Consider the following 144179-nt stretch of genomic DNA (forward strand, 5'->3'; position numbering starts at 1 on the left):
AAGATGTGTCGGTGTGGGCACTCTCTCTCTCTCCAAGGGGGAAAATGCCAGAAGTGCTGCATCCTCCTTCCATCTCCCAGGGAAGTCATACAGTGTGTTAAACCATTTTTTTGGACTTTTTGAACAAAATACACTATTTGTATAAATTGCATTCAGTTTATTTCTGTATATTTACAGTATCATGTATTAATGTATCTAATTTGTTATCATTTTCAACAATAAAAACACTTACGTGTAACGATCCTGTATTCAGTTTGTGAGTTTATCTTGTGTTTTTGTTTTATTTTTCATATTCATGCCTGGTTTTCCGTATACATTCATTGTTCATTGTACTCGTCTTCCCCTATGATGTCTGTGTTTTACGTAGTTCTGAGCCCGAGTCACTACCCTGTCTGCATGATTCACTATTTGCGTGTTTCCGAAATTTTCAAGTTTCCCACAATTCCTTCTCTGTCTCGCTTTACTTGCTTCCCGCTTTCTCTCCATTCTTGTTTGTAGATAGCACTAATCTACTAATCCTGACAAACATAGAGTTTGTACAGTAATAATTATATTAACACAATAATATGCTCGTCTAACTAACAAATTAGCATTCACTAGTTTTGGGTATTTATAGTTTAATCAAGTAACTAACATATTAACATTCTCCCTATTTCTGCACTGCTCTGTAGCTCCACCTCCCTGTTCTATCTCTGATTGCCTGCCTTAACCCTCCTGTTGTGTTCCGGTCGAATTTGACCGGTTTAAAAAGTTTCTTCTCTTAAAAATGTACTTAATTTAATCTGATTGTTATCAGGTTCCATGACTTTGTCCACACAGGGCATCTGAAAATAGAATTTACATAAGATTTTGGGCATTTTATTTAACTTTTGTACACCTGTGGTGTTCTCGGTCAAAAATGACTGGAATGAATGGGTAAGACTATATTTAGTGTATAAAATTGAGTTCAGGCCCATTCATCAGATCTCCCAGACGCTCTCATGTATGTGTGTTTGAGCACACACACACACACACACACACACACACACATGCCTCACTCCCCTTCTTGGCTTCCATGGACACCCCCATAGGATCCTTTCCCCAATAGAATCTTTTCCCCATGTGAACCACACCTGTTGGCATTCTCACAAACAATCGTAACATTGTTTCAATAATATATAGAACTTTTCTTGCAGCTCTGGTAAATAAAGCTTTTTTGAGGCCTTGCTCACAAGTCATTCTGTGGCAGCACAATGACCAAACAATATACTGTATTTGAAGATCTCGATCATATCTTGGAGGAGGAGAGAGGCCAGGAAACTGACAATGAAGATGCATTAGAAGAGGAAATGTCAGAGGTTGAAGAAAACACAGAATATGATCTAGACCAAGAGACAACCGATGTGGAACAATCCAGTGACGAGGAAGAGGGCCCTGCTGAAGTTGTTGTTGTTACATTCAGGTCAAAGAATGGGGATTTGTCCTGGTCTTCATCCCCACCTGAGAGGAGAGGTTGGCTGTCGGCTGAAAATGTTACTTGGATGACCCCAGGGCCAACAAGATGCACCATATCCCAGGTTGGTGACATAAAATCCTGTTACAAACTGTTCCTGATGGTCAATTGAAATTATTGTGTCAGGATAAACATTGTGATAAACATGACCAACTTGGAACAAAAGGAAGTGCACCAAGAGATGTCAAAATGGGCATTATGTGCCATAAATGCAGTGCATATATTTGTAAGGAACATGCAACTAACATGTGCATGAGAACACACAAAATGTAAGCACCATTGATTGACAGATAGTGAACATTTTAATGTTTTTGTTAGTAATACTATTATTGTTACTGTTGTTCTTTAATGTGTTCATTAATTAATGACATTAATTTTGTAATATAGTAAAGTTTTCATGTGTAGTTTTGCGCCTGTCCTTTCTTTACGACTGAAATCATACAGTTTTGACGGGGAACACAGCTGATTTTATTTTGTGCCACTATTTAAATTGTTAAATGGTAAAAAAAAAAAATGTGTTAAACTTTGACACAGAGTAGTCTTTTATAAGTAGCACAATATATTTAATCTGAGTATTTGTTTTTGTCAAAATAATCATATTATGTATTTTTTTTTTACTCAAAAACAAGTTGTATGAGGTCGGGTCTGTCAGATCTCGCAGACAAGGACCCAGATGCAGACCGGATGTAGCAGGCAAAAAGATAATTATTTATTTCCAACAGGATCAGACAAGGCAGTCACTCAGAATCCAAAAACGAAGATCAAAAATCCAAACTCAAAGTCATTCCAGAATTCAAAAATGAAAATCAAAAATCCAAACTCAGAAAAGTCACAGAACAAAAATTCTCAAAAACCCAAAACTCAGAAAAATGCCAAAAGAGCAGATACAAAAATATTGTCAAAAAACTCATTCAGAAACCATAAACAGAAAATCAAATATTTATTAAGTTACAAAAAATAAAGATAATAAACAATGATACATGAGTTCAGACCCAGATCATGACAGGGTCAAAGAGGCCTACAGACCATATATAGCAAAAGTTCAAAACTTGTAATGTTCACAAGAAGAAAAGTTGATCAAAAGATCTAACACAACATTAGGTGATAATATATGTACAATTATGGATTTATAATCAGCTATAATGGGGCAGTCATTTTTGACCGGAAACACCAAATTAATGAACATGAGTTGAACACAACAGGAGGGTTAATTCTGCGCAGTGTTCGCGCCTGTTCTCTCACTATCACTGCATTCCTTAAGTCTGTGCAATTGTCTACTCCCTAATCCCAAGCCGTTTGTATTACATGTGTGCAGATGTGAATCCAGTCCCGCGCCCTTTCACATGCCTCATGCCCTTTCATATGTCTCACCTCATGTCTATTTGTCTTCACCTTTGTCAGAACATTGATCAGTATTTCAGTGCTGATTATTTGTAAGCCCCTTATTTTTGAGATCCCTGAGACACCCTTTCCCTGACTTCCATTTTGCCTATTCCCTTCTGCTTTGGTTGCCTGTGCTTTTTTATTTTTATTTATCCTTGCTTCATTTACGACTCTCCCTGTGCCTACTCTACCTTTCTGATCTCCTTGGCCCTGTGTCTTTTGGCTTACCTGGCTTTGACCCTCGGATTGAAGTTTTTGGAATACTGTGATCTGCGTTTGAGTTTCTGGCTGCGAGCAGGTGTAAGCCAAGGCGCAAGACAGAGACACAGGCTATCTAGGCTTTCAAGATGCACTGAAATAATCTTTTCAAGAATCACACTATTTCAACTGCCAGAGCAAGAAATCATCAAACAGATTATTAATAGTAAATATGCATTGCCATGCAATAATCTAGGCTGTTTGTCACAGAAAATATTTACAAAATAATGTATTACGTTAACCAATGTCTCATGTGAAGCTGTGGGAAGTGACGTAAATAAAATGCTCAGCTGTAAGCACAGAGCAAGTGTCTGAAGTTTAAAAAACAGTGTTGCTGCTACTAACAAATATAAGTAGGCTAAATGCATTGATATGCTGCTTTAATCGCTTTTGTCCATCATGGAAAGAGCATTTTTTATCAGTTATCCTCCAAAACAATCGCAGAAAAGAAATGTGGAATTCAAGGGACTTGAGACGGGTGCGTGGGGGTTGGACCCAAAATGCACGACTCAGAAACAATAGTAATATAAAGACCCCTCAGGGCTTTATTCGGGACGAATCCCAGGAGAGTAGTCAACACAAGCAAAGTCCATACACGTAGATCCAGCCAAACAAAAAGTAAACAAACAAAAAGCACGGTGCCGAGGGAAGAGGCAAACTCGTAGTCGGTAGACGTGCAGGGAGGTCCGGTAGCAGGAGAGCTGTCAGCGGGGCAGATGAACAGACGGACGGCAGGCAGAGGCGTAGTCGTGGACGAAGCGGGAGTCGAAACCATGAAACAATCAGCGAAGCAAAAGTACAAAAACGGTAGGCAAGGACGAAGTCAAAAAACAAACGATGGTCACAAAACAGAAATCAATAAACAATGGTCGGTAAACAGGCTTGGATCGTAACGTGTAATCAAACAGTAAATAATGCTCAAGAGTTGCGTGGTAAACAGAGGCAGACAATTTCGCAGTGAACAGTTGCGCGACTGGGCTATAAATGCAGGTGTAGACAGGTGTAGACAATTAGTTAGAGCGTAGCAAGGAAATGGAAAACAGGTGCGATGGATGACAAGTTTAACAAGGAGATTAGTAATCGTTAGTAATAAACCTATCCTGCCCTAGCATTAGTAAATTAGTAAATGACATGCACGAGAAACGTAAGGTAACATGAACACATGATTAGTCTTGTTAGTTTCTACCCAATCCTGATCTAGCGTTAGTAGTTTTAGTAAATAGACAAATAGAAACACTAGGGGAGTGAAGGACAGAACGAGAGAGAGAGAGAGAAAAGGCGGAACGCAAGGTTTGCGGAAAAACATGTAAAAGTGTATGCATAACAACGACCAGTTAACGTAACAATAAACATGCATCGAAACATAACACAAAGCGAAACTAAGACGATAATCACTCAACATAACCAGGTAATATAATCGTAATGAAACATAACTAGACATGACGAGAAAATAAATCGTAACAAGAAATAAACTAAACAACATGACGAACCTAGACTAACATAATACATGATAAGACACTACGTGACTAAGACAACATGAATAAACATAAATCAACATAAAACATGGTGAGACAGACCTGAAACGTGACAGGACTACCAAAAAAGAGAAAATCACCTGCAACCTCTGTGACAAACATCCAACCATACAAATAAGTACATCTTTTATTTATTCTGGGAGAAATTAAAGATGTACTGGAATCTCCCACAAAACGTTCCAATTCAATCCCAGCAATAGTCAAACTCATTGCAATGTTACATCTCATTACATTACATTATATTAATGGCATTTGGCAGACGCCCTTATCCAGAGTGACGTACAACAAAGTGCATACCCATAACCAGGGATAAGTGCGCTGAAAGAACCTAGAGGGAAGTACAATTTCATCTGCATCTCGTATTTGGATTAATTCAACTGCCACAACAGCTGGACTATGTACACATTTTGTCCTGCACTGGATACAGTTTTCATGGCACAAGATGCATGCATATCGCCACATTCAGGGAAGATATTCAATGCGCTTAAGAGGGGGCGGCCTGTAGCGTAGTGGTTAAGGTGAATGACTGGGACACCCAAGGTCGGTGGTTCTAATCCCGGTGTAGCCACAATAAGATCTGCACAGCTGCTGGGCCCTTGAGCAAGACCCTTAACCCTGCATTGCTCCAGGGGATTGTCTCCTGCTTAGTCTAATCAACTGTATGTCGCTCTGGATAAGAGCGTCTGCCAAATGCCAATAATAATAATAAGTGTTTTAACTGCACCGTTTAAGATCTGCCTCAATCACAAAATGTGATTAGTAGGCAGTCCCATTTGTTTATTGCTCAATGAGCTGTAGTTAAATAAGGCATTATTGCGACCGCACCAATATACCCTCGCCAGGCCACCTTTTGTATTGCAAATTTCATGTATGTAAATCTGGCCCTTGGTTAATTTCTTGACCATTCAATCACTTTTTGGACAAAAATCCTATCGTCTTGTATTTTGCAGATTTTCTGCAAATTAGTATTTTTTCTCCCATAGATGTCTTGTATATTTACATGTTGTATATTTATTCATATTGATCATATGTATATCATATGTATATGTATTTTTAATCATCACTTGAAACACATACATTTTTTCCTCATACATTTCTTATATTCCTTCAATTTGTCATCTAGCAGGAAATCATGTATATTCAACAACCACACCGAAATAAGTGACAGAAAATGAGTTTGAACAAATTCATTATGAAAAATGCAGAAAGTGGAAAATCAGCAAAATACATTAGACTATAATCTTCTATCCAAAAAGTGATGATTATTCCAAATAAACCATTTTTCACACATTTGGATGGGAGATCATGTTTATGCAACAACCACACTGAAATAAGTGATGGAAAATTAGATTTAAGACATTCTCCCACAGTCCAAATGCAGGGTAAGTTAATCGGGTAGTCTAAGGCTCCTTGGTGTGTCCATACCTTTTGACCTTTGACCTTTGACCAGTCTCTGGTCTCAAAAATAACTTGTTTTCACACTTTTTTCCCCATTTGTAGTGTTTTGCCGTATTTTTCTTTTTCTTTTTCTTGGTTTGTCATATCTTTATTAGTCGTGTTTTATTCATTATTGATGAGGATGAGCTGCCTTATAAGCTCTTCTTTGTTTCTATCCTCATCCTGCAATTTCCTGTTCATATGTACTTATTTATTTAGACAATCTGCAATCAAACAAACAGACCAACTGAAACAAATTATTAGACACTGTAGAAGTATAGGTCTGTGGCTGTACCTGGATCTGATTACTGGGGCTTTTGCGTGTTCTGTTAAGTGCTACTTTGTACCACTCCAAACCATTACTGTGAATGTGTATTCATGAAACCAGTAGCAAAGAGTGCTCTAGTTCTGTACATGCATCAACTGACCTGTGATGCGATTTCCATTCAGGTTCATGTTTCTCTCAGTAGAGTGAGCTATTAGAATCGACTGGTGTCTTATTGAGATGAGACAGAGACAGACACTGCTAAATTACTTGTTTCCTCTGACCTCAAGAAAAGAACCTTGGTGGAACAGCATTAAAACACTGTTCAAAAACATATTGAGAAAATGTATTATTCTTGTATTTATTTCCTACGAAAAATAAACCTTGAACTCCACTCAGCTACCTGTGTACTGTGTATGGACAAAGGTCAAAGAATGCACATTAGTTTTACTGTGTGTGTCTGTCAATCAACATTTGTCCTTCACTTTGTCTTATATAACTCACAAAGCTGTGTTTGAGTTTCACGCAATTACGAGCTAAAGTTATGGACCACAAGATACAATCAAGACTTGCGTTGCTTTTTTCAGCACAAGATTGATTGACAGGTCAACGGTATAGTGTTTTTAGTTGTACAGCCAATCCTGGTCATGTATCATTTCTGAGGGGGAAGTGCTTATGTGCTGCAGTGACTGTCTTTACTCGTGGGTTCATCCGGCAGCATTTGCAGGCATTCCACATACACAAGGTGCCCTTCCTCACAACGTTTCTGTCAGGGGCCCATCACCTTGGCTGGCAAACTGGGGGTACAAAGAACCAGGGGACAATAATTCTGTCTAATGAAGTCTGAGTCCATCAGCTCATCAATTCTCCTGACTTCCCACCCTGAAAATGCCCTAAAATACCAAGCAGGTATCAGACAAACTCGTGCTCATTGATATACAATCGTTATAATTGCATGCAATTGTTGCAAAGACATGGTTAACCCTTTATGGTACGCATGATGGTCTAACCATAGAATATGTTTCTCATTAGTCATCACATAAAATAACTCCAATCATACAAATTCTAAGAGATTTAAAAAAATAATAATTTGGGGAAACGTTGCCATATGGCAACTCTGTACCACAATATAAATTGGTGGAAGAAGTGGAAAGAAGATAGAAATAATCAATTTATCTTCTAATTGGATGTGTGTCTCTGTATATGTATACACTTAGAACTCCTACAAACCCAAAATAAGCTAATCATTGTAACATATCACTCAATATTGTCCTTAAAAGCATTAACATACAGGACTGCTGTCCCATGGAAGATCTAATTCTGCACTCTTATTCTTACCCTTTCCATAGAACATGGATGTGTGCATTTTTCTGAGCAGAATAAATATAAATCGTAATTCTGCTATTTACACTTGAACATAGGTATATTACAGTTCTAAAAACGCTTCTAAATTAATAGATAACTGCAATCATATAAATGATGGCAATTCCATAGTGGTACAGAGTTGCCATATGTCAACATACCTATTTTTCAATTGTGGGAGAGAGTTGCCAAATGCCAACATTCATATTGTCTCAATTTACTGTAAAACTATGTTAGACAAAGTTAGAAAAAATAAATACACCAAAATCTTTTTATTTATTTTTTTCATTTGTGGACCTTGTGGCATGTGTCTTCCTTGTGATGGTGCTCATGGGAACAGAGAGGCCGGGGTGGAAAGTGAGGAGTCATGCAGCATAAAAACAGCACACTATTGGCAGCCTAAAGGCATGCCCTTTTAAATCTGTTTACAGTAAGTTGTCGTATGGTAACACCATACCATAGAGGGTTAATAACAATGTTTTCACCGCTGAAATACACAGAGCCAGATGTTTGGCTTGGATAAATGCAATGAGGTATTTCAGAAGCAATAAATAAATGAAACATATAATAATAAAATACAACGAATACAAAATAAACAATGGCAAAAAGTACACAGGCACATAATTAAATCAATAAGTCAGGTTTAATTAGTTTTTCTTTTTTCATAATTTAGATATAAATGAAGCCACCAATACCAAAAAAAAAAAAAAAAAACATCTAGGCAAAAATGTTGGAATATATTAAGGTGGGTGAACTTTACCCTGCGTTGCTATTCTGGGACCATTACGTCTTTGTATATTTGCTTGTGATTTACCCACAGCATGAAAGCAGAGCAGATACTCAGTAATTAGTCAGATCTGCAGGGGGTCATGATCGAGGAAGTTAAGTACATACACATCAGCATTCAGAGACAACAGTGATCATTTTTCTCTTGTAAAACATACCCCTCTGGAGCAATCATGTGCACGTCAGATGCTAAAAGCAACAGCATTTGTTTCTCTCCTTATCTGCAGAGAGCTATTTCTGTCTACCTGTACATATTACATTGCACAGAAATGTTAATATTTCACACAGATACATACTTGCTTCAGAAGTGTTCCTGTCCAGCGCACGGTGTACAACAGCCTTATTAATGTTTGTTGTTCGCCTCTTGTGGCATTCTGGCAGCTAAATCAGTTCGCTGCGAGCTTCCTTGCATGAATAATAATGGCACAACAATGAACATTGTCTGAATAACAAATGTGTCGTTCTCAAGCAACAGTAAACACTGTGTGATTAACACTAACTGCTCCTCAGGGTACAGGCATTTTCGTATTTAGGTCAAAAATATGATTAAAAATGAAAAAAAAAAAAAAAACCTCCACATTTTCTCAATAGCTTTAATATCCCCAGTGTTTATTATTATGACAGAAGCAAACACCATGACGACAAAATTATCTACAAGAAAGAGCAGTTTATCAAATAACAAACAATTTAACAAAATTAACAAATAATATTGTTTATCCGGCAACCTTAACCAGGATTACATTTTTTTAAATTACAATTTTTTAATCGTTTTTTTGCACATAATTCCTGAAGTACTGTATCAGGTGAAAAACCTGCTCGATAGAGAAAAATATTAGTTTCACAAACTTCTTGCTTGCCACCGGCAGCCAAGAAGAAGACACATTTCACATGACTTCAGATTGTCAAATCAATATGATTGATCATCAGTCAGTTCAGCGCGTGATGTGACAGAGTGACAGATTCATCCATTGTTCCACTGATTTGATGATATTGATATTGACCCATATGCATTGTAGTGTCTTTACAGGTTTAAAGCCAGTCTGTATCAAAGGGGCACCATTGCCCGTACTGCTAGCCTCTGCTTCTGCTATGAGGAGGACAGAGTCTGTCATTTGTATTATAGCTCCTTGTTCACCTTCTGTTGTAATGATGATGTTATGTCCTGGTGACATGCACCGCGTATCATATAGAGCCAGGAGGGCCCTACCAGAATTCACAGGTAAATACATAAAGAAAGAAATGTATTCATATAAAGCAATATTTTCTTAGTTTCCATACAATGCACAGGGTGCACAATGTACCACTCATGAACCCATGTTACCCTGCTTGCAAGGGATGCTGGGTCATTTGTTTATTCTCTGAGTCAGGAACACATCACATGGTGGGTGCGGGGGTGGTTTGATGACCCAAATTATTGGTCCTATGACTGGTCTGCGGTGCCTGCCTGGATATTAATAAAGTATTCACATGTTCTCTACCTAATCTTTCTTTGCGTTTGGTGGAGGCACTCCAGAGGGAACGCCATTGTTAAAGGCCCTTGGCCTGTTACAGTATGTCCATGACATATGAGCATTTGCACCGTATGAGAAGATGCATATCTGTACCTTGGTGAAGCCTGCACACCTCTACCCTAATGTGGCATGCACTCACCGTATGTATGCTGTTACAGCATGCAAATACCATACTGTGCATACTCAGCACAGACTTGGGAAATTCACAAAGCTTCCGGTCTTTTCCGTTGCCTTTCCTGCCACTATGACATCACATTAAAAGCCCCTTTCTAGATTTTCGGGTTCTTTTCTAGACTTTTTCTCAGGGTCTCAAGGCCACCTGTCTGGCTTGACAGCGCAACCTTGATGGTAACCGTCAAAAGGAGACAAGTTGCTGTCATCAGCTGTGTTCTGACCAGTCACATAGTCTCAGCACATATGGCATCGGCTGCAAGTAGTCCACACTGCACTTGATGTGACTTGAGTCATACCTGGTCAGACTTCCTATAACCTTTCCTATAACCTATAAAAGCCCGGCCGTTGGCCACCTGCCTAAGCCCTGCACACACATCATCCAATTCTGCACAGTGGGGAGAAAACATTATTTCTTTCAAGTGCAGAAGGCAGGAACCTGTACCCTGTGATATGAAGGGCAAAGGGTATTCCAGTCCCATTTATCAAGCAGACCACGAGCGTGCAGGTCTTCAGCGCATGTCATGTTTGTTCATATGTCGACACCAAGGCAATGTGCATCTTCTTCTGGGGACATCCTTCGACAGTGAAAGTACCGTTAAATTGTACCGTGTGTTGATGTATTTGTATCGGTGACATCCTTAAACTGGCAAATTCCTCTCTGCTGATAGTCACTTACTGATACCCACTGAACAAGCTTGTAGTATAACTGAAGGTGAGATACAAAATACCATACCTTTTGACCTTTTCAGATTGACGCATTTCATGCAAAGAAAATTGTTTCTGAGAGTTTGTATTTTCCACGGTGGGGGGAAGAATCCTAGATTCCAAAAATAAGTCTAGTAGACTTGGCTAGCTACAACAAATTCTGAACTAATATGCAACTCGTACACAGATTTATTTATGGACACAATGAGTTTATCGGTAGGTTTGTGTGTACCTCTTTAAGGCTCTTTCTCATCATGTGAATGCGGTTTCTCTGCCCCGCTGTCTTCCCCCACAGGGGAAACAGAAACAGGCCGTGCAGTGTGTCCAGGTTGACGTCGTCCCTCCCTCTTCTGTTCTTCAATTGCCCAAACCTGCTCCCAGAGCAGAATTATTTATGTGTCTCATTCTTGTGAAGCACTTTTCTTCCTTTTACTCTTGTAAAGGATTTTATTGTGACGGGGGGAAATAACCGGTCAGGCTTTTCTTTGGAGACACTCCTCGGGGGGAAGCGGGGAGTAAATGAATGGAGTGAATTCTAAGAAAATCACATGCAAGAAAATGTGCCAAAGGGAAAGCACCGCTGGGTTCAGGCAAGAGGGCGGAGTTGTCTTTTTTCTGCACAAAACAATCCATTGTGGAGATGAGACGCGTCCACGGGAGGATTAAGTTATATCAACACAAATTCAGTAAGTAGCAATCAAAGAAGGAAGGGATACATTAAAGAGCAACAGAACGGCCCAGCTGTGGCTGTATTTAAGTGGCTCGGATGAACAGTTCCGGGAAGAAATCTAAATAGAAAGAGAGTGTGAAAATGACAGGGCCAGGATAGATTTGCCAATATATTTACTCTGAATAATTAACACAAGGCATCATTCTTATCAAAAATGTATTTGTGCACCATCCAGATATTATTACAAGCCATAACACAAGTCACGAAGCATAAATGCATGCTTCATGTCTCGGTTTGGAGAGACCTTTGGTCACCACTGAACGCATCATTTTAAAAAAATTGCAAATGCACTTAATTTAGAGTCAACATTAAGGAAAATGAATTGAATCTCTAGAAGACTGGATCTAGTACCAGTTTTGTTTTTAATCTCATAATAGATAAGATCAGGATATGGATGGGGACGATTTGTTCCTAGATTCAGTGCTCATACTGTACTTCTAAGGTCAGGCTCTCTATATCCAAATAGATATACATTGGCATGGTTTGAAAATCTTGTTCATCTCTGACATTATATTTTGTGGATTGGACATAATTTGTAGCGTTATGGACTCAAAATACAAACTATGCCACAAGATCAACGATTAGTTAATGCAAGGCAATTTTTCATGTTTAAAAAAATCCACTCTCAGCTGTTGGATTGAATGCAGATGATAGTATTTAATTAGTGACTGATTCATATCTACCTCTTTCTCACATTTACAGTAGTGGGTTGCTTGGCTCCTACCACCGTAAATTAATTAATGTGCGAGAGCTTTATCAAGAGAAATGGCCGGACTCTGTCCAGAGGGGTTTTTATATAACTTTTTATATAACTGCCTAAAACGGCACTACTGTGAGTGATGCATGCCTGCAGTTTTTTTCACTGAATTTCTATCAGTGACCTGCAGGTGAACCAGCCACTTATACAAATGGACAAGAACGGCTTGTTTTGCTGAGCAAGAAGGCAAAATATAACAGAGAGTTTGAGAGTTGATCTTAAATTACAATACTCTATACAAATACAAATACAATACACATTCTTAACTTTGATTTTGGAAATAGTCTTTCTCAAAGAGATTGTCTTTGTGTGGTGATAATGTCAGACACTTTCTACATTCAGAGTTTAATTATTCAGGTTTTGCTATTCTTTTATTTTTTTTATACAGTATATAAGGGCTGTATTTGCTTTGTCATCTAGCCATGAAGTGTAAATACCAAAACAATATATCTGATGCCCTTCCTGAGCACCAAGTGAAATATTTTAAAGTTTTGTATTTTGAAATGTGTGAGATGTGTCATAATAAGAACAATGTTTAAAATGTGATTAAATGTATTACACAACATTAATGACAAATGTGAGTTATTTGAGTGAAATATCTTCTCTTTCTCTAATGTTGAATGTTCATACTATTAATATTGGGAGTTAAATAATATGTGATTGTTTACATGTAAAAGTTAACAAGTGGCAAGTAAACAAAAGCATATTACACAATATGAGAAAAAAAGAACAAAGAACATTAATTGCATGCCTGAAAGCTAATGTGGGTTTGCATTAATTGCAACCTTTACTTAGGTTTACATAGGTCACTTTCAGAAAGGAAGCAAAACAATAAATGCAGTCAACATGCTGCTCTTCCACCATGACGTTACTGTTGATTTAGCTCTTACAGTGATAATTAGTGTGTGTACTTTGTGTGATCCATTTATTTTAAACATGTCTGCAGGCTGTTTTTATTTATTTTTAACTCCTTTTATGACTCTCTAGATGATGAGCTTTTTGATACAGGACCATGCTAAAGTGTTGCTAATGCGTCCCTGCTCTGAAACAATGTCTTAGCAGGATGGATCATTTTGCTTCATTGTGGGCCTGATTACATTCACTAGTGAAGGAAAACTACAGTGTTACTGAAAGCAACCAAGCCAAAATAACAAAACCTGATGACAAAATTACTCCTGTGCTTCCCATCTTCAATATGTCGATATGGACATTCTGTTTGTACCATTCTCCCTCATGTTTTTTGCTGTTTTTTTGTACTTTCAAATTTATTTTATATGATTTTCCACAATATTTTTTTGTTGTTGCACTCTACACTGTGAGAGGAGCTATACTGTACTGGAGATGATTTGCAATCATGCACCTGTAATTATGTAGCAAATTTGCTCTCAAACAACCCTCAATAGACCATAATTGTCAGTACTTGTAGCTTGTAATCTGCATGCGGACCAATATAGACTTGACTGGAACATACACTCTCACTCACAGAAATCTAATTGTCATTCTGTGAAATAATTCAGTATGGCTGCTTTGGTCCTATAATTTACTGATTAAAACAGTAATCAGTGCAAGGGGGTGGGGAGATCTGTTGTTCAGAGTATAGAACAGCATTAAATTTACTTAAAGGTACAATAGACTTTTAATGGTCACGAGAAGAATTACAGCAACAAACATCCTCAAACCGCAACACTGTTTATCCCTCCCCCTTCTCTGTGAATGCACTGACGTTGAAACGCCATTGGTTGTGGCAATTGGAACCAATTTTCAACCGATGAGCTTGAATTATTGTACAGTTGTACAATGTTGTTGTACACAGTGTCAGTCCATCACCTGCATATTTTGAAACCTGAATTTAAAGACAATAAACCCAGCAGAGAGTGAGTCAACATGTCAGTGAGGCTTTTTCAGTGCTAGGAAGGGATTTATAATGGTCTTGTTTTAACACAAAAATCTTACATATTGTACCTTTAACACTATTGTTAATTAACACTGTTGGGTTCTGAGTAAGTAATAAATGCAGTAATCACAGCACAAAAGAGGTGAAAATATTTTTTACCACATCGGTCGACTCAGAACCGAATTTTATTTTGCTGTGATATGCTGAGGAATTAAAAACTAGGGTATGTGAGAGATTGTGCAGCCATTCTGAAATAGAGGAATGACCAGGCGCCCAGATGTACAGAAACTTTTTCTTAGCTTTGACCTGAACACTAAGGCTAACAAGCCTACCCTTTTGAAATGTGGCATGGGACCTTTGGCCCCAGAGAATCATTATCTTACTTTAGCATCACAAACAAAAAAGTCTCCTTCTCCTGGACTGTGCCCATGTCACTACAGCACTGAATTAATTTGCTTCAGAGGGAAGAGTGCCCCTTACTGGCTCTACCAGTAGCATTCCCAGGAGGCTTCCCATCCAAATGCTAAACAAGCTCATCTAAACATCAGCAGACAGTCAAGATAAGGCTACATGACGTGGCTGATAGCTATCAATAGGCACATAACTCATTATGTACACCAAGCATGAAAGACCCATTGTTTAATGACTGACAATGTACTCCATGATGAAAACATAATTACTGTACAATCCATTAACAGAGGTTTTTTTATTCATTTTGTACATAGCAAACACCACCGGGTCCCTCACACATTTTAGTCATATTTAACTTTTCTAATTTGACCTACTGTGATTAGTGCCTATATTTTCATCCTTTGATATCTGGCAATTATTTTAATGTTTTAAAATATATGCACAATGCTTCTTTCTTGCCCCTTCAAAAACATAGTCATGGCTAGTATTTGGATACATATATTTGAAGCAGAGACCCCGCAGTACCATGGCCCAAATATGGAAGATTATTGACCATTAAAATACAGATACATCAGGTGTATCTAAACCATAAAACCCTTGAGGTTCCTGCCATAGACAGGACTGGGTATGGCTGGCTATTTCCCCTCTGCAGTCAACCTGATGGGAAATGAAATCACAGTTTTGGGTTGAGAACCCCTCACTATTTGTCACTCCGTCCCTCTCTTATTCAAATGTGCGGCGCTCCCTGACAGCAAGGACGAGGCGAGATGGAAACGTACAGCACCTGAATAATTCACAGCCTAAAATGTCACTCAGTCAAGGTGAGCGCACGCCATTCTGGCTCTGGAGCGGCGCGGCCTGTTTACCCGCCGCGCGCCTTCCGGTGAAGCCGCGTCTACGGCTTTGATGACATGGTAATTGCGAGGGCCTCTTTGCGGCATCGTTCTCCAGTTCGGCGTCCTCCTGCGCTGGGTTTTGGGGGCTTTGATAGAGAGGCAGCAGCAGCGGAAGCGGTAACAGCAGCACCAGGCAGAACAGATTTATCACCCGACAAGTGGAAAGAACGCTGCAATAAAGGCTGCTTCCTTCCAAAAATAGGCCGAATAATACGCGAACCCCCAAGCGAGATCCTGATTGATCCTCCACTTATTAGGTTTGTATTCCGGGTGCTAATTTATTCATCCTGTTACTATCGAGAATGTCTTACATGGCTAAGCATGATATATAACAAACTAAACTAATTGAAATTGTATTTATTTGAAAATCTAAAATAAGAACAAAGTTTGATCTAGGCCAAAGCCAGTAGTGTAGCAGTATTTGTTGTCTCTTTCCTAGGAGTCTGGGATTTTCCCCTCACAGGTGACAAACACAGTAGTTCCATCTTGCAAAATAAAAAGCCAAGTGCATTTCATAAATCCCCACTTGCACTTCCTGTTTTCTACAAACATGTCATCAGACCGCTCACATTTCCTGTTTCTCTCTTCACTGTTCCTTAGTGGTGGTGTGGTGTGAATGGAGGCAGTCCACAGCCGAGGGTAACATTGCCTCAGGCAGTAAGAGCTGCTGTCTGGCAGTTGGAGGGTTGCCGGTTCGATCCCACCCTGGGTGTGTCAGTGTCCCTAAGCATGATACGTAACCCCCAACTGCTCATCATGAGCAGGTTGGTGCCTTTGGGTGCATGGTGTGTGTGTGTGTGAGTGTGAGTGTGTGTGTGTGTTTGTGTGTGTGTTTGTGTGTGTGTGTGTGTGAAGAATAAATTGTCCAGTGCTTTGTACTGCATTTATAAAGGAGTTATATAAATGCAGACCATTTACATGCAAGAGGAACCACTTTTCCCATCAATGACCTTGGACTGTTGTGTATTGAACACAACAAGGTGACACTGCATCAATGATGCCTTTTCTACTACAGCATTTGTTGCAAATAGGTATTTTCTTGTTGGTGTATTGTAAGATTGTATTCATGTATTCATTCAATGTGCTTTGAAAGGAGGATTGAACAACATAATTTCCTAGTAATATAAAATAAAAATAAATGTGCTCAGGGGGGAGGAAAACATTGTTAAGTTGCATTTAAACATAAGAGGCACATGCAGATGGCAGTGGCGTAAGCACATCGCGCAGGTCACCGAAGACCATGCACAGCGAACGAAACTAGCCTAATAACTCACATTAATGTTCTATGACCACGTATGAAACGCAAAGTTATGTAAGATGTCCGATGATGCTAATGTATGACCCACCAACAGGAAATGTAAAAATACTTTCCGATATAGTACACAAATCAGTAGTGCATGAAGACACCACATAAAAGAACTCTACAATAGAACATAAAAAGACCAATCATCCGCATACAAGCCTCCTGGTATGGGATGGACTTTCGACCTCCTGCTTTCAACCAGTAATGCTGATATACCATTAAAACATCTGGGAATTTCATTGCAGTACCTAGGCTGCAAATAGCTATAGCCATCCTTATTTGTTCAGCGTCTGTCTTTATAGAGCAGGGTTTTTTTTTGCCATGCTGAGTGCTGCCTTTCAATAAACAGACAGCATACATGTTTGACTTAACATGGGCTGCCTTCCTTTTTTGTACAGTGCAATATCTTCACTGTGCAAGCAGCCACATCTATTCACTGCATGAGCAGCAAACATTGATGCTGGTGCAGCCCACTGTGGAAGGTCTATTCTTAGGTACAGGAAGGCTGCATTTGGCCAGGAACAAATTACATGAAAATCAAAAACAAACAGGATTGAGGAATAGTACGGACTACCATTTAACATTACATTACATTAATGGCATTTGGCTTATCCAGAGTGACGTACAGTTGATTAGACTAAGCAGGAGACAAGCCTCCCCTGGAGCAATGCAGGGTTAAGGGCCTGTGGCTGTGCAGATCTTATTGTGGCTACACCACCGACCTTGCGGGTCCCAGTCACGTACCTTAACCACTACGTTACAGTGGTAACAGTGGTAACAGGCAGCCGGTTTAACACATGCCAGCCAGGCTGTTGGCTTCATGACTTCTACCAGTGGTGCCTTTGCTCTGGTTGTCATAAAAATCCAATATTTCTGGGTGGCTCATCCTGTTAAGGCACTGTTATAGTACAATTCTGGTCACTGTAGCTGTCATCTGTGCATCACATTTTTTCCTTGAAAACTTTGGATCCTCTGGTTTGACCGACTGTATTGTTGCCTGCTTGCCTTGGAATCAAACTTATTTTAGCCTGTGTCTTGACATCTCTCTAGAGTAACAGGAAGCCAAAGTGTCTGACGTATTGGACTTAAAGAAGCATGATATTGTGATCTATATGATTGTTGGGGTGGCTGTCCAGCTCTCGTTGAACAGATGAGATCAGCCAGAAGGTGGTTCAATAACTAATTTAACCTCCAACCCCATCGTCTGAGATGATGTATCAATCAATGCCCTTTAACCCTTACCTCTCTGGGTGTTAACTTGAACTGGGAGATGCTTGATGTATCTGTAGGGTTTTGATTCTTGTTTAATACAGTCAGTCTCGATGGCTGATGGCTGTGGTGTATTACTGTACTTTTTTAAATCTGACTGTTTTTTGAGAGGGAAAGGGAACGGAGAGAGAAAAATCACAGAGACCCAGGTTTTTCGGAAACAATACTTTTCATCCTCTCCAAATGATGGATTGAGTTTGAAATGATCCATCATCACTGCACTGCCTATACCACGGTTTCTGCAAGATGGCAGATTAGGATTTCCAAACAACCTACACGATTAGCAAGATGGTGATATTCATATATGTACTTTTTGAACAGTGTCTGCATGTAAGTAAATATAAATCTATTTTGTTGCTTAAGTAGGTTTGTAGGAATCCATAAACAATTCACAGTGGCAGCTCTACAGCACTTACTGTATACTGGAGTTCAGAATGGTGGTTAAAGATCATTAAAAAAGCCTTCTTGAAGCGCATTGCCATGGCTTTTTTATCATTGTTTCCTGAGACAAATAATATATCATTTAATAATCGGCAACTATTTACACACCCCAGTCTCATGTACCTTACACAGTATCTGGTGACTGTGAGCAGATTTCCTTACTTTCATCACTGCCTCCTTAAGTTCCCAAAGCAGCTCACCTCAGAGACAGCCAAGGACGGTTTGGGGTTTGAGCCCACCCCTAAATCTGTGAGCTTGTGCCTGTCCGTGTTTGTTTGTGAGACTTATCTGGTGTTTGGGAGAGAGAGGCAGCCGTGGACCTGGGTATATACAAACATTTGTATCAGACCCGTCATGAAGAGGGTGTGGTTTCCATTTGAGAAGCAGGTGAGCCTAGAAGGGCAGATGCAAAGATATGCAAAGAAGATATGATTGCTTTGTATGATTTATACCATTGTAGTTTATTATATGATTGATACCATTACATTTTAGGAACTTTGTAATCACACGACTGTATCTTACCTACGTGTACTGTTTGGGAGTCTGGTGGAGGGAAAAAAGAAAGGTTAGTGTAAGGAAGCTTGCAGTGCCTGAAATCTACTGTATACACTGTGCAGTGCAAGTCTGTATATCTAAACCATTACATTACATGTCGTTTGGCTGATGCTTTTATCCAAAGTGACTTACAGTTGATTAGACTAAGCAGGAGACAATCCTCCTCTGGAGCAATGCAGGGTTAAGAGCCTTTCTCAAGGGCCCAACGACTATGCAGATCTTATTGTGGCTACACCGGGGATCAAAACCACTCACCTTGCGGGTCCCAGTCATGTCCCAGTGGAAGTATGCATATCTATAGCAGACATAGCAGATGTAGGCTGTATATGTATACCAGAGGCCTGTGAATGTGTGGGACGGAGGATATCATAGACCGTGTGATGCTAGTATTACTAATGGGAAGCTGGCTACTTATTGATCTGAAAAACTCATCAAGCCATTCCTGGAAATATCCTATGAATTGAACGGACATCCTGAACTTTGTGCCTGTGATCTCTCCCTCCACCAATTTGTACTCAGCATTACATCATAAGGACACGGCACTCCCTTAATGCTGTTTTTATGGCTGTTGAGATTTGTCTCCTTTGATTACAAGCTTCTGAGTGTTATTACAATCACTGTTTACTGCCTGTGTTTTGGCAAGGCGATGTTGAAGGTGACTTGTCTTCCTTGTTCAAGTAATGAAATGGGACTCTTTTGCAGTAAAAGAGTCCATAAAGGAATATCCTTCATTTGTTGTATATTTGGCTGGAAGACTTAAGGTTAGCCCAACCCACAGCGCTGGACACCGGACGGGTTCCAAACATCCAGAGGCTGCATCAAGTTAATGAGCTCCCGCTAAAGTACTGCACATGGGAATGAGATTTGAAAGAGGCACAAAATCGACACAAATAGCACAATCAAAGCCATAATTCCACATTCCAGTATATTATCAGGGTTCCCTGAGATGTAGCCATCGATTCCCCAGCCAGTTTGTGACAAAATAAGCAAAGAGATGATGATGAAACAAATATTAAAAGAGTGTAACACTTATAATATGAATGTTGTTATAAATCCTTAATAAAGCATTACTAACCACATTATATGGAATTTAAGAGGCATCATTGATTCAATGTTAACACAAAGTAACATTGCACTGGAAGACAATATGCCATGAGTTAAATTAACAAAAGAAATTCACTTTGATTGCTTAGGAACTTGACAAAGTTCCCAGAACACAGGAACAGGATTGCTGAAAAAAGGTCATGGTTAATAAGGAAGAACATTGAAAATTGATTCCCTTACTGGACTGTAATCTATAAAAAAAAAAAAGGACAAAAATTCCATTCACCCCATTAATGAGTCAGAGATTGAGTGTTTTCAAGTAATATAGGCAGTTGAAAGGCTGCAGTTTAGATGTGGAATAAAGCATTAGCTTTGTCACATGAAAAATCAATTGTTCTTAAGGAATGAGGCCAATTTCATTGTGTGGTGGAATTTCTCTTTCAAGCCACAGGGAATTTGGAGAGTTTATTTTGAAATGTTTTTTATTATAATATCATAATACTGCTGAAATGCATCAGATACTGGCCCATGTGATGTCAGTAATCAATGGAGCTTTCACACTTGAGCAATGCGCACTGTTTTATTTTCAAAAAGTGTCCTGGGCAACACAGTCCATTACTCAAAAATAGTGCACAGTGTCATAGTATTGCAGACACTGACTTTCTTAGATGAGCTGGCAAACTGGTAGAAAAAAAATTGTATATTAATTTTGGAAAAAAAAATTTTCCTCTGTGTGAATTCAGCACCCTCCTCCTGCAAGAGCTTTTTAGTGATGCAAAACAAGTGTGGAGTGGAGCCTGTGAAATAACGCTGACGCCACAGAATATATGGATCCACACAGCGGCGTCCCTGTGTCTCAGGTCCCCTGATGAATCACTCCGAGGAGCTCTTCTCCTTCCTCCTTTATTACTCACCCAAAGTCTTCCTGGCACCTCCGCGCCTCGCCCTCCGCACAAATTAAGACTGCTATACATCTCTCAGACCCGGTGTTAATTCACAAGCCCGGCCTAATTCAGACTTATCAATATAAAGACGTAACACTGAAAGCCGGCGTTGTGAGTAACCTACAGGAGGTAAATTGGGCTGTTCAGCGCAATTAAAACGGAGATTGTTTCTCCGAGCCCCGATGGATTCAAATCTGTTTGAGGATGACTGTGGGGGAGAAAAAGAGAGAAAGAAAAAGCAAGGGAGCGACATGGAGCGACATGGAGCGACAGAGAGAGGGAGGCAGCAGATAAGAAATTAGATTTTTTACCATTTGAAAAAAATGTCAATATGCAACCTCTTGAAAGGCCAAAAATTACACAATAGAAGACAAATTCAGAAATTACACTTCTATGACTTATTAATACCAGAATATTTTAATATAAATGGCACATAGAGCAGATATGTTTGGCATGAGTGGCACCTGCATAAATATCTTCAGAATAACCAATGCTATCAATGCAATGAGTTTTATCATATTCTACTCCTGTCGACTAAGAACAGAAAAATGAGGCTACAGTGGGCATGTGGATCACCAACACTGGACAACTGAAGACCAGACAACCAACCACTGCCTGGTCTGAAAAAATCTCAATTTCCGCTGCAACATGCAGATGTTAGGATCAGAGTTTGGTGTAAGCAGCGTGAATCCATCCTGCCTCGTGTCAGTGGTGCAGGAGGGAGGTGGGGAAGGAATGGTGTAGGAAGATGCCGGAAGGTATGGTGATGTGGATTGACATCCGCTCCTCTTGGTGCTCTCCGGATATTTACTTTTGTGAATATACACTGCGGTCACAGTTATCTACTTGTTCCTGTTTTCCGAGGGTGTGCGATAGACTTTGATCGTCTTCTCGATATTAACATAGAGGTCTTCAGTCTGAACTAATGCTGACCGTCTCTTTGACCACTGATTCTGTTATCGGCATTCGTCAGCATGAGGACCAGCTGTGCGAATGAAAGTTAAGGAAGCCATTATGAGGCTGGGAAATAAGAGCAGCATACTCTTTCTTTGTATTTATTGAGAAAAGCATTTATAAATAAGCATTGTAGTCCATATGAATGAGTAGAATCGTTTTTATGAAGAACCATGCATAGTTACCAATAAAGGTCACAGCTTTTGTAAGATCACAGCCTGTGGTCATAACCATGCATAATTGTACTGTACATATTCATGTTGCTATATGTCCTCGCTGTGGCTATATGTCCTCGCTGTATGTGGCTATATGTCCTCGCTGTATGTCGCTATATGTCCTCGCTGTATGTGGCTATATGTCCTCGCTGTCGCTATATGTCCTCGCTGTATGTGGCTATATGTCCTCGCTGTATGTTGCTATATGTCCTCGCTGTATGTGGCTATATGTCCTCGCTGTATGTCGCTATATGTCCTCGCTGTATGTGGCTATATGTCCTCGCTGTATGTCGCTATATGTCCTCGCTGTATGTCGCTATATGTCCTCGCTGTATGTGGCTATATGTCCTCGCTGTCGCTATATGTCCTCGCTGTATGTCGCTATATGTCCTCGCTGTATGTCGCTATATGTCCTCGCTGTATGTGGCTATATGTCCTCGCTGTCGCTATATGTCCTCGCTGTATGTGGCTATATGTCCTCGCTGTATGTGGCTATATGTCCTCGCTGTATGTGGCTATATGTCCTCGCTGTATGTGGCTATATGTCCTCGCTGTATGTGGCTATATGTCCTCGCTGTATGTGGCTATATGTCCTCGCTATGGCTATATGTCCTCACTGTATGTGGCTATATGTCCTCGCTGTATGTCGCTATATGTCCTCGCTGTATGTGGCTATATGTCCTCGCTGTCGCTATATGTCCTCGCTGTATGTGGCTATATGTCCTCGCTGTATGTGGCTATATGTCCTCGCTGTATGTCGCTATATGTCCTCGCTGTATGTGGCTATATGTCCTCGCTGTATGTCGCTATATGTCCTCGCTGTATGTCGCTATATGTCCTCGCTGTATGTGGCTATATGTCCTCGCTGTATGTGGCTATATGTCCTCACTGTATGTGGCTATATGTCCTCGCTGTATGTGGCTATATGTCCTCACTGTATGTGGCTATATGTCCTCGCTGTATGTGGCTATATGTCCTCGCTATGGCTATATGTCCTCACTGTATGTGGCTATATGTCCTCGCTGTATGTCGCTATATGTCCTCGCTGTGGCTATATGTCCTCGCTGTATGTCGCTATATGTCCTCGCTGTATGTGGCTATATGTCCTCGCTGTATGTGGCTATATGTCCTCGCTGTATGTGGCTATATGTCCTCGCTGTATGTGGCTATATGTCCTCGCTATGGCTATATGTCCTCACTGTATGTGGCTATATGTCCTCGCTGTATGTGGCTATATGTCCTCGCTGTATGTGGCTATATGTCCTCGCTGTATGTCGCTATATGTCCTCGCTGTGGCTATATGTCCTCGCTGTATGTGGCTATATGTCCTCGCTGTATGTGGCTATATGTCCTCGCTGTATGTGGCTATATGTCCTCGCTGTATGTGGCTATATGTCCTCACTGTATGTGGCTATATGTCCTCGCTGTATGTGGCTATATGTCCTCGTTGTATGTGGCTATATGTCCTCGCTGTATGTCGCTATATGTCCTCGCTGTATGTGGCTATATGTCCTCGCTGTATGTGGCTATATGTCCTCGCTGTATGTGGCTATATGTCCTCGCTGTATGTGGCTATATGTCCTCGCTATGGCTATATGTCCTCACTGTATGTGGCTATATGTCCTCGCTGTATGTGGCTATATGTCCTCGCTGTATGTGGCTATATGTCCTCGCTGTATGTCGCTATATGTCCTCGCTGTGGCTATATGTCCTCGCTGTATGTCGCTATATGTCCTCGCTGTATGTGGCTATATGTCCTCGCTGTATGTGGCTATATGTCCTCGCTGTATGTGGCTATATGTCCTCACTGTATGTGGCTATATGTCCTCGCTGTATGTGGCTATATGTCCTCGTTGTATGTGGCTATATGTCCTCGCTGTATGTGGCTATATGTCCTCGCTATGGCTATATGTCCTCACTGTATGTGGCTATATGTCCTCGCTGTATGTTGCTATATGTCCTCGCTGTGGCTATATGTCCTCGCTGTATGTCGCTATATGTCCTCGCTGTATGTGGCTATATGTCCTCGCTGTATGTGGCTATATGTCCTCACTGTATGTGGCTATATGTCCTCGCTGTATGTGGCTATATGTCCTCGCTGTATGTGGCTATATGTCCTCGCTGTATGTGGCTATATGTCCTCGCTGTATGTTGCTATATGTCCTCGCTGTATGTGGCTATATGTCCTCGCTGTATGTGGCTATATGTCCTCGCTGTATGTGGCTATATGTCCTCGCTGTATGTCGCTATATGTCCTCGCTGTATGTCGCTATATGTCCTCGCTGTATGTCGCTATATGTCCTCGCTGTATGTTGCTATATGTCCTCGCTGTATGTGGCTATATGTCCTCGCTGTGGCTATATGTCCTCGCTGTATGTCGCTATATGTCCTCGCTGTATGTCGCTATATGTCCTCGCTGTATGTGGCTATATGTCCTCGCTGTATGTCGCTATATGTCCTCACTGTATGTGGCTATATGTCCTCGCTCTATGTGGCTATATGTCCTCGCTGTATGTGGCTATATGTCCTCACTGTATGTCGCTATATGTCCTCGCTGACGCTGCATGTTAACATAAATATTAAATATTATTGATTTAATAGAGCAGTGGGCTGACGGTGCTGTGATGGGCCTGTTGTGAAGTCAGCTGGCCGGCTGGTGGCTCTCACTGGCACCGATAAGGAGGCTAATGTCTGAAGAAGTGTCAGGCCAGGTTAGCTCTTTCATTTGTTCTATTTATGGACGGAGCCGAACAGCTGTGGCTTTGTGACACCAGCAAACAGGGCAGACTTCTCTCCCCGACGCTTCAGCACTGTACACGGTCCGACACGGGTGACCTGGCAGCGACCAGGTAAGATTGGGACTTTTTCATCCTGACCTAGGAAAGCCACAAAAGCAGAAAAGGGATTTTTGTTTAGCAAATGTCTTTTAGTCTCCAATTTATAAGGAAACTCCTACTCTCCACCTCCCACATTCTGTCTGCTGGCCTTCTGCCATCCTTCGGCTGTCAGATCGCATGGTTTCCAAAGCAAGGAGGCACTGCATAGTCGATCTGCGAGGACAACAGAGAAACTTCCATTATTGAGACAAATGGCACTCTGACACAGTGTGTGAATGATTATTGATACCACTTACAGTATGGCTCTATTTCCATTGATTCCTGCATGTAGATTACACATGGTTTTGGCATTGTCTCCAGCTCTGATTTTGGTTTTGGTTTTGGTTTAAAGAGATTGCAGTCTGGGCTCAGAAAAGCATGTTTTTTTTTCATTAATAGGCTGTAAAATCTCAACATCTTAGAGTGGGGAAAAGAGTGAATGGAATGAGTCAGGCTACAAAATGGTTCTGCTTCATAAGCACATTTGGAGGGATTAAATTTTTATAGGAACACATCAATAAATGGTGTTTTCAACAATATTGAAAAATCATAATAAATCAGATATCAACAGAAATAAAGTTTAAACATTTTTATTTCCTGCACCAAACAAGTCGGCATGCATTTTGGAACATGGCCTAAAAGTGAGAAGGGAGTTGTGCTTCAGTGTGAATGAAAACTCTGCTCCTACATTCTTTATGGCCGTTATTACACCATTTCCATCCAAGAGGACCAGTCAGACTATTTTTTATTCCCACCCCCACTACCCCACACCAGCCATATTCTCCGGGCAATCATGTTTAGAGCTTTTTCTGCTCCTTTTTTTATTTTTTTTGCCTCTTTTATTTTTTTAAACTGAGCCAGGACACAAATCTATTTATTTCTGTAGCATAAATTTTAATCTGAATGAAATTGAATAGGGAATAACATTCATTTAAAAGAAAAAAACGAATAAAACGTCTATGACCTTTAAATTTTACCGCAGAATATCCTGTGGCCCTATCATCTGGAATAAGAACTGAGGCACCGATATGAATATGTCTTGAATGTGTCCAATAGAGCATCAACATCTCTTTTGTCTCATGGCAGAGGCATTATTAATTCCCTATAATGCTGGTATTTTCCTATAATCAATGTTTCTTGATAAACCTCTGCACACTGGTAACAGAAAAGCTATTATGCAATCAATCAAAGGGAACTCAAAAAAGTGTGGTCTCTCAGACAAGATTGCACAAGTATTGTTGCACATTACCTCACCAATAAATACATAAACATCGGCGTCTCAAAGGTGAGAGCTATGAACATTTGTGAGAGTTTGAGTTCACTGTACATCTCATGATTAACAATTTGTGTATATCATAAGTGATAATTGAGGAATTGCAGCAACAAACACGTTCAAACCATTGTTTAACCCACCCCTTCTCTGTGAACGTGCTGACATTGAAACGCCATTGGCTGTGGCAATTATAACCAATTTTCAACAAATGAGCTTGAATTATTGCACAGTTATAAACACAGGCAGAGGGTGAGTCAATATGTCAGTGAGCCTTTTTAAATGATAGGAAGGGATTTACAATGGCCTTGTAACAATGTTTTAACACAAAAATCTTACCTATTCTACCTTTAATTTTACAGTAATGGAGTTTATATCCGTCCAGTAGGGACCGCATGTGCACTGTAAAATGGTTATACAGCCATATTATTTTCTTTATCTCACCAGACCTTGTCATTTTGTTGAGGCTGATGAGTCACACCTGAAGAAACTCAGCACATTCCCATCGGTCCAAACGTTTTTATAATGAACAAAACTTTTATTGCCCTTAAGCACAAGAACCTGGGCATAAAAAATAAAACAGAAATAAGGCTTAACGATTCAATATAAAAAAATAAAAAAAAGCATTAAGGTATAAGGTATTAGGGGGCGCCTTTTTTTAGAATTATTTCCATGGGTTTGACGTTTCAAGCCGATAAACCATTTGGTGTAATTGACCCCTTAGGAAGGATATACTGTATGTACAAACATAACTGCGTCATTCAAGGTAATTCAAACAGATTTAAATAAAAAGTAGGTTTTAGCTGCAGATTGTGTCACAACACCGTGTCATTTACGAATTGACATGACACTTCATACCAGGTGTTATGTTATTATGTGTCGTATATATAATTTCAACCACTGTCAAAAGAATCTGCTTCTCTTTATAGAGGGACTCATTTTAACTATGGTAGTATTACCATTGAACAGCCCAGTGTTATATATGCAATGCAGTGCTGTGTGCACCTATCGCACATTACATGCAGCAGTAGAGAGGCTGGATCCTGTGACCTCAGAGTGGCCAAAGGAGCTTCACGCAGACCTGGATGTTCCTCGTTCACCGTGGCCTGGGCGGATTCTGGAAACAATGTTAACAGCAGGACGGGGGAGGAAGGCCAGAGCTTTGAAATATTGTACATCTGGGACTGCCTCCACCACCTGTCCTGTCTACTGTGTTTCTGCAGAGTCCCATCCCTGCCACCTATTTATTTTGTCTTTCATATCACGTCCATGTTGCCAAACAGAACTTAAAGTGCCTTTGCTGTGCAAGCAGGTGGTGTACATTTCTTACAAAACTACCGGCTACAGAGGAGATTAAACCCCCACCTAATAGTGACCATCTACCTCAACATGGCTGGCAGAAATCGCAGCAACTGACTGTTAGGCTTCTGCATGTGGCTTTCTCGGTTAGAGATGAGAGGACTTTGAACACCACTCCATATTCAGTGTGGCAGGGTCAGGGTGCGCAGCACATGCTGTCTGAGACAGGAGGAGTTTGAACACCACTCCGTGTTCGCTGTGGCAGGATCAGGTTGTGTAGCACATGCTATCTGAGACAGGAGGAGTTTGAACAGCACTCCATGTTTGCTGTGGCAGGATCAGGGTGTGTATCACATGCTGTCTGAGACAGGAGGAGTTTGAACACCACGCCGTGTCTGGTGTGGCAGGAACAGGGTGCATAGCACATGCTATCTGAGACTGGAGGAGTTTGAACACCACTCCGTGTTCGCTGTGGCAGGATTGGGGGGCGTAGCACATGCTATCTGAGCTTCCATAAAGACACACCGGAGTGGCACTGCCCGTGCGCGGCCTGGCTGTGACCGCTGGCCCGAGGCCGAAGCAGAACCATCTGCGCCGATCCGCATGCCAGGGCCGCTGCTTCAGAAGGCCAGGCTTCCTGCACCATGAAGCGGCTGAGGAGAGGGTCCTGGACAGGACAGGTGCTTTCCCATGGCTGAGCCAATGACAGGAAGCAGCCATGAGACCACCGGATTCCTCCTAATGCAGGGGTGTCGAACTCCAGTCCTGGAGGGCCGCAGTGTCTGCTGGTATTTTTGGTTAACTTTCAATCAGCAGCCAATTAAGGCTGGAGAACAAGGTGTGTGGAGTCTTCAGCCACTTTGAAATGTATCTCTCCAGTGTCTGTAAAACCAGCAGACACTGCGGCCCTCCAGGACTGGAGTTTGACACCCCTGTCCTAATGGAAACAACTTAGGCAATTATCTTGAAAAATAAATTCCAGTCCAATACGGCAGAAATGTCTTATTTTAAAAAATATAAAGGCTCATTGAAAAAAGAAGGGCAACTTAGAGTTTTTTTGTAATCTCCCTTGAAAATGGTTGTATTTATTTTTACAGCTGGCCCAGTGAAAATGTCAGCTACTTGGACCAAGTAGAAGACAGTCTGGTCCTTCTCTCTTCCAATAGCCTACTAAGGCTTTAGAGCAGTACACCAAATGTATTGTTTCCGTTTAAGCACTCACATAGCAGCCTAGACTTGTAGCTGGCTATATAGTCTAATTTTGGAGCCTTAAAGGTACAATAGGTAATTTCGGACTTCTAATGGTCAAGAGAGGAATTGCAGCAACAAACGCACTAAAACCACGACACTGCTTATCCCACCTCTTCTCTGTGAACATGCTGACATTGAAACACCATTGGCTGTGGCATTTAGAACCTTTCAACCAATGAGCTTGAATTATTGTACAGCTGTACAATGTTTTGTAGGAAGGGATTTACAAAAATTGTACCTTTAAGTTAACAAAACAACACACAGCATTCTAAAGTGTATTTATTTAGTAATATACCTCTAGCTGGTCAGGCAATTTTTCAGCTACTTCAACTACAAGTAAATGTTCACTGAAAGAGTGAGTCTGTCATTGTGATTGTTGGCAAATTGAAAGGCTTTAAAGGGCGATCCACTGAATCCTATAAGTTAGCAAGCCCAATATGTAGGCTACCTTGCCAGGTGTGTTCAGTCTGAAGAACTGTGGCCTTTTTTTCCTGAGCCTTTTTCTGATTACTCAGGTTTTGGAGAGTAGCAGAATGATTTCATTGACAAGATCTTAACCGTTTACGATGCAGATACACATACAATTTTCAGAATCGGAATGGACAGAATTTTGAAAGGGACAGTTTAAAGGCACTTGGATGATTGTCCTGGACGTTGAAATACCAGACGCAAGCCTTCTACTCTGGCGGTTAGTGTTAACTGGTGTGTGGGTTGATTGTGTGAACTACTGTAAAAGCCCACACACAACAGAAGATAAACACCTCCCAAATCAAAGCGGTTGAGGCCAGACTGGGTTTATTACAATCGCATCCTGATGTGCAAAGGAAGATAGAGCGGAGAGCATGAATCATTATTCAACTGCCTGCACCTACAGATTAAATAAAACTGCAATCTATGTAGCAAAAACAACCAGCAATATACTGATACTGTGCATAAGGGTAAGAAGTGAACAGTCCCCAGGGACTGTTGAGTTGTTTAGGAGTGGGATGTTCCTCTGTGCAAAGACAGAAGAAAGCACTACCTTCAGATGGGTTTTTTATTAAACTGTCACAGCCAGCACCATGCACACGAGCTCAGCATGCTTGTCCCACTCTGATGTTGACTATTAAATAATGCCACTGTCCTCCATATTTTCTCCTGACTTGGCAGTTGCCCACTGTAGCCCAGACAGCATTGATGTTTCCACAACCCTGACACAATGTTACCTGTCTGCAGAGCACAGAAAATTGGGCTTTGGGGGTTTGGGTGGGCGTGTGTGAGGGGTCGGGAGCGGGTGGTGGTGCTTGCAAAGCGGTCTTAAGACACACGAAGGCCCCTCCAAGGCTCTCTCATTGTGACACGGACGCTCCAAACAATCAACATCTACCATGTCCCCCCTGTCAGAGCAGGTTCGGTCAAGTTTCATCTACCTCTTTAATTTTTTTTAAGGTGATTTCAAGGAACATAAAAACTTAATCTCCAAAGCCTTGGAAAGGTTGCTGGGTATTTGCAGTGACAGAGTCTCAGAAATAACCCTTATACCTGAGGGGCATTTATAGTGATTTATTTCACAGTGGTCAGCCGCCAGAAATGACAGCAGCTAAATTACACATTGATTGGCCTTGAATCCTCTGGAATATTGTTTATTGTTATTTTAACAAGAAGCACTGGCATTGATGTGCATTCACTACAAGCCTGTGACTATTTTACACCCAGGCCTGCAGTACTACAGGGAAAAACCACGTGCCAGATGTGTCTTGTCCCCTGTATGTGTCTGGTGTGGAGTTGGTTATTGTCCAGTAAAAACATTGAATAGACTGCTTGAGAATGGAGTAGGAATCAAGCAGTGTCAAGTAGAGACTCAAATTCTCCACTTCACTGTCACTGTGTGACTGTTCATACACTGCATTTCCCAGACCACATTCTGCTATGATTGCAATTAACACAATGTTTCTATGGCAGACTCCCAGAGTGTTTTTGGAAGTAAATGTGAGTGTTTTGTCCTGTAATTTGTGTGGACGCAATAGCGTGTCAGTTACAAGAAATCTAGCAGCACCTGCCTTGATGGCAAGCCATCTTTCATACAACTCATATAATGAGAGCATAACTGAGATAACTGAGAGCATAACTTGAAGCTAATTCTCTCTCTCTCTCTCTCTCTCTCTCTCTCTCTCTCTCTCTCTTTCCCCCATCACATACACTCTCTCTCTCATATATTTTAAATAATGCCCTCACATTTACTGTGTACAATATGTGACAACAAAAGGCCACATTTCACATGCAAATGTGAATGTTCCAGCAAATGACAGTGGCCAGGATTCAATTAGCATTTGGCCTTCAATGACTAAAATATATGCATTGTTTTCTTTTCTTCATAAACATAGTTTAGTAAAATGAACAAACTTGCTCAACTACGTCTGTGAAGAAGAGACCTAACAGTACTTACAGTAACAGTAACACTTACAGTAGTCAACATACAGTAACCGGCAAATGCGAGGTGAATCCAGGGAAAGGTGAAGATAAATTATGTTTGAACACAGGCCATTATCGGTTGACTAAATCAAGGCCAACATGTGTGTGCAATTGCTGGTCTTCCTGTCCATCTAATATGGACTGGACAGGGTCTCAGCCACATGTACCCCCATGTACAGTGCATTCACTGCGCTGTCTCTATGGTCGATCACTGAGTGGAATATGATTTCCCTCACCATAAGTATGAATATGTTAATCTTCAGTTAAATTCAGTGAGGTAACACACAGGTACTGTGACTGGCTGATACTTTGGCTCAGTGATTATTTGATTGGCTTACATATTGGCTCCTTAAACAGGATGAGCCATCCAGATTATGTACATAATCATGTGATTTGTGCAGTTGGGACCAAAATAGAACATGTTACAAGCAACTCCACTATTAAAAATTTCTTTGAAAATGTAAGCCCAAATGTTTTTGTTTTTTTAAGCCACAAATTTAATTAATTTTGAAATTGTCTCATTAATAGTGCATAATTGTCTTAGTGGGAGATTTATTTTTATGAGCTGATGGGAGTGAGGAATTCCCCATGGTTTCCTCTTATATAACCATCCAAATGTTTTCCCTGCTTATTAATGTGTTACACAGACACACACATACCATATGAAACGCAGTAATTATTCCACGTGTTACAGTCTGTGTTTTATAATCCATTCACTAGTCAGTAATGGGCTGGAATCCAGATATTAAACATGTCCACTAAATCAGCTTTTTAAACAATGTACTGTACAGGCAGCAGGAAGTCAGCTCATAAAAGTTGTGTGATAAAATGTATACTGTTCACTGTCATTCAAGCTTGTAATGTATCTTCCATTTTCTTACAAATAAAAAAACAGCTTCCCTTCCCAGTCTTTTTATGCAATTCATTTAAATCTCTTCTGCCGTTGGCACGCATATTAATTATACCTTTCTGCAAGATTTTCCCCTTTGATATAAATGTAAGCATGTACTATAACCAGGCCCACATGTAAAACATGTACGTTACTATTTTTGTCTTTGATCTATGTTAGCCTCATGGGAGACATGAATGTTGGTATGGCGTTTGCCTTAATTTTGTCTATGCTAAACTGTTCCAAGTCTGTTAATAGACTTACATAAAAAAAAAAAAAAGATAATAAAAAAACCTGCTTAATCCAGTAACCTTCCATCAGAGGGACGGAGAAAACTGAGGCATACTTTATTGACATATGAAAAATCGAACATTCTGTATAATTATCTGTCTAGTCACCACAACCAATGGCTTTATGTAACATAAACATTTGGGTTTATCGTACTGCTAAGATTATCGCACTGACTGGGTGTTTGATATGATCAGCTGCTAGATGTGCGGTTGCCGTTCATACACACACCATCATACTCATTTGCATATTAACTGGACCAAGCAAGTGGTTTCACAACATGATTCTAAACTAGACTAATTACTGTAGTTACACTCCCTTGCACAATGATACTGAATGTGAACTGGGCTAAGCACTGAAAAGTGATCTCACACTCATATTTAGCATTAGTGTGAACAGGGAATAAATCGCTAATCAGCACTTCAGGTCACGTCCATTGAATTACCCATTGCAGTTTCAGATAGACCCCAGTGCAGAGCAAGGAATCTCCCCAAATTTCACATTCTAGGTATGCAGGCTCGCTAGAATCCTACCCAGGCAGTGACTGTGATATAGGTGTATAATTGGTTGAATTAATTGTATAACAGTTTCCATTAGGCAATTAGCAGCTGAGGTGGAACAGCAGGAGGGATCTCCTCAGGGAAAGATAGTCTAGGGTAGAGACAGGCACGGTAACTTAAATCCGTAAAGATGCATTTCCCCTCCGGCATAGATTGAACGAACACATGTCCTTTCACATCAATGCGAGTGCTAGTTTTTTTTTTTCTCTTCACAAAGTTTTTGTGAGCAATTATGTGTCAACTCACTATCAAATTATCCAGCATTATCCAATTATTAAGCACTACAGAGTTCGGTCAAGCACAGTCAAATTCCTTTCGGTTGTACGAGGGTAAAAAAGCTCTTCTGTTTGCTTATCTCAGCCCCAGAGGCCCCCGGTTGTCCTCGGACTTGCCCTCATCGACAAACATTTATTCATTTGCAAACAGGCATCTATTGAAATGCCACCATTCATTCATAAACAGCCGGCCTTTTATGTGATGTCAAGCACATTGTTATGAATGCTAACCCAAAGAATTTTACACTTTTTAGTATATTAACCTCTGTGTTAAATTTCAGAGTGTGTGCGTCCATAAGCCCATTATATACTATTGCAGATGGAGCAGTTGATCTGTTTACTGAATGGTGTACAGTGCAGCCTGCAGTCACTGTCTACAGGACACTGCAGAATATCTTAAATCCACGTTTCGTTTCAGCTGGTACTCAAACATGACAAAAAATAAGTAATTAAATCAGACAAGGGCTGAGAATGAATGTGTGTGCATTCCATATGGGTCTTTCTAATTAGCCTGTGACAAATGCGATAAAGTATAATTACCCTCTCAGCCCTGGGGTCATGTTTTCGATGAGTCATTTTTTTAGTGTGTTTATACTTTGACTGAATTCTGATATTAGCGTGCCGATATAATGATTATCTATCTAAATATTATTATTATTTTTAAATTACTGCTTAATCGTTTAAACACCATGCTTCTGGGAAAATAACGTACCCTCTCAGACCATATTTTCCGATTGTCTGTAGTAATAATACAACCGAAATCATTGCCACCGGATTAATCTCAGTTGCACACAGCACCTCTTCAGTCACGTCGCATGTTGCCTGCAAGCGGTAATGTGACAACAGCAGTTTTTCAGAAGTGCAATATTTTTGAAATAGGAACGGGGTATACATGTAGATATACAGTACGGGTGACATTAATTTGATCCACAGTCTATAACCTACTGACTAATAGAGGGTTAGAACTTGTTTAAAGTTTTACTGTAAGATGGCAGGAACTCTTTTGTGAAATGTGCAGTGCAGGCTCCTACCCTGTGTCCAGAGGGTGGGATAGGAACTGTTTACACAGGGGATTAGATGCTAGATAAAAATACTGACAGGAGAGAGCGCTGGGCTTTTGAAGAGGTGGAGGCGGTGAGCTTAACATAAACCCATGGCAAACCCCGCTGTCAGTTCAACCCTGTAACAGAACACTGCCTTATTTTGGCCTGAAAGTTTCCCCCGGAAACGCGTTTTTATTGCTCTCTCGATTCCCCCGCTAGTGTCTATCTCTCCCCACGTCCCACTGCTGCCGCTTAGCTCTAAGAGGAAGCAAGGAGTCGCTTAACACTTAATGAGTGACTTAATACTGTGCACACCTGCTTTTATTAAAGCCTGTTTACCCAGCTCTCTTCCCTACTGTGCAACACAACAGACTATTCACAATCGGAGTCTACACCACAATTTAACCATGAATATTCATATGGGAATTAACATATTTGTGTTCACTAATACTGCCCACACAACAAAAGAATGGCATCCATAACTAATGATTATGCAGTTATATGAATTATTGCTTTGTATAACATGTTGGACCTTGTGTGAAATTGTGCATGGGCTATGCATGGAGCATGTGTCAAACACATTTCACTTTGATGCTGGTAGGATATAATATAGATACTTAAACATCTGAAATAATATTTAAATACTTTTGGTTAAGGGTTTGGGATATTTAATGTGTGGTCCCTAAAAGTAATCTCTAATGTATGTTAGATGATTTTGTTTCACCTCTGTGTCAAACATCCATCCATCCATCCATTATCTGAACCCGCTTATCCTCTGTGTCGAACATGCCATTTGAATTGACAATTTAACACAGTTTCCATTTCCTCAGGTTGGACCATTAAAACAAAACAATTTGTTTAAAATAGCTTCAGCAAAGAAAGTGTTGACAAATTAGAATTCACTGACTGCTAATATTTAACAGCTTCATATATAAATATGAATATTTATTGGGATTGGAGTCATAGTCAGTTATAGATATGCAAATGTTTTATTTCAAATGTTCAATGCAGTCCATAGCCAACATGGGGCTGCAGGATGCCATATTAAGAACGCACACTCTCAGCTTAGAAGGTTCAGACCTTGAATTGGTCATTTGCGGCAACTTTAACAGCAGTATACTTTTAGTTTCTTTAATACCAACACTAAGCTAACATACACCTGAAATGAATAAGTAATATGTAATATGAATCAATAAATGTAGAAATATAGTCCAGTACACAATAGCTCAATCGTTGTTATACTGGGCAAGCGTGAAAGAAAACGAGAGAGCGAGATAGAGAATGAGAGAGAGAGAGAGAGGGGGGGGGGGGGTGAGAGGGCATAAGGAGTAAGGTCCTATGGAAGTCTATTTCTTGTTTTATTTTCTACGGTGGTGTATTAATGTGATCTCAGACAGCATAAAGATCACCCTCAGTGGTTGAAACCCCAGGGGTGAATAGGGAGCATGATCAAACAGAATTAAAATGGCACATTTCAGCTGTAGAGCAACATAAATAGGCAGCAGTGTAATGTAGTTACAGCACTGGGCCAAGGGCACAGTCAAGGACTCACACGGGAGAGGGGACACACATGTCAAGTCCCTGAAGGAAAAGAAACACATGCTGAATCGAAAGCACAAGAAATGATCAAAACAAGTGGTTAAATGTAATCCATCATTATCCGTGCTTAGGAAAAGAGTGTTACTCAAAAACAACAATTACAGTATTGCAGTGAAAGGAATTATTGCATTAAAAGGCAGTTATATTGTTGCAATCAGTCATTATACTTTTATCAACCTTGCATAGCATTAAATGATCAGGCTAAACTTTTTTTGCTTAAGCTGTCAAAAAATGAAAATGTCAAGCACTGCCTTCATGCAATATGACTAAATATGTCAGGAATAAAGTTTCATACAGCATTGATCTTAGAATGAATGACTGCTTGAGATAAAGAAATTACCCATTTCCCAAAGGAATAGACGTTTGATGGAGAGTGGCATGGTGCACTTGCGGGGTTCAGTATTCTATATCCCTTACAGTAGACAGGGATACAGGCTGGGGAGGCTGCGTGTTGTCTTGAGTACAGTCTTTAGAAACAAAATGATTACTTTCAGCAGAATAAAACAGACAGATGGCCCATGCCTCTTCTTTGTCTAACAAAGTGACACTTCCATAGGCTCAAGTTTCACAGCCGGGATGGCTCAGAAATCTTTACTCTGTTGGAATCAACAGGTTTGAGCTGTCAACACACGCCAGCCGGTGGAATACACAACACACTTAGCTTCGTTCAGGAGTTTCAGTATCCATTTCAACGCCTGTCATTTAACCTTCAATTTTCAAGGGAGCACACCTTTCTTGGCAAGACTTTTGTAGGTATGCTTAGCGACGTAGCCTTAGTGTCAGTGAGACGCTTTCGCGCTGAGGCAGGAATTCACTGCCAAGCACAACCCTCCATCACTGGCTGCGGCAATAGAAAATTATGTTTCACTCTGAGCCACTCCCACCTTCACTCAGCGCCACTCAGGAGCTGAATCTCCGATTCACAAGATTGGGTCCACTTGGATTAATTCCTGATGTTTATGGTATTTAAACTACACTAAAACAGTTCCTCTGCAGGTTATCCCAGCTTTATTGAAACAGATTATTTAAGTACTAAATACCAGCTCTTTCAATACCATTCACCAGCATGGCAGAAATACACAGGACCACTGATTATACTCCTACGGTCACTCAGCTGGGGAAGAAACGGTATTGGTTTCCCAACTGGACAAGAGTTTGGCTCTTCGGCTCTTTTTCTCGCACACACACACGCATACACACACACACACACACACATTACAGCACATGCACACACATTACAGCCATGCCTCCATTGAAAATCCATAGCCAAAGTCTGGTATTCTTGGGATGATTTGTTTTGAAATCTTTGAACAAAATTTAGGGGTAAATATCAAATGTCTAAAGTATTTTTTTGGTTAAAAAATCTAATTAATTAAAAAAATAATTAGATGGCCTCTATTTTGGAGGTTCTACTGAAGTTAACATCTGAACTCACGTCTAATACATGTGGGTTTCCACGAAACTATGCATTGAAACAAATTACACTTTAGGTAGTATCGAGTTGGCAGTCTACATACTTGCAAACCTATATAACAAAACCTTCCATTTTGAAATAATTAAGAAATCATAACATGGTTGTAATTATAGGATAAAAAGTCGAAATGTGTCAAAGAGTGAAACCACAAACCAATAAAATAAAAACGTGCAAAGCAGAAACAACTATTTTCGAGCGACAATCTGCCGTAGTTGTGTGCATATTGTAATATAAACTAAGCATAAACTACAAGACAGCAGGCAACTGTACCTGAATTTTTTATTTTCTCAGTATTGCACGGTGCCAACTTATTGCTAGCAAACGCAGACACGCGTGGCCCACATACCTGCAGGCGCCAAAGAAACTTCAGTCAGAATTAATTAATCGATATATAAACATATACCCTATAATAAACACAAATCAAAATGTGAAAGGCTACTGCGTCAGGGGACGAGCGTGCTCCATGCATACCTATGGGAAAGCCTCTGACGCTGAAACTGGCCTGCACGCCGCTGTTTAACAACGATAAAGAGTAAGCAGCAAGCCATTGGCTGTGGGCTTTGTAAATTTCATTCAGTCTAGTCCAATAGCAACTGAGGAAAGATAGAGCGACAGAGTGAGGGAGCGGGAGAGAGAGCGAGAGAGAGAGAGAGAGAGAGAGAGAGAGAGTGCTACAGCTTGCTTGGTCTTTCGCTCCTTAATCTCCTTTTGCGGTCCTCTCTGCCTTCCTTTCTCTCTCTATGAAGGTAATCAGATTCCATACAATTTACAATTTCACTGCAGTGAATCTAACGAATTCCCTTAATGTATGTAGGTCATTCGCTGCCGAAAAACAGCTTTTCCTTTTCAGAACAATATCGGAGGTGTAAATACATTCATTTGGACTGTGAAATTTGCATTTGGATTTTTAAAGAGCAAGACTTTTCCCCAGATTTTCTTTGCGATAGATATTTTCATCCCTTAAAGTCCGGACTACGGAAAACGACCCTGATGGTGCAGATAGGGGGAAGGTAAGCGAAGTGTTTTCATTTTGACTTGGAAATAATAATTTGCGTTGACAGTGTGCGGATGGAATGCCTGCATGTTTGTTTGTTTCGTGGCGTCTTTTTACCGAGTATTGCTTTGCGTAGACATGCGGTGCAGGCATTTTGCGGTGAATATTTCTTCTCCCTCGGGATACATTCCGCCGTATCACGATAGAGTACGTGCAACCTGTTTTGGGAATCACTGATTATTACAAGTGAACATATTGGAAAAAAGACAAATGTGTTAGTTAAACATAGCTCCCCGATTACAGACGTTTTGTCACGTTTCTCGAATAGACTGCGCACGATTTCTGTCCCATAGAAATTCACAGAAAAGAGTTGAATTCATTATTATTCTACATACGACCAGGATTCCTGTATAAGAATGTATTTGCCAGGTGGATTTAATTCTCAGACACATCATATATTGTAATGAGGCATAGCAATTGAATATGCAGCGTGTGATCTCATTGAACAGTTTAGTCAGTCAAAAGCGGTGCATATTATTCTCAGGGCAGATTTAAAAAAAATGTATTAACTAATTAACATCGTAATACGAAACCTAATATTCGCTGCGAACTTTTTTTGTTTCGATCCTAACCTGTTATGGTGAATTGTAAATAATAATACTAATACTAATAATAATAATAATAATAATAATAATAATAATAATAATAATATGCTACATTGCTAGTTCTTGTATTGCTGACACATACAGACTAATTTCGCTACTATCGAGAGCGCAGGGTTACAACATTAGGAAGAAATTCAAGCGCAGGCTACAAGGGCAAAATATTTGCGAAATAATTCTGCTCACGCTGAACATTGGTCCGTTCGCTGAGAGATTAAAGCAACAACAGTAACAAACACAAAAATGGAAATCACAGTTGATTTTTATGAGAAGGCGGGGGCCTGGGTGGTCTGGGCCAAGGTTGTTGAATCGCACAATTATATACTCTTTCTACCAGTACATCCTTTCTGTGCGGTATGGCGAGTGCACCCTGCAGTTTCTCTTCGTTGTACATTTTAGATTTGGTTATACCTTGCAATCAAGACAAAGTCACTTACTGTTCATTCAGCTCTAGCGACTTCAACAGGGAGCCACAAGGTGGTAGTGTGGACAGCTATTATATTCGAGGGCTTTGGGAGATTTGAAGCGGTTAAAATACGTTACATGGATCTGGAAAATTCACCTGGCCCTTAAATCTGCCCATGGGACTATGTTAGAGCGCTCGTATATTAGATACGCCTTAAAAAAATTGAGCTAATTTTTAATAATAACTTGTGAGCCCTGTCAAAATTATCATTTTGCCACCTCCATGTTTGTAAGATGGCACGCTGCTGCCCTTGCAGGCTGTATGTAATTGATCTGTTCTTTCTGAGTAAGTGACAGCCGCCCTCTACTGCATCCCCTGCCCAATCACGCCCACTCATGCAATGCAGCTAGAAGGTACTACTACAATTTTCTGGAAATGTTTGTATAATGTTTTTATAATGGTATTCAATGAGTCAATTCTGATAAGGTGCCACACTTTAAAGTGAAATGGTTATGCTAGTAAGACCAACAAATGTATTGTGTAGGCTACATATACACATAAAAATAAGTGCAACAAAAGCATAATTCATGAGATTGGATTGTTTGTATCTGACTAGCAATACAGAGAACAAATTGATAAGAGCTGAATCGCTTGCAGACCTGAAACTTTTTTCAGCTGAAATACCCTGAACAAGCCCTGGTGTCACATACAGGGCCATTAAGTGTTAAAGTAACAGCTACCATTTACTGCAGGAAACAGAAACTTTAAGGAATCACATTTAAACTTGTGCCAGTTATGAACATTTTGGAGTTAAAATAGACATAGTATACAATGACAGTTTGGGTCTAAACTTAAAAATATTTTATGTATTATTTTGCATCACAACAATGATAGGCTTATCATAAATTATAGTTCCTCATTCCAGCGCAAAACTTACTTTTATAAAAATGTCCTCTTCTCCTAGTTTATCTTTTGGAATCCAAATTCATTATTTCCTTTCGAAAATGTAGTAATGTAGCTTTTTATTGATGCTCAGTACATTTTACTGTACAATCTAGTAATATTTACTGCCACAGCATAATTTCTACATCCGCCTAGACTTGAGTTAATCTTTATACTCTAACTTCTACCAAAAACATGTAGTCTTAAATTATGCTTTAATCCTTTCATGCAGCCATTTTAAATATAATTTGTTGAGCGACTGCCAAATTCTGGATTTTATTTGAATTTATCTAAAAATCTTGTTCCTAATACCCTTATCTGGGTCATTAGTGTACAAAGGAAAAGCAGAGGTGCCAACACTGATCCTTGGGGGACCCCATATTTGACTGCACTTTGCATGTGATACATCCGATTGCTAATCTTTGGATTCTGCCTTGTGGCCAAATTGAAACCCACTCTGAAAATGTATAGCTCATGATGTTGGCTACATTGTCAAAAGGTTTATGATCTTCCAATTATATTACATCATCAGTGTGGCTCCAGTCAAAACGATTTGTGGCCTCCTCAAAAAGTCTATATTTTTTAATGCATGATCTCACCGCGCAGAAATCTTGATACCCTCTGGAAGTAATCTGTGTAATAAGGGTTCACCGAATATATAGTTAGATGTTTGATGTTACATAATTTAAAATAAATAAAGCATTGAGGGTGATTATGTGGAAGTGAAAGACATTTGTCCACTATTTTCAGTTTGAACTGAAATAAAATGTAAAAATGGCTAAATTCCTTGATGAAAATTACAGATAATTTGGCAGAATCACTTAGTAATACTGGAGTGCAATTTATGGGAAGATCACTGCATTCCTTGATATGGTTTTACTATGTGCAGTAGGTGATGCCCCTTTGTAATATCCTTTCCTAATTTCCCAATCTATCATTGCCATTAGGTCATTACGAATAATGTCTTGATCACAGTAATAATACGACTGAAATAGAGGCCCGCTTAAACGCCCATAAAAGGCCAGAAGGTCTTCATAAATATGGCTGAGATTAAAGCACAAATAATTGCCTGCTGGGTATTGGATCAATATCCTTCTTTCTGTTCAGATAGCAGCGATAGACAGGCACCCAAGCAGTCTGTGTGTAGCAGTCATGCTCCAAGCTGCCTGGCTCACATACCTGCTGGGGGTGCTCGATACTGTCACCTTCGATTAGCAACCCCACTGCCGCTTTCACACGACTGGGTGCACATTCACAAGGGCTTACTTGGAACAGGAAACAGTATTGTCATATAGGGAAAATCATCAGCCTGGGAGTTTTAGTCACCTCTCACAGGACGAAGCCACAGACCACGTGAAGTTCACGTCAGTGCTTTAATTCGTTTTCTTGTTTATGGGCACCTTCACCTGGGTGGTTTGGTATTTGGCGCACAGTGATGAGCGCTCCCTGAACCAGATCTTCTTATGCTAATTAATATGCAAATTGCCAATCCCACCTTCATTGAAATGCACATTAATTATCGTCTGCAATCTTACATGGCAGATATTTATTCTGCAGAACGGCACTGTTACCTCTCCCTCCATCTTTTCTCTGCTTTCTTTTCTCCCTTCATCCCTCCTTTCCTGTGACCCTTTCCTCCTTTCTTTATCATTTCTTCTTTCTTTCTCTCATCAGTTTCTCTCCTTCCCTGCATCATCCTCTCCCTCCTTGTATTTGGCTTTGGTCCTCCCCTCTTCCTGTCTCTGTGGAGTTATTGGGGCTCTGCATATCTAACGGATGAGTTCCCCAGTTTTCCACATACAGTGGGCTCCAGAATTATCGGCACCCTTGATAATAAATGAAGAAAAAAGGCTGCATATAATAAAAAACACAGATAATAATATGTATGTTATGTTCAAACATATGGGAAAACTATATATTTTCTGTCCACGGACAGTGAGGAAGATGGTGAGGGAGTCCATAAAGAACCAATGGATCACAGTTTAAGAATTGCAGAGATTGATTGCATCTTGGGGTCCCCAAGTCTCAAAAAGAAGAATTGCACCCCCATACCAACAAACTCTTTGGGAGGGTGGCACAAAGAAAGCCCTTACTGATCACAATAAACAAAACCAAGTCTCTGGACTTGCGAAATGTCATTGGAATTATGACTGTCAGAGAGTGCTATGGTCAAATGAGACCAAAATGTTATGTTTTGCCCATACTCACCAATGGCATGTTTGGTGGAAAAAGAGGAATGCATACAAGGAGAAGCATCTCGTACCTACTGTCAAATATGGAGGTGGGTCATTGATGCTTTGGAGATGTTTTGCTGCCAATGGTCCAGGGGCACCATTTAAGATCAGAGTACCTGGACATTTTGGTAGAAATGTGGTCGTCTCTGCTAGGAAGCTGAGACTTGGTCGTAAGTAGATTGTCATGCAGGACTATGACTCTAGACCTACGTCAACCTGCGCGCACAAATAGTTACGTGACAACAACATCCATGTTCTGCAATGGCCATCTCAGTCTCCAGACTTAAATCCCATCAAAAATCTGTGGTCTGAACTGGTTGCAGACATGAACCAGTTGCACCCAAGGCTATCAATGATTCTGAAGTTCTGCATAGAGTGTTGAAAAAAAAAATCCCCCCAAATGTATCCCTCCTTATCACTAATTTTCAGAAAAGTCTCATGGCCTTCAGTTTTGCCAGGATTGTATGCACAAAATATTAAACCTGGGGTGCCAATAATTCTGAAAAAATAAAAGTATATAATTTTCCTACATGTTTGAACATAACATATAGATTATAATCTGTGATGTCGCAGTTCTAAATACAGCCTTTTTATTCATTTTTATCGAGGGACAATAGTCATGGAGCCCACTGCATATCCGAGCCTCAGCAATGCATGCCGGGATAGGCTCCAGCCCCCCTGCGACCCTGTTCAGGATAAGCGGGTTAGGATAATGAATGAATGAATGAATGAGCAATGCCGTGCTCACATCACAAACATCGCTGTGTGACGGATTAAATAGTGTCATTCATTGCTAGTTAAATGTTAAACGTGTCATGCAGTTAATAGTCACATCTCTAAAGATGAAACGGGTGCCCTGGCTAAGTGCCACTTTATATCAGGAGGACAGGGGCCTCGTGAACATTCTTAAGCAAACAGCAGGACTGAATCCAGTTTCACTCACAGTGGGCAGCGTAAGACATTCATTGAAGCCAGGGATACATTAGAAATAAGCCATTCAATAAAATAAAATGGTACAGAAAAATGCTAAATAAATAAACAAATAAATCCAGATTTGTGAAGCGTCCAGCGGCTGATTTTGAGCCATTAATGAATATGTCAATTCCTGAGATTTTTAAGGGACAGAATAGGATGGCTCAGGGAAGCTAGGAGCCTGCTGACGTATGGAGCATTTGCTTAGATGTGAAAGCTGCCATGGCCTGTTAGCGTGAAAGTGTGAAAACTAATTAATGGGCTTTTCAGATTTAACTAACTGAGCCTGAAATCCTGCTGACCACTCTACGTTCAGGCAGGGCAGCCAAGGGAGGAGAGTATTTTCCTTGGAAATTAAATTACCTGCGGGATATTTAAGCCTGAACGTTTTCCCATTATGGCATGCAAACAGGTTTCTGGCCTTCAGTTTCATAAATAGGCCACAAGAGGCCAGGACTTCAGAATGATATTGATTAAAGTTGGTATATTTTTAAAGTAGGTTACTGGTACTGGCCGAATGTATTTGTTTTTTTTATTATTCATTAAAGTAACTTTCCAACCAGGATTTATAATGCATTTTTATGAGTACCAACCTAATTATAATATTATACAAATATTTGTAATGCTATTGGTAATGATTGAAGCATTGGGATGTTAGATGAAAGATACAAACTTTTGGGATGATTCACTGGTCCCCTATTACCACTGGTGATGGTAGATGATATTGTATGGACAGTGTTATAATATCACTGCACTGGAGAGCACTGGATCACATGCATACCCTTATGAAAGAATCACATGTTGCTCCAATGAGCCAGAGAGAATGTTCTGGCATTTCTCCATACAGCACTTGCACTGTATCACTATCACTGACTGGCAAGTATACCAGGAAATATGCATATGTGACACTGATACAGGCACACATCAGCCCGCACAATGCTACATTTGGTCTTGGATTACCTCTGAAACTATTTGTGCAGTATGCTACAAATGTGCATGTTGAAAAATGACATATGTTGGTGAGATGGTGAGATGCCTTCAGTAGACTTTGTTGGTTTTGTAGTGAATTGCAGGCTTTGCCTGGAAACAACATAATCAGTATAGGGACACAACAATAAGAGATAGATGGACACCAGTTAATTATGCCATTCCTGCTGATATGCAGTGAGGTGTTTTTGGCCTGGTCGCTGAGACGGGGGTCGCAGCATGTCCTCGCTGTGTGGTAGGCACCTGGCATGAGACGCGGTAGAAAGGGTCAGTAGTTTCATAAATCAATACCTGGGGATGAGGCTGCCCCAAACAGCCGTCCTCTGCAGAATCCTCAGCGACAGCTCTGTTAATGGAGGCGCGCGTTAATAAACGAGCACTGACCCATTCCTCATGATTTACACAGAGAAATGACTAGCCACTCCGTCCTCCTGATTAATGCAGGGCCCCCCCTTCGTTATGGGAGAATTCATCCTTTCTAACAGCTGTATAACAGCAGGCTCCCTTATCTCCCGGCCGGCCTCTCCCCACCCTGATAATAACCCCACCCTACCCTATCCACACCACGCCTCCCCCAGTTTGAGGTTAAATCTATAGCAGGGAGGAGGCCAGTAAATAATGGCTATGGGACACTGGACAGGAAGGCCTTGGTGGTACAAATCAGAAACAGCGGGCAGCATCTTAGCAGGATGGTTTAAACTGATGAGAAAAACACAGTCAAGATATTGCACCAGGAGCAAGATTATAATTTCCATGTGCTGTAATTATTATAATATCAGGGTTGTGACAAATGTGACCATAAATTTATTGAAATATTGCCGAAAATATCTAGCTGAAACTGAAGGTGAATGTAAAATAAGACCAGAGTGCTGACGTCTCAGCACTGGAAATGCTGTGTCACGTCCAACGTGTAAAGTTGAATGTGTAAGATTTTTTTAAAGTTTTTTTTAAATCATTATTTTATAGTTTAGTTGTTTTTTCCAGTCCTGGTCTTGGTCTTTTTCAATTAAAGCCGATATTGATTATGTTAAACAAGCAAATGATCCAGGAAAGCCAAGCATGAACGATGTGTGTGATAGAGAGAAATAATGGATTTTTAAAAAACCTGACAGCAAACAAATTTCACGACCGTAAGTGTTCCAAACAGAATGACTTCCGCCGTGGTCAAAAAGAGGCAGATTACAGCCGTAATGGCAGGAGAGGCCATTGTACCTTCTGAACAGTCACATCACCAGAAGGGCTTCTGAGGGCCAAACTGTGTATCTGTGCAATATTGCTTTTATAATTAATGCTATGCTCTATACAATTGTTAATATGTATATCTGTGTCAGTGTGAGACAATTTACAAAAATAACTATCTTTATAACGAATGACAAAAAAAAAAACTGTGATCACCTATTATTATCAATAAATTATTTGCGGATAAAATGACGAGTACACAAACAAGTTACTTAAAAAAATAAGTACCTTTATGTTCATTAAATAAAGTAGTGGGCATGCAGTGCTTTATGCGGATCTGAGGACTGAACTGTAATAAACATTTCATATGCATAATTGCAATTTTGCCACTATTGACTATGCCATTATTATTATTTTTATTACTCAGCACTTGAGCATAATAAATGATACAGAAATTGTTGCATTACACCTTTCTTGTTTGAGTTGGGGTTTAATCTTTGCTGTTTTAAAGCAAATATTAAGACGTGAAAGAACACATTCAGCAGGCCCTTGTTAGTCATTAATTCAGATTGTCTGCTTTCTTTTAACTACAGGCTGATCAATAGAACGGAAATCAATTCTGGGAAGCAGTAGCACCAGCGAAAACAAACAAAAAAAAACAACAACGTTATCTGTCCTCCTGTTGCCTAGAGACCAAGTCCTCCAACAAGCCAAGCCCTGCCTCCTGGGATGGGGAATGCTGTGAGGGCCAATCTGATCAGGGGCCGTTCCACCTGCCAGTCTGGCGTAGCAGCCTGAAGCCGAGGGTTGGACTGTGGAAGAACTGGACCGTACAGCACCGGACCGCACCGGACCGCACCGCGACCCCTCGAGCAGCAGACCATGTCGAGGCCCGGAGGAACCGCATGGCTGCCGCTCCTGTTCGCCCCCGCCTGCGCCATGCTCAACGCCAACCTGCTCGTCTGGACGGCCGCCGCCGCGGCGTGGCTGACCGCGGTCACCGTCAGCGGTCAGCAGCCGCAGTACTCCGTCGTCACCACAAACTACGGCAAGATCCGCGGATTAAAAACGGCCCTGCCCAACGAGATCCTGGGGCCGGTGGAGCAGTACCTGGGGATCCCCTACGCCGCTCCGCCCACCGGCTCCCGGAGGTTCCAGGCCCCCGAGCCCCCCTCCTCCTGGCCCGGCATCCGGAACGCCACACAGTTCGCGGCGGTCTGTCCCCAGTACCTGGAGGACAGGTACCTGCTGAACGACATGCTGCCCGTGTGGTTCACCGCCAATTTGGATACAGTGGTTACCTACGTGCAGGACCAAAATGAAGACTGCCTTTACTTAAACATCTACGTGCCCACGGAGGACGGTAGGTGAAGCGATTCCGCGGCTAATGCTCCGCCTCTCCCTCCTCTACCGCAGGGCACTGAGCCAGACAAATGAGTTCGAGTCTCAGTCCCACGGATTCAGTTTTCATACAAATTTAGTTCATTTAATACATTTACATTTAAAAAAAAAAAATCAGAATTGGATTCTTTAGAACATTTATTCACTTTTTCCACTAATGTGTATGCATTAAATCCCCCTGGGCATTTGCTTAGTTTCACTGAAATCAATTTACAAAGCTAGCTTCTGTGTAGGTGCAGTACTGTATGTATGCTTCCGATTTTGTAATTTGTGGATATTTGGAATAATTTCCCTATTGCTGTTCTTCAGTATACAATACCTGTTTGAGTGGTCAGATTAACTTGAGGAAACAAAGAGAGTCTTAGCTGCTGTAGTCAAAGAGACGACCAATAGGACACGAAGCCAGAGAACATACACACTTCACAATCATGTGCACTTGCTTGAATTGAAAACATATGAACACAATCTCTACAAATAGCCATCAGCGCAGGAAATGACAGCTGTCATCCAGGCTCTTTCCTATGCTAGGACCTCTCCTGTTCTTTAGATAACCATTATGTTCATGTACTACATGAGATGTTGCCAAAACCCCATTCTGCTCATGCCTCCTACGAGATGGAAAATGAAATAAAATAAAGAAAAACGTTATTCCAAAGGATGGGTTCCGCAGTCAACCGTGATGGAATTTTGCCGTGGATCACAAATAGCTCAATTACGCAGAATCATACACTGTAAAAACCTATTATTGGAAATGGATGTGCTTGCACATAAATTGGAAATGGTGGCGTATAACATCACTTTTCCCATCATTACGGCTCAACGTTTGATAATGGATCTGCGGAGAGATGGGTGAATAATGAGGTCAGCGTCAAAATCCGTTATAAATATGTGAGTGCGCTGCAACAGCAGGGAAAAAGCAGAGAACTGCACATTGAGTATTTTCCCATTGACGGGTTTGATTTATATGGAATTAATGCACAGCATATATGTTATAATATGTCCCATCATTTAATATTGAGGAGCCAAATGTGTATTAATGCTTGATCCAACACATTTTAAATGCAGGACCATTCATTATTTATGGCATGAGAAATATATCAGATCTGCCATTAGTGCTGGGGAATATGCAAGATCCTGTGTACCTCAGTGAGTGGAAAGCTGACTCCACAACATGGGTAAAATAAAATGTACATCCAAGATTGACAGGTCGTGGGTGTGCTGTAAAATATTAAGTTTTTATTAAGTATTCAGAAAAAACATCTGCTTATGGATGTTACATGCCGTGTTATATTGGACTTGGCAATTCCCTCATTTCTAAGAATACAAAATATTTGGCGCTCGTCTTAAAAAAAAGGTATTTCAGTCTAATTATACGAGTCAAATATTTGCGGAATCATCACCCGTTTAGTGATCCTCAGACCGGGGTTGACTTGTTTGCCGTACACTTTCAGAAAGGAAAACAAACTGATGTGGATGCTAGCATGAGAACAGTCAAAAGGCTGTCTGTGTGGGCCCCTGGGACAGAGAGCTAGACTGTGACCATGAGAGTGTGTTCAAGGTTGAATGCTGCAGTTTCCAGCTTTGAACAAAGACTCTAAATTGCCTGAGCCAAATTTCAGCTGCTCCGATGCATTGCTGGATGTACAGATCACTGAACTGTAAGCACCGTAAGCCATTAAGCAAACAGATTATCATAATCATGGGGCAGTGTTTAAAGGTTAGTAAAGAGGCAACGTAATTGTGTTTCTCGGGCTTGGTGGATCGGCTCTGTATATAGTTTGAACTGCGGGATGAATACCCGATTAAGTAGCAGGGGGAGGGATAATCTCACCGCCAATGTGAATGGGGATACACTGAGTGCGAGAAGTTCCTATGGTTTCCTGTGTGCTTGCCTTGAAAAGAGCTTTGTTGTGCATCTCAAGTCTACTCATACTGTTTCCCCATAAAATCCTGCCGTTTGTCACAGCAGATCCCCACTAAGCCAGGATGCAAAAGCTCAAACGTGTGTGAGGTGGAGAATGCCAGTGAGCACCAAGGGTTTGTGTAGTAAATGCACTGCAGGTATGTTGGGTCTTGATGTGAAGGAGGCTAAAACATACCTGAGATGTTGATCTTGCTGCAAACCCTTTTCTTTCATTGGAGTGATACAGAGGAAGGTGTTCAGTGTAAAATCAACCCTAACAGAGTACAATTTGGGCCCAAATGTACTCTGTTGTTGTTGTTTTAAAACTGAACATTTTGCTGTGGAGTGTTGCAGGGACGTTCCTCAGTACCAAAAAAATGTTCATGTTCTCCAGAGCTTGAAATGGCAGGTCAAACTGAAACATTTTCACATTTTGTTGTTGGATCCTGATTTCATGGGAAAGATTAACATGAAGCTTTTCATTATGTGGCAAGATTCATAAAGGAGGTATTTTCCTGAAATATGTGGCAAACAGACTACGCGAGCGACATTTCTTTAAATTTCAGTGACTCTTCTGTCATTTTTCTGTCTCATCTTTGAGAAGAAAAGCATAAAACATTTTCTCCCCTTTGGTCTATTTTTAGTCATTTCTTTACAGATAAAAGAGTGATAATTTCCCAGAAGTGGGTTTTATCCTTTTCTCTGCAGCGAGGGCTGACTGTAAAAGTGCCTTTATAGTGATTCAATCAGGAAAAGTGAGTGGCCTGGGGGGGAGGCTGTTCTGAATGTGGAGGCCGGCAGACAGCATGCGGCTCCCTGTCTTATTCTATCTGTCCTCCATTCATTTCCTTAAAGACCCAGTACAGGACGTGGGCTTCTGCAACGATGCATATTTCTGTTTTCCGCTCAGAATTAATGTCACAACACGCACCGTACGAAGAGCATCCGCATTCCCCACAATAGGAGGAATATACAGTAGAAACTCAGAGACCCGTTCACATCAAGAACAAAGGTCGTTTGGAGCATGGTTTATTTTTGTTGAGTGTGTTCATGAATCATAATAAACCAATAAACTCAATGGCCCAAACGGTAACTGTTATATAAATTGCAATCAACAATAGGCTAAACATGTACAAGAGACTAGACTTGTACAATAGCCAAAATAGAAACAAATCCATACAGTGACATTAGAAGGGCAATGAGGTTTTGCACTCATGTGGTTGCAAAGGTCCACGCTTGCATTAACCGTAGCCATCAGTATGAAATGATTCTCCTGCTTTTTACTTTCATCTGTCAGCAAATTTTGTCCTGGACATTTTTTTTTATGTCAAAAGCATTTCCTTGCAGGCTACTCTTTAGCAACAGCTGTTAAGCTCACTCCCTTGTTTAAGTTTGATGTAATTTTTGGTTTTTGCTCAATTAATAGTGTTACTCATTTTGCGTTTTGCAGTCGTAATTTCGTATTAATGGTATAGTTTCTATTACATACCCTGTTTGGAGCACTGAGGTTCTGCTGTATTCAGTTGGGACGTGGTTGGATTCATGGGTTCATGGGTTCATGAACATTGATTTACAAGGCTAATTATGTGACCCTCTCTATCATACTTGGTCGGTAGTCCCAGCGACCAATTTCATATAAATCGATGTTTATGTAAAATTTTTTAGCTGTTTTAAGGCTTTAATCTTCATTTCGTAGAACATCTTGGCTTTCATAATCTGCATGTCTTAATGCTAAATTCAGAGTAAAAAATATAGTTTTATAAGCTTTTAATCACTAGATGTCAAAGTGAAAGTAACACCGGAGTGCATTGTTTGGAGTTTAGCTAGCTCGTCATCAGTCACCGTGCAGTCACACAATCACGACCACTAGCGACCACTTTAATGTCTTGACTTTCATGATTAGTATGTCTCAATGTAAAATATAGTTTTAAATGTGTAAAACGTAACATGGCGACCTAGCAACGGAGTTTTGTGTCATTTGGAAGCTAGCCAGCTTGTCACCGTTCACCAGCCTCCTGGCTAACAACTACATCGGCTGCATTCCTGGCTAGTTAATGTAGCTATTTCGTTTAATTTGATTTTACTCCAAAACTTGCTTTCATGGTTTTATGCATACGATGACAAGGGAGTCCCGTGTCGGTAGTCTCCCAGCCTCACGTAACTACTGTTCTTCTCAAAAAACATGGTTTTGGGGGCAACAGGACACTATTCCCTTCATAGCTGGAGTAGAGAGATAGCTTTGATATTGTTAGAAAGTTTACATTCTACTCTTTCAAATAGTTTCTAAAACTCAAAATACGTTTTCTGGTCAATACGACTGATTTTGATAGAGCAGGTCACATATGATATGATCATAGAAAAAAGACTAAAAGCTGATATACCATGTGTCCACCATGACTGTTATTGGGCTTAAAAAAATATTATCAGCATAATTTATCCGTATCTTGCCTTACACTCACTGAGTCCACACAATGGCTTTTGTGTGTTTTAATTGCACTGCTGTGCTTTACTTTTAATGTTACTCATCCAGTAAAACAACACTACTCCAGGTCCTTTGGCTGAAGTATCTGCAGGTGTTTTCTCCAACCATGCCCTACGCACCAGCTCACCTGATATCAGAAATGATTTTACCTCCATTAGTGAAGTCAGGCGGTGTACATGGTCGGAGTGAATACATTTAGATACTGCGGCCTGTAAGACCTGGAGATGAGTAGTCCTAATATAATAGGTTTAAGGCAGTGGTCTCCTACCCTGGTCCTGGAGAGCCACAGGGTCTGCTGGTTTTTGTCTTCACCTGAAAATCAGCACCCTGCTGAGACCCAGGTAACCCAGTGAGGTGAGTCAACAAGTGTAATCAACTGCTCTGATTGATTAATCAAGTGCAGAGTAACAACGGAAACAAGCAGACCCTGTAGCTCTCCAGGACCAGGGTTGGAGACCACTGGTCTAAGGATATCAACGCTCAGCTTTATATGCTGGGATATTACTCTCATCAACTTCAACTGTCAAACTGATGTGCGGTGAAAAGGTTTGATGTGGCAACAGAGAGTAGGAGTGAAATCACTCATCACACTAATCTTTCTTACATGGGGGAAATCAATGTAACAGATTATTGTATTGTACCATTGAAAGAGCATTTAGGGCGGTGCATTGCGGATAAGCTCAAAGACTACACAAGAATTTAAAAAAATGGTGAAAAGGACGTAAAATAACAAAATAAATAGTGTGTCACAGGGTTATTAAGAAGAGTAGCTCATATTTTGTTCAACTGCCAAGAACACGTGTTTGGGGCCTGCGTCCATTTTGATACCACCTTGAAAAACAAATGAGTACTGATGGCCAGAGGGCAGGGTGTATCACTGATGGGCTCACAGCCCTGCCTGCCATCCAACAGGCTGCCTGTTCACCTCTCAGGGCCAGAGTGCAGGAGGACATGGCTCACACACGGTGGTTCTATCTGCCTCATTCACAGGAACACCCCAGCTGCTGACTGAACAGGGCTGCCATGCTCAGTGAAGACATTTTAACTCTGGGGAATCATATAAAAATGTTTACAAATATATGCTGAAAAGTAAGGGAAATCCAAAGTGCTCAAGGATTGCCAACGTGGCAAAAAACAATAACGGGAACATCCCAAAATGCATCCATATTTCTAGCCTTCGCACTAGATTGATGTCACTTATTATTAAGTCTTACAATGTTAGGATACTGATAGTATTAACAAATTTGACAGCTCATTGACATTAATTCCACTATCAAACCTCATTAGTCACAGGAGACTTGTGTGCTTCTTGTCAGACACAGAATATTTTTAAAATAGCATGCCTTGTGGTATAGCTGACAGTGCAAGTGACTAAAAATAGAATCTGTGAAATTCTGTGCGGACTTATCCATGAAATGTTTGAGCGGTCATAGAGTATATTTGAGTGGGTATCCCTGAATGCTGCCCCCTCTTCCTGATCAGGTTACCCTCCCATAGATGGCATCCCCCTGTGTCAAATGGTTCTTGTTTGTGCCAGCGTAGCGTGCTACTGAAAAGCCCTGCCTGGGCAGGAAAAGAGCAGCGCTGGGTCCAAACAGTGATTGGAGTGTCCAGCAGGTCCCTGAGAAATGGACCAGCAAGGGGCCAGCTCTGGACGGGCTGCAGCCAGCACATTAAATCCTGATAAACCCAGAACTCCCTCTGTGCTTAAAGAAGGGCCAGGAACCTGAGGACACGTATCGAGATTCGTATCGCAGGTCGGAGAAGCGCCCATTAGCTGATTGCGCCTGTTTCTTTCCTCAAAGGCCTGGCACTGATCGAATCGATGTTTAACTGCCGCTCAGGTTCGATTGCCAGAGCGCCCACCACCGCTTAACAGGATTGTCAGCTCTGTTTGAAAATCCACTCAATCTGAATTCTCTGTTGACATCTACGTCAGCAAATGAATACTATGAATGCATAATTACAATGCCGTGTTCTTTGCTTGGGCAATGTAAACGAATGCTGTGGAATCATGTGCACAACTGTTCACTACCATTTCACACTAAATAATTGGATCAGATTCTATGGAATACTATAATTGCACTTTTCTAAAAATTATCAGCAAAATGGCTATTTATTCCAAATATAGAGATGACAGCAATGCTCTAAAAATCATAACTGGCAGCAAATCCAAGAGTTGGTTTTAAGGAGCACACTTTACCCAGTCACCATTTGAATACCCATTCTCATATTTTGTGCAAAAAGGTTCATTTGATCTTTTATCACACATATAGCACCTCCATTATATTAGATACATTTATTGAATATGGATTTTTGTTTGTTGGATATTTCATGGATATGGATTCTCATTTTTTATGATTTAATATACTTGATTTTTTTTTGCAATTTTGTAAGTTGCTGTTTTTATTCTTCATTTTCAAATGTTCCTCCCCTCCCTCTACTCTTGACCTTAGGAGCCAACTCAAAGAATCACGACGATGATATAACCAGTAATGATGGTGGCGAAGATGAAGGTAGTTTCAATTTTTTTTGAAAGAAAACAAAAGCTTGACAGTGGTGCATGAGAACCCATTTGATTTTTTTTGTGCAAATTCCTATTTTGGTTTTTCTCCCCTTCCTCGAAGTGCATACTCGTGTGGACGTTGTGGATTCCTTATTTTTCAGACCTCTTTTTGGAGAAATTACCATATAGATGACTACAGCTCCCATGCGGGAAGTGTTAAAGGTTATCTCAAAAATTGTACAAAGTGAGCAGTATAACTATGAATGTTTTAGTGACTAAATCCCCGCCCTTCCCTGCACAAAAACAGACATTGAAGCTGTGCATGAATTTTAATTGTTTTACCCTCTGACAAAATTGATTTTTGGAAAAGCCATGTTACCCTTATTCCCTTTTTTACATTGTTCGGTGAAGCATGAACACTAACCCTTCTTCCTTGTAGTAGAAATATGTTCGTTTGTAACCATGTCAAATGACATATTTTATACACGTAGCTATGTGGCAGGAGTAGTTTCAAGTAGCCTGCTTTCTGCATGAAAGCAAGTCTCAAATGAAGTCTTAACCCTGAGACATGTAATGATGTGTGAGGGGTCATATTCAGGATACACCAGAAACTGAACTTATTATTGAAGAAATCCAAGCAAAATTAAAGACCTCACTATTGATTTTATTTTAAAGACCAGCGGTTCCCAATCTAGGACAGGACCTGATAGTTGGTTGTGGTAGGGATTGAGGTTGGTCGTGAGCCAAGTTATTCAGAGTAATGTTATGAGAAAACAACATGACATTCAGACCACCTATTTACTGAATAGCAACAAACTTATTCAGCAATGTATCAAGCCTAGACTTGAAATACTCAAATATAAAAAATATATAAAATCTCTACCATCTGACCTGGGGCCTGTTCCTCAACACTGGTTACCTGTCCAAAGTAAAACCCAGAACAGATATTTTTATTTACAGTCCATGTTCCAGAGTCCAGGTTTTACTCAGTGCAGTTATCCAGCTAACTCAGTAATCCTGTTTTCCTTTGTGTAAAAAAAAACCCCCCTGGCAAACTGTTAAACACTGACAACTCCCTTGCAAAATATCTCCTCTGATTATGCACTCACTGAGCACTTTATTAGGTAGACCTGTACACCAGCTTGTTAATGCAAATATGTAATCATCCAATCATGTGGCAGCAACTAAATGCATAAAAGCATGCAGACATGGTCAAGAGGTTCATCTGTTTTTCAGACTAAAGACACGCTTTGACTGTGGAATGTTTGTTGGTGCCAGACAGGGTGGTTTGAATATCTCAGAAACTGCTGATCTGCTGTGATATTCAGGCAAAATAGAGTTTGCAGAGAATGGTGAGAAAACAAAAAACAGAAAACATGCCTTGCTAATGATAGTGGTCAGTGGAGAAGGGCCAGACTGGTCAAAGCTGACAGGAAGGTGACAGTAATGAAAATAACCAACAGTGGTATGCACAAGAGCATCTCTGAACACACAACACATCTTCAGTGGATAAGTTACAGCAGCAGAAGACCAATAAGTGTAAAAAAGAAGTCTAATAGGTACCTAATAAAGTGCTCACTAAGTGTATATACACACACATTAGGATTCAGGGAAGGCTGATGATCAAAATTTCAGCCATATCTATTATTAATATGTGCACAAGGCAAGGGTATTGTTTAATGATGTGCCTTGTTACACTTTCAACAATTTGAAAACAAACACATATTATATGCAAACAAATATACATATTTATTTGTGCAACAGGACTAATTATGGCAATTTGCATCTGTACATTCAGCGTGCAAGTAAACATTTTTTCTACCAAAGAAAGCAGTCATGATCTTGGATCATTAGTGGTTTATTGAAGTGTATTTTTCTTCTAAATATAGCAGAAACGTGTGTTACTGAAGAAAAATGGGGAAAAAATGTATTCAACAAATGCTAATTCCACTACTCCCCACAGTGAGTGGACTTATGTGGACAGTAGAAAATGGCTGCAGTTCAGAATAATGCATATTTAGATGCGCTGGAGTGCTCATTCTTTCATCCGCAGGAAAAAAACGGCTGGTTGAAAGAGATTCGCAAAATGACAACAAAACCCCAGCATACACTGGGGATATAAAGAAATAAACCCCCACCCCCTCAGAAAAAAGGGACCGCTATAAGTGCGCAGAGCCATGATGGCCAAACATAAAAACATCTCTCCGAGCCTGGAAGCAAGGCCTTTTATAGAGGCCTCAATCAAGATAATGTGTAGCAGCTGGCATGATTAGGAATTCAAGACTCAAGATCTCTTGAATATTGAATCTTGAATGGGCAACAGCTGGCACCCTGTCTGATAGTATCGGTGGCTCAGTCCGAGGTCCCGCGGTCTGTCCATGTCAGGAATGCTAGTGGGTCTGAATGGACGGCCCCCCTCCCTGCGCTCGTCTTCATATACATATGGTGAGTCACAGTCAATGCGTTCGCTTCGAGCAAAATTAAAAGGGTAATGATTGTACAGATTTTTGAATGCTGTTCTGAGTTAACGAATCACGTGAAGGTGATTCTTGTAGCAGGGATTCCACTATGGCAAAGTGCATTTTCGCTCACTCTCGGGGAAAAAAATACAAATAAACTGAATGAACGTAATGAGGATAGTAATAATTTTGGTAGAGTATTTGTGTAATGACAATCACACAAACGCTGTCTGGTGAATAGCAGTTTATCCCGATTTGCATATGTTATTTTGTTCAAAGGGAAACTGAAAATGCATGCTGGAATTCTCCAGTGCATATGATGTTGTATCTGTGCACTTTCTACATCTGTATGGATTTTCATTTCCTGATTTCATGCAACTGAAAATGTTTCTCATTGCCAGAATGGGAAATGTCCACCGGTTCCATGGGTAGAATTACTTACTTTACTATGTTGTCCTCTCTCCTGCCCCATGCAGTAGCTGCTGTGGGTAACATCTGTTACCTTGCTTACTGGACATCAGCCATAGAGCCTGAAACGGCTGGAGGGGGTAGTATTTTGTGATCTGCAGCAGTGCGTGTGCACCTTTCTGAAGTCAAAGGTAAATGACTGGGACACGCAAGGTCGGTGGTTCTAATCCCGGTGTAGCCACAATAAGATCCGCACAGCCGTGGGGCCCTTGAGCAAGGCCCTTAACCCTGCATTGCTCCAGGGGAGGATTATCTCCTGCTTAGTCTAATCAACTGTATGTCGCTCTGGATAAGAGCATCTGCCTAATGCCAATAGTGTAATGTAATATCAGGGAAAGGGCTTGATACGGTATTGCACATCACTGTTATAGGATGTTGTTCAGCACAGGAGTTATGAATGCAATGCCGCAATGAAAAGAAATGGCATTATTGTGAATTTCACAAATGGAGGAGTGCTCTTTAGTCATATTCCCACAGTTGTATGTTGTTTAGGCCCAACGTACCTCATATATTGTCTTTTCTGGAGGCCTATTTCTGTTATCATTCCAAGGGAAAAAGTAAATACCAAACCAGTGGTGCGTCACTTGATTATCACCACACTGAATAAGTGTCTCGATAAGGGAGAATCAATAAGAACTGGAGGAGGGAGTGGGCATGGCTGGATCTGCACTCCTGGGGTTAAATCTGTATAACAGAGTGCATGGCAGTCTCTCTATTGGTCAGATTTGGCCACAGGGATGTTTTGTTACGAGAATTTCCACAACCTTTTGCGCAGGTGTGCCCGTTATAACGCTGGTGCTGTTTTAATGGAAACGTGCGGACTAGGGCTTCGTCCGGCCGTGGAGCGGGCTGGGAATGAGAGTGTCGCAGGAGAGTGGACCGTGTGTGTGTGCTGCATGGATCACAGCCGGCTGCAGCCTTTCAGCGAAACCTAGATCTAGATGACAGGCCGCCCTGATGAGTCCCTTTACAGATGAGCCACACATATGAACTGGACTGAACAATATAACAAGGGTTATATTCAGAAAAAGGGTTTATGTTTAGAAATGTTTCCCATGACTACAGTGTATACAGTCATTGCATATCAAGTCTGGCCTGGGACTGTGTCTGGCCTACAGTACCGGTTGAAAACCCAGGATCTAGAGTCTACAAAACCAAGGACTGTGGGAGTCCAAACTGCACACAATAATTATCCATAGACCTCACAGCAAATTTTAAAGAAGATCACATGTATATGCAAGATTATACGGATAAGGATACAAGGTTAAAAAGTGTCTGATGGGTTGCGTAGATGACACCTTCTGGTATCTGACATCCACAAGAGACAAACAAGCAGGCTTTCACACAGGCGCACACGACCCCACAATAATGATCCAAAAGTGCCACTGCAGGCAGGGTGGAAAAGAGAGAAGTGTGAAATGTATGTACTGTTACGATTGCAAGCCCCGGCAACCGCTGCCAAGGCGTCAGAGATTAATAACCTGTCACAGCGGGTTTCACTGAGAGTTTTAACGGCCAGGGCCCATGGAAGTGAACCTCGCCCCCAGGGCTGTCTGTTCGCTGTCAGGCTGGACCGGCGTGCGACCGGGACGAACACGCGGGCCACATCCTGCGCCGGCGCGGCCGGCCGACACGGACGCTAATCGGGGTGCGGCGGGGCCGCTGCGGAGTGTCAGTCCATCCGGGCCCCGCCCGGGACCGCAGCGCGGAGGGGGGGGGGGGGGGGTGGGTGGGGGTGGGGGCTGGCGGTTGGCGGTTGCTGACGATGCTGCTGTCAGTTTTCTCAGATGAGAAGGATCGCGCGTGACGTTTTAATGCCGTTTCTGGAACCTTCCGAATGCAGCATTTATGGGAGAGGCTATTACTGAGGCACTTCGGGCGCTGCAGCAGAACTCTACAGTGCTGCAGTACACAGCCACAGGCCCAAATCCAGCCTCCAGTTAACCAATCACACCGCAGAAAAACATCAACGTAATGTTTTACAAGAAGAATACAGTCTCTATGTTTTTGATTTTCTCCCATGCTAATCCTCTCTCCTCTCCGTGATTAATCGTCATTTACAGATGTATCAGCAGACAACACTGTCAGGCTTCGATAAATCTTCACCGCCCTTGGTTTGAAAGATATCTGCATTTTGTTTCCTCAATGTATTTTAAATAGACCCATCTGAAATGTCATAAAAATACTCTACTTTTGAAGGGTTTGTTACTTGCTGATTGATTTGACAGTGGTGTCAAGACATGGGGTGGAAAACAACGGAATTCTCAGACATTTCACAAAAAGTGGAAAAGGAGTCTGGCTTTTTCTGTGTTATAAAGATGCAGCCTGTTATTTGAAAAAATGACTGGACACAAATGCTTATTTTGTACAGGGTGATAATCACAAAGAATACCTATTATATTTTAATCATATGCTCAATTCAACAAACTGTTTTCATTGTGAAAATAATAAATAAATAAATACAGTATGTGGCAAACAGACATTGACAAAGAATTATGTTTTCATCCATGCGATACAAAGGAGAACAAAATGAATGAGGAGGGGGGGATAAATGTACTTAAGAAATAATTGGCAACTGCTGTGCGTTGTCTACTTGGGGCTTCAGTTATGTTAATATCTTTTTTCCTCTCTGCAGATATTCATGATGAGAACGGCTTGAAGCCAGTCATGGTGTACATTCATGGTGGATCCTACATGGAGGGAACGGGGAACATGATTGACGGGAGCATCCTTGCAAGCTACGGCAATGTCATCGTGATCTCCATCAACTACAGATTAGGAGTTTTGGGTGAGTTACTGATCACTTCCATTATTTAAATTTGATCTCTGGCTAATTATGATGGATGGGGGTGAGGATTAGGGGTGTCAAAATAAATTCCCAGGGGGCCACAGTGTCTGCCTGTTTTCCCGGTTTCCTTTCAATCATCTGCCAATTAAGGCCTCAAGAACAAGGTGTGTAGATTCTTTGGCCAATTAATGACTTAAATGAACCACTGGTGCTGAGAGGATCCAGAAAACCGGCAGACACTGCGGCCCTCCAGGACTGGAGTTGGACACCTGTGCTGTATATGGTCGGTTCTGAATTCCGGTGATGTGGCATTTCTGGTCTCAAGGTCTGAAGACTCAACCGCACCGTGGGCTTTGGTGACTGTCCTGGCCACCATGCTTAAGCTCCAGGAACCTTCATAATGGTCTGTTCTTGACAGTGAAAGAAAAAATGGCTACACAGTATTTGTTACCAGCTGCAGCTGCCTGTACTGCAAGCTAAATGTATTTGCTTACAGCTGAGGGAAAGACTGAAAATGGGCTGGGTGGTGTAAGAGAAAGACAAAAACGTATTATAAATGTTACATGTCGTTCCATTCAGCTCTGGTGGTATAGAGGTTCCATTTCAGCCTGTTGTACCTCTCCCTTCTCCTCTGTATCCCTTCTCCTCCATTAGCTATATTCCCCGCATGGTAACTGTAAAAGAGACCTGTTTTATTGCTCAAACAGCCACATTCTTCAGCTTTTAAATGCAATAATGCTGAACCTAATTTAATACTGGATATACAGTTTGGACAAGACCTGTTCTTGTTTTCTTCTGTCTGTGGAATATTTAGTCAGGGGCATGATTAATATTTTCTTAGGTCATTCCACAACTGTTTTTTTTTTAATCCCATGGCAAAGATTATAAAATAATTTAAACGGGTACCTTGTGCGTGTTTGTGTGTGTACTGTGACCATATCAATCTAGAATTTCTTGGAATAGCACGAAGTAGGGGAACTAAATTGGTTCCAGGTATCAAATAAAAAATTTATGAGACTCTTAATCTTATCAGGCTCATCAAAATGAGGCTAAAAAGGAGTTTGATTGATGTTGCTATTTTTATTCAATAAATAAACGGCATAAATAGCAGACAGTATTTCAGGTTTAGTTATGTTAGTGTATATATACCAGACTGCTGTTTTTCCATGCAGTGTTCAGTACATGGAATGACTGTCTGGTCTGGAAGCAGAGACCATTGGATAGTCCCTAGTTGGGAAAAATATTGAGTATATACTGTATGGGCTGAATGGTCTGCAGTCTTCATCAAACATTTATATGTTCTATATAAAGGCACTCTAAAAAAACAACAAGAACCATGATGAAGCAGTGTAAATGTCACAGTTGCCTGTATGGGGCATGGCATATTCTGCAAGGCAGATGCAGTAGCTTTGAGATTCATCCATTCCTCTAAAGCATCCATGGCACTCTGAGCGACGTATGACAAGGCTACAAATTGCAAAAATACCTTGAAAAAAGCATTAAGCTTTGAAAAACATATTTCTAGCTGCTCTGTTTACACAAAAATGGACGCCTGTGCACAAACAGAAAAGGAGGAGTGTTTGTTTGTATTAAATCTCATTTAATGCTATTTTTGTATTGTTTCCAACTTTCCGTTTGGCAGTTTTCTTTTTCTCTTATTTGGAGAGCCAAGTCATTATCGCATGCCCCTGGCACTGCTGTGACGCTCTCTGTCGATCCAGGAGGGTACGTGCTGGGACAGCCTGCTGTCACCTCTCCTCTCCTTGCAGTCCGCTAGCCCGGCCGCTCAGAGCTTCTGAGAACTGACTCAGGCAGAGCGCAGGTTCCCCATCAACCACAGGAGTCACTACTGAGCAAAGAGACCAGTAACGGTCATTTATCACGCCTCAAGGTACTCCCAGCCAAAAAAAGACACGGCCATGGTCGTCTAGCTGCATTCTGCGTTGTGTTATGTTGTCTTTCAGCATACTCAGGCACAACCGCTCATCAAGACCATCGCTTTGTAGGTTAAGTTTCAAGTGGAAAAATCCATTTGGATTAAAGCAGGAAATAACATATCCGACCACTTTAACTGCACAGTAGAGAGGAGACACATTGCTGTCGAGTATGTGATACGTCTATGGTGTTGTTTTACTGCCAATGGCAGTTTACTTTCTGAAATTAAAAGTAAAAGTTCCTATGGAAATGTTTAACGGGAAAAAAAACTTTCTGAACCAATGGCTCCACCCTTTCTCACCTTTGGGAATGTCGGGGAACAGGAGACCCACAACCTACTCTCATTACTTCTGGACTTTTGGTGGTGTTTTTCTGTGAAAATCCAGCAGGGAGAAGTACATTTCAATGAGAGAATAGCACATGTGTGTGAGAGCGGAGTATGTTTGAGAGTGTGTGTACAGTTTTGTGTGAGAGCAGGGTGAATTTGATGGCCCACATATATTTTTGCATGAGAGAAAAGCAAGTATGCATGAAAGCTGACGGAATCCTGCTCACACATTGAATTACTCTGCTCTCGACAACTGCCAGTAAAATAAGACCATATACATCAAGTCGGCCGGAATATCACATTTGAAGGCAATAGAACGCCCGTCGGCGTTGGTGGTGGTGTGACCATGGAGCACTTATTTTTCATAAGGCTTTTGCTCCTGCAATATCAAAATCAAACCCCATGCAGTAGCACTGAATATGTTTAGTGTGCACTGAAATGCCCCAAAGAAGAATAAAACATTCAAAGAGGGTGAATACTTTGGCTTAGTGCTTCTCGCTCACAGGAACCCCCTGAAGGGGGGCTCAACACATCCCTAGTCCCGAGGGCACCAAACCTTGTGTTCACGTGTAAAATTGAGGTGGTGCAAATTTCTGCAAAGCCAAACAGATGGCCAGCAAAACAGACAAAGGTTCATAAAGCGGGCCTTGATGGCTGATTCACAGGGCCCGACAGATGCGGGCGTTTGCTAACTCAGGCAGTGCATGTACGTTTCGGCATTTAGCAGATGCTCTTTTCTACGGAAACTCACACAGCTTACACTTATTTAACAAACAAATTCAACAGTATGATCCAATTACACAGCTTGACAAAGCAGTGCTGACACAGCAGTGCCCCACAAGGGAATCAGAGCCACAGACTATGAGCTACAAGCCCAGCTCCCTATCCATTACACTACACTGCTGGCTGCGGAAGCCTTGAGTATGTGTCTCCACGCCTGACTGGGGATAATAGGCAGGCTGGGTTGTTTCAAATGACAATTTTAATGAGCACATTCTGCTGAGGTTAAAAAAAAAAAAAAAAAAAACTATAAGCAGGTCTGCTATCAGCCCCCTCAGCTGACAGGACCCAGTCTTGACAAGACTTCACTCTAACACACTTGTGAAATGCAATTTCAGCCATTTCGTAGCATTTGTTTTTCTTATTCGCAAAGAACTGCAACACGGACTAGGCGGTAAATTAGCACAGCTTCACCATTTCGGATGCAAACACAAAAAATATACAAAAAAACTATGATCAGTATCAAAATGAGCATGAATAAATATGAGACCTCTCTGAGCCTGAATGAATCACAGAACACATCATTATTTCTGTCATTTCAAGCAGGGAGAATGTGCTTATACAGCCAAGATCTGCCCCATGCTTAAGGAAACAACCACTGCACACACCTTAAGTCATACAATTGCAATTATAATACAATTTTAAAATTATATAAATATGTTTAAACTACAAATAAGGTTGAGAAATACAGTATATCGAATTTCAAAAGAACATTCAAATTTGATATTAAAATAGGTCAGTCATGATCATATTTTATCAGCTGTCTAATACTGTATTGTGTTAAGCCTGATGTTGAGCAATTCAAGGGTCTCTGCATCTACAGCACTACAAGGCCTGGTAAGCTGTTCCGTGCATCCGACAAATCCGCACGACTGCTGCTACGTGTTAATATACAAAGATCGTTGATGTGATTGTCACATGCCGATGAAGAGTAAACCATCAGAAAATATCGTACTTGTTTGCGAAAAATGCAGGCAGTGTGTTTGCGGAAGATAAAGTGACTTCTGCTAGTCTGAGTCGCTGATGTTTGCAAAAACCTGGTGACTTGCTTCATTGTGTCAGAGTCAACGTGAACATGAGGGAAGGAGTGTGCTTAACAGATGCAGTGGGAGGATTATAGTCTTTCCAGCAAGCAGATTCAGTTCCAGATGGCATTTGCCCTAGAGAAGTGAATGCTGCAGAGAAAAAAGGAAAAGAGATATACAGTGTACAAGTCAAGCACTAAGAAACATCCTGCGGAAGTCCTTACGGGCGATGGAAATACCAATTTAGAGTAAACACATTATGTGTGATTAGATGCGATGAGCTTCACAGTCGCGAGACCCAGCGAGATAAAACTGATCAAAATGTCAGCATAGGGTCAGGTGTCAACGCCACCATGAAAACATTGCTAGAAAGTGCACAAATACAGTGCCGTGAAAAAGTGGCCCCCTATTTCCTCTATTAATTTAACACAGAAGTGTTTTAGATCTTTATGTAACCTTTATTTGACTTGGAAGTCACATTGAGATTACAACCTCTTTTACAAATGAGACCTAGCCAAGACAGGGTCAAATAGCAGCATAACAAAATCACAATCACAAGACCATTACAATACAGTACTATCCATGAGTATGTATGTATATACAATTCCAATTATATATACAATTGCATTACAATACACACAGAATGACAGAACAAAACACATTGCTGTGGAGGTATTTTAGCCAACTTTTTGCAGAACTGCTTTAATTCAGATAAATTCATAGGTTTGGTATTCCACGATCAAAGGAAACTCCAGAAGAGATGAGTAGAAAAAAAGTTCTCAGGATGCAGAGTTACAAAGACATTTCTAAGGATCTGGGACTCCACTGAACCACAGAGAGAGCCATTATCTCCAAATGGGGAACAGCTGGAACAATGATTATTCCCAGGAGGACCTGCCCAAATTTGGAGGAAGAGCCAACTAATTCAGGTAGTCACACATGATTCCAGAAAAACATCCAAAGACCTGCAGCCCTCTCTAGCCCCAGCTATGTCAGTGTTCAATAGGAAAGAGACTGGACAAAGAAGGAATTCATGAGGGAGTAGCATGGTCAAAGCCCCTGCTAACCAAGAGAACCATCTCGCAATTGCAAAATGGCTGATCCCAAAGCCAGTTGGGATAATGTTCAATGGACAGATGAATCAAAAGTGGAACTTTTTTAATTATACGGGTCCCATTATCTGGCGTAAAGCAAATACAGTAAGAGCATCATACCTAAAGTCAAACATGGTGAAGTTAGTGTGATGGAATGTTGATGCTTTTCTTTGCTTCATTATTGAGGATCCATGCTTCATGCTCTGTACCAGAAGCATAATTGGGTTAATCCATAATTGGGTTAATCCATAATATAAAACAATAATCCATAATACAAAAGCAAGTCCACATATAATTGACTGAAAATAATCAAATTCGAAGGTTGGAGATTTGAGTCAGGTCGGGATGCCTTGGCAATAGAGATATGGAGGCAGAATGAAATCAATGAAAGAAACAATCATTTAAAAAATGTTTTGTGTTTTGAAACCATTCAGCGTGAAAAATGTGCAATAATAGAGGAGCTCAGGAAGGGGAAAAAAAACTTTTTCATGGCACTGTATATACAGCAAAAAACGAGCTTCTCTGAAAACATCCTATGCAATGTAATTAGACTTATGGGCAGATGAGATGAGTATGGGAGTATGCACCTGTGATGGAAATGGCTGAAGGAAAGAAAGTAACGTTCCAAGCACTGACCCCCCCAACCCCCAACACCACACCAGGTCTGTGTGTCGTGCATATGGGTTTGTGTGAGTTTTATGTTCATCTAAAATGGCCTAACAAGATATTCTGATGAAATATGATAATTCAACTGCGTAAGGAAGGTGAAAATAGAGGAGTTTCCAAAACTGAAGTTCAAAAGACTATAACAAGATATAAAGAAAGTGGGACAACTAACATTTATTAATTTACTGACCAATAAGTCTAAATTAGCAATTTTCAGAAGTAAGAGAAGACGCTATGTATGCCACTTAATCAAACTCTCTAAAATGCTCTCAGAACCATGTCTACAGCCTCCAGGCAGGCATGGTGGAGGATCAGTGCACATTTGGGGTTGCATCTGGAGTTGACGATTTGGTTTTCAGTGAATGCATCATGAATGCAGATACATTCAAACACATCTTAATATAGCATACCATACCTTCTGAACAACATTAGATTGGGAGCAAATTCATTATACGGCAAGACAAAGATCACAAGCACACTGCTAAGAAGATCAAGCTCCAGGTGTTCTGAGAACAATGGACAGGCCGCCCCTGAGTCCAGATTTTAACGTCATTGAACATGGATTGAAAGAAGCAGAAAATGCAACCGACTTTGGAGGCATTTACAAGAATCATGGAAAATATCCATGCAGATTTGTCTGAAAAACTCAAGTCAAGTGGAAGCTGTAATAAAGGCAAAAGGTGGACACACTAAATCCTGAAAGATTTGATATTGTACATAGTTGTAGAGGTTTTTGTGTCATGTTGTGTTAAATACTGTGTGCGTATATGGTACATTCTAATTTAGAGTACTTTTAGTAGATTGATTTACTAATTCAGTCAGCTCTTTCCACGGGCACTGTTATGTTCATTCTAATTGGTGGTTAGTCACATCAGAGGATTGGGCACATTATGCAATGCCAAAAAACATCTAGCAAAACCATGTCCGCTCCTGTTCCTAATGAACCAGCATTTCATTTCACTATTAATTTTATTTTATGAGTCAAACAGAAAGAACAAAAAAATATTACCAAATGACCACACACCAGCATATAAAAGACAATTGCTGCTATTGTGAATGATTTGGAGAATTTGGAAGTAAAACGTTATCCTTTCCTGATAGATTTAAGCAGCATGCCATCAGAATTTGAAAGACTCCAATCTGTGCAGTCAGGCAATCTAGCTGTGCTTCAAACAACACATTTTCATGTCTCACCGGGTTATCAGAAGTCTGATCAGAAGTTTCTACAAATTATATAAGGAAACTTTTTTTAATATGTATTTTCTTCTTTTACAGTCCATCGTGCTGTGCTGTACTGTACATTTGTGCAAAGGAGCACATACTGTGACATCCAGTGATTTTGAGATTGTCAAGCTACTGAGATGGGTTATTTTTTCTTTAACCTAAATTTTAAACCTATCCCAGAAAGAAATTGCAAACAGTATACTGCTCTCATCATAAAAACAGCACAATCATTGATGGAAGTTACAGTGTCAACTCTCCACCTTACTGTATAATATACAATACTGTATATAAATGACAATATTATTTTTCTGGAATAGAAATTGCATTCTGTGGGCTTTCATCTTTGCAATGTGTCTTTTAGTTTAATGCAGATATCCTTGACTATTTGGCTTTATGAATTAGGCTGAGTTCCGCTGTATTGTCTCTCTGAAGATACGACCGCAAAGTCTTCCCTGTAAGCAGAATACTCCCTGCTTCTGTTAGCATGGTGATGACAGGAATGACTGGTGTTTGTCTGGTGTTTTATGGAGGACTGCTCACCCTAAATCAGTTGTGGTTATTCATTGTGTTATTCAGAATAGGAAACGTCTGTGTGGGGATGAATCTGGGTAGAAAATGTGACCATGGACAGAATTAGTGGACCTCTCCATTGTCAACAAATCTCTCAAAAGGCAAACATTAATTTATGCAAATTAAAATAAATAAATATGGTCAGCTGCAGTCCAGATAATTGAGTTTTGCTATTGCAGGCTCGACACTTGTTTTATAGCATCAACAGAAGCACCTGCCCACTCAAATGCCTTCCTGGATATGCTAACTCTGAAAATTGCATCTGAATGCTGCACGAGAGATGGAAAGCAAAAAAATGTTGAGCACATGCAGACCTTAAGCGTCTGACTTATGGGTCTGTCTGAATTACACTAATATCCCATTCCCAGTTAAAGTTATTACCCTGCCCAAAATCAAATTTAGGCATCTGAATTATAGGATGGAGCTTCTGAATTTTCCCCCGGAACTGGAATTCTAGGAACTCCTGCTGTTAATAGCTTTTTTGCCAGGAAGGTATTTATTTATTTATTTATTTGCAGATTAAAAACAAAAGGGTATCCACTGTACACAAAAACAGCAGAGGTTTCATTAGTTGTCATCACAATAGGGATAACTGCACACCCTGTGGGTCTGACCTGTGTGCGTTGTGGTGGGATTGTGGCACAAGCCCAACTGCTGGTTTGTTGATTGTCAATAGATGTCACCACATAGTGTCTGATACCATCCGTCTGCACTACAGGGAAGATAGCCTACTCAGTTGTGCTGTCAGTTCTGCTATAAATTATTTATGAAGTGTTATTGTTTTTGCTCACTCACTTACTCAGTCACTCACTCAGTCACTCACAATCTTTCAGTGAGATATGGTGAATGGTTGGTTTACATAGCGCCTTTATCCAAAGCGCTGTACAATTGATACTTCTCATTCACCCATTCATACACACACTAATGCACCAAAGGCGATTGGCTGTCATGCAATACACCAACCAGCTCATCAGGAGCATTTGGGGGTTAGGTAGCTTGCTCAGGGACACTTCGACACACGGGCGGATTCGACACCCGGCAACCCCCCGACTGCCAGACGACTGCTCTGGCAGTAAACAATATGGCTTGATCAGAAAAGTCTGCTTCATTCTGTATGTGAGGAAGAGCTGAAGCCCCTAACTCTCTGCAGAAGAGGATTACTGTGAAACTGGGAAATGAGCATCCTCCTCAATTGAAAATATAATTTGTTGATTCATTCCTTATTCCCTGTCTACACCCCTTTTTTGGACATACAGTTGGGGACTCGCCTCATGTATGTTACACTATTCTGCTGTTCCAAAGGCAGTGTCACAAGTCTCACCATTCGAAATGCTCACCGACATGACATCCATCGCATCTGCATTCCCTGACTGTGGGACAATGTACACAAACAAAATGAAGATGGCGGCACGCGTTTCAGCCTGCCATCTTGTCTCATCCCATTCAGCAGCGTCCTTTGTGACGGGTCTGAATGGGAACGGGGGGAGAGTGCGGCGTCTGTTATTCTTCACGGCGGAAGAGAACGAGACAGGTGAACGCTGTGAGCGGTTAGTATGCTGGATAATACCTGCCCCTATCGCTCTCCTTTTGCCTTTGGGCTTTGAACATTTGCATACTATTTGGAAAAAAACAAGCAACAAAAATGGATTTGCAAGGCTTTTCATGAGACCCGCAGTAAGAGAGCTATCCTCCTTTCAAGACATATTAAAAATGACGCGTGTGAAAGGCATATGATAATGTGCATCAGGTGCAATGAGGTTAAGGGAAGCACGGCTGGTATCATTTTGTTTAAAATGGAAAGACTGCCACTGTAGTACGATATTAGTCAGTGCTACACTGGTCACAAAGTGCACATTATCACTGTGTACATTATCTTGTGTGTCAGACTGGGTGAAGGTTGTGGTGTCGCGAACTGGACCAGCTCCACTGATGCAGGCCAGAGGCAGGCTCCTTCTGAGTGATCAAACACATTTAAAAAAATAAATGATATGTTTATCATTGTCATTTCACACTCATACTGTATTGCATGTGATCACAAACTTGCACTCCTTTGCTTGGCTAATTGCTTGGATAATTTGGTAAAATGTAGTTATTTAAGAACATTTTCTCATTTTTACACATATTGTACATATCTGATATAACATAATATACGATAAAGTAGCGTGACGTCACAACAGCAAATAACTTATTTCCGGGTGGATAACGGCGCTGCGGCCTCCTGACGTTGAATAGCAGGCAGTGTTTTCCGTGTCATTTAACTAAGGCACGAACACGTAAAATCAATGGTGGAATACAAAAATAATTTGTAAAAACTGAAATTAGATGTAACGTTTCATCGTTTCATGTTTGTAAAGTTATCATTCCAGTGTTTCTCTATAGGGCCGCCGATGAGCGTCTGGTGCTAATTAGCTAACGTTGCCAACAACAACAACAACTACAATCAGGAGTTCTGGTTTTGTTTTTTGTTTGAAACTTATGTCAGCTGTCTCTGTGTCAGCTGTCACCGGCCGCTTCATGTAGCTGTCAAAACTGTACTCGTGCGCACACACCCTTCCCGGGTCTGGGTTATCTTCCCTTTTAAGTCTCTGAGTCCACAGGTTCTGTTTAAGCAGGGAAAAATCCCAAACCACTGTGTGCCTGATTACAGCCCCAAGAACAACACGGTTTCTGCATAGTTAACTAGCTAACTGTTTCTACACAGCTCTGGTTCAGTCCATTTTGAAGTAGTTCAGAGTGGCCACCTAGAGGTATCTTAGTGACCTCTGTGTACAAACATTCTGATTTGTCGCATAACGAGCAAATTGAATTGTCAAGGCAAGCGAATCAATTCACACGTGAAGCTTGCATTCTTTCTTGCACATATTTAAACAATTGGCTTATTTGTTGGGATTTACAAGTCATTATTTATTGCAAGATATTGTAAAACATATACACTCACTGAGGTAGACCTGTACACCAACTTGTTCATGCAAATATTCAATCAGCCAATCATGTGGCACCAACTAAATCCATAAAAGCATGCAGACATGGTCAAGAGGTTCAGCTGTTTTTCAGACCCAATATCAGAATGGGAAGAAATATGATCTAAGTGACTTTTAGGTGGTTTGAGTATCTCAAAAACTGCTGATCTTAATGAGACAGGTCATGGAGAAGGGCCAGACTGGTCAAAGCTGACAGGAAGGTGACAGTAATGCAAATAACCACACATTACAACAGTGGTATGCAGAAGAGCATCTCTGAACACACAACGTGTCAAACCTCTTAAGTGGTTTGGCTACAGCAACAGAAGACGACTAAGTCTAAAAAAGAAGTCTAATAAATACCCAATAAAGTGCTCTATGTGTATATTTTCTATCAGGTACAAAAAGGTGGGGTTTCCTGAGCGTATCAGGCAGTAAAGGTTTTGGACATGTTTATAATTATTGATAGATGGCACATTGCCAATTGTTCAGAGGTGTTTGTTGGCTGGAATAGGAATTGATATTCTGATCTGCCTGGGGCCTGGTAGTCATCTGCTGAAATTTAAAATTGTTGCTATGGGCATGCATGGGGTTCTGTGTAATGTAGTCCTTTTTAATGGAGCAAAACAGCATGTGGTCGAGAGAAAATACACAGAGAGGGATAGTTTCCTTTGATTTCTTTTTATGTTATTTTGCCTATGAGGAACTGGGAAGGAGGACTGCCTCCTGATAGCATAGCATAGCCACAGGTTCTGTGCTGTCTCCTAACTTCTGAGTTAATGCTGCTGAGACAACCGTGATGAAAGACAAACTACCTGGGAGGGGGGAACCCTAACCAGAGTGTTGTGATGTTCAGACATGGTCCCTTTCATTCATGAGGCCTTCAAGTCCTCACTGCCTTCCCTTTGTAGCCTGATTTAGTGGTCTGTTAGCAGCTAGCAGGTGCTTCCAGGCATTATATGGAACAGTATGGGATGCAGTTTTATCGTTAATTCAGGAGTTAATGTGTGGCCCATTTTTCTCCGGGAGTACTAATTGGCTACTGATGAAGATCAAGCATTTTTTATGGAAATGAAATGTTAAAAAGAAACTGAAGAGCTGAAGAAGAAGGAGAAGAAGTTTATCTTATTTTCCAGCATTATGCCTTTTATTTACTCAGGCTTTAGCTCCTTTCATTACATATCTTCTCATTAGCCGAAGTAGAGTAACTGCTCTCTGCGGGACACAAAGTGCCATCACGCCGCTCTGACTGGCTCTCGAAGACCAGCGATAAAAACACATCCCCTCAAACAGTGCGGCCCCTCACACCCTGAAAAGGCTACCCCTGCAGTGCCCGCGCCAATCTGCGTCTGTCCTGCCAAGTCATTATTTGGATTACTGCCGGATAGGACAGTAAAGACCCCGGGGCCCTGCTTTGGGAGCGGGGCCCATTTCTCAAGCGTCGATTGAACATAAAGGGAGGGAGGCAGGGACCTGGAATGGCAGTTTTACTGGGGGAACTGACAAGCCAATAAAATGGAAGCATGTCTCATCGCTTACCAAGCCCTTATTCTGCCGCTTATGAATGAATACCGGGATGTGTGGACGGTCCCTTATCGTTCCGCCCGGATATGATTTCTTGAAATGGTTTCCTGCTCTGCTTCAAAGCCAAAAACTTCAGCCTGCGAAGCCTCTTCTGCTTCCATCAGAGGATATTCCTAAATGCCCTTATCGCAAATTCTAGCACTTAAACTTAAGTGGTATGGAAATAAAAAAAAAAGTGAATGGAACACGTCTCCCGTTCGCCGTTGCCTAGGGATTAACTGATCGGGTTCTGCGCTGCGCCCCGCACCTCACAATGGATGCTAAATTAAGAGGGGAGGAGGGGGGGGGAAAAGCTTTCCCGAGTGACATCGTTTATCATTCCATACCCCTGATTGCCGCCGGGTCACAAAAGGCACAAACGCAGAGCAGCCGCTGTGAACGCCGTGCCGGGTCGCGTTTCGGCAGGAAGTACAGCCCTCGCTCCACTGCGAGGCTCCCACGGAGCTCACTCCATTTGAAGACACATACGCTCAGACACTTTGTATTAATCTTTCATAAGCATTGCATCGCACCTTCATGAGCACTGCTAAAACCATACACATTCATCACATTCATACTCATGTCAGCACTCGCAAATAGACATAAATCGCTAGTCAGCCCTTCATGCCAGCCCTTCATGCGTATTTTACTAGGTATGGATTTGATGCTTTTAACCTGTGGAAGAACCTATGCACTTGTAAGTCGCTTTGGATTAAAAGCATCTGCCAAATGACTAAAATGTCAATGTAAAATGAATGTCACTGACATAACCATTTTAGATATGGATTATGAACATTCTGTGTAGTGCTTACACAAAGTGTTACCAAAAATGGCACAATTTGTCCTTCCCCCCCAAAAAAATGGTTTGAAAGTCTAAAGCCTACTAGGCACTGTCATAAATCAATCAATGGCACAGCTGCCACACATCTCTATCTCTGAACTCTAAAATGCTCTCATAAAACACAAAAGGAAATTCATACAATTTAATGAAATTGTGGGCACCTACACCTCGTGTGACCTCACTAACAACATGTCTATCTCTTCTGCAAATGTACTGCACTACAATGGAATGCACTCACATTGATCTATAGAATGCAAGTGTTTGGCAAGTTTGACAACTAATTAATCAAACTGTGTTTTTGAAGGAAACATAAATTAACAACTAATATCCAAATTAATAACAATTGGATATCAAAGCTCGAACAAATGTATATTTACTCCTGGTCTTTTTGTACAGAGAACTTTTTTATTTTATTTGAAAGTGGGATGTATTCAGCCAGTAGCATCCAAGGGCACATTCATTCATGTGAAACAGCCATTTAATGAGACAACAGATAAATAATAGATTACCTGTTACTGTTACCACCAAGTGCATTCACTAAAGAGGATGTACCATGCTCAGTAACAATTGGGCTAGGTGATAAATATTTTGCAGATAAATAGACAGAATACTACAGTACTGTGAGCATTTAAGGAACCATTTCAGTCACATGGTAATATAAAAAACCTATTAGCAAAACGATGAATCCGTTTCTTGCAATAATGCATGCATGCTGTTGAATATATTCATGTTCAGGCTGGGTTTGCAATTCAGATGGCTTTGATTTACATTATTATCATTAATTTAGTGATTTACAGAAATAATTTATACAGTCCAGCCTAATGGTGATGATGTTCTTTCGGAAAGGGAATGGCATGCCATCCAGGTTTTATTTAGTTTTATTTTTACCTGAACGTATGGTAATGCTATTGTTGTATGCCATACATTTAAATTAGCCATACATTTAAATTACATTTTATTTTAATATTATATTGAATATTTTCAAATATTCAACAGTATAAAGAGATCACAAGTTGCTATTATTATTATGAGTATTCTTTTTTTTATTTCAGCTTGAAATTAATCTAACAAAACCCTAAAGGAACCATTTTAAGCAAATTGAAATATGATTATGATCTCAGGTCCAGAGGTTTTACAGGACGAAACCCCCACCCTGACTTATCATAACTTAACGTCATATTAAAGACTGTTCAGATTTAAATTAGCAGAAATATTGTACTTTTAACAGACATAAATGTTAATAGGTTGACATTCATTACCGTAAAATGTCTGCTGAGGCTAATTTTAATGAAATGAGCTGGAATCCGATTTGGGATTTTTTTTTCCTCCTTTGGATTGTTGGACTGGAGGAAATGTATCATTTTTTTTTTAATAAACTGGTACAATCGGTACAGGAAAAACAGCCACAGGGAAAAAAAACACGATTCATTAGCTGATTTGAAGTTATTTCTTCCAGAATAGGAGCTGAAATAAAATGTTTGTTATAATGAATAATAAAACACATCAGTAATAAAGATAATACAAAAGTAAGAGAGCACAATCTAAGGAGACAACCCCAGTCTTTTCCTAGTATCCTTTTGCCCTGATGAAGTCTGAAGTGAAAACAGAGGTCATTCGAAGGCTACGGATAGGGGCAGACAAGGCCCTGAGGAAGTTTTGAAGGCCACCAGTGCTGCTCTGGGCTTTAGGATCATGTGGCAGTATGAGATTAGCTTTCGGCTATAAAACCACGGAGTTCTATGATCTATATTTGATGCAGTAAGTGAAACAGGTCATATACCACCGCAAATTATAAAAGCATGTTTATTTTTCCTTTGCACCAAGGCAATCCAAGGCTAATTGGTTGAAACAGTTGTAATTGAAGGGGAAATGGCATCAGCCTTGGCTACCATGCTAACTTGATCTACTAAAAATGCGTAATGTCTTCAGGGTAGAATCTGTCAAAGATGCAATGCTGATTAAGATATAATGCTGCTCAACAACTGAGGGGGAAGAAAGAGAAAAATGAAAAAGGAAAGTAACATAAAATGATAATGATGCAGAAAAATTGGATGAATGTCCATTCAATAATCAATGAGGGGTTTTGATCTTTTGAAAACTTCATACAAGAGAAAGAGTTTGGACAGTCGATTGACCCATTTGACCCAAACAGAAATGTGTATTAATGAGTCACTGATGATATACACTCACTGAGCACTTTCTTAGTTATTAGTTACTTTTTTTCTTTCTTCTACTGCTGTAGCCTATCCACTTAAAAGTTATGGTGTGTTGTGTGTTCAGAGATGCGGTTCTGCATACCACTGTTGTAATATTTGTTTATTTGCGTTACTGTCACCTTACTGTCAGATTTGACCAGTCTGGCCATTCTCCTCTTAACTCTCTCATTAACAACACATTTTTGCCTGCAGAACTACTGCTCACTGGATGTTTTTTGCACTCTCAGTATTATCTTTGTATTCCCTGCAAACAAGACTGTTGTGCATGAAAATCCAAGGAGATCAGCAGATACTCAAACCACCCTGTCTGGCACCAACAATCATTACACGGTCAAAGTCACTTAAATCACATTTCTTCTCCATTCTGACATTTGGTCTCAAAAACAGCTGAACCTCTTGACCACGTCTGCATTATATTATGCATTTAGTTGCTGCCACACAATTAAATTAAACACCTTGATTAAATACTTGCATTAACAAGCTGGTCTACAGGTCTACCAAATAAAGTGCTCACTGGGTTTACATGTTCATTTTAGAAAAGCTTGCCGTACCATGCACATCTGTTATTATTAATCTATCAGTGGTGCTTATGGTACAGTATACTGCCTTCATACCATACATTTTGCTGGACTTGAAAAGCCATAATTGGACACGCTATAGACCGCATGTGCATAGACATTGGTGTAAAAATGTGACTGCATAATCGAATTGATTGAATCAGTGTAGAAGTGTGAAAGAAAATATTTGCATTGTATTGATTGTGGTACTTGAGTAAATGAAGAGGGTAGATGTATCTCCTTTGTGACAACATAATTGTGATTGGTCATAAGGTAGCAACTATGCAGCTGCACTGGTGTGAAAAGTGGAAAGAAAGTGATGTTTTTTTAAATAATAGTGGTGTTAAATTAATGAAAAGTTAATCCCTGCTGAGTGTTCTCCTCTTGTGGTTTCTTGTTCTTACTGAAGGGCTTCTCCTCAAAAGCGTCGACTCAATCTGCATTGTTAGCATAAGTGAAAAGGTGGGGACCGTTAGGGGAAAATTACACTCTCTGCTGCACGTCACACTCAAGTGGATGCACTAAATCTATAGAGTAATTGTGTATGTTGGATTGTGGAGTAACACAAAATGTCAAAGTAACAGAGCCGGGGCATAATTTCCTGCTGGGTTGCCATGATAACCTTTAACGCTAATTGGAGATGTTCTTTTAAGGAACAGTGTCAGCCCGATATTTATGGGATCGTTAGAGAAATACACGCTGCTGCTCACGCTAAGACAGCCTGTCCTAGGCTCTAACCTCCGTGTCAGCTGTTATGTTCACCGCTGTTTATTCTCACAGGGCGGTGCCTCTCGATGACAGCTTTCATTCTTACGGGACTCCATGACTCTTACAGACAAAGAGGATTACTGTGTGTTTTGACATGTTATATATTGACTGACTATCGATCCCTGTGCGGTGTCGCTGTAGTGCACTTAAAAAATAAACATGCTGAAGAGATGAAATTTGAGGAGGAAGAGCACACGTATACTGGAAGGTCATGTTTCCCTCAGTGGAACTGGGTTAGGAGCTTAAAGCCTGGTGTCATTCATATAAAGTCATTATTTTCATCAACAAATGTGCTGTTCTCCAAAGTTTATCAGCCACGTGTTTTTAACTCGCCATCACACACAAAGGTACAGGACATATAGGTAGAGGTTTCTGAATTATAGTCTATGATTAGACTTACAATCACATGAACACTACCACATATCATTTCCGAAATCCATTAAGCTCATCCTGTGTATATATTTTTTTAAACAATGCATGATTTGCTTAATGAATGATTTGCTAACACAGTTCAATGGTGAATGCAGTTATAGATAGAGTAGATGCTCTTGTGCAGAGGTGGGTAATTCCAGTGCTGGAGGGCCGGTGTGTCTGCAGGTTTTTGTTTCCACCTATTACCTTGGCTAAATGAGCTGTAATTGGCAATACACACCAACACTGGTTGACTCGTAGATTAGATCATAGTCACGTTTTCATGTCGGGACACAAGAATTTGTTTTGGCTGTCATGCGCTTATCATGAAATGTAGCTAAAATTTGAGGTGGTGCAAATGTTAGGGCTAATGAAATAATTAAAGCCAGCAGTTGGCATGAAAACCAAAAACAGATATGGCCCTCATTGCCCACCTCTGCTCTAGTGTGTACACACAAACAATAAGTGCAACATATTCGAGGGAACACTTATAGACAAGAGCAATATATTGCTTATGAACAGCACTTTAATTAATGGATTTATCTTTTACAATTCTAAAGAATGATAGTTTGTAATTTGGGCTAGCAAGTGGACATTTTACCATTAGTCTGTCAGTATGTGCATGTAGTAATTAAGTCTACTGTGATCCTATATGCGATTTTTAGAGGCACCGTATTGATAAACATTTTAGGCATATTACAATTATTTATGTACATAAGCCCTAATGCACTGTAAGAATGTTTTTTTGGCTTGGACAGATATGTGACGGATACCTTGGCAGTGGGACTAGACTAGAACTAGGCTGAGGTGACTGATTGGCCCAGATGTTGCTATAGTTAGAATGATAGAAAAGCAAATCACATTTTTGTTTTCTCTGCAGTGGTGGGAGTGTAGTTCGCATGGAGAAAAATGATCCTTGGTTATCAGTCTCTCATTGGCTGCCCATCACTATAGGACACAACCTTAGTCACTCAAGAACTGTGCGGCCACCCTAGAGTATATTCAGACACCCATCTCCCCCAACCCCTAAGCCACCACCCAACCCTCCCTGTTTTGAACCTTAACAGATATATATCTTGTCCCATTGTTCCCTGAGAGCACAAGGGACTACTGAAAATCAGAGAAACAAACACAGGGACTACTGAAAATCAGAGAAACAAACAGGGGATATTAAAAATCTGAGAAACAAACACAGGGGCCATTAAAAATCTGAGAAACAAACACAGAGGCTACTGAACATCAGAGAAACAAACACAGGGGCTACTAAAAAAGCTTCCCCCAGGCATCATTCCAGAAGAACCCATAAAGGCTCAATTGGCTTCAGATCTGATTTGAAGTCAGAGCCAATCTTCAAAGCATTGGGCGACCACTCATGCTCTGTGGATAAGGGCCTTGCAATCTTAAGACATTCCTCTCCACGCTTAACACAGTGTGAAGATGATGTCTCTGGGCCATTAAGAAAGGACTGACATCAGCCTTGTCTTCCCACGGCATGAATGCACCCAAACTATGTGAGGAAAATGTGCCCCACACCATTATGAAACCATCAGAATCCTTCACTCTTCCATTGCTGCTGCGCTTCCAGTTTCTGTCTTTCATGTTCACTGCCGTATATATAACCTGCTGGAATTATTTTTTTAATTAAATGTAATATATCAATGTTTGTTTCATCCTTGTTATAATTTGAGTTTATAGTTTGATTTAACCATTTCATTTATAGTTCTGCTGTTCTGTCCCCTCCCGACCATGAACGCGAGTCACGTCTTTCGGCACTGGTGAATTTTAAAGCCATAATGCTGATTAAACATTGCAGAAATGAAAACCAATGAGTTATTAAAGCTATTGGAACGAGGATTAAACTGCATTGTGATTTCAGTGAATCCAGGACTAAGATGTTTTTTATTTCTCCGTGTCCACTTGAAAGCCTGCATAAGTATTGACACACATTTCTCCTAAAGAGGAAATTAATAGGAAGCCGGGAGCTGACTTTGCATTAGTTAACCATTAGTTCTTCACCAGCACAATTTGCAGAGTTCAGCAATGAACAACATTAACGGGCTATAACTATAATTATACAGTATGTAACTTTATTGGCAATGAAATAAAGGCACACATGCACTGTACTTAAGGGGAAATGCTGGCCGAATCCAGACCTACCCCCTGCCCTTGCCTGAGAGCCGTTTTTGGGGAAAAGCCTGTTAAAACTACACCTCAACCAATGGTTTCTCTGAAGCTGTCTATGGTAATCATGGTAGCTATGGTAACCACAGCACAATTGATTGTCCTTCTCCAAGGCTGCGGGAACATTTAATTTATGAATAGGTAGTTTTTCAGCACCAGCCTGCAAGACTGGAGTATCAGGGTGCCATCTCAAGCCATGATGGATGCCAGCAAACCCTAGTTTCATTCCGCAGCACTGGCACAGGCAAAGCAACATCTCTGAAACCAGTTGCATCACATTTTTCAAGGCCCATGTCTGTGTGGGTCAATGCCTCATTAAAGAAAGCACAACTATGTTTATGCCCATCTGGGATGAATTGCATGGTGAATGTCCTATGTCACGGGGGAATGATTTCAATTAACCTTTATCGCAGGCAGTGTAACAGTGATATGATTCATGCTCCTCGGTTGAAGGTCACGCAGACCTCATTTTGTCAGCCTGCTCTAAGCTGCCCGGTTCCATTCGTCGGTGTGTTCGTGGGATGGGAGGTCTTATTGACATGAATGGCGCTGTCAGAAATATCAATCAGCAGGAAGACTGAAAACGCTGTCATCAGTGGGGTCATGATGGAAGATGGTTCGAGTTAGGAGGAGTGGGGTGGAGTGGGGGGGGGGGGCAGTGGAATAATATTGTATTAATATTATTACCATAATACCTTATGGTAATTGCATATTTTGCTGAGCTGTTGTCTGTGACATTGCGTTTCTACATCAGAAACGGGTCTTTATAGGCACTGCATAAGCAAACAGGCTTCCTGCTGCAGGCTCAGTTACCTGCCTGGTAGTTCATACCCAGAGCCTGCAGCCTCCACTCTGCAGGCTACTCTAAGACATTTACACACTGTTAAATCATTTAAATTTACACTGGATCGCAATACTTGGCAGAGACTGAATTGGCTTCTCCAAATGTGGATGCCGAGTCTAAGTGATTTTGTCACAGTGTTGTGTGTGCCAGTTGAATGTCGAGGCTGAGGATTTTAAAATCATTTTATTTCTTCCCACGACATACCACCCTTTTCCTCTCCGGCATGCTCCAGCCAAATGCTCAGTGTAACTATGTATTTGGGATGTCAGGCAATTACCACAACACCACGGCTCACAGCAGGGGCTTAGGCAGTCCTGTTGGGTCTGATGGGCTGATGGCTTTGATAGAATGTTCTGGAAGTCAGGTAGCAGGTGGTTGCTTTTGCGGTGAGCACCGCGGACACGGGAGAGGTTTAGCGCCATGCAGTGCAGATCTGGATAAATCCTCTCTCCGTCCCCAGCACTGTGGGATCCACCAGAGAAGGTGATGCTCTTACCAGTCCAAAACGATAAAAGAAAAAGTAAAAGCAATGCTCTCTGTTCTTGGTCATGTTCCCAGATCGACGACAAAGATCAGATTTTTTTGTGTGGTTGAAACTGTAACGCTTTAGTGGTTTAATGACGATTCATATACACTTACTGGCCTGGGAATGTTGTTCTGGCCTGGCATTATTGCTCATAAATATGGTGAATGCCCTTATGTTCTCTTATATTGTCGCTCTGGATAAGAGCATCTGCTAAGTTAATGTAATATATACTGTACTGCGATATATTGAGTAGAGTTTCTGTTTGTCTACCGTGCCCAATGTATTTATTTCCCAGGTTTAAGAAACAGCTGTTTTTTTATGTCAGATGATCGGCTTTCTGTAGCAAAATTGCTACAGAAAGCCAATGCCCTTTCCCCAATAAATCAGTAGCGACAGAAGTTAATACATTGTGTGTGGCAAAGCCTCATCTTTTCAGAAGCCAGCGAACAAGTGCTGGTCTCACTTATGAGGACACAGTTGCCTGGATGCGGTTGCCAAGGTACTGACTCGGTGCTTTGTGCCCCCCGGCTGTCGTTGGCATCCGTCACACGAGCCACTACGCACGCCGCCCCGCCCCTACGCACGCCTCCCCGCCACTACGCACGCCTCCCCGCCCCTACGCCGCCTCCCCGCCCCTACGCCGCCTCCCCGCCCCTCCGCACGCCTCCCCGCCCCTACGCACGCCTCCCCGCCCCTACGCACGCCTCCCCGCCCCTACGCCGCCTCCCCGCCCCTACGCCGCCTCCCCGCCCCTACGCACGCCTCCCCGCCCCTACGCACGCCTCCCCGCCCCTACGCACGCCTCCCCGCCCCTACATACGCCTCCCCGCCCCTACGCACGCCTCCCCGCCCCTACGTACGCCTCCCCGCCCCTACGCACGCCTCCCCGCCCCTACGCACGCCTCCCCGCCCCTACGCACGCCTCCCCGCCCCTACGCACGCCTCCCCGTCCCTACGCCGCCTCGGCACGGCAGCCTCTGCTGGGAAAACATGTCATTCCACGTCACAAACATCCCCCTCAATCTGTTCTGCATACACCTATCACAGAGGATTAGTACCACCGACAGCTGGGCCCAACCGCACACAGCGCACAGCCAGGGGAATGGCCGTCACAGTCAGTCTGGGCTCTGAAGGGGCCTGAGGTCTTATCTCCTGTTTGTTATGATTGAAATGATTTACAATTCACGTTCAGCCGGATCCTTACCTGAAGAACGTTCTACAGTGCATTACATTACAAAGCATTTAGCAGGCGCTCTTATCCAGAGCAACGTCCAACAAAGTGCCAATCGAACACAGGAGCAGGTGTGAAGGGGACCCTAGAGGACAGTAGGGTTCCGAGTCCTAGCGTGTCCATACAGATACAGTTGGAACCCTTGAACTCAACTTATGAACTAGCATACCACGGTTGGCAGCTAGAATACCCCGAGTGCAACAATACAATATCTGATTTCTAAGTTGTTTCACACTGTACGTAGTGCTTTGTTATGCGAATGCAATAATTTTGTATAAAACATATTATTTTGAGCCACAGGGTGAGGCTGTAGATATTTGTCTGTACATTTGATATTTCAGTGGAAAAACATACCGTATTTGCGAAGCAATTATTGTGTTGGTACAAAAAAAATTTGTGAATCTCATTTAGGTAAGGCTCATTTTTTAAATGTATTTAATGATTTCTCAGATAATAACAACCCCATATAGATGACTTAACTTTAATTAAAATGTAATCTTATGTAGTTGGCAGTACATACATTAAAGGGGTTCTGTATCTCAGTAATTAAACACTCAAATGAGTAAACAACTACAGACAGGCTTTCCAGCTCAGGTTTGTGCATCTGCATACAAAGCCCAAAAATATCTTTGTAACGATGACATTTATCTCACTCAATTCACCTGAAAATTGTACATTTTGAAAAAAGATAACAGTCCTGCATGAGTCAAAATCACCAGCCGATGATCGCGGTAACTCTTAGGGTTGTGCTGTGCCATTTGTTAATCCAACAAATGGAACATAAACATTTTGATAAGAGTCTCTGTTATTGTGCTCAGACGCATCATGCATATTTAAAAGGCTTTGGGTTTAACAGCGTAGACATTGCAGCTATAAACCCCACCCTTACTTGGATGCTGCATATCCATATAAAAACCCTGTGCTTGTTTAATTCTGTTGTCAGCAATAATGGTGACAAAGGGTAGGATAAGGCAAAGCCACAAATGAGCATTGTACCAGATACTGCACTCTTTTGGTCATAGCTCACATAATGGTGGGCTTGTCTCTGAGGAGAATGATAGAAGCAACATTTACAATTCATTAGTAATGGCCTGCCAAATGTGGCACATGTAAACCATGTCAACTAGTCTTAAAGGTACACTCGGTAATTTCGGACTTCTAACGGTCAAGAGAGGAATTGCAGCAACAAACACGCTCAAACCACAGCACTGTTTATCCCACCCCTTCTCTGTGAACACGCTGACATTGAAACGCCATTGAGTCAATGGGATGTCTGTGTGCCTTTTTCAGTGATAGGAAGGGATTTACAGTGGTCTTGTAACAATGTTTTAACACAAAAATCTTACCTATTGTACCTTTAATGTTGTTCTTTTGAACATGAAAGTCTAAATTGCTGTGGAATGACATTGTCTGAATTAGTTTTGTCAGTATTGCTTATAAAACCATTGTTGTATGCTGAAAAAAGCCCTTTCAGCTATAATTCCATACGCTGGCCCATAAACTTGCTCTATATAGTCCACCTTGTTTTGTGAGCATACCTAAAACTATATAAAAAGCATGGGAATCTCAAGCCAATGCTTAACTTGCATAGAAATTTGAGTTACTGTAAGGATTGGGCCATTTCTTTCTTTACTTAAGACGTAGGCATTCCGTTTTTCAGCTACTTCTCCACCTCTGTTAGGAAATAAAAAGAATGTCTGTTTGCTTAAGGTGTTATTCAAAGATAGTCAATGAGTGCAGTTTGTGGTTAGCCTGAAAAGAAGCACTTGTATGTGTTCTGTCCCACAGGTTTTTGCACTAAATGCACTAAATCTTACCTGCACTGAAAAGAAGACTCCAGAAGACTCAACGACAGGCCTTTGTTAGTAGACCTTAAACATAATTGTGTGTGCTTGGCACAATATTTGCATTGTTTCCATTTCCAGAGAAGCGTTTGTGTGTTGAGGGGAACTTTTCACTGCATGACTCATGCTTTCCATAGCCAGAACGCATCTTGAAGGTGTTTGGAGTGTCATTGAAGGAGAAGGCTGAAGAGTGTGGAGTTGTGACTAATGGCCTTTCTGCCCTTAACGAGGCACCGGTGGCCGTCCCTCTAAGCCCCGTCTCCCGGTGAAAGCAGGGACTTTGGGGTGCAGCGAGCGGGAGACGTGGGCGACAGCCATGGCATAATGGAGGCTTTGTGTCAGGGGCTGGGTGATGGTGCCACTATTCCAGCCTCCCGACAGCGCAGAGGCACCATCTGGTGAAGGAGAGAGACATCACACTCGGCTGTGCCATGCCTTTAAAGGCAGGAGCTCGCAAAAAAAGCCCATGGGGTCTCAGTCCAAAAAAAGCCCATCATTTATCAAATACAGTCACACATAATGGTATACCCACTGGAACTTGGAAATGGAACAGTAAAAGTGTTCCATCTGCTGATCAAGATTAGCCTATCAGGTGGTGTTTTGATCATCATATCTCATCTTTGAGAACATTTTGTCCTTTAAAATAATGCCGTGGCCTCATAATGCACTTGTAGTCACTAATGAGGGAAATAAGTCACTGGTGCACAGACAGTTTTCTGTCAGTGCTGCTTACTGAGGTAAGCACAAATTGCTTTGGTCTCCTTATACCAAAGAAGGAGTACATTCTATCTGAATAGAAGAACAAAAAATATCTTTTTTTAATTTAAAGGTCACTCCAGCAAGAATATTCATTCATCTATTCTCTCATTATGATCATTGAACTGTTACCTAAATGTCTTATACATTTGATATAACTTTATAGGAACAATTTAAAGAAGACAAATCAGAATATCAATTTGCTCAGATTCACTGATCTTTTTAGCATGTTGATTGGAATATGGTCTGCTTAGTGAATATGAAAAACTCATTGAAATGACTTACAGACCACTGAGTCTGCAAAGCATCTGCACAGCACAAGATGTGCACGAAGGCGGGGGGAAACACCGTTTTCAGAGTGAAATCAGAGCGTTTCTTTACAGAAAACACCATTTCATTGGGTGAGGGACCATCATTTGACGCCTGAGATTTAGGTTTTAGTCTTCTCCATGTTGCAACTGCTGCCTATTTCTGACCGGATCAGTAAATCTATTTCACTTCCCTGGCTGGCCTGGGACAACAGTGCTATGTGGCCCTTTCCCATAAATGTGCTGACTGAGTAAATCAATTAATTTGTGTATCGGCAGAAGGCTATAAATGGATATGAAACATGGTTATTAATATTATTCATTTGCATTTGAGATGTTTCACCGACATACTCATTTTTACATTTAGTGGAATATTATTTCAGATTTAGTTTTGATAATGGTAAATGGTTGGCATTTATATAGTGCCTTTATCCAAAGCACTGTACAATTGATGCTTCTCATTCACCCATTCATACACACACTCACACACCGACACACCGACACACCGACACACCGACACACCGACGGCGATTGGCTGCTATGCAAGGCGCCAACCAGCTCGTCAGGAGCATTTGGGGGTTAGGTGTCTTGCTCAGGGACATTTCGACACAGCCCGGGCGGGGGATCGAACCGGCAACCCTCCGACTGCCAGACGACTGCTCTTACTGCCTGAGCCATGTCGCCCGATAAAGTGTACCGAATGCATACTTTATCTCTAGGAAAACAACTTAAAAAATCTTTTTCAGAATTCATGTCACATGATACTGCAGCACTGGTTCCGGATCTTATTTACTTTCTTTTTTTGGCTTTCAGAGAAAGAAGCTGAACAAATAAAATTAAACATTGGATTTAAAATGTAGGTTTATGTAGCATATTGACCTTTCATGCATCAATGAAACAAATAACAAATGATGCATGTCTGCACCAAATTTGTGTGTGTGCTAAATTCATCATTTTGACCGAAGAACCCCTAGTAATTTTCTTTATCGCAGACCTGATAAAGGTGGGGTATCTGGGAACACTCTACGAACCCCCAAAGCAAACTGCTGTACACAAAATCGTGTTTTTCTTTTTCTTTTCCCCTAGTAATTGCGTTGCCTTGCCAGTTCAGTTTGCCATTAGTTTTTAAACTAATGAATAATACCATATGTTAAATGTACAGATCAAAAGATCCCTGATTGAAATTCAATCAAGGTCAATAGAAAGTACATATATTGGACATTAATCAACAGATGAATCATTGGCATGGTATTGCTGTCCAGTGTTCCTGGGGCCGATGATGATGGATTGGTATGGAAAAGCAGTTTATGGGCCTGTTTGGTATTGTTGTCAATAATGAGTATTGGAATGTAAACGTTCTCTCCAATTCTGTAATTGTAGACAGAGATGAGGATTTGTCATGTTAATGCTGTCAAAGGCTTGGTGTGTTATAGTTGCTGGAGATGAAGGATTGGCATGGTAATGCCAGCCAAGGTTTGCTCTAGCATTGTTGTCAGTGATGAGGAATTTGAATGGTAGCTTGTAGCTCTGTCCAAGGTTCCCTCTGGTTAATCAGGATTGAGCAGATAAATTCAGTTGAGCAGACAGAAGCTTACAATGTTCATTGCTCACTTCCTCTGAATGAGTGACTTGACCTTGCTCAGCTAATCCATAACATTCTTCTTGCATCCGTACCATTGATAATTAACATTTCTGGGAGAGATCTGGATTATCTTCCCAAAGGCCAGTGCAATTTCTCACCAGCTGTGTCAGTTTGCAGAGATCGTCTCGCTTGTAATTATTGTTAGTATTGTTTTGGATTTTATTATATAATTAAGAAATCTCTCTGACATTTGGGTGTAAATTATAATCACAGTCATCACTCAGTGGATATGACTCATCTGTACATTATATACACAATGCACAGATGCCCTTAGTTTACAATTCCATCTTGCAGATAGGAAGAGATTGGCAGGTTGCCCTCTGCTACATGTCTGCATGAGCGCAGCATGCTTTAAGCATATAAGCAGTCAGTGGTGTCCCCGATTCTCATGAATTATGTCCCTGGTTCTTTGAAACTTGAATTTCTTGAAATATGTCTTCCTGGGGGACAAAGTCTATTTATAAATGGTTCATGCTGGCCAAACATTGGCTATGTTCCATTTGTATTAAAAAAGACATGTGTAAAAAAAGTCTAATCTTTCAAAAAGTATTTATAACTTCTCAATAGTGGGAGGTGTGCTGGCATTGTGTCGATTGAGACTAGGACATTGTCACACTTTTTATGCATCTGAATATTTTTTATTTTTGTTCCATTCATTTCAGTGTTTGGCCCAAGGGGCCATCAGTGAGACTGCTCTGATATACAGCGTCTGAGACGTTCTTGCATATTGCCATGGTTCTGAGACCGATTAAAGCCATGATATTTGGGCATTATTCATATTCTGACATGACTCTTATGGTTTACAAAAAATGTTATAGAATTGTTCTTTGGATGTAAAGTGTGTCTTAGTGTGTGACAGATTTCATTATGTTTGCTGAAGACATACTAATTTGTTTTTATTATATACGTAGATGGAGGGGATCTAAATCAAATTAAGTGCCTGTTCTTAGCATGTGCAAAACCTTTTGGCACACACACAACTGATAACACAACCAATGATTGGTGCAAAACAAATACCATGACCAATCATTGGTTATTGGTTTTGCGTGTGCTAGAATATTTTGAACATGCGAGAGGTCTTGGTAAATCAGGCCCTAAATGTGTTATGCATAGTACCTGTCCATGTAAAATCAACATTTGACATTTGGATATCGAGCTTGCTCACCAAAGGTCAAGCATCTACAGGTGAGCAAAATCATAATAATTACACAGTGAGTGAAAATAATTACTTTCCAAAACCATGCAAGAAATGGATCATTGAAGAAGATGCATAATTTTACTGATTATGTTTATTTTTCTTTAAATTCAAGACCCTCATTAAAGTCAGATTCATTAGCATGGACCAAATTTGACTATGTTAATCTGCCAAGGGCAACTAATGATATCACTGTGATGAACTGTTTCTCATGAAACAGAATAAGTAATGAAATAAAATATAGAAATAAACGCGCTCTGCATTGTGGATGATGTAAGCATCAAGGCTGTGTTCATGGGATTGGGAGCATGCATATTCAAACACATACAGAACAGCCCTTCTGACAAAAGGAGATGGCTGGCTTTTGTCATCCTAAATTGGCACGATTAGTAGATGTCCTTCTTCCAAATGTCCCAAGAGGTTTAACTAAATATTGTCTTTCAAGATGGCAAAAGGCCATAGTAGTAGTTAAAGTAGTGAAATATATGGAAGCAGCAGTTTCGAGTCACAGAATCTAAGTGTTTACAATGTGTTAACTCCTGTGTTATTTTCATATTTTGCATGCACAGAATCAGTCCATACTTGAATCAGCATGGAACACAAATCGAAAAGCTCCGGGATGATATGAAAAGCTAAAAAACTATGCCTTTAAAGAAATTAGAACGGTCATTCAGTAATGTTTCTTTAACTTAATGAAATTTCAGCATGCTCTATTTCTAACAACGTTCTGTTAAAGGCAAAAGATCATGCTCTTTTCTTTTGTGATTGACCAAATTAAGCAATTAAGTGCCCCAGCCTACAGTATCAATTTATTTCACTCCGATGCTATTTGCTCCCATCAGCGGGTGACTGCTCGTTGATTTTGATTTGTTGTAAACTTCAAGCACTTTTTACTGTTGATGCAGTTGTGCATGTTATTTCAACCATTTCCCACCGCTGTGCATGAGATCTATTCATTTAATGAATAAATAAATAGTTTAACTCATCACTTTGTGCTTTCTTCAGTTTCTTCTTTTTCTGGTCTTCCAGGTTTTCTTTTTTACACATTTTCAGTGACTGCTCTGCAACTTCAGTCAATATTTTCTGTGACAAATACCCAGCCTTAATTATGCTTTCATAACTGCAAGGTTAAAAAAGGTTAATTAGAAAATCTTTGTATCCTGATGGTGTAACCACTTTTATAAAAAATACACAAATAAAAAAGGACAATAGTTAACTTTTTCTAATGGCAGGGTCACTCCAGGATAATAAGTTCATGCTGAGAAACGTAATTATGGAACTGCTTCACAGCTGTTAAAGTCAGAACAGGATCGTTTTTGACCCTCAGCAAGTGTTAAAATAGGTTTATAGGCCCACATCATGGAACATTCTATTAAAATAATTCAGTAAGCATCTCTTTTGACTGCCTGATTTGCTTTTCACCTTGAAACACGAATGGCTCCCAGACTCATTGGAATATTTCCATTTGAAATTATCCTTATTAACAGCAAAGGGAATTCCGCTGAGGGAAAAATTCTAAATTAATTTAAACAGTCCATGCTTGAAAAAGTGCATGTGTCTTTGAGCATGAATGCTTCCTGCAAACATAATCTCTTAGGCTTGTAAAACATGGATGAAAATCTCAATTAGAAAATAAGGACATCCTTTAGGTCCTCTTATGACAGTAGGATGTTCTTTCATCATTTTCTTAATAATGCAACGTGAAATTTTTATGTGAATTTTTTAACGTGAATTTTTTATGATGAGAATGTCAAATAATATGCTGAACTGTATTTTTCACTGTTGTCATTTTTGTGACATAATCTACATACAGTACCATGGTTGATTGATATTACCCAACGTGGGAGCATCCAATGGCAGACTCACTGCCCCTTTCTCCCTCCTGTCAAATCCAGTGCCCCCCGCCTCCTAGCCAAAAGGCTGCCTTCATTTCATGCTATAGTCCTTTAGAGAGCGCAGGATTACCATAATGGATCCATTAGACCTCTTAATTAAATATGCTCTGTGTCGACAAAACGAATGTCCTTTTAAAAACCCTGCCTTTTTTTTCCCCCTGTCTTGGACTACTCTCCTGCTCTAATTTACTTCAGTCTATCGGTTGCCCTTTTCAGACAGATGAGTAGAGATGTCTCGGAGCTTTCAACCCAACTGTCAATTCAATCTGTGTGAATGGCCGTGTTGCCACCGAGACCTTGTGTGTTATTGTCTCTCAGACTCCGGGGCTGGCCGCCTCACAATGGCCGCCCTACATACCGCCCCCGGCTCCTGTCATTGCGCAGTTAATTTCGGGACGTGAGCAGGATTAGTGTGCCTGAGCGTGGAACGCACTGCGGAGGGTCTCCTTGCGCTGATTCGCTAAGAGCAGTGTCATGGCGTTTCACGCACGGGAAACGACATGCAGCATTGCGATTGTGCATTTTTTGGCACAACCGTTATGTCACATGTAGTATTTGCATTGCTGGAAGCGTGTGAGTATTTAAATGTGCTTTTGAAAGAAGCTTTATTGATCCATAACAGCGGTAATAATAGGGGTAGTGACAGGAGTAAATCACTGGCAGACATGTTGCAGTGATTTATTTTTCCCTGAAACTGACCCACCTTCAAACTCTGACTATGCATACATCTAATGAGTACATGTGAACTTGCAGACAGATTGCAGACAGATAGCATTAATGTTAACACAGAATTCGGCAGTCAGAGCCCACCATGTGAGCCCAGCACAGAGACTGTGACATCTGTGAAGTCTTGCATCTCTCAGTTGCATCTACACCGGCGGTGCCAGCCATTTTAGTGTATTTAATTATTAATTTTTCATTTCTGGCTGTAAAATCCCAGCGCTTGGTTGTGGAGTCCCAGCAGAGTGAGCGAACGCCGCATGAGGCCTCCCGCTCAGGGGCCTGTAATCTCCCGCCCAGCTGCCCTCTCCATCCCTCCGTGACAAACCGGATCTGCTGTTCCCCTTCATCTGTTCGGTCCCTGGCATCTGCATCGGGATCCGGGTCGGGCTGGTGCCAGCTGCGTGCCACGAGCATCGGTGTGAAGCGCTGCCACCAGAGCGAACGGGCGCGGGCATCGTGCTCCAGGGCCGGACCACCCCAACGCCGCGGGCACTCTTGTTTGTCAAGATGAAGCCTGATAATGGATAATCTCCTCATTTGTCCCAGATAATAACCCTTGCCAGAATGGTGGTCCCTAACAATATTGACCAGAGCTTTAGACAGACAGGCCTTTGCACTGTGATTCTGAAAGGGAACAGGAGCAGTTCTTCTGGATTGTTCTTCTGAAACTCATCTTTGCATCAGCTGTGTTCAGGCTCCTCTCTCATGAGCCATAAAAATGTCTTCAAATCAGATTTGTGGATGACCACGTTATTGCTGTAGGCTGATGCTTATTAAATTATGCTGTTAATCAGACATTGCTTTGTCTCTCATGAAGACCTCGATTCTAATTTAAATACAATGGGTTTGCACTGACAAAATTGTGAATATAGGCTGCAAACTAGTCATCTGAAAAAAGGTGAACATCACCTTCCCTAAAATATATTTCATTCTGCACTCGTCCCCAATTCATCCCGAAAAATATCAGCTAAAACCCCTTTGGGAACAAGGGATTTAGATTTGGGGCTAGGAAGGAGGAGGGAGGATGCAGGTGAAATGCTCCTCTGGTGCAACTGTCAGTTCCTCTGGTGCAACTGTTGCTCGAAGAGGCCATTCGATGACCGTACTGCATCACGGCACCACTGAGAGACGTCTGAAACCTGACCAGCTTCATATAAAATAAGATCATATTAAATATCTTATTTGACTCATTAATTACCACAATAAGGATGACCAAAAGATCAGTAGAGTGAAGGCCTCTTTTTCCCTGGGAATATTTTCCCCACGGCTTACCCTACTGTGCAAAAGAGAAGCATTTTTCCCCACAAGGATAATTTACTTCTAATCCCCCTTAATCCACACTGCATGAATTTATACATTTAATGCCTAATAAAATTTGCTAGTCATTTGTCACAGAGATTACCCACGCTCCGGATTCCTCCCTGCATTTGGGGTCAAGGCTCATCTGTGAATCTCATGCAGGAAAACCCATGGGTCACCATCTGAACAGCAAGTCACTTGCTCTAAGCATCACCTGGAATCAGCACAGATTCACAACCCGGTGTACAGCAAGATGCAATGAAATTGAGCGTGCATCACCATATTGACAAAAGTACGGCAGTGGAAGTAACACTGGTGTTGTTATTTATGTGATTTAAATGATAGGCAGGAAGTGGCTTAAGAGACCAAACTGACGAGAAACACAAATATAGTCAAATATAATCAAAGTTGCACTGCCGTCTGAATTAATTCAGCCCAGGCTAATCTGACAGTACCAGACCGTATCAAACTGTGCTAACTGCAAATGGATAAAGCTCCTGTACGCTGTTAGAGAATGTCAAATCCCCAGACTGGGGCGCTGAGCGTTTCTGTTTTTTATTTTCCAATATGTTTATTAAAGCCACTGTGTATTATTTGTTGTTGCCTTTCTATTGTGGTTATTAGCTAGGCTGCACAGTGAATACAAAATTATGAATGCATTTATTAGCTTTTAAAATTAACTAATTAATTTCAAATTGTACCTGTTTAGCATTTACAGTTCCTGTTAGTATATGGCCATCTCCAATATGAATTGGAATTTCTGAAATTATAAAACAGGCCAGAACTTTACAAGTTTAGTATTAAAACTGGTCTGGTTCCACGACTGTTATAATATATTTTTTGTAGTTGACAGCTTCTATATGCTCAATCTGTGAGTCAAATTGTTAGTCAGTATTTAAAACCAGGATCAACTTTTGTGGTACGTGGTAAAATATGATATACTGTACATTGTACTACACTGAAGCCTCTTCAGACCCATCCACACCAAGCGCAATAACTATAACTAATACTATAACTGTTATTTATGGTTCTGGAGGCCCAGGGAATTTCCCAAAATCTTTATTCAGTCCAGTATCAAAAGCCAAGTAATCAGAGAACACAGTGCCAAATCGAGTTGCAAAAGAATAGTAAGGGTACAGTCCAGGGTAAAAATCCAAACGAGCAGGAAGGCAAAGGTACAAAAGGGCAAAGCTAGAGAGTTGTCGAAAACAAAAATCTAAAAGCAGAATAGCAAACCAAACCAAAGGGGCAAGGCAAACAAAAAAAATCAGGCAAAGGGGTGTCTCAGGAATGTCTAATAAACAGGCTTACAAATAATCGGCTCAGTATAGATCAACATTCTCACAATGTGAACTACTGAGTCTGGGGTTTAAATATACAGAAGGATAAGACAAACTAGGTGGGGCATAGGAGTGAGGATGATCTAGCAAATATATAGATCAGGTGAGAAACATGAAAGGGCAATAATACAATAAGAAGGGATGCACAAAGATGCGGACTGGATTCACAACGACACACTTGTAATACAAACGGCTCCGGACGAGGGAGTAGACAATTGCACAGAGTAAACGAATGTAGAGATAGTTGAGAGCAGGTGTGAACATTTTGCTGAATCAAGGCTAGCAATTAGAGATAGAACAGGGAGGCGGAGCTATAGAGCAGTACAGAAACAGAGATAAAGTTAGTTTACGTGATTCAATTATTATTACCTAGAACTAGTGACTGTTAGTTCGTTTGTTAGTTAGTTAGACAGACAAGTTAGTCTATTCATATAATTAGTACTGTACAAAATATATGTTAGTAGTTATTAGTAGATTAGTGCTATCTACAAACATAAATGGAGGAAAAGCAGGAAGTAAGAGAAAACGAGACTAAGAAGGAATCGTGGGAACCCGGAAAATTCTGAAACCACCCGAATAGTGATTCACGCAGACAGGGAAGTGACTCGGGCTCAGAACTACATAAAGACACAGACATAACAGGGGAAGACGAGTGTTATGAATATGAAAACTAGATATAATAATGAAAAATAATAAATATACAAGAATAACAAATAAACTAACAGACAAGAATCAGGAACATTACAATAATGATAAAGATGTGAGCGTCCACACTGATTAACAATAACGTTCTGTAAATAGCCTCACGGCTATGTCATTGTTAACGTGACGCCCTGTAAATTCAGATTGATATTGATTGGCTGTCAGTGTTTAATTGTTCAAAGTGGAAAAAAATCGCTCTGAAAGTGATCCCAAATATATTGTTTGTCACTGCCGTTGTCGTTATAGTTGTGTACCCATCAACTTGAGCTAGAACAATTTTTAAAACAATATATTTATAGTTATTATTTTAGCTATCCTTCGTGGTGTAGACAGGCCTTTAGTGATGTTCATGTTCACAGGTCCTTATGAAGGGGAATCAATATTACTACAATAATATTTTTTCTTTTTTTCTTTATCAGGATTTCTAAGCACAGGTGACCAGGCTGCTAAAGGAAACTATGGACTACTTGACCAGATCCAAGCATTGCGATGGATCAAGGAAAACATCCAAGCATTCAAGGGGGATCCGAAGAGGGTCACCATATTCGGGTCTGGGGCCGGAGCCTCCTGCGTTAGCCTGTTGACCCTGTCCCACTATTCAGAAGGTACAGTATGCCTGTTTACCTTTACCTAAGCAATTAGACCAACAGAGAACCCGGTTCCCATTCGCAGGGATGGCCTGGGGTATCAGAGCGATTGAACAGCTAATCAAATGTAGGGCTGAATAGGTGGCCAGATACAGTATAAGACAGTTTTTGTGCAAATTCAGTCAGGGAACTAAGGCTAAGACCTACTCTTTTGAAAACTGCCATGGGATCATCAATGACATCAATGTGCCGGTGCAACTGTTTTCTCTGTGTCATTGAGGGAAGCATGCCCATTCCAGTTCCACCTACACCTCTTCCAGAAGCTCCTTTGTTCTTTCACAAGGGCTTGCATGCAATATTAAGCCCAGGTCTGCTTAGCTTCAGCAGTTTGGCATGAGCAGAGCATGGTCACTGGCTTGCTGTGTGCTCCCTGACAGCATGCATTCTCTCGCAAAGCCACCAGTCCCTTTGATTAATAAATAAATACGGGTGCAGTGAAGTGACAGGTCCGGTGCTGACAAGGTATCTGTGCAGTCGCAAGACTCACCGCTCCACTGCTGAATCTGAAGTTTTGTTGGTCAGGCCGACCTCAGAACAGATAAGCACTGGGCTTTTCAACTCCAGTGCTTTCTGCCATCTGTATCCCCCTCAATCATTCTATAACCCCATGCCTTATCTGGCTATTTTCAATCTCCCCCCAGTGCTCAAAGCCTCTACTTTCTCCGTCAGTTCATGTTAATTGGTGAAACTGTATCCAGATGCATAACTGTCTACCTGATTTTGTGCATATATATAATTGCTTGAAAGTATTCTACTAATTTTTAGAAATGTTGATATTCCCTGGTTAGGTGTCCTTAAAGTTAGGTGGCTTTAAAGAAATGCAAATCTCAAATCATATATTGTTCATTATCCTCCCTTGTGGCTTGGGTCTCAAATTCCTGCCAGAACACTTCCTGTACTATACTGTTGTCCCTATGAACGTCTCTACATTTCCTAGTGTGAATAGAGTGAAAGTACATAAGGATTGTTTTATATTGTATTCTTGAGGTATTTCATTTTATTGCTGTTGCCATTTTGTTTTGATGGGAGCACATATTCAACATTTAGCATATATTCAGAATGACTTGGTCGCGTTCTTATTTGTTGAAAATCCAATATATACGCTTGTGACAACTTGCTCCATCAGTGGCACAAGTGTACACCGTCTATTTAACTGTCTATAACTCTGGGCTGAAATAAGATATGAAGATGCAATGAATGCAAAATATGTGCCTGAGACTTCATTTTTTCATTTGTTATGACCGTTATTCCATTGTGATGTATTGTACCCAATACATGTAAGGAAAAAGAGTGAGAAGTGGGGCAATATGCCCAAATAAATTACCACAATGGCCACATATTCTTATGAGCTTTAATTCTAACAGCAACCTCTCACCTCATTTAAGTTCACATGATTCTGCTATAACCGTAAACAGCTATGCAGTAAAACCCTAACCTTGGGTTTTGTTTTTCTTACTTATGCTGGCGATTTACCATCTTTTGTATATAATTCATGGTGGAGTCAGCCTGCACACTCAGTGTCTTTCCAGAGATAACATGTCAGGCTGTCATTTGCTGCAACACAGCATTAAAATACATTTCAGTCAAAAGAGATAAAAACCCAGAGAGCGTGCAAAGGTTCATCAAGTCATGAAATGATGTTACAGTCACCAGATTTTAATATGACAGCTCAGTGAAGTGAGCCTTCAGGAAAGCTATGAGTGTCTGACATTTTCTTAGTCCATTTAAAACTTCTCTGACTTTTATTCCATCAAGAACAGCATTCAGGAATTTAAAGGTCATATTATATCTTGCAGACTGAGTGGTCACCTCTAGGTGTTGTAGCCTAACACACAACTTGCTAGATGAGATAAATTAATTCACAGTACTGTTGTCATACTATCTATGAATTATATAACCCTGAGGAATGTCATGGTTGCATGAATTATGGTAAATAAAATGCCTTCTTCATGAGGATGGAGGCCTGTGTATTTTTGCAATTGTGGCTTACTTTAATATGAAAACAAGAAATGCCAGACTTTGCTATTTGAGTAATGTAATATCAGGCTTCATTTTAATGTCTAATTCTGTTTGTCAGATCTTTTTCAGAAAGCCATTATCCAGAGTGGGACAGCGCTGTCCAGCTGGGCAGTCAACTACCAGCCAGCCAAATACACCCGTATGCTGGCCGAGAAGGTTGGCTGCAACATGCTGGACACCACCGACTTGGTGGAGTGCCTGCAGAACAAGAACTACAAGGAGCTCATCGAGCAGAACATCACTCCCGCGAAGTATCACATCGCCTTCGGGCCCGTCATCGACGGGGACGTGATCCCGGACGACCCGCAGATCCTGATGGAGCAGGGCGAGTTCCTCAACTACGACATCATGCTGGGCGTCAACCAGGGGGAGGGATTTAAGTTTGTGGACGGCATTGTGGACAGCGAGGACGGCGTGTCCGCCAATGACTTCGATTTCGCCGTTTCCGACTTCGTGGATCACCTGTACGGGTACCCAGAGGGGAAGGACACCCTCCGGGAGACCATTAAGTTCATGTACACGGACTGGGCCGACAAGGAGAACCCAGAGACCCGCAGGAAGACGCTGGTGGCGCTTTTCACGGACCACCAGTGGGTGGCGCCAGCCGTGGCCACAGCTGACCTGCACGCTCAGTACGGCTCGCCAACTTACTTTTACGCCTTCTACCACCACTGCCAAAGCGACATGAAGCCCAGCTGGGCCGACTCGGCGCATGGAGACGAGGTCCCCTATGTGTTTGGGATCCCCATGATCGGGCCTACGGACCTCTTCAACTGCAACTTCTCCAAGAATGACGTCATGCTGAGTGCTGTCGTCATGACCTACTGGACCAACTTTGCCAAAACCGGGTAGGTTCCACTTATTAATAAAGGGAATGAAAACTGGCTATTGAATGCATATTATAATGCATAATGGTGGGACATGTCCAAAATGTGTTTCGCATATCTTGATTGTATACTATAGATGCTAGCGTTGTAGTGTCATCACACAGATTAATGTAGAATCACAGGACCCAATTAATGATGTGTTGATTTGCATGTTTTCTGTTCACAACTTGGAGGTCAGAAATCAGAGCAAATCTTTGCAACCTGAGAGCCATGAAAATCCATTAATAGCTGAAGAAGACACTTCTGACAGGCCTAAAATGCCTTCTCTCCAACAGTTGTAAGTGCATCAATGGGTTGATTGACAGCTCTATCAGTTTACAGCTTAGCTGCTCTTCTCCTTGGTGAATGAATTCACTTTCTCAGAGAGCTTCACTATCACCTTGCCTTGTTCAAGATATGAGCTGAGAAGGTTCTAGCAAGAACTTTCACAACTTTTTAAATAATTTCAAATTACTTCTCTCTTATGATTGCAAAATAACTGCATGTTGAATTGATATTTTTGTCCTCACTTGGTGGTGACCTTACTGTAAGTTGTACCTTGAAAGATAAGCAACTAAAACAGATTCAGAGCATGAAATATGTGCTTCTTTAAAGTCACCTCATATTAAAAAACACTCCAGTCTGATATCCACGGAAGTCCTACAGACAAGATTGAAGATAATGGAAAACGCAAACAGGTCACTGCCTTGCCTTATTGAAGTTTCCCACCATCTAAAAATAATGTAAAATCTAAAAAAGGAAAAGGCTGCCTTACTGCTGGAGCATCCCCAGACGTATAACAGCTGCCACGGACGGGCGGGGCGTGGTGGGGGGGGGTTTGAGGGCTGTAAACACCCTTTATTTAATTAATACCCTTTCAGACAATCCGTTTCAGATAAGTTATTTTTCAACATGTAACAACTTATTTGTGGCCAATAGTACGGTCCAGATATCTGATGTGACTGTGGCCCAGACAATAATGCAGATGTAATCCAGGCGATCAAAATATGATTTAGTGGCTGATACTAATGTAATCATTTGCTGGAACAACTCAAATCAGGGCACACACCAGATGGTAAGGCACAGAAGTGTAAAACGTTTACATGACAAAGCTCATAAAATTGAATCAAAGACAAATGAAGAGGGTTAAGAAAGGCGAGGGTAGATACATTACTCATTGAAGACTATACCTCTATTATCTGTCTGATAGTCACTCTGCAGAATCACTGCAGACCCAAACAAAAACTATAAGCTGACGAATACTTTGTAAGAGGCCAAATCTGCATTGAGAATACAACTTGTTCCATGAGCTGTTGAAAGCAGTGTGCTATCTTCTAAAAGATATTCAGAAATAAGGCCTATAGCCTTTCTGAATAACATCTTCTCTGAATGGATAATGTTACCTGATAACACAGGCACAAATAATATACATCAGTATATTAACAGGCAGGATACAAATCAAAGCACACTTTCACTGACTACAAAGACTCATAGGCCCCATCAAACATGAAGAATGCGCTAAGGACTATGTAGTCAGTCCCAATTAGCAAAGAAGAACATAGTTCTCTCATTCAAAAGAATGAGGGATGGAGTAATTTCATAACCAGAGTAACAATAAATCAAACAACAAAGGTGCTGGCATCTTGTTTTGCCCCAAATGCATCAAAAGCAGGTCAATAACCTTCAGTCTTCTGACATTCCTGTCAATGTAGGACTATGTCCTAATGCAGGAAACACAAAAAGCAGTAGAAGATATTCCCGTGAGGCAAATTCTTTCCTCAGATGAAAGAAGTAAGCTTCCACAGTCCTTCAAACGGAGTTAAACACAGTGTTTTTGATGAGGACTGGGTGTTTACGGCAGATTTGATGCACCTTTCGGCTGGTGTGTGAAAGGCAGCTCTGTGTGACAGCTGTTCCGGTGGGAATGATTTTGCTGCCTTTTAGTGTTGTCCACAGGAGGTGGGAGAGTTAGAAATCTCCTAAAACATTCACTTTTTTGACAAGTTGAGGTTTCTGGAGTATAATAACCTCAGTGCAGCAACTCAACAGAGGGATGACTTATGCTCAGCTACAGCTCACTGCAAAGAAAAGAAAAACATGACAGCGAAGTAGCTTTATGGCAAGTGCGTGTTGGATGAGCGAGTCAAAGTATCTGCCCTTGCTGGACCCACCAAGCTGACCTTTTCCACTACTGTAGCTCTGAAGGCTACACGATAAATACATGGCCCATGTTCAAAATCAGAAAATATATAAATCGATATAGAAAGCATACAAATTGATAAGCCAGTGCTATATTCACCACCCATTCCAAAGACAAACGTTGATCAACTCCAGGACCCAGTGATTCAATTTCAGTTAAAGCAGTTACCATTGGTGTGCAGCTGTTAATCCTCAAGATGTTTATATTATTTCAAATATATGAGAAGAGATATTGTGACTGCTCTGTATATATTTTGAATTCTTTCAACACTATTTGACCTCATTTTATGCAATCTGTGACCTGCAAACACTTATTAGTCTGCATTTGATAGCATCTCTGTGTTAATGGCGATCTATGGACGTTGAAAATCAAAGGCGCATTTCCGTACAGAAGATGAAAGATCTGGTAATTATGGGAGCAAACAGAGCATACAGTAATTGGCTTCCATTATAGGTTTGTTATTGGGAGAGTTGTTGATTAATGGTGCATTAATGTTAATGGTAAGAAAAGCATGTGGGCTAGCCATCTTCTCTTTAATCTGTACTCCACCAGCTGAATGGTGCAGCTGGAGCAGGCAAACCAGGGAAGTGCTGTTGAGCAACAGTGTGGTGAATATCTGACCAAACATAACACTCCATCGCTACACTGAAAGTCATTGCATCGGCAGGTGTGCCGTTATGCCATAATTATGACCACACACACAGTATGTACACAGAGAGTCCTCAGAGAGGCTGCGATTGAGTGTAAATCTTGATTCTATAATCACACAGCACAGACTGAGAATGAGAAGGCCTGTAACGTGTTGGGTAGATTTTTGTTTTTTTTCGTAGCAGCTGAGGAGCTGTGCGCAGTATGTCTTGCTTCGCTGTGCATGGAATAGCCATCTTACTGCAGGCCTGCTGGGACAGTCAGGTCTTATCCCAACAGATCCTCCCATTAGTCACAATATTTGCAATATCACTTGTCCTTCATGTTAGACTGCAATGTTTTTATCACAAAATCAAGGACATTACTGTATGGTTGAGAGAATTACTGACAAAAAAAAGATATGGTCTCTCTCTCAAAAACATCAAAAACATTAATACCTGAATAAAATAATATTTACGCATTAATAAAACATTCTGACAGACCAGAAATTGTAAGGGCTTGATTGTTTTCTTTATTGTTGAAAACATTTGACTAAAAAGCCACATTTATGTACATTTTTATTTTGGGTTATAAGACACATTCTTTCAACTAGTGATGCAATCACAATTTAGTGGCTGAACATTTTGACGTGCCATCGCACATTTAAGTTATATTTTGCCTCATTTTGTAGTGGTGTATATCAGTGATTATAAACCTTTTTGCTAACACTGCTCTCCCTCCCCACCTATCTCAAAACAGAAAATAATATTGCATTATAACAAATAAAAATAGTTAATGCGCAAAACTGCATCATCCAAGTCAGTACTGAACTGCTTTTTCTCTCTCTTCTTCAATTATGAAAGGCTACTACTGTGTTATTTTCTCATTATGGTTAAAACATTTTTATTCATCATGTGGATTTTCTTAATTACAGATAGAGCTCATAATATGGCTATTAGATAATTACACAGCATAACTGATAAATACGTGGTGATTTAATGCATATGATATATGGTAATAGACAAACGAGGATTGTTGCTCCATTCAAAAACCAGCACACTTATTGTTCATTTATTAATCTGTTACAAAATTCACTTTATATCATGCAGTTGCAGTATCTGCTACATCATTTGAGGTACTGTGAGCTGAAGCTTTTAAAGCATTTTGGCAAAAATATTAATCGATACAAAACAAAAACACCTCTCCAGGAATTTGTCACCTGCTCCCTGATACCAGCGAGTGGGCAGAGATCTCCCGCAAATTGACAATCTGCTCCAAACATGGAAGTGAAGTTTAAAAATATCCATTATCCCATCGCAAATTGACTAACTGTAGCGAATTAAGGAATCAGTGTGCAGGGAAATCCCCCAGATTGCGTTTTCATTTGCAGGGGAAAACATTTGATGACATTTGCAGCCCCACCAATTCTTTTTACTCGCACTGCCCAGAAAACTGGTGGCATTTAGGCACAGTCTGGAGCCCTGACACCTTCTTTGATATACTCTCGATATTGCCTCATGTGTGGATTTATGGCTTCTTCAATTTGAAGGACCTTGAAAGGACTTTGAAGCCCTTGAAATTGTGGCATGGGTACGTGTGGGAACCCTGCCTATCACAAGAACAGGACACTCTGTCTGCATAGTCGGGCCAGCCAGGGGAATCAATGATAAGGGTCCCCTTTATGCCCATCACCCCAGCTGGCCAGCTCCCAACACCTCATTAGAGTACAGTTCCAGACTGCAAGGTGTCAGGGCACATGTTTCTGTTCTGACCATGGGCCAAGTGTCACTCATCGTCTCTGGACTGTCAATGATGGTGCTGCTTTCAAGGCCATGGCCTGCCATTGTGCAGTTCCTTCATTTCAGAAACTTGCAGAATCACAGCAGCCAGGGCATATGAGCACTGAATTGTATGATATTCCACTGGTGTTGAAAGCCTCAGTTACATAGAACTGTTTACAAAAATTAGCTGGACAACTCACGGTCACACCAGAAAAAAAACTTTGTCGTGAAATCTGAAAAATAAAAAAATGCTGTAACTTCTCTGCTTTTGTATGCAACGGTATTGCGAGACCCAAGATGGGAGGCTAAGCTGAAAAAGGTGAAAACGGTTTGGAGAATTATCAATCATTCATTAAGAGCTGTTGCGGTAAAACTCAGGGACGGGATTCAGAGTATAACAGGGCCTCTGTGCTCCGATTCATTCCCTTTTCTGGAGTGAAGCAGATGCTAAAGTGGACGTGGGAATCTGATGGCATTGGGAGCAGGAGCCGGGGCGGGCGGAAGTGGGGGGCTGAGAGGAAACAAGGGGAAAGAGAAGAGGAGAGCCTGCAGGCCCCTACACAGAGACTGCTTGATTACATGGCTATGATAGCTTTGCATTAGTACAATTAGCTCAGACCAAGCAGACGTAATGACACTGCAGAAGTCACAGTAGCTTATGGAAGCATCGCTGGTGGAGGGCCGACACCAGACTTTTATTGGAGAGCTTTTATTGTGGCTTTTAAATACCAAGGTTTGGGCTCATGGTGGCAGGTATCACCTGGAGATGAAAAAGCCGCTTGACATGCAAGAGTCTGACAGACTTACACTATCTGGAAAACACATTATTCTGGTATTGTAAGGCAGTGCTTGTGCCTTTGTACTGAGGGGCAATGGCCTATTTGTTCAGGCCAGTGGTACAGACTGGTACAGATGAGTTTTGGCTAAAGACATAAGAACCGTAAGATGTTATTAATGATGGTAACAGAATTGTCCTCTGGTTATTGGTCTTTGAACCCCAAAGGGAAGTGTCGTAGCTGGAGCATTATCAGTACATAATACAAGCTTTTTCTCTTCAATGAACCGCTATAGAGCTTTGATATTTTGTCAAACAGGCTGATAATTTAAAAATGGTGTGGCTCATGCTATAGTAACTACTTTGCATGTTGACAATATACATGTGTATCTTCCACTCAGGTATCCTTTAAATCTCAAAAATGTAATCTCAATGTAACCTTTATCACTGTTCGACAGATGGATCTCCTTATGGAAATAGCACTCACCAAAATATATTGTAGGCCAACATTTAAATATACATGTACTGGCAAATATATTTAAGAGCAAAAGTGTACATGTGTACTGCACACACACATGCGCACGTACACATATGCGCGCACGCACACACACACGCGCACACGCTGCACCATACAGTGCGGCAGTAATTTGAATATTTGCACATGTATTGTAATGAAGTGTGTTGCATTGCTTTTTTCTGCCATGATTCGATATTTCATTTCAAAATGTTTGCTTATTCAGTTTCCATATGGATCATGTGCTTTGGCTGCCATATTACATCTGGCAAAGCTCCATTTCTCCTGGTCTGTTACTCATACTGCGTCTGTAGCTCTTGGCAGTAGGACCATAAGGGTACAGCCCTTTGAAAATAGTATTTAAATATGTATGCTCATATGGTCTGGCTCTTGTTCTGCATATGGTGAGTGTAAGCATATATGCATGAATGCCATGTCTCCTGATCTGGGACTTTCAGCATCTCATATTGTGTCCTTCAAAATGATAGCATATGAAAGAAAAATATATTTGCACGAGTGTTGTGACTCACATGAACTTCAGGACTTCAGCAATAATGCTAGATCACCATCAAAACTTGCCATAGCAGCCATTTTGTGTCTGTAAACATACTGCATGCTAAGCACGTTGAAAACCTTTTTTGTTGATATTTAATTTATAGAGACTTCAAAGACTGCATACAGGACCATCATGCGATGCCCCTTTGATACGTCTAGTCTAATACCCGGGCTAGCATGGCATTTTGGCCATATCTCTTGCAGGACATGTCCACTGTTCTGTATCAGAACCAAAGAAAATCCGCACCAACCATTGCATTGCAATTTGCAGTTCTCACAAAAATGTTGTGGGAAAAAAAATATTAAAGAATCCTTGGCCACCTGTCAACCAACAGTTTCATCTAAATCAGAGCAAACCTATAGGAGTTATGGTGATTATGGACAGACAGGCACACAGGAGTGATTGCAATAGCCCCTTGTGCAAGCTTCAGCCGCACACAAGTGTAACAAGCACAACTGTTGAAACAGTTACAGGTGCTTGATTTTTAATAAAAAAAGACAAATCTGCTATCAGTTTCCGCTTGTAGTAGGTGCATTTAATCACGGTGGTCTATCACAGAAAGAAAGACCATGCCTTTTGCCTCGAACAGAAAAGAACTGTCAAAAATAGACCATGCTAAAACTGCATTGCTAAAATAATAATTCTTTAAAAATTGGCACAATATGTTGAGTCTTTGATAGAGTGCCTCAAACAGCAACATTACCGTAATGGGAGAAGTAGCCCTCTGTATCAACACTGTTGAGCTGTCAAACATCTGATTTCAACAACTGACTGTAGGCTATGTTAAAGGTACAATAAGTAAGATTTATGTGTTAAAACATTGTTACAAGACCATTGTAAATCCCTTCCTATCATTGAAAAAGGCTCACTGACATGTTGACTCACCCTCTGCCTAGTCCTTAAATTCGGGTTTCAAAATATGCAGTTGACGGGCCGGCACTCTATACCAAAACATCGCGTATAGCTGTACAATAATTCAAGCTCATTGGTTGAAAATTGATTCTAACTGCCACAGCCAATGGCGTTTAAACTTCAACGCGTTCACAGAGAAGGGGAGGGATAAACAGTGTTGTGGTTTGAGCGTGTTTGTTGCTGCAGTTCCTCTCTTGACTGTTAGAAGTCCAAAATTACCTATTGTACCTTTAACAAATAATAGAAAATAAAATAAAAATCAAGAGCAGTTTAGGCAAGGTGAAGCAACTGCGATATCAACTGTAAGGGGTCCGTGACTGTAACGTTTGTTCTGGCACCATTACATTCTGCAAACAAAGGGGCTACTGTGGGATTCTTTCAGTCGAATGCATTTTCTTTATCTGAAAATGTATCTAAAAATAGATTTGTAGGGTATATTAGTATGCAAGGAGTCTTGAGGAAAATGCACCAATGGCACGTTCTTGCTGACAGTTTGATAAGTCCTGTCTTTATTGCATTGCCTTTGTGTATCTGTAGCTTTTACAATCTTTAAGTATAACATGCATCATAATTATTATGATTTAATGAATGTTAGTTATCTGTACAGCCTAATGTACATTACTGTACGAAGTCTGAAAGTACCTATTGTACCTTTAAGGTTGAAAGTTACCATCAAATTATGTGGAACACTGAAAATGGGTGACTTTTCAGAAATGGCAAAAAATAGGGACAGTCACAGAACTAAAAAAATAAATAAAAAAATCACAGATTCCACAACTGGACCAGTCCATGCAGCAAAACGCATTATGCAGGAGGCCATTAATTAATTTACGCGATTCATGTTTTGCAGGATTATCTCCTCTCTTAAACCACATTACAGTGTCAGAAATAGCAATACATGGAATTGGAATTTTAAAGCAATAAAGAAATAGAATTGTGTCAAAATACTTGACAAATATTGTCTTTATCTGATAAAATATATGATTAATGCCTGCTACTTACCTCTGCTAGATCACATTTAACAATTATAGTGCCATTCGTTTTCGTGAAAAAGTTGTAATTCATGTAAGAAATTCACAATAATGAAGACATGGGTGGCAAGAATCATGTTTGTCTTGATGAAATGCAAATGAAACATGGTTTTCCTGACTTTCATTTCTTGGTGTTTAAAACAAGAACCAAATATAACAGTTTTCATCACTGTGTGCGTGTTCATGTGTATACCTGCCTGCACTGGATCAAACTGAACTCTGTGTGTGCGTATTCAGGTGTATACCTGCCTGCACTGATTCAAACTGAGCTCTGTGTGTGCATGTTCAGGTGTATACCTGCCTGCACTGGATCAAACTGAACTCTGTGTGTGCGTGTTCAGGTGTATACCTGCCTGCACTGGATCAAACTGAACTCTGTGTGTGCGTGTTCAGGTGTATACCTGCCTGCACTGGATCAAACTGAACTCTGTGTGTGCGTGTTCAGGTGTATACCTGCCTGCACTGGATCAAACTGAACTCTGTGTGTGCGTGTTCAGGTGTATACCTGCCTGCACTGGATCAAACTGAACTCTGTGTGTGCATGCCAGACATGCCACTGTGTCTACACACCACATGATGGACAGAATTTCAGTGTGTGTATTATACATATAGGCTTATGTGTTGCCCTGGCTGCATGTGGCCTGTGTCTATGTGTCCTCTGATAGTCTCCTTCTGATCATATTGATGGATTATGAAAGTGACCCACAGACTGTGATGCAAAGAAATGTATCTGTTTTGTCTGCCCCCAAATATGCGTTTGTGTGTGTGTGTGAATTTGTGTGTGCGTGCTTGATATCCACAGAGAAACTGAGAGGTGATCTTGAAAATAAATATGTTGAGGGAATCCTTATGGACCAGGAGTAAGGGGGTGTGAGTAAACACAGAGTGCTTTGAATTAGCTTCCTGAATGATTTATTTGGTCCAGAGGCCCTTTTGTGTCTGATTACACTGTGTGGTCTTGGGAAGGCCAGATAGTCTTAAAAAATAATAAACATAAACATACTATAGTAAGTGGCAAGAAGCAGTTATTTCTGCATATTATCAAACCAGTTATACTTCTTTTGGGTTATCATCTATATGAGCAATGATTTTATACTATATCCTATTAAAAATGTCATTTTTCTAATATTTTCATCTGAATTGCGTTTTATTGTACCTCCTGTGAACTTTTTTATGTGCTGTTTTTTGAGGTAGTACATCAATTTTACTTTGAGCACCTACACCATAGAAGTTTGCACAATATATCTGGTTGCGTTTCTCCACATGGGCTTAAATCAAAAACGTATTATTTAGCGCTATGACAATTTTAATAAAACAAGAGAGCACCTGTGAACCGATTTTAAGGTGAATGACATCCCGTCTGAATGACTTCCCCTTTAGATCCAGGATGATATATCTGCACTTGCTATGAGGTTTGAATCCAAAACATTTCAGTCCAGTTCACTAACAACAATGTCAGGGGTTGCTGACCATGGCCAGGGCTTCCTGCTTTTTATCCTCATCTTATCATAACCCACTCTGGTGCAGTCTGTAGGGAGGCTGGCTCCAAAGCCATGTGAGAATCTCAACCAGCGCACCTTTTAACCTGTCATCCCATCCCTCTCTGCGTTACCCTGTTTTATATTTCCAGGAATAAAGCAAAAATACTCTGCTTTAACAAATAATACAAAATGCACTAAAAATCAAGAAGCAGTTTAGGCAAGGTGAGGCAACTGTGTAATCAGCCACTGTAAGGGACTCATGTGGTAAGTTTGAGTCCGTCACGAGGTGTTTGAGTTCTGGCACCATTTCATTCAGCAGACAAAGGGGCTACTGCAGGATTCTTTCAGTCAAATGCATTTTCTTTATCTGAAAATGTATCTAAAAATAGATTTGTAGAGTATATTAGTAGTATGCCGCCTCACAGCAAGGAGGTCCTGGGTTCGAATCCCCGTCGGCCGGGGCCTCTCTGTGCGGAGTTTGCATGTTCTCCCCGTGTCTGCGTGGGTTTCCTCCGGGTACTCCGGTTTCCTCCCACAGTCCAAAGACATGCACGTTAGGCTGATTGGAGAGTCTAAATTGCCCGTAGGTATGAGTGTGTGAGTGAATGGTGTGTGTGCCCTGTGATAGACTGGCGACCTGTCCAGGGTGTATTCCTGCCTTTCGCCCAATGTATGCTGGGATAGGCTCCAGCCCCCCTGCGACCCTGATCAGGATAAGCGGGTTCAGATAATGGATGGATGGATATTAGTATGCAAGGAGTCTTGAGGAAAATGCACCAATGGCACGTTGTTGCTGACAGTTTGATAAGTCCTGTCTTTATTGCCTTTGTGTATCTGTAGCTTTTACAATCTTTAAGTATAACATGCATCATAATTATTATGATTTAATGAATGTTAGTTATCTGTACAGTATAATGTAAATGTAAAAACCTTGTATTTCATAGACAGACACCATAGGAAAATTGGCAATACAAAGCGGACAACAGCTTTCAAGTTGTCATGAAATGCCAGAGGATCATTTGATTAATATACAAAGCCTTCAAAAACCTGTCCAATTGTAAGTGGGTGGCATTTGATTGTGTCTCTGTGTGGGGATAAGTAACATCATGACGAAAGCTATTTCACGCCAGAATCCAATTAAAAAATGACCACACATAAGAGAAAACTCAACACAGTAATTAACAAAAGCCCATATCAAAAACAGAAATAGGGTCTATACTATTACAGATGAGACACCATCACTGGGGAATTACTCATGTGTTGTGATATCTAGCCCAGAATGAATGACATGGCTAACTGGCAGCATTATTTATAGCAGCTCTTATTCATTAATTAGATGGAGTATAAAGCTAATGAAGAACTTTCACTTTATTGGTTGTATGGTAATCTAATCTAATCAATGTTGGCTCAGTAATTATACACAACTGTACATTTATTTGTCAGTAAGCAATGAATGCTGGCATTCTGAAGGACCCGATCAGTTTCCCAAGTGAATATAGATCTAGTTGGCAAGAGAGGATACACCCACAAAAAAGATCATAATCTCTAAAGGCTCACCCCCTGTGGGCAAAAGATTAGGAGAGTTAACATAGGAAGTCGACAAGGTGGTCAGGTACTAGTCGTTAAATTCTGAAAAAATCTAGTCATATTTTAAAACGATTTTCAAAATGCCTGAAAGCTGCTGTGTGGCTTATTACACAGAAAACACATTCCAAACCCCAGATGTGCATGTTTATTTAATTGCCAAAAATAGCTAACAGCACTAGCCCAACAAATTAAATCATTAATGGAATGTTAAAAGTGAATTGAGTGCCATGGTGGTACAAGGTTAAGGCATCAGACCTTGATGCAGACAGCAGTTTGAGGCAGTTGGTCCGGTCCTCACTGTGCAACCGAGTACAGCCGGCACACAAGGGAGCGACATAATTGGGCTGCTGCACCGAGGGTGGGGGGAGGCACTCAGCAGGGGAGGATTGGCAGATACAAAAAGCGTCCCTACTGACCTGGAATCACCTTCCAGAACATGAGGCTATGTGGCTTGAAGAAGGCGTGTTGTGGTCTCCTTCTGGCAGGGGGAGGGGTTGTAGCTGTATTTCCTCAACATGGGTGATTAAAATAAACAGGGTACAGTTGGCAACCAAATTTGTAGAAAAAAATGAAAGGAAGAGGTAGTCTAGTTAGTTCGTCTAGCTAGATAGTCTGCTTTTCATGGTTATGGAACTTCCTTGTGGTTGAGTCGTTGATGTCTCAAATTATTGTTGCGTTCATATTTATATCTTACAAAAAACTGCGAAGTAGTAAAAAAAACGAGAACAGCAGTTTAGATGCTTATCAGCCTCTTATTTGCAAAGAAGGGCTCCAGCCTCCCCCATGCCATGTTCACGGTTTACAACCCCCACCTCGCCACAGACTCAGAGAATATTTCAGAATAGTACAAGGTTCTTCTTTAATTTAAGTCTTCAACCATGCATGTGCAGTAAATTGTTTTTGAGATCTTGACACTTTAAGAGGACTCGTACAAAATAGGTGGCAATTACCCTCTGGGGGGGAGTAGAAAGGGTTAACTAGATAGAAGATGTAAGGGAATGATTGAGTTGCCCTCAGGCGATTGAGTTGGATCGTTGGTCTTCTCTGCAACCGCATATGCTGGTCTTTATACAAATGTAAGGCAATTTTCTGACAAAAGTGCAAGCATCTACGATGGCTCCCTATTGGGAGACGCAGGTTTGTGTTCCGCCTTTCAAGGCTTGGCCTACACGCCTATAACATGTTGCCAACTGTGGCTAACTTACAGCAGTCGAATGCAAACATTTTTTTTTAATTGAACAACTACAATAAATATTAATTCCGAGAGATAAATACAATATTGTGATTTCTCAATTGAACGTCACCATTATTTACCTTAAAGGCAGCATGCAAATCTGCTACTTGTGTGACCCAATAGAGGTAACATGAACATTAATGTGATCATTGGAATGACATCATTTGTATAACAAGTAGCGTAACATGGTTTTGCCTGTTTTTTTCTCTTCATTTTAGAGATCCGAATCAGCCAGTTCCCCAAGATACAAAATTCATCCACACGAAACCGAACCGCTTTGAGGAGGTGGCCTGGTCCAAGTACAACCCCAAGGACCAGCTGTACCTGCACATCGGCCTGAAGCCCAGGGTCAGGGACCACTACCGGGCCACCAAGGTGGCTTTCTGGCTGGAGCTGGTCCCACACCTGCATAACATAAACGAACTCTTCCAGTACGTATCCACAACAACCAAGATCCCTCCGCAGGACACCACGCCCTTCCCCTACACCAAGCGTTTCCCGGGGAAGAACTGGCCCTCCACCACCCGGCACCCCTTCGTCCCCCCGGGCAACACCAAGCAGGTGACGGACCAGCAGAAGACGGGCGAGCCGGACGAGACGGCGGTGATCATCGAGAACAAGCGGGACTACTCCACCGAGCTGAGCGTCACCATCGCGGTGGGAGCCTCCCTCCTCTTCCTCAACATCCTGGCCTTCGCCGCGCTCTACTACAAGAAGGACAAGCGCCGGCACGAGTCCAACCGCCGGCCCAGCCCACAGAGGAACGCCACGGCCAACGACATCGCCCACATCCAGAACGAGGAGATCATGTCCCTGCAGATGAAGCAGCTGGAGCACGACCACGAGTGCGAGTCGCTGCAGGCGCACGACACGCTCCGCCTCACCTGCCCGCCCGACTACACGCTCACCCTCCGCCGCTCGCCGGACGACATCCCGCTCATGACCCCCAACACCATCACCATGATCCCCAACTCTCTGGCCGCCATGCAGCCCATGCACACCTTCAACACCTTCAGCGGCAGCCAGAACAGTACTAACCTCCCCCACGGACACTCCACCACACGGGTATAGCTCTGCCCCCCCCCCGACACGATCAGCCAGCCTCCACCCAGGAAGGGCCGGAGCAGGGCAAGGGGCTTGCTGGGGTGGCTTAGGTGGGCAGAGGGGGATTTCAATCACAACTCTTATTTAGGAGAATAAAACAAATAAAAACAATAAAGAAAAAAATATATATTGAGTTAACTTTCCCCCTACTGAGACTGATCACAGAAGATACTATTTTGTTACTGAGCCTTCTTGAAATATATATTGGAGTTGAACTCAACTTAACTGTGAAATGTGAAAAGTGAATGTCACTATAGTAATACTGCATTCAGACATAAACGTCTGAAAGGATCAAATTAAGTTCCTTGAAAAAACACAGACTGAACATTTTTTCCACTTCCCAAACACTGGTACAGTATAGAAGACAAAAGCATAAAGTATATTTCTGTGTGTAGCAAGTGATAAGGTAACAAAAAGCTTTGTATGTGCCATACATTGTATGCCAAGAACAACCAACAAGGATTATCTTGTACGTGAAAAGGTTTTCTAAATGAGAGACAAATGATTTGATTTGAAGGGACTATGCAGATGAAATGGCGGAGAATCTGGACATAAAAGCAGTCAGTTTTTTTTTCCCCAGCCTGAATTGTATTTATGAAACTTTGTAAAAACGGAAAACTATGTAAATAGTTGTGAGTAAAACATACTAAAACAAAACAAACAAAATAGCTTTTATTGTTGTTTTGAGTTGAAATGACTTTTATGAGGCTTGTGCTTTCAGTTGTGTGTAAATATGTTGGTCATATAATTTTTACAAAAAAAAAAAAAAAGATCATCTTCATTTTCAATGGAAAAAGAAAAAAAAACTTTTTTGAGAGCATATATCCTACAGATTATCATAGTGGATCATGACCTTCATTTCTGCCAACACTTGCATGTTTGAGTATTTCTTTACAACTGCATTGGAAGTGTACCGTCTTAATTGGGGGTTGATCACTGATCATTTGAATGGTGGTTTATATATATGAGTGGCAAAATGTCGGGGGAACCTAAGGAAAATGCTTGGCCGATGGAAATTTGTTTAGTCCTTTAGCTAAATTGAAGGAAAAGATAATAATAAATAAATAAAAAACATACCAAAATACTGTTACAGGCAAGGCACCACTGACAAACAGAAGAAGGCCCCAAGTGCTACAAAACCACACTCACAAAGTGAACACGTGGTAAAATGGTCGCCCTGGACCAGAGCCTGATCCCGAGGCCATTTATAAAGCCCAACAATTAGGAAAATGTCAGCTGTTTGGCAATGAGCCAAGGCTGCTACCATGCGTGTGAGTGGGACTGATGCTGTTTTCTGGCCCACCTGAAGTTGTGGAGGACCGTGCACCGATACAGGAGCAGAGAGATAGAGCTGCAGGTGCCACACCCTTCTTGGTGCCACTACATTATATAAATATATATATATATATTTTGTGTATGTACTGTATGTGTGTGTGATCATCAATGAACCCCATATATAAAGACTTGTTTTCATGCTTCTCCATACTTTGCCGCTTTAGTATGGTTTATTATATACATATATATGTTTCTTATTATTTTTCTTTTAGCAACCTACACACTGCCTCAGCTTCAGAAGTGACCAGCATTGCATAATTTAGAACAGGGCAGTGGGCATTGACACTTTGATTAACATTAGATGGATATGTTTGTAATGAAATATCTGTTATATATTTCAAATTTGCTAGCAATATGTAAGGTACTGTGCCAAGCTAGTGATACTTTGGGTTAAAAGGAAAGTAAATAAGATTAAATAACAGTCATCACCATGACAATGAAGATGGTAATGGAGATGGTAATTCAAATCATAATAGTACTAAAAATAACCATTAACCCAATCACTTTATTTTATCTTTCTTTCTGTTTGTTGTTTGTAAGTATGCATCCTTTTTAAAAGAAGGGACATGACAAAGGTTAAAGAAAGAAAATCACCATGGATGATTATGATGTTACTTTAAACACAGGAGGTACGTATCCTGGCCTTTGATTCTTTAGCTGTCAAGGCACGCAGGGTTTCAATGTAGGATATTACATTGTATTGTCTCATTTTGTTTGCAGTTTTTGCCTTAAGTGATAGATGATATTTCTGGCTGTACACCTGTATAAAATTTTTCTGCTGCATTTTTAATAAAATATCACAATATTTTCTAACATTGGTTTTAAGTTTGTATCATCTCTGTATTGTGTTACATTATACGGTGTGCCTGTGTATTTCAGAAAAACAGATTGAATGTCGCATCAAATATCAGTGCAGGTCATATCTAGTATCTGAAATGTGCTCCGTGGTTAAAATCCAGACCATGCCAGTTGCCCAGGGTTGACTTATGATTGGCTGTACCATGCATAAGGCAGGGTATTCACCACACCACCCCACCCCAACCCAACCCCACCACGCAATAGTGATTCTGCAGTATCAAGCACCTGCTATATGCCTACAGTATCCTGGCTACACTGTGTAGTGAAATGATGCAGTGGCTGGCTGAGAGTTCTTCGGTGGAATACTTTTCATTTATTTATTTTTTAATGAAGGCAGTTTCTAAAAACACTTTTTAAAATCATCAACTACGAACAAGAGTTATTGCAGCTTCACAAAGTACGCCAAAATACCAACTTGGGCCTGAATGAAACTGGTTTCCCATCGGGGGAAACATGAAGGGGGAAAGGTTTGTGTAGAACAGGTTTGTGGAGAGGGAGGTGCGAAAGCAGACTAGATGACAGTGGTAAATTATAGGGTAAAAAAGAACAAAGATGGGAATGAATCAGTAGGGACAATACTGGATAGTGGTCATCAGTTATTTATACGTGTCTAAAACATCAGAGGATAGCATTGGTCTTGATGCATAAGGGGATAGCCTTCCAATTATTTGTGTGTGGGAGAAGGATCTGCAACCATTGTTGTTATACCATGTACAGTAGTACTGTAGTATAGCATGCTCTTAGATGAAAGTGTTAGAGTTGCACAAAAATCCTCTTTAAACAGGGACTAGTATTCTCCGTTTGTGAGATTAAGGCTTTAATCCAGTCAGAATGTTTATAGTAGCCCCGCTCAGTCCAGCTTCAGTGAACACACATTCCCCGTCCATCAACAGTTGAACATGTGAACTTCAATGTAATTTTAAATACAAAAAAAATACACAATAAGGTTACATGAATTGGCATTAACTAATAGAGTAAACTAACTACTGAGAAGTGAACGGGCACAGCTTTGTTTATGTATTGGTCCATTGTTAATTCATGTTAACAACTACATTAGCAAATGCCAATTAATTGTGGAAGGAAAATAAAACATTTGTTGTTAATACATTTTTTAACTATACGTTTATCCGTATAGTTTGCTAAAGTATAAATATTCATGTAACTCATGTAACTAATACATCAGTTACTTGTACTAGTTACTAGTACAAACATTACATACTAGTTCATACGTAATACATTAGTTAACAAATACATAAACTAACGAAAAGTAAATTTCACGCTTAATAAATGTATAAATCAAGAAACCTTGAACAAACTGAATAACTGATAATGAGAATTCACAAAATGTATTTGTTATTACTGTCACAAACCAGATTGTGGTGTATGAAATGTTCAAGTGATGTTTAGTGATGAGATATCTTTAATTGCCTGCTCTCATTTTCACATATTTTCTATGCAGCAAAAAGATCACCCAGTAATTTGTTTTGGTATGATGAAAATATTATTTTGCATGAAATAGTCTTTGGGAAAAAAAACTCATATTCAATTCCCTTTGCTTACTTCACTCAATCAATTTACATTATTCATTTGTTTAGCTGATGGCCTTGTCTGACTCAGATTTTCCATTCATACCACAGAATATTTCCTGACGCAAACCAGGCAATGTCCCTTGGTCTAAGGTACTTGTGCACTTTGCTAAGTTAACACTAAAGGGATGTACCACCCACTTCAAAACCAGAAGCTTTCCAGGCGGCTCTTGTTGAAGAGGCTGTCAATTAGCAGACCAATCAGGCCTAAAAGGTGTCCTGATGTTACCACATGAACCAGTGGAAAGGCAGCACAGTTATGGTACTTACCAATAAGTAATGTGGCTTTACATGACCATCTTAGCTTGCTATGAGTTTGGAAAGGATCTATCCTAGGTATGGTACAGCCAACGAATGTTGGTACATTATATACTGTTACAGGCAAGGCACCACTGACAAACAGAAGTACAAACAATGGTACAGCCAAATTCATCTTTCAATTTTTAAAATTAAAAATTCAGTAATTAGCAAATCCATGACTATTTTTCAGAGAAACTACTCCAGCAAAATATCTACGATATCTTTTATGTCCCATCAACATGACTATTCCTTAATATTTGAAGCTAGACACATTTTCAACATGTAGATTATTTTCAATAGTAACCAATTTGTATTTCAAAAATATTTTATTTTAACTTCGCTTACACTGTGAATAGCCTCAGTTCAATCAACATTTTATAGACAGGCTTGTGTACTGTATCTGCAGCACTGGCATTTAACTTGAAGTGAAGGACAAACGTTACATTGAAACACAGAAGGGTGATTTACGGTTAAGATTCCTGTGACCACACTCTTCCTCTGGCCACTGAGTTGGCATGGCCTGCACTAATGACCATCTGTCTACGGTTGAAGACGGTCTGTCCCTAGTGGCTGTTTGACCAGCTGTCACCTAAATGGTAAACATTTAAATATTTTTACACTGAAAGCCACCCACTAAAGCTCAATGTTTTCTTCCAAATGTATGTATTATATAATACATATTCAGTTACAATATATATATATAGCTCTTCCAGCTTTGCATTTGATATCCATTGGGCTATACTCTGTCCATGAGAGGTTGGCATTGCTTTAAAAACTATGTCACTCTCTGTGAGGGAATTCATTCTGCGCTACAGACCCCTTGCTTGCTCTCGCATTCAATGTTTATGGAATAAAACTGGCGCCTTAGTGATTTAAAACGAATAAATACATTCTCCTGAAATCCTGGAAAGCTGTGAAGCCTGAATACACTGCAATACTTACACCAGCATATTCGGTTTTGGCATATCGTTTTATTAGTTTTGTGACACCATGCCGTTTTGCCTTATAGCATTAACAAAAGCAGTCATTTGAACGCCCTTAAGCCAATCGTAAGGCCCATAAATATGTGTTGTGAGAAGGGTGGGCAGGTTTCCCTTCATACCCACCCCCTGCTGCATGCGTAAGTGGAGCGCATGCAACACGCTGCGCACAACCAACAGAGCCTCTATCCGCAGAGCCACTTATTATGATGAGATTAATATTTGTGTCTTTTTGGGTGCGGCTACTGTGCTAGCTCAAGAACTAATTGTGTCTATACTGCTTCCCTTACACTGATCTGCAGGACAGAGGGAATCAAAAAGCGCAATTTATTTATTTCATCTGGCATAAACAGCTACACGAAACCTGTCCGCACTGTTTCTCACCGTTTGCCTGTAGATGTTGTAGCTACACAATGAGAATGACTGCTGGATCCAATGTCTGTGTTAAATTGTTCACTGTTAAAATGCTCCTTTTGAACTATCACGAGGCAGATATCGGCTGTACAGAGTAATTAAAAAATAGGCTGACTGAATGATAAAATACTAAAATGGTCATTCCAGACCAAATAAATGGCCATTAATATTGACAACATTAAAGGAGAATACCACAGTACTCTTTATGTTATTAAACACTGCACTGGTTTGGTCTGAAATCAAATATAACACTTGGCTGACTGAGATTATATAGAGCTTTGCAAGGGAATAATGGGATAAATCTCATTGGCCAGGCCAAACAGATGGTACTGTACGGTACATACTTGTGTAAACAGTGTAAGAGCAGGGGCCTATCTTTGAAAGATTATTTTCTGTGTTTGTTAAGATGTGTGATAGTAATCAGGCCATGTACTGTGCAGACAAAAATGCTCAGGGTAGCGAAAGGATAATAATCTTTCCAGATAATCGTCTGAGACAGTTTGGGGGGACATTTGAAACTCAAGATACCCGAATGGACCGTGGACTGAGGCCATGCATGGTGTGTGTGTGTTTGTGTGTGTGCGTGTGTTAGATACCAGGGCTCAGCACATACAGTAAGAGAAAGAAGAAGGCGGTTAGCATGCTATGATTTACAAAGTCGTGCATCATGCATGCTAATCAATAATACATAGACAGTTTTGCACACGTGCTGTTCACTTCTTTCCTCAGCTCTCGCATCACAGCTACTATTTGTGCCGTTATATGATCCTGTTTTATTGCACCACAGTGAGATTTATGGATGTATAGTGACTACACTTCCCATGATTCCACAGTAAACTTCAGTGACATTTACAGCACCAACCCCAGCATGATGTCTAGTAAGGTAAACCAACACTGTAAAGCTGGAAGCAATAAACCTTAACATACCATCTTTACCTCTTTATGCCCCTCTCTCTCTCTCCCTCTCTCTCTCTCTCTCTCTCTCTCTCTCTCTTTACTCTTCTCCAGCTATGTCTCACTCTCCTGCTCGGACAGAGGCCTCACAGACATAGCTAGTCTACTGTAACTTGGGTTTATCACTAACAAACTGGAACCTGGTGCACGCACGTTGCTGCATCAGTTGACCACAAGGAACTGCAGAACAAACCTTTAACTGCAGCAAACCTTTTCTAAGGGTCCCATAATAAAGAGAGTAAAACATTCGGTTTTTTTTAGAATTAATATCAGCTGAATCAGATTTTAAATATAAGAAATAGAAGAGTAGCTATTTGTGGCAATCTTTGGGCAAATATTCAAGATGCATTGCATTAGTGAGAATGGACAATTCTTTCCATAATTGGTGCAGGTGAGTTGACCAACAGATTCACATGCAATGATTAGCACTGAACAAATGCAGGGTTATGGCCTACAGTAGTTATATTGACGATTTCAAATGTTGTGGGCAAAATGGCAGGAAATGTGCCTCGTGAAATCTGTGTAAAAAGGCATGTTACTTTTTTTTCATATTGCCTTGGTATGAAAGTAAGAAAATGTTCTGGGCTGATAGGAGGGTGATAAGATTAAAGCAGTCTAAATGCAGGGCAGTATGATGTCTAAACACTGCATCTGTGGGGCTTCTGGTCACCCAAGCTGGTAATGAAATTTTCATATTTTCTTGTAGGAAGTACAGAGGCTTGAAGGGCTACATTACTATGGGCTCAACAATAGTACAATACAGCAGCAGGAGCAGGTCAGACTTCACAAACATCAATTAAGAAGGACAAGGCCTTTGCTGAGCTCATTTATATATCCAAGGCTGTGCATTTTTTAATGGAGAGGGTCTTACCAAGAAGGAATGCCGCGTATTTAAGTCCACAAGATGGACGCCTCTCCAGCAGTCTCTCAGGAGAGGCTCGGCAGGAGGTCATTGTGGAGACTGCAGTGAGAGCAGAGTTTGGGGTGGGAGAATAATGACCTCACATCAAGCCCTGCAGCGAGAGAGCAGACGCGTTTCAACATCACAGACATCACGGTTTGAGAAAGACCAAACCCTTCTGACTGCCAAATCCAGTGCAGAGAATGAAAGGGTTGTGGGATGCAAGGGGACACATATAATGAAAAGGGAGGATAATGAGAATACACACATTGTGTGTTACAATTCACAATTCCTCCAGTGTTAAATCAACTTTTATTTTATTATCTTTAACTCATATACTGAATGTGATTTTGTCATTTTATTCTCAGCATGTTCTGTTATTTCTTAAATTATTATATTAGGCCTGGAAAGGTGCAATATAAATAACACTATGATGATGATTATGATGATGACCAACATGTCTCACAACCTTCTTTTTACCTTTCAGGGCGGTCCAACCGTGTTCAGGTTTTCGTTTGGCACACCTGATTCTGCTCATCAGGAACTCAACCTCGAACCGTTTTCAATTTCTTTTAAATAAAGACCATCCCCCATATTTAAAAATGCATGGCATCTAATCCTACATCAGTTTTACCCTTCTTCCCTCTATTGGAATTACATGGTACTGCATGTGGTGAAACTTATCCCATGCATTTTGACATATGGCGGGTGGTCTTCATTTATTTTAAATATGAAAAATTCTACAGGTCCTGGAGCACCTGTTAAGACTTGATCATGAACACCACTACGTACCAATATATTAAAATAACAAAACAATGCACCCCCCTGAGCTTACCAAATTCCCTTTTTCATTTAAAAATGAAACTTTTGAATGCAATTCACTTCTGATTATCTGCTTATGTAAATACATATATCATATGATTAAATATGAAGTGATTACCAACATGTTCATACAGTTTAAAGCATTTGTAATCATGAAAATCACACGTTTAAGCAGGTGGTTTTAATGCAATACTGAAGAATGACATGCTGTGAGGACATATCAATTTATCATTGCCTTTTTGATTACAAACTAAATATTCATTCATCCACCCATCCATTATCTGAACCCGCTTATCCTGAACAGGGTCGCAGGGGGCTGGAGCCTATCCCAGCATACATTGGGCAAAAGGCAGGAATACACCCTGAACAGGTCACAGGGCTCACACACCCATACCTATGGGCAATTTAGACTCTCTAATCAGCCTAACCTGCATGTCTTTGGACTGTGGGAGGAAACCCATGCAGACACGGGGAGAACATGCAAACTCCGCACAGAGAGGCCCCGGCCGACGGGGATTCGAACCCAGAACCTCCTTGCTGTGAGGAGGCAGTGCTACCCACTGCACCATCTGTGCCGCCCCAAACTAAATATAATACAAAATAAAAAAACAATAGATGCCATGCTACATTTTCCCAAACATTACCCACTGTGGGCGTCACAGGATTCTCTGAAGTGCAGTCTTGACAATTTAGTCTATTCTTCCCAATGCAAGGATTGTTTTGGCCCATTTTGGGATCAATTTCCTCCCTGCTAAACTAGATATTTAAAGGGGTTTCAGAAAGTTTGTTTCAGTTTAAATTACTCCTTTAAGAATGCTTGAAGAAAGGTGTTGTAAGACCAGATGTATTGTGTTCAAAAATGATCAGATTACTGTTAGTCAGTCCTGGACTATTGATGCAATATATAAAATGCAAGTCAAAGAGGTGGAGGAGAATTTGTGTGGCTTTAGTTCCAAAGCCTATATAACCAAACGGAGCAGAAACATTCAATTCCCATATCAGCTTCACTAAAATCCTGAAATTAACAGAAGTCGCTCAGTGTAAAGCTTCTGTCAGGAACATCTTGTATTCTGTCTTGTTTCTGGTAAATAGGGAAGATCAATTTTAAGATCTGTAATTACTTAATTTAGAATAATTGGTTTGCTAGCCAGGGCAAAACATTTACTAACATAAGTTTGATGAGGTTTGTAACTAGGGAGGAATGCAGATTTGGTATATTTTGTTTTTGTTTCTATTTTAATCAAATTGTCAGCAATTACCTCTGTCTAGACTTGTTAACAAAACAACCGACTCTCTTGTGCCATGTCATCTTATTTGAAACATATATATTTGCATTGTTTCCTGATTGTTTCCCATGTATTGTACTAGTTTGTTTAGCTGGTATTAAACAGGGTGTTAAAAGAGAAGTGGAGTTTTGGAGAAGAGGTGGTTTTTTAAGATGGACATTAAGAGTTATCTTAAAGAGAACACGATGAGTGATAACATTATCTTGCCACAGATATACTTTGATGTAATACACAGAGAAAGAAAAACAGGCTTGTTGCCTGTTCTACCTGTGTTAATAGCTTGCTGCTTTGTATATGAGTATACTGATGAAAGGCATAACCATCCTATACTCTTCTCATGTTCTTACCATTGAATACTAGCAGGATTGGAACAGTAATCGATTTACCATTCATTTTCTGTTCAGCATAGCACCATTTGCAATAATATTTTCACAGAGCATATCGCCTTTGCAATTGGCTTCCCTCATGAATTTATAATTCTACAGGCCTTTCTGCTCTAAGCATCACTGGAACCATCAGCTGTAACTACAGGTGGTGTGGCCATATGGATATGTGTATTGTAATTAGCATAGATAGCTATTACACATGGTATGCCACTAGCATACCAAATTACCAAACTGTCAGGTGCTTGGCATCAGTATTAATATGCCATGATAAACCTGTTCTTTCATACTTTTTGCCTCCAGGTTATCCAGGAAATGTTTCAGAAATATCCAGAAAACACCACTTTCTTTATTTCACCTTTACTACACCCCTTATCTGAGACTCGAAGCTCCTACGTTTACACATTTGGCTCTTGCTTTCAAGAACTGGAGAAACACACACACTTCATGTGTTCATATCCTGTAATAGTGGACAAACTGTATTGGTTACAGCAGATGTCACCACTGACACTAAGAAATTAGAAATGATATTTAGGTCAAATATACTTTTGTCTGGGGAAGTTATTCTTCATCTGCTGTCCACAACCCAAAACGGCATACCCTGTTTCAGATGCACCTGCAGCAGTCCAGTCCCAGTGCAAATGCACACAAGCATACCACAAAACGTTTCATCTTCTAGCCGCAAATAATGTCACGAGGCAGAAGATCTTGCATCAATTCATGACTGATAACAGGCACCATCACAATTAAACTCCATTTCAAAGCTTCTGCATTTACTGTGAAATGGTTGCTGACCTTGACTGTTCCCCAAGTGTTTTTCTTCATTTGCTACCCTACTTACACCTGATGGAGTCACTGCCAGTGTATGAAAGCGTGGGGCCCATTCACACCCTCAGACATCCATATGCTGAATCAATTCCCAAGGCCTAAGCTCTTATACGAGCACACAAGACATATCACTGAGGAACTCCTCCTGTCATGCACTAACAAACACATACCCCTAAAAACATGCACACACCCAAACATACAGTATACACTCACTTTATTAGAGAAATTTTTACTTCATTACACCTACTTATTCATGCGATTATCTAATCAGCCAATTGTGTTGCAGCAGTGCAATGCATACAATCATGTAGACACGGGTCAGGAGCTTCAGTTAATGTTCACATCAGCCACCAGAATGGGGAAAAAAATGTATCTAAGTGACTTTGACCATGGAAAAAATAAGTCTAATAAATACCTAATACACTTCTCACTGAGTATATATTAGATAGGCTAATGCTAACGTTACCTTATCCAGATTCAACATATTTTGCTAGATTCAACATATTTTGTGACATAATTAATATGTGACACGTAAACCTTATTTTAGTAATTGGTGAATACAAGACCACTATTAACTTGTTTCAGTATATCACCACCAGTTCCTTGGCGTAAACCCACTACTCCCTTCCCACTACTCTGGTGCATTGTGTGGCACTGTGATGACAACCAGCGATTCAGCTTCAAAGAGACACGAGAAGAGAGTATCAGTTTGTGTCACCCCTCTTGCTTCATCACCTAATGAATCTGGCCAGTGCATTTGGGCACAACTTCAATCAGAATATTAACAGGAAAAAAAAAATCACTGTAGAACCCTGTTAAATCATTCATTGCCCCGGTGTCAACTAATTACCACGGTAACTATTAACGCTGAATACAGGTACAGCCCTAGTTACAAATACTGTAATAAAACAACTTCTTTACACTGGTTAGCCTACGGATGGCCTCAGTAGTTTCTTGCAAGCAACATTACGGAAAAGATAGTTATGGTTTATGTTTTGGCCTGGTCCAAATAGATTTCGTTTATTTAGACCTATTTTCTAGATTATACTATGAACATATTTCTTATACAGACCCAATTAACTGACATACATTATTGGTAATTATCTGTTATCAGCCATGACGTGGAAATGATTAGTCTTTATCCATATTGGCTAATATTTGCATATCAGTGAACAAAGGAGATGCTTAGGAGATGACAAGTGCAGATCAGTGTTTTTATGCTCAACGATAGTCAGAAGATGCGTCCCATATTACCTTAAATTGCTTGTCAATTATTTTTACTTCCCTTCCATCTATGCATTGATCGCAATTGAAATTTGATTTAAAACTGACATGCCAACAGAAAACCTTGATATTGGCAACACCCACTGGAGTACAGGAACCGAGACACAGTCCTCTCAGCCCTCCTCTGACTTTTGAAACGCTATAAACATTTTGGAGAACAGGGGTGATTTTACACTGTAAAGGTGCAGCTTTACAGCGGTCAAGCTACAGAACCCCTGAAAGCACGCCGACAGTGCCCACGCGAGGTAAACACTTTCAATTGTCAGAGAAGAAAAAGGACCTGTGCTGTATTCAGAAATGAGAACTGAAAGTTCAGTCCCAGGCCGTGCCATTAAAAATGACTGGGCATCCATAGTACCAGGACGCTGTGTCCTTGTGCTGCCGGGATAAGGAAGGTTTGCATTGGCCAGGGCTCCTCAGGTTACCCTTGCATTAGTTCTTCCAGACAATGTACCAGGGACACAGTCTTCCAGTTGTCATCAGTGAGAAATACATCTCTCCTCTGCCCACAGGCTCCAGCACTGACAGAGCACTCTGCCACCTGCAGGTGGACTCCATTAAGATCACTGTAAATAAGGTTGACAGCAAAGAAGAGATTTTCAATACATTTACTCATTTGAAACAGTGCTATTGGGAAATAATTGTCAATAAACATCATCAAATTGCTCTGGAATTTCCAAGACAGCAAGGTGTAAGGACTAGGCACTATAGCTAGGGAATATAAACAACATGCTCCACTGCCAACTTACTTATTCTTGGTGACTGGGTCCCTGATAATCAGCAAAACCAGTTAGAAGATGGAGAGCACATCAATATGCTTTATTATCAGATTTAATATGTTTAATTTGTTTTGCAGGATATGCTGAAGTGCTGAAGTAGGCCAAGTGCCAAAAACATTTGTGTATAAATCTGTATTAAATTAACATTTGCCCCTAACCAAACACAAGTGTAAAACTTTTTCTCCACAAACTCAGATTGGTGACTTGGTTTTAGTGATTGCTGAACTTGCCAAAGAAAAAAATGTCAAACTTGATTTTAGAAGAAGTCAAAATTGGAGGTCAAATGAATCCCATGAATAAGTTTTTGTTCATTTTTGAATGATGTAACATTATCGACATGACATTTCTTCTTAAAACCTTAAAACCAAATGTGCAATGTTTTGCCTTCCTGGTACCAATACAATACAATATTTAAAAAAAAATCTATATGGATGAGGATATTTTAGGTGACGGATACAGCTTACAAAACATTTTAGTGTACTAAAGCTGGTAAAAAAACCCCAGCTATTTTCCTCATGATCCTGATATTCTACAGCAGAACAAAAAAATCCATTATTTTCCAGGATTGACTGTGTGTATCAAGAACACACAGTGTGTGTAAAATACACATGGAAAAAATGTGCTTCACCCAGTCTGATAGCACTCATCTTGGTGTAATTTTGAACACACCCTCAAACTACCCATGCATGGACCTCACACCCCTTCACATGCACCCACATTTACATTTTGACGTTCTTAACACATTGCTATATTGAAACTACAGTGGCTGGCCCATGTATGAAATTCTACTGGTGTTGGGAACCACACGCACTGATCAGAAACACGTACATCATGCAACAAAAGATACAGTAGCACAGACGGAGAAAAAAAAAGAGAGTACCAACGTGTTAAATTCTGGAATTCTGATTTTGCACGTGCTTCTCCCAGGTCTGAAAGGCCCCAAAATGAGTACTAGCATGGGGACGCGCTGGAATACTTAACAATGGACTGGACGTTAATTAACCAAGCAAGAGCATTCCATCACTGCCTGCGGTCCCGAGACTCCCATTCGAGTGTGAGGCTTTCCAGGAGGTCATTATTGCGCTGTATCGATTACCGCGGTGACATGGCAGTGACCCAGACAGGATAGGTAAGAGAAACAATAAGGGAATGCATGATAGCCACCGCTAAACCCCGGGCTCAGAGCTTTTTATTGAAAGCAATGGATGGGACACACGCGGCTCAGTGAGAAGAGGCCTGACTCCCTGTCTCAGTTAATAAAGCTGAAGCAACATGAAAGTAAATACCAGTGCGCTCCAGTCACCCGATTGCATTCCTGCCTTCTGTGACGAGCCTCTAGCGGCTGAATATGAAATCTTCTAAACCAATATATATGCTGAACAGTTAACTGAAGAAGAGCCATTCCAAATGCACTCATCTGCACACTCCCGCTAAAGTAATGAAAACGGTTAAGAAAGTTATTTACACCTTTTTTTAAAGGAAAGAAAATAAAATGAATATAAAATGAATTTTCTTTCTTCATTCACAGGAACAGTGTCCAGTATTGCCCTTGGACCTATTGCACATTAAATATAGACACGCCCACGTTAAGCCGATGGGCAACATGGGCTACAGTCCTGGGCCTCCTCAGGATGTTTTTTTTCACCAATCGCAGGCTTGCATCCAATGTTAAGTACAGTAAAACAAATACATGCTCATGTATAATGCATATACAACTAAGTTTAATAGAAGTTACAAAACCTTACAAAAAATGTAGGCTTATTTGCGTGCCCTCCTCCTCCCCACCGCAAGTCTCATTCGCATCGGCCTAACTAACGGCATCTAAAGCAAACGCTTTTGATTGGTCTTTTATGCAAGCCGTAGTTTTCAGTGATTTAGCAGCGGATCACATTGTAAGCTTGCATACATTCACCGCATACTTAAACTATTTGAGAAAATCTGTCAGAAAAAAAAACATCCTAAAATGCTGTCATTACTTCAGGTAATGGAGACTCACCGTGTTCCGGACACCATGTTGGCTCAAACAGTGCAACTTTCAAGACGAATAAATAAGTAATAGCTTTGGTTTTTGTGTGCGTAAAGTTTAATTCCTTCCGTTTTCCTGAAAACTTGGTGTGAGTGACGTACGATACACGTGATACATTTCAGCATACAGTGACATGGTAATAGTGCTCCACAGTGACATTGCGGTGGGGAAGCTGTTACTAACGAGAGACTACGAACCGGGCAGGCTTGTACGGCTCAGACAAAAGTGTTTCTGGTAAAATTGTTCACACAAGTACACATTGGGCTTCATTTATCGCCATCAGACCCCTCCAACTTATCCAGAATGCAGCAGCTCGTCTGGTCTCAACCTTCCCAAACCCTCTCATGTCACCCCCCTGCACACTTCCCTCCACTGGCTGCCTGTCATGGCTCGCATCAAATTCAAAACATTGGTGCTAGTCTTCTGAGCAGTTAAGTGGTCAGGCCCAGCTTAGGTCCAAAAGGTCATGAGACCCTACACACCTGTCAGAGCTCTTCGTTTGGCCACCGCAGGACGCCTGGCACCTCCCTCTCTCAGCACTTCCACCTCCCGCTCACGACTACTGTCTGTTCTGTTCTGTTCAGAACAGCAGAATCTCTTGCCACCTTCAAGCGCAGACTGAAGACGAACCTCTTCAAGCAGCACCTCTCCCCGTCCCTCCCTACCTCCCAGTAAACCTTAACTGTTGTCTTTACATGTGTTATATACTTGTGTCATGAGGATGATACCATTGCTAGTTTTGTTTGGCTAGGTAAGCAGTTTATTCATACATTTGCGTGTTGCGGAATTACTATTTAAAAAGAATAGGCCCAATCTTTGTTGTACAGGTATCAGTTCAAATTGTACTTCCCTCTAGGGTCCCTTGTTATGGCTATGCACTTTGCACTTTGTTGTACAAGAGGTAAGTAAGTATTTTGTCAATTTCTGGTGGTAATTTTTGTTATTTAGCTATTCGCTTTTAAACGTGTTTACTAGCCAGCTGGCTTGATACTGGGATTGCGCTGGACGTGTGGTTGATTTTTCTGGTCAGATTACCTGTGATCTGAAGTGGTCTGAACTTTAATGTGTGAGGACACTGAAAATCCTTCATGTATAGCCATCCTTCGCCTACGTTTAACTACTCAACACCTCTGTTTCTGGTCATCCATGTTAGTTAATCCAACAGTTGATCGACTATAATATTACATGCTTATCTTGCTGGACCCAGTTGGCTTATTGGCTTTGTTGCTACAACAACATTGTTAAAGAAATCTATCGTACTTGTAAGTACAGTGTTTTAATACAATGAATACATTTTTAGCTCCTAAAGTAGCTAAAATACACCTGTTTATTGTAACCTTAGTGGTTGGTAGCCTAGCCGGCTACATAAGGCTGACTGTACTGTAGTGTGGGTGATGGATAGACGTCACACGATAGCAAGGTATGGGGCAGTTGTGTTCCATCGTTAGTTATTTTGATACGTACCAATAATCCATGCAAGCCCAGTATATTGCATGAGGCGTATCGCCTCCATTGTCTTTGTCACAGATTGCCATGAGAGTTCTGGACGGGGTGTGGTCGCTGGTCACACAAGTGTTTGTGATTTACGGGATGTTACTTGAGTGATTTTTGTCTGCATTATTTTATTTATAGAACAAACTGTGATGCATGTGTTGCTTGGGAGTATAGTGCTTTAGGAAAATGTGGATGTGTGTTTAAAGAGGCGAGTGTGACGTCAACACAGAAAGTTGTCCTGATACGAACAGGCAGGCGGCTCAGCCAAAAGTGTTCCTTGTAAAATTGTTCACACAATTCACACGTGGTTTTGTATAGTTTCGGTTTTTTAGATTAACCAGATAAAGATTTTATAAAGAGTTACCTGCATAACACAGCATGCACAACTTCTTCAGGTGAAAGTCTTCGTTTCAATGTACTGCAAACACCACTTCCGGATTACGTCACGCTGATTCTGAGTACGAGTAACGGATCATTTAATTGGTTTAACAGATATGGCAATGGATACGAGTAATGCACTACTCGCTCCCCCCTAGTGAAAACTATGTAACGTGGTTCCGGGGTTTGAGAGAAGCGCTGACTTCTACATGATGTTAATCTTAATATATTAATACAGTAATGTGAATAAATAATAATTGTGTGCTGACTGATACATCAGGCTAGTTCTGTGATTTGTATAGTAGCCAATATTTCGGCTTTGAAGGAGGTTAATTGATTGTGAATGGATTGTGGTTGTGAAACTCAATGTGACTGTAAACTTCATGCTCAGAATCAGTAGTGTGTTGCTCTTTTCTGGCCATGCCTGGGCTTAATGTGGGCCTGTATATAGAGTATACTTTACACAGGTATACAGTAGATTATAATGATGCTTTACAAATTCATTTAACAGGGTGTCGCTGTAAATGAGCATGTCTGCTCATTCAACCTACCCTGTGAAAATAAAGGCTAAATTCAAATGAAATTACATCTTTTAAGGATGTTATAATCACAAGTATGCATGGAGGGGAAAGTATTTATATATATATTTACAGTAACCGAGCACATGCTTTGACATTTGTGTCATTTTAATCTCCTTTATATACAGTGATTCCAAAGTGTTTCATATCATTGTTTTCAGCACAAACCCAGCTACAATAATATGGCAACATAGGTCAGCATCATATGTTGGTTGTAAATTGCTCTAGAATCACACACATTGTGAACAGTAGTTTTGAACATGTACAGGAATGCTGCAAAAACATACACTAACCCAATTTTTTGGATCACTGAAATGTGTTCATCTAGGTCGTGGGTATCAAAAATGTCAAAATATTGTAGCAAATCCAGTTAGAAATATAAAATAAATTACAAAAAGTAGTGTTGTCACTGCATTTTTTAGGTGACAATGGAAGGGCTAATGGTCGTTCTTCAATGAATATTTATGTGGTGTGCGGTCCTGTCAGGTAAGTAGGCTTTCCACACCTCGCCTGAGCCCTCCCTACCTCTAAGACAAAGCCTTTCCACAAAGCAATACTCAGTGAGCCATTTAGAAGAGTTTGGGAATTTATAAATGTGCGAACATTACTCCTCGAATGCCCCTGACAAAACAGGATTAGTTATACATTATGTTATACAAGTGCAAACGAACAGCGACACAGGTTTCAAACACAGAAACCCCTGACCACCAAGAGTCGCAGAGCTCTCCAACCGAGCGGGATGACCACCAAACACTGTGCATTTAGACCTAGTGAAAAGGTAACAAAGGTAGCAGTTTAATAAACTAGGGGTACAAACAGTATCTGAGCAAGCTTGCAGCACAGGGTGAAATAAACACCCACCCCAACACTTGGCCTAGACAGAAGGAAGATTCTGACAGGGTCTCCATTCCCGAAGGAATCCCATCCTCCAACGTGCGTCACGTGCCTGCCATTTCTGCATTAAAAATAAAAACGTGAATGTGCAGATGAGGCGGACCGTACACATTTCCATAAGAAGATCACAGACTGCTGCATGTTCAGCTCCTTTGACCGTCAACCCCATGGGTAAATGATCCATCCACACATAACATTAGTGCACAAGAAAGTAACAGTGCTGAAAAAGTGATGAATTATGACAAACAAGACCGGGTTAACCAAGACATGGAACTTAGATAAATAGAAAGGCATGCAGCTGACCTTGATCTGCAATCAGACCACACACAGCAGACAATTGGAATCAGTAGTCAGCACGAGGGTATTGATTATCCGATAGCCAATCAAATTGGCAAAAATATGACAAGCGTAGTGCCTAAAATGACTCAGAAAAAGCCGACGTACAGTGATGCGTGTACAATAGGCAGCTATGGGGCGACTTGGCTCAAGCAGTAAGAGCAGTCGTCTGGCAGTCGGAGGGTTGCCGGTTCGATCCCCCGCCCGGGCTGTGTCCAAGTGTGCCTGAGCAAGACACCTAACCCCCAAATGCTCCTGACGAGCTGATCGGCGCCGTTGGTGTTTGAGTGTGTGTATAAATGGGTGAATGAGAAGCATCAATTGTACAGCGCTTTGGATGCTTTTAAACGCCAAACATTTACCATTTACCATTGTAACTCAACCAGGAAGAATGCTAGCTACCAGTTTGGACGGAACCAGGATGGAAGACACAACATTGTTGCATGCTGGGAGAAATTATCCTACGTTTAAATATAGAAATGTAGCCATGGGCACAAACTGAACTGCGATTAAATAATAATCATAACATAACTGTCTAGGCATCTTGTAAATAATTGGCTTTTGTAATTGCACAGTAAAGGCCACTCTGAAGTGATTTTCATGAAATTAAACAAGAAACACCAAATGAGGATGTGACTCCCAGTAAAAAAAAAGAAATCATTGTGCACTTCATGTATCATTATTATTTATTTATTTATTTTATTTATTGATGTACACTTTATCTACTTTTTTTTCACCTGCTTATTCTGGTCATGCATTGGTGTCCCCAGCCATGACCCAGGCTTAGAATCAGGCTTGAATCATAGATGGGACAACAGCTCTATGGCTGCAGAAAGAAAAATAAAGCCACAAATACTGAATGGTTTGATTTGAGAGCTGGAAGAGACCTTGGGCTGCAGAGGAAAAACTATTTATATTGAAGGCAATTCTCTCACAGCGGGAGGTTAAGGTTTGTGTTTATTCTATGCAACATTTCCATGGTTACAAAAGCACTATACACTTAATAAAGAGACTGGTCAAACAGTAAGAGAGCAAGGTCAGCATTTTAGCTATAGGAAAGAATAGGATTTTATCCTGAACTCTGAATATGCAAAAAAACTAATCAAACGAAAAAAATGGTAGTACCAAAACTGACAATTGTGCTGTATCAATTTGCTTTAATGATCACTAAACTATAGGATCAGTTATAGTTTTCCAAACATACTTTCCTCTTGTAACTACCCAGAATTGATTTGTAGGGGTAAAGCCAATATTATTCAGCATTTTGCTTCTTGCGGTGTTAGAAATACAAATCCCAGTAGACTGCTGAGATCATGAAAAGGACTAATAGGTTAAGCCCTCAGCAGCTGAGAAGGCAGCTGGGATTTTAAAATGCTCATTCATTTTTCCACACGGTAACATTATTATCGCAACTATATACATACAGATTGCATATTTATGTCGGGAACAATTTAATGCAAACCTAGAAATATACAAAAAGTTTGAAACCTGCTTCCTATGGTAAAAATAAAATACGGAAAGTTGTGTGGTGCAGACCCCACATGGATACGTTCTCAGCTGAGAGCCTTCTGTCGGCTACATTATCTGCTTTCCTCATTTAAACATACAAAAGCAGGACAAAAAATATTACATCACCTCACCACTGTGAAAGAAGGATCAGTTAAAGAGAGAAAAGTCTAGGGGCTCGTTCCAATCGTTTATATTTCACTGGGTCCTTTCAAAAACCATCAGTTAGATGGACCGACAGGTCTACAGGTCGATCATTTATATTTAGGTCATTTACACGCATTCCAAAAAAAAATACTTCCGCCAAGATTTTGCTCATTTTTTCTCGCTGAATAAATCTTCGGAAGCCTCCTAGCTCTGGCTTCTAGCTCCTAGAAGGTACATTAAACGGAATGAAATGTCCTTAAAGATGGCAGACGTCAATTGATTTCTGGGTCAGGCAAGGGAAAAGGAGAAAGTGAGAAAAATAAGTGATTGGATTCAGCCCTAGCAGTTTGGTTTGTTGGGCCAATACAGCACCATAAGCTTTGTCTGGGTCTCCTATCAACCAGTTTGAAAAATTAAGTGTAATGCAGCACAATGCCTCCCATGACAAAAAAATGTGCACTATGCAGCACAAACTGTTCACAAGAAATATCGAAACCCCAACTTTTCAGTGCATTAAAAAATACATTGACAAAAATACAGTGCAACTACAATTGGTCCTTGGTTCAGCCACGAAGAGTGTGATGTTACATTACATTACATTATTGGCATTTGGCAGACGCTCTTATCCAGAGCGACGTACAACAAAGTGCATACCCATAACCAGGGATAAGTTCGCTGAAAGACCCTAGAGGTAAGTACAATTTCAACTGATGTACCTTTCCCATGTGAGAGAGAGATGGGTTTCTCTGCCTGTAACGGATTAGGGTATTTTTACACCCTGGTTTATGATCAACATTCATGTTACTGAAATGTGTCTGAAAGCAGCCCATTCATATGTACTGTTCATGTGAATCATGGCAATTAATTCACGCTAATAGCAGTGCATACATTGGTTATTGCAGTAGACCAGCAGCACACCAACGTCTCTTTTGTAAGGGTGAGAAACACTGTAATCCATGGATCTATTTTAAAATCCATAGGGCGATATCACAAAATAAATACTAAAAGACTTTTCTCCAAGATGGGAAAAGACGAGAGAGCCTGACTTTAGATAAGCCTCAGGGTCTGATAGTGAGTATGACTGTCAGTGCTGGTAGATTGTGCCAGTTGGCCAGTAACTCTGCAGGGTGGCGTATAATTGGCTGTAGAATCATCCAGGGATGGAGGGGTCTTAATCAGAGGGAAGTCTTTGTACCAAAGACCCTCTTTGCTCAATCTGGTGCAAGTTATAGTTGGTGATCATTGAAAGTTCCAGGTTGTGTTTGTGAAAGAAATCGGCAATTATTCATGACTTAATCTGCAGTAGGTTTTTCAGAGGAGTACACATATTTTATTTTGTGTTTGTGTGTGTGGCAGAGAGATAATCTGTATGTGTGTCGGTGTGTGTGAAAGAGAAAGAGTGTGTATGTGCATGTGGCAGATTGTCTGTATATGTGTGCACGTGTGTGTTTTTTATATTTGTCTGCGTGTGTGTCTGTGCGGGTGTCTGTGTGTCTCACCATTTGAGAGAGGTGTACAGATAGTTACCGTTTTGAAGCCTTACCACAGTCCTCCTGTCATCTCTCTGTCAATCCATTGACAAGTGTACCATTTGAGTGTCGGCCCAAGAGGGGTTTTAAGACCTCAGAATCATAGGTCTTCCATGCACAGTGACTCAAAATCCCATCCTAAGCATGTTGCCTCTTCTCAGGAATTCATCCACAACTTCAAAGTACTGCACGAGTGACATTAGTCAGCTTTGAGTATACATCATTATCAATTGCAAATATAGTATCATACACAAAATTTGGAATAGTGCTAATGTGATACTTAGGATCAGTATACTGTATAGTGCTGATGAATCTTGTCTATATGTATTTGTTTATACACTACACATGAATGCAACTGAACACCAGTGAATTGTTATGGAAACTTGCTTGAACGCATGTAGAACACAAAGCTGAGTGAAATGGAAAGAGCATTCATGGAAGATCATAAATATTGTTGTGGCTACAGATTGTGCTTAAGAAAAACGCATAGTGGAATTTCAGTTCCATCTCTCTTCGATCAAAGATCCTTATCGGCTCAGAAAACTACAACAAAACCCTTGTAAATGGAAAATTATATGGTGTTCGTAAAACCTTCTGTAAAACAGTTGTATGGCTGAGTTTCATAAAAACAGCAAGGTGTTCCACTTCACAAGCTAAATTTGAGTCACTTAGCAACAAGCTTCATGTTTGAACAGCATTCACAATTTTTATTTTTAAATTTCATCTGCTATTGTTTCGACATTAATGACCATTTTCTATTTTCTGCACATCCATAAATTAAATACCTGGCAACCAACTCTGAAGCTCTAGATATTGAACCAAGATGGCTTACTAACATGACTACTGACTACTGTTGCAATGTCTAGGATGATTAAGTGATTAAAGATAATAATTGACATTAATGTGAAATCAGTGCCCCTGCATTAGGTTCAATCAGTTTCTGCTCCTAATTCTGCCAAGTAAATGTATTGCCCAGTAAGTTGTTTCATGTCTAGTAAAAAACTAGATCATTTGAAATGTAATACTGCTACGCAGACAATGGTTGGCAAAGATTGTCTGTGCCCAAAGTTGGCATCAGGGCACAACACATTAGACATGATTTACGACAGACTGCTCAATGACAGTGTGCAGTGGCTAGCGTTTCTATGGCGGACCAGATCCAACAGAAATTGGGTTAGTCTCAATGTCCAAGTCTCTGCCTCCTGGATACAAATCCAATCAGTCATATTCCTCCAACGAAGGTCATTTGAGTAATAGAGAATGACTGGGGGCCCGCTTGCCAAGTGAAGAGCAGTATTTTTTTTCCATTTGCTTGTTTTGGCTAATGCAAATGTAATGGCCAGCACTACTGATGTATCACCTTGTATTGCAAATGTGAAAAAATAATGAGCAATTTGGCAAAGGATATCTGAGTACAATATTGCATTTACATGAAATACATTTTATTTACATATTTTAAAATACTTGTGCATTAAGATAATGTGCATACTGATATATTTTTAAGTTTAAGGAGCCTAATAAAGTTAATGTTATTTTCTTAATATGCATTAACATCAATGCATAAAGCTATTATACTATGTTACCAAATATTTTCATCATAAAAGAATAATTTAAAAACTATTATAGTGAGAAAATAATTTTTCCACATAATTTCTCCAGGCCATTACATAGAGGGACATGAAATACGTGTATTTTAAATTCCAAATGCATAAACTCATTCACTTCTTGGAAAGAAATGGTACCTCTGCCAGTGTTCAAAGAAAATCATAATAATTTCATAACTTGATAACTTGACAATCATGCAATTAGGATTCCTTTGACGCTGCAGTTATTTCACAGTGTGTTATTTTGCACGTTTCATTCGTTAGACACAGTACACGATGACTGACTTCAATTTGCAGGATCAGAAATCTGTAATTACCTATCTCCTATCCTCTCTGAGATCTGTAGTTTACCTTAGAACTTGCTGGATATCCTCCAGGCAATATGTGAACTCAATGCTCTCTTCCTGCTCCACAGATTCTAATAGTTGAAAATACATTTACCCACACCAATTGGGTAATTTCAAAACCTCCTGAAAGTAGAAGTCATGCCTTATTAAATGTAGCATTAAGTCTGAATATGCATGCACATACTGTATGATGATAAGCTTCCAATAAAATTTTGTACCGTGAAAACGCACGCACGCGTACACACACACACACACACACACACACACTCAGACACCTCTCTATCCATGCAACTTACCAGGTGAGTGAAAACCTATCAATGGTAGCTCAATGTGACATGCATTTGATGGCAGTCAAAGGACATAAAAATCAAATGATAAAACATCTGATTGCTTTTGAAACTCATTTCATGAGCAGTTGCCCTAAGAAACCATTAAATGTTAATGTTCGTGTACAGACCCACACTGTAAATGACAGATCATGCATGGAGCAGACATCTACTGGACACTGACATAAAGATTAGTCTTCATATATAATGTCACGCAATTACATTTGCCATTCTTTTGTACATGTATGTACAATTTCAATATGAGAAATTAGTATATATTATATAACACGCAGCAAGGACATGTGCATTAGTAACAATGTCACAAGCATATAATGTGCTTCTGTCCCGTGGGTGTTACTTGGCATGATCAACACTGTAATCACAGTAAAACTACCTTATGAAAACAGGCAAGGAACCTGGAACAGAGGTCCTGGATCTGAATGGTACAATGTGAGGGGTATGGTGAGGGGTATGGTGGCGGCGATGCCACAGGCATAGGGGCAAAACAACCAAACCCCAGCTAGGAAAGAGAGATAAAGCCAATACTCATGACTTGAGCGGTTTGAAACCTTCGCACCGCATCAACTCTTTCTGAATATGTAACAGCGGCACACCTCTAGATTGCATCTGTCCTGTGGTTTATTTAATCAGTTTCATTTTCACCTGACACGGAGACGTCGACGGTAGAAATGATGAGGCGGCAGGGTGGCTTGTTTGGTTAAAGCACGGCGCCGCGGTGCGTGGATCAGCCCCACGGCCTCTGATTGTGTCTGCCAGTGCCGACTCCATCCACAGACTGAATTGCCCAGGGTGTGGGAGGGTTCAGTCGGTTAGGGTTCCGCGTTTTCATCAGCCCCGCTGGTCAGGCCGGCGTACATGCGTTACATACCAAAGCTACATGTGAGCCGGCTTCCTCTGTCTCGTATCTGCAGTATGTTAGCTTGGCTGTGGGCGGCCGTGTAAGTAGGCTGGGAGCACTACAGACAGCATGCAGCTGTAGAGTGCTCACATTGGCCACCTGGTGGTGGTTGTGCGAAAGAGAAACCCTAAACCAATATTATTATTTTGGGTAATCTTGCCTGAAGCCTGCCTAGTGTCTAGTAGCCTAGTGGCTAAGGTACAGTACATGACTGGTACCTTGAAGATTGGTGGTTCGAGCTCCGGTCTGGCCACAATAAGATCTGCATAGCTGTTGGGCCCTTGAGCAAGGCCCTTAACCCCACATTGCTCCAGGGGGAATTGTACTCTACTTAGTCAAATCAAGTCGCTTTGGATAACAGCGTCAGCCAAATAACAAATTATCATCAATTATAATTATAAAGAGGTTTATTCTTAAACTCCAACCTTTATTCTTAAACTCAAGAATCTTATAATTAAGGGAAGTAGATATTGACACGCAGGGTTAAAGAAGCGTGCATTAAGTAGACTACTGTATTCTCTTCGTTGAGAATATAGCTTATATTTGTCAAATACTGTAACCAAAGAAAAAGCCAGTTGAGTACCAGCGAGAACACCTCCAAGCTCTATGGAAATGTCCTAGAACGATGTTTACCAAGGAGTTGATTGGTCAAAGGGTGGTGCTTTTACATTTTTCAAGCCAATTGCCTGAACGTAATCTTCCCCGGACCAGGTTAGCCATGGTGATATACCCCGATTTAAAGTGACTCAGCTTCGTAGTACAGGAAACCCAAGGTTACCTCGCCGACCCAGTAATTGTACTTCTTAGCACACCCCCCTGGAGCCATCAACATTTGTCATTAACATTGATCTCACAATTTAAGCATCCATCCAACTATCCACCCATCCATCATCTGAACCCGCTTATCCTGAACAGGGTCGCAGGGGGCTGGAGCCTATCCCAGCATACATTGGGCGAAAGGCAGGAATACACCCTGGACAGGTTGCCAGTCCATCGATTTTGCTCTCATCGCTGACTGGGATGGGTGTCACAGGATCTGCACTCGCTTGGTTTTCCTCCTACCTCTCTGGTCGCTCCTGCCAGGTGACTTGGAGGGGCTCAGTCTCTGACCCTCACCCCCTACAAACTGGAGTCCCGCAGGGCTCAGTTCTTGGTCCTCTTCTCTTCTCACTATACACCATGTCTCTTGGTTCTGTTATCTCTTCCCATGGCTTTTCTTATCTCTCTCACGCTGATGATACCCAACTCTTTATTTCCTTTACCCAGGTCACCACACAGATCTCTGCCTGCTTGGCTGATATCTCTGTGTGGATGACTTCCCACCACCTGAAGCTTAACCTTGCTAAAACTGAGCTTCTCTACATCCCTGCTAAGTCCTCTCCATCAATCGACCTCTCACTGACTGTTGAGGACTTTGTAGTTTCCTCCACCCGTACGGCAAAAAATCTTGGGGTAACTCTTGATAACTGCCTCTCCCTGGCTCCACAAGTATCCTCCACTGCCAGAACCTGCAGGTTCTTTCTATACAATATACGCCGTATCCGTCATCTCCTGACGGAGAAAGCCACCCAGCTCCTAGTCCAGGTGCTCGTCATTTCCCGCCTGGATTACTGCAACTCCCTCCTAGCCGGTCTCCCAGCGTGTGCCATCAAGCCCCTCCAGCTGGTCCAGAATGCTGCAGCCCACCTGATCACCAGTCAGCCCAGGTCGGCTCATGTCACCCCGCTCCTCATTGGCCTCCACTGGCTTCCTATTGCCGCACGCATCCGATTCAAGGCCCTAGTGTTGGCATTTCAGGCTGCTAAGGGGACCGCCCCACCTTACATACAATCCTTGATCACTCCCTACTTCCCAGCTAGACCACTCCAGTCTGCCAGCTCTGGTCACCTTAGGGTTCCCTCTCTACGAGCACCTGGCGGTCGAGCTGCACGTTCACGCCTGTTTTCCGTTCTGGTTCCTCAGTGGTGGAATGACTTGCCCACCACTGTCAGGACAGCAGAATCCCTCCCCCTATCTGGACGCAGACTAAAAACACACCTTTTCAAACTCTACCTTAGTCCTCCCTCCTGATTTCCCCCCCCACCCTTTCTGATATCCCTATCCCTCTTGTCTAACCCCCCCTCCCCAAAAAAAATAAAAATAAAAATAATTGCACTTATGATGACTACATAGAACAGCACTTCATATGTATTTTCCTAGTTATGGATGTGATGCTTTGACTTGTGAAAGAACCTATGCACTTATAAATCGCTTTGGATTAAAAGCTTCTGCCAAATGACTAAAATGTAAATGTAAATGTAATCGCAGGGCACACACACCATTCACTCACACCTACAGGCAATTTAGACTCTCCAATCAGCCTAACCTGCATGTCTTTGGACTGTGGGAGGAAACCCACACGACACAGGGAGAACATGCAAACTCCACACAGAGAGGCCCTGGCTGACCGGGATTCGAACCCAGGACCTCCTTGCTGTGAGGCGGCAGTGCTACCCACGGCACCATCCGTGCATTTGTCTGATTCATTTTCCTATAAACAGTTTGGCAAGATCAGCAGTCACCAAGAAATATTTTTGTTTGTCAGATTTAATTCAAGCCACATTTAAACCTGTACCCCACCTTGTTAATGCAAATATTTGAACCTGCAATCATGTGGCAGCAAGTAAATGCATACAAGCAAGTTCAGCTGTCGTTCAGACCAATGGGAAATCTGATCTTGTGTAATTCTCATGCACAACAGTCTCTAGAGTTTGCAGAGAATGGTGCAGAAAACAAAAGAGAGGTCAAAAGGAGAAGGGCCAGACTGGTGGAAGCTGACAGGAAGCTACAGACAGACACTCATTACAACAGTGGTATGCAGAAGACCATCTCTGAACACACAACGTGTCAAACCTCTGAGTGGATAGGCTACTGCAGCAGAAGACCAATAAGTAAAAAAAAAAAAAGTAATACATACCTAATAAAGTGTGCCCTGAGTGTATATTTTCAGTACAAATAAGCAGGTCATCTTACATTAAAATGTTTTCTATCACAAAGAAAAGATATATATTTAATTTCTTGCAGTCCAATTTACACAAAGCTTGTTAAATCTGCTGTTATATTAGCAATCCACTAAGGTGCAAATGCAGGTGGCTTTAAAGAGGAAGACACTGAATGGTTTATCGCATATTAAGCCCAAGACACACTTATTCATTCATTAAGCCACTAATTGCAGCCCATTTTCATTTTATGCCTTACTTTGTGCTCAAAATATCTGCCTTTAAAGTAGTAACAGTGGATCTGGCCACACCCCGAGTGCAATTTACTACCAATGAACTTGTGCATTTCAGTGTTTAAATATTTTTGAACAAGTTTCAGATCCAATATTGCACCACAAGAATAAGACAAAAGTGTATAATTATTTGCTCCTTTAGTAGTGTAAACACCAGGTATGAACGGATTATTTTCAATTATGTAATAAACTTTTAATTGTGTGAAAATTATACATTTTCAGAGCCAAATTCAGAGCCAAAACACAGGAGACATTTTAATGTGGTTATTTTTCTTCTGCGGAAAAAAGCTACTTCCATTATGCACAGAAATAATGTCAGAACCTGTTTTCTGAATATGTAGTATACATTTTTCTAAAACCATATAGTCATTTGACAGTTTGGATTGGGTCCAGGCGTTTATCTTCAAACTATAGGCCAGCAAGACATAGATTTCTCTGCTCCCTGACTTACTGTCAACAGAAGAATTTGACATTTTGATTTTTACAGCCAATTAAATGCCAAGTGAGGTCTTTGGCAGCTAAACGACAGGGCAGGCTTTGTTGAATGTTCTTTTCTAAATGAGTTTGAATGAAGGTAAATGTCATATCAGCAATCCAATGTTTTTTTTTTTTATCTTTGTTTGAATCTGAGAACATGTTAGAAAACAGGAACATAATTTATTTCAGTGCTTTATGATTTAACTGCCATTCAAATGCAATGCACTGGATCCGTGTGGAGCGAATAATGCATATGGTAAAATCCAGTCCTCTGATGATTCAAATGATGAAAGCAAAGGTCATTTTCAAAAGGTCAGCACTTGGATAGTATGGTCAGTTAAGTATTAGGAGCAAATCATTGCCACACATTTTTCAAACCATTAGGAGAGCCCTTGTATTCTTCAGCACTTCACTAGCAGATTTTTAAATTGTTTGTAAGTATTCAGAGTCAAACATAACATTACCTTTACCTCTGTTATACTTGACCATATGTACATATGCATATATGTATATATGCATATGTAGATAGATGAGCGATTGTTTAAAATTTAGAATTAATTTCAGCTAAGGGTACAGATTGGCAACCCCAGAGCAGGGCTTTCCGCTTAAAACTTTTTTTTTTTTTACCTGGGATGACTAGGGGGGCTCCATACAAAGCTTTTAGTAAGACAAGGCAGGTATTTTAAAAGTGGTCTGACCGACCAATGCATCAGAACCAGGAGTCTCAAATCATTTTCTTCAGCACAAACCACTTCCATTTGCTGTAATTCAATAAAGCAAGCAAAGCAAACATTATTGATATATGGCAGTGGATAAATTGAGGTGTGTGTGTGTGTGTGTGTGTGTGTGTGTGTGTGTGTGTGTGTTTGTGTGCGCGCGCTATGTGGGCTGGGGGTGGGGGAGCATTAAGTTGGAAGAACATATCAGTAGGACTAATTTCAGTCCTCTTTAGGTGATGTGTAATGTGATGTTCCGATTATTTTTGGAATGCCAAATATATGAACTACACAGTTTATGACAGTTTGACAGACTGAAATGTCACCGTGATTTTTATGGTCACAGTGCATTTATGCTGCGCTAACTGCTTTAACAAACTAATCACGTAGCACGAGAGGCTGAAGTAATTTACTTCCTATGGAGTCACACCTTCAAGTGTCCTGTTATGTCAATTGACAGGCTGTAATGGGCGCTCAAGGGAAATAAAGAAGGTACTTGGGGCCCATGCTGTTCCCTCCATAGGGTGCTTAGTCATACCTTTCCCCAAGATCCACAATTTCTCATTCAGGTACTCCCTTTCTGCTGAATCTTTTATCCCAGCCACTATGGCTGGCAGAGGCTCCTGGGTAATTCCAGGGGGAGGCCTGCCTGCATTATCACTGCCTGCCCCCCAGAGTGGTCCATGGAGAAACAGGCTGGAGATTGACCTGTTCATTATCGCTCCCTCAAAACCCACATGTCATGCCCACCGTCACCACCCCAACCCCTCCAATCAATGAGGTTCGTAAGTGTCACTTCATTACTGTAAAGACAAACAGTGAGGGCAGCAAGAAGTGTCACACTGGTGCCACAATCCTCTAATGACCGTTCCACTTCAAATTAAAGTAGGTAAGTATAATAGTCCATCCGCGTACATGCGAGAGAGTAAGTCATACTACGCGGGGAAAGATTATGTGCATCTACGAACACAGCGTTCGCTTCTGCCTGCACATTGGCGTGCATTGCTGCTCATGCTTGTAGTTATTGACACCTTCTCGATCAATTTTCCTATCAGTATGAGAGAGTAATGCATTTCCTTTCCCATCCGTTCTGTGTAGTGGCAGTGATCTTCCCCATGTGGCTGATAAGGCAAATCAAGATTATTTTTACGGAGCAGAATCATTCATCCACTGGATACCAGACATACGTTTTGTTGCAAAATAAATGGCTTCAGTGTTATCTGATGCCCTTGAGCTGTTCTCCCAGGGACCAGAGGTATTTAAACCCAGAACCCGCCATAGTTCACACGGTGAGAAGCTGCTCTTGACACAAGACTGTCAAGCAGAATCACGATGTGGGACTCACTCGCCAAGCTGAACTTCTGTCATTTCTGAGAAAACAACTGCATCCCGTAAGGTCTGTTAAGATCTCTGCACTTCATGGGAGAAAAGCAAACATGGCAGCTATTTATAACAATCCTTATTGTTTCACAGTCCCAGTGTACTGAATGTGTACATTGCTACATTTTTTTTGTGTGTACATTGCGCCATGCTTCAATATTTAATGACTATGTCAAGTAAATATATGGGAAATCCGAAGTGGTTATACCAGTTGTGTGCAGCAGTTTCATTATATGACACTGACGTTATTTTTTTCTGCATTAATCTCTGCAGAACCTATATATTTTGTACGCAATTCCAGTGTCATATTTCACATTTGCAGGCGTGCATCACTGTGAAGAACAGAGCAGGCCCAAAGATAACTCTGTGCTCTTTCCAGTCAGACCCAGCACTAAATGCTTTACCTTGGACGAAGGCCACGGCTTTAACAGGCAGTTGTTGGGCGCAGTGAAAAACAAGCTGTGCTTATCGACTTCTTTTAACTCAATACCCTTTCCACATGACTTCACAAATCTTTTAGCAATTTCCTCTTTTACTTTGCTACATTTATATTAAACAAAATATTCATATTGAACATTTTATATTTGGTTAAGATGGTTACATTAATGTAGATATCCATTGCAATTGGATGTATAATATAATGTTAGAGGCAGCAAATACAGTACCTCGCCTAGTCACTACTCCCAACCCCTTGACAATAAGCAATTGCTTTTCTGACAGAACTTGTTTACAGAACGACAAATCTGCAAAAATTGGACTCAGTATGTCATTGATGTAGCTCCCCGCAGTCAGGCTGCCATCAATCACTGTCTCTACCGACTCGATCTTGGATACTGGCTTCTCCAAATTAATTGCCGTGCCTTTCTGAAGATTACAGTGATGGGGATCAAATCCAGATCAAATCTATGTATGCAACATATTTATTGAGTGTCACTCCCAGTATTGTGTGGAGTTCACCGGGTGGCAAAAGTGAACTCACTGGAAATGTACAATACCAGGAAGGAAAATTAGATGTCCAAAAATGGGAAATGCTATCATAAAAATGATAAAAGAAGGAAAATCATCAAAGATCCTCAATATACTGTATGTAATATTGGACATCAATCTTCATACATTACTCCTGGCTTCTTTTGGCATTATTTTCAATCTAAGTCAGTCACAGCTTCTGCACCTACATGCTAATAAGTAGAGAGTAATTATTTGAGTTCAAAAAATATATTTTGTCAGTAGCTAAGTAGGGCATGCATTTTTTACACCTGACTTTTCCCCAAAGCTGCTTAATCATTTAAATGCTGATTTTTGGTATGTGTAGGATTGTTTGACATGCTGACAGTTGGTGTTCAACCACATCCCACTCACCTAGTTCACAGTAACCTTGCATTAGAGAGTTGTTTTTGTAGGTTTCAATTTTTTGATATCAGCGTGGCAGCTAGTGCAGCGTTGTTTTGCAAAAAAAAAACTTTAAACAGAATACATGAGATTCAGCCATTCCCCATCTACATTTAAAATGCCCTTCACCAAACTTCAGCTGTGGTTCAACTCAGGCCACATCCTAAGGGCCCTGTGCATCAGCACACCACCACATCCGCCCCATACGCTCATGCACGGGGGCCAGAGACTCTAGCACACAACCGCCATACCCAAGATTAAAATAGTACATTTTTGTCCAAAAGATCAAAGAAAGCATTTAAGCATTACAGTTAATGTCCAATATTTTATTGCAGAAATACATATTTGATGTGCATACTGTATTACTAAGCATAGTTGATATAGATATCAAAATGTAGCAAGGATAATATACAGTATAATTATGCATGTTTTAAGCATTTATGAAAGCACTAATAAATGACAGCCCCAGGATGGAGGGTTAAGTAAGACACCAGTCTTGGTGTCACATGGATACACATGGATACACATGGATACACATGGATACACATGTTGACATATACTGTATAACACAGATGGGACATGATGGCACTTTTTCCATTTCAACAGAAGGAACAGTGTACCTATGTGTGTGTGTGTGTGTGTGTGTGTGTGCTGGGTGTGAGTGTGTGTGTGTGTGGTGTGGTGTGTGTGTGTGTGGTATGTGTGTGTGTGTGTGTGTGTGTGTGTGTGTGTGTGTGTGGTGTGTGTGTGTGTGTGTGCTGGGTGTGAGTGTGTTTGTGTGTGGTGTGTGTGTGTGTGCTGGGTGTGAGTGTGTGTGTGTGTGTGCTGGGTGTGAGTGTGTGTGTGTGTGGTGTGGTGTGTGTGTGCTGGGTGTGAGTGTGTGTGTGTGTGTGTGTGGTGTGTTTGTGTGTGTGTGTATGTGTGTGTGGTGTGTGTGTGTGTGTGCTGGGTGTGAGTGTGTGTGTGTGTGTGCTGGGTGTGAGTGTGTGTGTGTGTGGTGTGGTGTGTGTGTGTGTGGTGTGGTGTGTGTGTGAGTGTGCTGTGTGTGAGTGTGTGTGAGTGTGCTGTGTGTGTGGTGTGGTGTGTGTGCTGTGTGTGTGAGTGTGTGTATGCATGTGTGTGTGTGTGTGTGTGCTGTGTGAGGGCTGGGTGTGAGTGTGTGTGCTGTGTGTGTGTGAGTGTGTGTGTGTGTATGCATGTGTGTGTGTGTGTGTGTGTGTGTGTGTGTGTGTGTGTGTGTGTGTGTGAGTGTGTGTGAGTGAGTGAGTGTGTGAGTGTGTGAGTGAGTGTGTGTATGAGTGTGCTGTGTGTGTGTGTGTGTGTATGTGTGTGTGCCGTAGCAGTAAGGAGCATACAGTGGTGTAAAATAGCTGCTGTACCTTACCCAGCCAGGTGCAACACATGCTTTAACAGTG

At 40.9% G+C, this 144179-nt stretch overlaps 1 protein-coding gene across 2 annotated transcripts; it reads left to right on the top strand.

Moving 5' to 3' along the window:
* Positions 1-38272: 38272 nt before the first annotated feature.
* nlgn4xa (neuroligin 4 X-linked a) lies at positions 38273-112885 on the top strand. 2 transcript variants are annotated; one of them, XM_061226486.1, is made up of 6 exons: positions 38273-38606; positions 46566-47335; positions 59827-59979; positions 93823-94008; positions 96128-96917; positions 109852-112885. In XM_061226486.1, exons 2-6 carry the CDS (start codon positions 46855-46857, stop codon positions 110702-110704), a joined length of 2463 nt encoding a protein of 820 aa, XP_061082470.1. In that variant the 5' UTR covers positions 38273-38606; positions 46566-46854; the 3' UTR covers positions 110705-112885. The 2 variants fall into 2 exon arrangements, with proteins under 2 accessions (XP_061082470.1, XP_061082471.1); XM_061226487.1 differs by having other exon boundaries at positions 46663-47335.
* The last annotated feature ends 31294 nt before the right edge of the window (positions 112886-144179 follow it).

Source organism: Conger conger, chromosome 17 (assembly GCF_963514075.1).
Source record: "Conger conger chromosome 17, fConCon1.1, whole genome shotgun sequence".
Taxonomy (NCBI): Eukaryota; Metazoa; Chordata; class Actinopteri; order Anguilliformes; family Congridae; genus Conger; species Conger conger.

What these genes read in the sequence shown, in the direction of transcription:
- nlgn4xa (XM_061226486.1), top strand. Translation starts at nt 46,855, where the DNA reads ATGTCGAGGCCCGGAGGAACCGCATGGCTGCCGCTCCTGTTCGCCCCC. An exon ending in CTACGTGCCCACGGAGGACG is followed by an intron (nt 47,336 to 59,826) that starts GTAGGTGAAGCG and finishes TCCTCTCTGCAG; the next exon opens with ATATTCATGATGAGAACGGC. An exon ending in CCTGTCCCACTATTCAGAAG is followed by an intron (nt 94,009 to 96,127) that starts GTACAGTATGCC and finishes TCTGTTTGTCAG; the next exon opens with ATCTTTTTCAGAAAGCCATT.